A 117,861-nucleotide genomic window follows, 5' to 3' on the forward strand; every position below is an offset into this window, starting at 1 on the left:
CAAAACAGTATTAACAAGACTGTGTCTGCCTACCAGCAGAGGGCGCAAGAATGGCGGGGTGGGCCGGGGCGGGGGGGGGGGGGGGGGGGGGGGGGGGGGGGGGCTGTGTCTTGAAATAAGATCGACTTGCCAATTGGCTCAACTTTTAAGAGCTAGGTAAACTTGGGCAAATTAATTTTTCTGAGCTTTACCTGTTAAATATTGATGACAACACACCTCTTCTCTCACTGCAGGGCTGGTTATGAGGATTAGAGATATCTTTGCGCCTGGCACTGGAGGTAAATGATAAATCATCTCTTTTAGGTCTCAAGGATTACAGGAACAATTCGGTGATTAAGTAGCTAACTCTTGTTTGGTGTTTTAATAAATATTAGAAATTAATTTTCACCTAAAAGAGGCAGAGGTATAAAAGGCAAAGGAATCAATATTTATGAACAAAACTTAATACACAGTGCTACAAATAGGGTAAGGAAGTAGGATAGGACAATTTTTAAGGAGAGACTTAAAAACATAATATGCCATTTGCTGCAGCATGTACTCGATCTAAAAGAATAATATTGGATGATAGAAAAATTTAGAAGAACAATGATACAATCAGCATTCTTTAGAAAAGCAAAGGTAGAAAATGATTACAAAATATTAATTCAGGGTACAAATTTAAGAAGTATTGTTTCCATAAAGGTGAACTCTGCAGTCATTGAAGTGATGCTATAGAAGAATAATCTAAATGGAGATGATTCTAAGAGCCAGCAAAAATCACAATACACAAACAGCCTGGACGCACTTTAGTTTAAAAAACACACTCCAGGGGAAAATAAGAGAGACTAGAAATAAAGAAATTGAGTTGTTTCTTTTTAACTTCTGTAAGTGTTCTGCAGTTAGCTTCTTGTTCTGTTTGGAGGCAGAATGTCCTATGGTGCTCAGGAGTTACACCTGGCCTACAGTGCTCAGGGGTTATACCTGGCTCTGCACTCAGAAGTCACTTCTGGTAGTGCTCGGGGGACCCTAAGGGGTTCCAAGGGATCAATCTCAGGTTGGCTGTGTGCAAGGCAAAGGGCCTTAACGGCTATACTTCTCTCAGGTTCCTACAATTAACATTTCATAATGAAAAACTTTGTTCCTTTATACGTGCAGAGTTAGTTTTTCATTTAACACTGCCTGCCAGCACATCCAGGCCAGTGGTCAGGTAAATTAACTTAATTATAATAAAGCAATCCTGAAGATTCTAGGAGTTAAAGTCATTAAAATCCTAATGAAATTTCAGAGCTGGCCACCCAGCTTTGACTTAGCAGCTGTAAGATAAACAGATATCCGGGCAACTGTTTCCAAAGGCCTAAAAATGACATAAAAGAAAATTTGAACAATTGATCTTGTAAAGCGCCATACACCACGTTCATCCTGAGCAAACGTAACCTGAAACGCGCCCCTCTCTCATCCTCCAAGTTGGTGCACCGCAGAAGTGGTGTATGTGCTCTCCATTTCTCAGTTTACTTTCCTGAAGTTGAAATGGAGTGGAATTTCCACGTAGACTTACCCATTAGCTTCAGGGCTAAATTTAAACCTTTAATTAAATTAATCCGTTGATCTTAAATGCATTGCTTCTACCTCTGAAAAGTGCACAGAGGTTTCTTAGATGTCGCAGGGCTTAATTTGGTGTGACGACTGTTCCTTATTGCATTTGCTAAGTCACCCAAAGAGCACTGGGAAAGCCGCAGGGGCTCTCGGCGGGAACCCCCGCCCCCAAACAGGCATTTACTGCGGCGGGACAGGGGTGGGGGGGGGAGGGGGAAATAAAACATTCCTCGAAGCCTGGGCAGAGCCGGAGCCGCAGCTCGGGCGGAGTTCCTCTTTGTCCAAGGTACCCCCAACTAGGTAGGTTCCTACTCAACACGACACGAAGTACCTCACCGGATTGGTCCTACTTTATGTAGGAGATAAAGAGACCATATCTACAAAAGCGTGCAAGGGGACCTAGACCTAAGGGTGGCAGTCTACCTCCGTTATACGTTTCGGGGTCCAAGTGAACATTTGTCTTAGAATTTGCCAAGAAAGCCAAGCAAGGTGAGCTCTGTCAAGGAGTGTGGCCGCGCGGACGGTCTGCGGCCCCCCGCCCCTCGTGCGCATCTGCCGGGGGGGGGGGGGGGGGGTCACCGTCCTGCGCCTGCGAATGAATGAGTCTGAACTCACTCCAGTCTTGGCGACGGTTGGACAGTCCACGGGGAGGGAGGGGCAGGGGACCCAGCCAGGTAACTCTTCAGAAGGCTGTTTCTCGGGGTGCAGCCGGACTCCTGCGTCGCGGCGAACCAGCCCCGAGCGGACCCCCTGAGTCCTCCGGGACCCCCCGCCTGCCTCCCGCGGCGAGCCCCGGGGGTGCCCCGCGCGGGGCGCGCGCGCGCGGGGGGCCACGTGCCGGCTCCCGCGCGCCGCAGGAAGCCGGGGCGCCCCTCGCCGCCTCCCCGGCCCCTCTTCCTCCTCCCGCCCAGCTTTGTTTGGCTCCCGGGTGCCGTGCCCTCCACGTGACGCCGTGGGATCGCGAGGAGCGCTCGGAGCGCGGGCGCGGGGCGCGCGCACCCAGGGACGCGGCGGCCGGGCCGGGCCGAGCATGGGCCGCCCGCACGCCGCCCGCGCCCCGCGCGCTGCCCAGCCCGGCCCCTAGCCGCGGGCCCCGCCGAGCTCTCGCCGCGCACGGACACAATGGCCGCCACGGCGGGCAGCGCCGCCCGCAGCAGCCGCGGCCGCGCGGGCACCGACGCCGCGGGCACCGGCGCGGGGCCGCCGCCCGAGCAGCCCCCCCGGAAGCCGCGCATGGACCCGCGGCGCCGCCAGGCTGCCCTGTCCTTCCTCACCAACATCTCGCTGGACGGCCGGCCGCCGCAGGGCGCCGAGTGGGGCGGCGGCGAGGACGGCGGCGCCCGGAGCCGGCACAGCCTGCTGGCCGCGGCGGGCACGGCGGCGGCGGCGGCGGCGCTGGCGGCGGGCGCGGGCCCCTGCCCGGCGCCGCACCCGCCGCTGCCGGCCCTGCTGCCCGGCGGCCACGCGGCGGCCCGCGGCTTCTCCAGTCCCCTGGGCGCGGGCCGGGCGTCGGGGGAGCCGTGGCAGACCCCGCGGTCGGCGCCGCCGCAGCTGCCCGACGGGCTCGGGGGCTCGGGACCCGAGGAGTCGGAGGAGGACGATGCCTTTACCAGCGTGCAGGTGCCCGCCGCCGCCTTCCTGGGCTCTGCGACCCCCGGCAGTGGCGGCGGCAGTCGGGGCCGCCTCAACTCCTTCACTCAGGGAATCCTGCCCATCGGCTTCTCCAGGCCCAGCTCGCAGAATTACTGCCCCCTGGAGCAGCCCGGCCCGGGGGGCAGCGCCAGCGCCTTCGAGCAGCTGCAGAGGTCGCGGTGAGTATGCGGGACGCCGCGCGCGCGTTAAGCACCCCCCCACCCCCCGCTCCGCCCGGGGCTGCTCCGGGGGGCGATTGGCGTCCCACCCGACCGCGCCCGGTGCGGTCCCTGAGCTTCCGACCCCCCGACGCCAGCGCCACGGGCCGGGAGTGTGAGCCTGCACGTGTGCCCGGGAACCGGGCATCCCCAAGCTGAGAGCACCGCGCGCCCGCAGCGGGGCCGCACTTGGAACTTGAGGAAACCTCTGCAAAAAAGAGGCACCCAAATAAATCTCCCGTGCCGTGGAGGAGTTCACCGGTTTCCAGACCCGCGGGCGCGGTCCCTCGCGCCCCGCCGGCCTAGGCTGAGCTGGGTGCAGAGCTGAGCCCCGGGTCCCCGCAGCACGTGCGAGCTGTCAGTCATCAGCGCGCCCAGCAAGTTCCTGCGCCCGGGGACGAGGTGGGGGTGCGGTGGGGTGAGATGTCTCTTGGTCTTTTCCTTTTTGTTTGCCCAAGAAATGAAAAGTCCTCTCTCAGTTTCCTAGAATCGGGGCCATGGGAGTAGGGGGCTAGCGGGGGAAGGAGAGGAACTCGGACTTGAGGATTTTGGTTTCCGTTCCAAGATGGATATGCTAGAATTAGTTCAAAGCTTGCGGCTCTTGGCTAGCTTATCTGCAGGTATTGCACATCTTAGCAAAAATGGGAGATGTTGGACATTTGCTGGTTGTGCTGGAGATAAGCGAGAGCCTGTGGCCATATGTTCAAGGGATCTTTGGGAATCAGCTCAAAGTCCCGTGGCTGGCCTCAGCACTGAAAATGAATCTGTGGAGCAGGGGAATCGCTGCAGTTACCCCGGAATCTGAAGTTAGCTCCACCTACGCACTGTCCTTTTCGGCATCCCGGCCTCAGTTTTGCCTTCTGGAATAGCCTTGCCAATATTCTGCAGGCCTGGAGTTGAGATGAAAGAACGTTTTTCACTTACAGCTCCTACCGTGGCTGCTCATCTGGAAACACAAGCTCACTCTGACCTAAGCCAGAAAAGTAGTTTATTGGAAAACTTAACTTCCTCCCTCAGTGGGTAAATAGGGAAGAACGAGTTGGACTCAGACAAAGTTTGCAACTTTGTCCTAAGCTCTTCCTTGTATTTGAGGATGTTTGTATACTGGGGCTCCAGGCAGGCAATGGGGAGCTGAGGAAGCAGCCTCACCATTTCCCCAGGGGAGTTGGCATAGCTGGGCACAGGTGACAGACACAATCAGGCACAGGCCATATCTTGTTGGTGCACAAACCTCTCCGTTTGCAGGAAGTGCACTGGAGGGCAGCCCCTTCCTTCCAGGGGAGTGGTGCAGACTCAGCAGATTCTGGGCCACTCAGGGTCCCGCCACTCGATGCGTTAGCTCCTGGTGCCTGTAGTTTGAGCAGAAACCCAGCTAGAGCAGCGGGACACCACAAAGATTATCATAAATTATGTGTTACTCTAAACCAGTGTGCAGGGCTGGTCTCACGTCTGCCCTATGTGCTCATAGGAAAATGCATTTTGCTATTGATTTCAGTAGGTGTTTCAATGGATTTAATATTAGGAATAAGTGACCTTAGGCTTATAGCCATAGGGGGCCAGAGTAGTAAAGCCTCGCTCCAAGTTCAGTTCGAGGAATGAATCTACAAGTAGTTTGGCCAAGCTTTCCCTCACTTCTTTTCATAGAATTGTGCCTTCTTAGGAAAGTGGGTTTCCTATGCTAGGCAGCGGAAGAGCAGATTTCCTCACCCTTCTCTGAGAATCTCGAATCAGAGGGTCTGAAGTATCTTTGTGTGTCTCTAACCCCCAGAGTAGCCAGAATTTAAGCTCCGATCAGAAAGCACCAACCTTTTAGATGTTTTGCTGATCTGCCCCCAGAACACCTTAGGATAAATTAGACCACATAGAGACCACCCAGTCTGAAAATTACATTCATCCCATTCACTTGGGAATTGACCGTATCTAGCAACTTGGTAGGAAAAAATCTTAGCTTGAGAGAAAACTTCGTTAGAGTCAGCTACAGAAATTGAAATCAGCCAAGGGACTGGAGACCTAGTACAGGAATTTAAGGGACTTTTCCTTGCACACAGCCAGCCTGAGAGGTGATCACATGGCCAGGAGTAAGCCCACTCCCCAAAAGAAACAGCATCACATGTTAAGTATAGAGAGGAGGTAAATGAATAAAACAGCGATGAGCAGTCTCCCGGGACCCTGTATTTCCTACATGGCTGCTCCCAAGAGTTTTGTCGGGTCTGAGGAGATGGCTGAAAGGACCACAGCTCATGGTCTGCATGCTGGAGCCCCAGGCTTGTTCCTCAGCACCACATGCTCCCCAGGCCACTGCCAGGAACCATCTTTAACCTCGTCCCCGGAAGCAGTCTGCTTTAAAAATCACTAAAGATGGTCAGGAGATAGTGCTGCAGTTACAGTGCATGCTTGCATGTGTCCCCTGGGGTCCGGCCTCGATACCACATGGTCCCCTGAGCACTGCTGGATGTGGCCCTGGAGCACCATTGGTGGACCAGGAACCCCCCCCCCCCCCCAACCACCGCCTGAGTAGCAGTGACACTTACTCTGGACTATCTGCCCACTTAGGGAGAGTCGGTAGAGAGGCCACCTTCCACCCCCCTGCCTAATTACTGCTTCGGAGCTCCCCATTCCCAAATAAGTTACTACGGTGTATTTTCAGCTGCCCAGAATGATTCAGAACAGTGCTTTCCAACCTTCTGCTATCAAGCAGCAAAGCAGTGCTTGATGATCATTGTAGTAGGCTACAGACTCGTTTGAATAGGGCCAGTCTGGCAAATGCCGTTGCTCCGCTGGTGGGGTGACCCCTACAGAACAGCCTGTTCGCTGGGGTCTGTGCTCACTACCTCATGGGTGTTCTCCTGGAGTGTTGTTTTAAAATTGGTTTTGTTTTCTTTGGACTGGTTTCTTATGTGGGAGATTCTGTAACAATTTGTTTCTCAAAATATGGGGTCTCTTCAGCTACCCCTGGACTCTGAGAAAGGCACATGCACCCCATCCTGGGGGCTTTGATCTGCTGGCCCAGTGCACCAAGAAATACAAACTCTGTCCCTGTTTTAGATGATAGCACTAAAGATGGTCAGGAGATAGTCCAGCAGTTAAAGTGTCCAGGCTGGAGCAATAGCACAGTGGGTAGGGCGTTTGCCTTGCACATGGCTGACCCAGGTTCAATTCCCAGAATCCCATATGGTCCCCTGAGCACTGCCAGGAGTAATTTCTGAGTGCAAAGCCAGGAGTAACCCCTGTGCATTGCCAGATGTGACCCCAAAAGCAAGCAAGCAAGCAAGCAAGAAAAGAAAAGAAGAAAGAAAGAAAGAAAGAAAGAAAGAAAGAAAGAAAGAAAGTGCATTGTAGCCTGTGCCCATCTGGGTTCAGGCCCCAACACCATATGGTGGATCCCCTGAGCACCATTGGGGCTAGCCTTGGAGCCCCTGGGTTCGGAAGCTCCAAACCTGGATTTGTAACAGTCCTGGATGATTCACGTTTACGATACAAATGTGGGAACCTCTGCCCTCATCAAATCTAAACATCAGCCCTTTCTTTGAAGGTCAGATTTCATTCCCAGGGTGTGTTCAGGGCAGATAAACCTCTGGATCTGTTGATGGGAAACTTTGAAGTCTTTAATCTTACTTCTCTCTGGACACTTGCAATGCCCATTACAGCTGCTGCTTGCACTTTCAAACTATGAGATCTGGCAAGGAAGTGAATGTCTGTGCCCGGACACAGATGTGTTTCTGTGGTCTGGTGAGTTCGGCGTTCATCACATTTAATGCTCTCAGCCGTTATCGGGGTGGGTGCCGTGGACCCTGTCGGGGCTAGCGCAGGGAGGTGGAGGTGGCCTGCATCCCTCTGCCTTGCACGTGTCACTGGAGCGGACTGTCGCTGTGGGCTGTATCTATGCCAGGTGCTGCCGGCCCCTCAGACTGTTGTGCACCCTTTCCTCATCATGCTTATGCTTTTAGCCTGTTGGGGGTCCCCAGCTTTGCTGCCTCTTTCCAATTCCCATTCTTTTCTAGGGAAGCTCGGTCTGGGGTTGGGGATGGGCGCCCACTGATGGGAAAACCAGCCTCCTGGCACTTGTTGTCTGGCTGGGACTCAGAGGTGGGGAGGCCAAAGGAGGCCTGCTGGATCGACACCCTGCAGTGCTTCTGTGCTCGGGCTGTGAGCTCGCCTGCAGGAAGGTGTTAATAGGTGAAAGGGAGTGTAAATTTATAAGGTGTGTTTTAAGGCTTCCGCAACTGGCAGAAGTCCTGGCTTACTCACTTCTTAGAGCTCCTGAGTGGCAGCCGGCCACCCCAGTACCCAGTACCCAGAGGGAGCCTGTGGGTATCTGGCCTGAGGATGGAGGGTGGGGTTAGGCTGGAGGGAGGGGCCATCACGCTACTGTTCCCAAATATTGTGAGCTCTTTGCTTCTTAGAGCACTGTCATTAGCACTATGACTGGCGGGGAGAGAGACTATGTGGTACCCGGGTTTGAATCCTGGGGCCACTTGGAAGACTTCTGGGAGCTGTTTCTCCCGAGACCCTTATTATGGAGGGCTGTCTCTGTGGGCGCCCTGGCACCTGGCTTTTCCAATGGAAAAGCAGAATCTCCTGGGATCTTGATTCAGACTCCTGGATTCTGTGTGTTAACTGGGTTCCTGGGGTGCCGATGGGGAAACCTTGCAGGAAGGAGGCCTTCCAGCCACTTGTCATTGTTTCCCACCTCACGGGTAATGAGTCCCTGGTGCCAGGACACTCGGCATCAAGGTCAAAATTCAGACTCTTTCTCTTTCTAGGAACTTCCTGCCCCCTTTCCCTCTGCTTCGGCCTGGCCTAGCTGTGTCTGGAGTCTCTGTCTTTGCTGAAAAGGACCGCTCCCATGGCCTGGCATCTTCATCACATGTGGCTGAGGGGGGCATTGGTCTTTCCCATGTTGCCACCTTCCTGTGTCTCCTCGGCAGGACTCCACGCTTGTGCTCCAGCCGTCAGCCGCTGCACCGGTCTGGGTTTCTGAATTCCCACTGAGGACTTGAATCTGCTCAGCAGTGAGGCAAGCTCACCTTCTCACCGCCTTCTCTTGCCATCTGCAGTGGCAGTTACTCTGAGTACCTGCACAGGCCAGGCTTGAGAGCCGGGGCCCTGCAGGGACCAGAGTGGCCCTTGGTGGCTCCCCCATGACCCCCGGCCTGCAGCCCTAAAGCCTGTAATGTGGTGAACTCAGAAGGGGGAATCAGCCAGAAACCCGCTTGAGGCTGGCTGGCAGGAATCTCTGGAGGGCAGAGTTCAAGGGTGACCTCCAGGGAAAAGGGAAAGTGCAGGGAGCCTGGGCTCTCCCTGTAAGAAGATCTGTGGGGTGAGGAGAGGACAGGGCCAGTGGCCTTTAGCACACCATGGGAGGGGCAGCTCGGAGTGGCCAGTGACAGGGCCTGCTGTGGGCCAGACAATGCCAAGGCAGTACTTGGGCACCCTGCATTCAGGGCCCGCCCTGCCCACAGTGGATTACACAGACCGGTGACCTCCTGCTTCCAGCCTTGGTTTCCTTATGGAATAAGGACCTGGGCAGGTGAGCATGGCCACTCTTTCAGGGCCAGTACTACGAGCACCTTAGAATGAGTGAGCGAGTGAACAGGCTTCCCTGGGCAGGAGGGAATCTGTATTGAGCACCTTCCCTTGAAATCTGATCCCTGCGGCTGCTGAATCTGAAAGCCACTGCCACAGACGGCCCCTCGGGGAAGGCCATCTCTGATTCCCAGGGCGTGCGGGTTCGAGTCCTTTTGCAGATGCCAATTTCAGGCTCCACACGACACGCATGGCAAGAATCCAGAGTCCCAGGGCGGTCACTGACCGGGAAGGAGAGTCCTGTCACCTGGGGTTTACGGAGCCTTGTGCTGTGGCCTGGGTAGTTTGTGTGGGAGGGGGCGTGAGCTGGGAAGAGTGCAGGATCACAGGGGAGCATGTGGAAGTCCCCAGGACAGGGGCACTCACTCACCCCTACCCCCCACTTCTGTGGAGCCAACGACATGGCCGTGGCAGTGAGGAGCACATCAGCGGGCTAAGGACTGTGCAGGGCAGCGCTAACTAGCACGTGCCCCCACCCCCAGGAGTTCAGAGGCTCAGGGACTTGGGGGCCTGCTGGGGGGCCATCTCTGCCCCTGTCTACCTCACACGCGTGGTCTGAGAGTCAGGCTCGTGAGAGCTGGCGTGGCTGGGCGCAAGGGGCCTGGTGACCTGGACGGCACTGCCCAGTCTCACCAGGCTCTCTTAGCACGGCCCCGCCCTCCCGGCCTGCGGAGAGGCCCTCCAAGGGGCTGGTGGACACCAGCCCTGCGCCTCCTGGGAGCCGCATCTGTTGCTTTGGGTGAGAGTTTTCCCAGGTGGTATTCCGGGCACACCAGGGGCCCCTCCCAGAGACTCCCAGCTAACCTGGCCAGCTAGGAGGAGGCAGTGTTCTTGGCAGTGGGCTTCTGTGGCCACTCTGGGGGTGCTTCGGGAACTCCAGGCGTCCAAACAGGGTTGGCCACCTGCAAGGCGTGTGCTGTGGTGGCACACTGTCTCTCGGGACCCTGACGGCCGCAGCTCCGCTCTGTTCTTTCCCTGCCTCTCGTGGCCAGCCGTGTGCTCCTGGCTGCCCACAGGGGTTGGAGCGGCACCCAGATGCCCGAGTCCCTGCGTGTCCCTGCCGTGCTCTGGTTCTCATGCATGACAGGAAGGAAGCTATACATTCCTCCCTCCGGGGCGAGTTGGCTTTGTCTCCAGTCTCCCAAATTTATTTGGCCTTCTGCCCCCCTTTTCAGGAAAAAATATATGACTCAGGAGAGAGAAAAAAAAAGAAATAGTCCTTTATGGAAGTCAACTTTCTTGAACATGTTGATGACGACATTGTGGTTTCTGTTATGTCATGTCCCAGCGTGGGCCCCTGGGGGCACCCCCGTATCCAGGTGTTCAGCAGACAGAACCCCACCCCTCATGGTCCCTGAGACTGCTGAGAACCCTGGACCATATACTGCGCCCTAGGAGGACGTCTCACCCACTTTGGGCAGGAATAGCCTAGACCCTTAGTCTTCCTAGCCTCGTCCTTGCCCCTGGCTGTTGATCAAGAACATTCTCTGGGGAGCAGCCAGGCCCTTTCGTTTCTGAATTAGCTTCGCTGCCTCCTTTGCTGCAGAGACACAGCGAGTGGTTGCAGAGAAATCAGGTGACTGCCAAGTTTACTCTGTTTACTTGTCAGCTCCTGGGGGAAAAGGCAGCACCCCACCCCACCCTGCTGTCCCCCCTTCTCCCTCCCCGGCTCCCCGACTGGCCTGCCCCTCTCATGGTTTCTGTTGGACCCACAGGGCTGTCTCAGGGACCCTTCTCAGTTCCTCACTGGATCCTATCAGCTTAAAATTACTTGTCTTTCACCTGTGACTGCCCCCTGGTCACCTCTGTGTCACCCCCACTCTGTTCCCCTGCACCTCCTTATGCTTGGCACTCCCATACTGTGCTGGCCCTCAAAGGCTTCTCCCCAGAAAGGAACCCACCTCCTCCTACAGGCAGCCTTCAGAGCTGACACACATATGTGTCTACACACACCCCTTTGTTTATGGCCTTGGCACACTGCTTGGATGGACACACATACACACACACACTACACATACATATACACACACATACCTCTTTGTTTATGGTCTTGGCACTCTGCTAGGACACACACAGACACACCCCTTTGTTTATGGTCTTGGCACTCGGCTAGGACACACACACACACACACACACACACACACACACATCCTTTGTTTATGGTCTTGGCACTCGGCTAGGACTTTCTCCCTTCCCCAGGTGCTCAGGATCTTGCAGGTGAGGACCTGCTGCTGGCTCTGAGCAAGGCAGCGCCTCTCTGGAGAGCCAGCCCCCTTCCCCCCCCAAGGAAACCTGGATTCCCTGGTGGTGTTAGCAGAGAAGTGTGATCCCAGAACAGTGGCAACACTTTTGGAAATCCTATTAAAATACCTTTCTCATCAGATCCCACTGCTTCTGGTACCTCCCCTCCCCTACCTTTCCTTGCTTTCATTTTCACCGAGGTGTCCTTTAAGTCAGCTGGTTCCGCTTGGCCCAGTAGAGGGCTGTGGCTGGCTCCCAGGTCCTGGTAGAAATGATGGAGGATCTGTGCCCTGGACATCTGGGTGACCAACTCTGCAAATCAGGGTTTGACTCCTTGTGTAGAGCTGGCTAATCAGCCTGTCTACCAGAGGCTCCATACCCTCCCCCTTCCCGTCTTCCTTCTTTCCTCCTCCGAGGGACTGTGCATGGTGTCTCCAGTAGGGGAAGAGTTATCAGGTTTGTTTTGTTTTGTTTCTGGGCCACACCCAGTTGTGTGCAGGACTAGTCCTGGCTCTGTGCCAGGGACCTTATGCAATGCTGGGTATTGAACTGGGTTGGGGCACAGCTAGGCAAGGGAGTGATGTACTTACTGTACTATCTCTCAGATCCCCCAAACCAGAAGTTTTGCAAGAATCGTTTATTTACCATAATTTTGTGAATTTACCAAGGGTCATCACCTCAAGAAAAGTATCTGACCCCCTTAAGTTTGAACGTGCTGAAAACAGAATTTGAAGACACCATGGGACGCAACTAGATTAGTTTGGTGGTCAGGGACCATCCGGTCATTGCCTAGGACTCTTTCATGGGCTCTGGAATGTTGTCTTTTTATTTTTGTTTAGTTTTAAAAAGCCTCCAAGAACATATAATCAGCCAGAGTTTCCTTCCTCCCCCCACCCCACCCCTTTTTGTTTGTGTTAGCATTTTGGATAATTGCATACTAGTTTATATTTAACAGAGTTATCATTAATGCGACTTGGGGTTTATTGCCCATTTAGTTGTAAAGACAAATGCTTGTAAAGTAGAATGTAGAAATGCCAGTTGTTTCAGACTTGGAATATGGTAACAGTATATATGTATTTGAAAGAAAAAGCCCAGATTTCTTCCTCGTTTCTAGGCCAGGGGCTATATCAACCAATCTGAATTAGACTCCATGATATGTGATGCTGCTTCAGTTTTTTTTAAAAAAAAAATTCATAATAGATGATAAACTATTGTACACATGAAAATATTTTAGAATGCCAGAGATTTGTGGTTGAGTATATCTAGTTTTCTTTTAAAACACTTAACCCATTGGTCCAATGAATTGGAAGACAAAGTGTCTAGTTCCTTTTGTTAGGAAGAGAGGAAGAGGAGAAGATTCCCAAGATGAATAGACAGGCAAGCTATCTGCTTCCTCTTATGGACAAAAATTGGCTGTTGGGGGACCAGAGAGAGTGTCCACTGGGCAGGGAGCTCTTTTCCACAAGGCAGACCCTGGTTTGTCCCTGGGACCACAAGTGAACAAATGATCGCCTGAGCATTGCCGGCAGTGATCCCTAAATGCAGAGCCAGGAGTACGCCCTCTACTCAATCCCCAAAACCAGCCACCTCCTCCTCTCCCCAGCATCCCTCCCCCCTCCCCCACCCCCCCCCCCCCCCCCCACACACATAGCCCTGCAATCGGCTGGTAGAGCTGAGGTTGGGAGCATGTTGAAAGGTGGCACTTGAAGCAGTATTTTTGTTGACTTGAAGCAAGTTTGCTCTTGGAGGGGCCAAAGTGAGAGGGAAAGGAAGGTGCGGGTATCTCAGGCAGCTGTGGGCGGCAGAGACGGATTCCGGGTCCCCGTCATGAAACCAGCAGGCAGGAGAGTCTATGGTGCTGACTTGGTTGGCTATCACAGCTTGCAGATTGATTTCAGGAAAGTCTATGGTTTCATCAGGTCATTTCCAAAAGGCAGTAGATAGATGAAAATGTTATTCACCGACTCCTTCTCTGAATGCCCTAGGGCCAGCAGGGCCACGTTTTTGAAATTGGTGCCCTCTAAGAATCCGAGCTGAAGAGAGGGGCTGGGGTGCAGTGTAAGTGGCAGAGCAAATGTAGTGTTTATGTGAGGCCCCAGGTTTGACTCCCAGCACCTCCCGGGCACTCAGCACCACACGGAGTGTGGACCCCCCAGCAAATTAGTAAAGTAAAAATTAAAATGTCTACTTCAGTTACATTGGAAGATTATTAATAGCGTCACGATCACGATCACGATCATCCTGTTGTTCGTCGACTGCCTCGAGCAGGCCCTCCTTTGTCCTCGCCCTGAGATTTTAAAAAAGTGCCATATTCAAGGCTCTTTCAGGGTTAGGAGAATGAGACCCATCATTGTTACTGGAATTTGGCATATTGGGTACGCCACGGGGAGTTTGCCAGACTCTGCCGTGTGGGCAGGTAACATTCGGTAACCTGCCAGGTTGTCCAAAGTAAGAATGAGATAATAAGATGTCACAAGGCCGCATTCGCTTCGGGGAGCTGGGTTTTGGCCGTTGATGGGTCTCTGGGTCTTGGGCGTTGATGGGATTACACGGTGCTGGGGAGCAGATGGTAGGTGTGACCCCTGCCTACTGGAAGGTGGAGGATCTGGGTGGAGGATGCTCAGCCCTGATCCGAGCAGGCTTGGAGATCTCAGCCCCAGGACCCGCATGCCTTTGTTCCTCTGCCGGTACCTTCATGCATGTGGAGCGTGGTCTCAGCATGGTGGTGGCTGGTTCTGGAGGTCTTCGGCTGCCGGAGCTCTGTTCGGAGCGGGGAGGGAAACCAACCCGCCCTCCTCCAAGGGACCCCGGCAGGGACAGCCAGGTGTGGGGGCAGGAGACTCTGCGCTGTTCTCTTCCGGGAGCTGGGTTTTATAGATTAATAGTGTAATAATCTAAAAACCTTTTGAACTTAAGGTGAACTGTTTGAAGGTAAGTGAATTATATTTTAACACAAGTTACTTTTAAAAAAAACATGCACCCTGGGGCTGAAGCAATAACACAGCGGGTAGGGCATTTGCCTTGCACGCAGCCAACCAGGGTTTGATCCCCAGCATCCCATATGGTCCCCTGAGTATTGCCAGGAATAATTCCTGAGTGCAGAGCCAGAAGTAACCCCTGTGCATTGCCGGGTATGACCCAAACAGAAAAAAAAGTACCCCTAAAATGAGAAAGAGAAAGAGAGAGAGAGGAGAGGTGTTGCCATAGGAGCAGGCTGGGGTGGGGGATGAATTGGGGGCATAGGAGGAAAACTGGGGACATGGGTGCTGGTGGAGGCATGGGTGTTGGAACACTATATGACTGAAACCCAATCAGAACAGCTTTGTAATGCTCTATCTCACAGCAATTCAATAAAATAAAAAATTAATATTAAAAAAAAACACAAAAATATGCACCCATCCCACCCCAAAGGAGAACTTGACCATAGCCTTATCATTTGGGAAAATGGAAATACTCTTGTAAGCGCTGTAGGATTCCATTCTCCTTTTTGCCCCAAAGCTTCCATTTTTGTATCAGTTAACCTCAAGAGAGCACAGATGCCAGGCTGGGCTTCATTCATGTACGACCTCTGGGGTAGAGTCAATCAAAGGCAGTATGTTAAAGCACAAAGCAGTACTGTGCTGCTTTCTTGGCTGGCCAGTGCCTCTCCGTGCGATGCTGGTTGTTGTGTGCTGACCTCGGGAGCTGGCCAGCGGAGCCCTGGTGTGGGACCTGGATAGGCCAGAGCCACATATGGCAGATAAGGGGTTTGCCTTGCATGTGGCCTGCATAGGTTCAGTCCCAGGACCCTATATGGTACCCCAAGTCCACCAGGAGTCATTTCTAAGTGCAGAGTCACCAGAAACCCTAGGGCACTGCTGGATGTGGCCCCCCAAAACAAAAGCAAAACATGAAAGGTACCGTTGGGGGATGTTGTAAATTAAAATAATAACAGACACATGCACACATATACATACACAATTCATTCTACTGCTGGATATGACCTAGTGGCTCCTGATACTCCAGACCTAAGCAGGACACATTCCATATGAGCACTGTCAGGTCACACAGCCAGGGCAGGCATAACTGGGAATGACCCCAGCTCTGCTCCCAAGGGCCCCCTCAAAAAAAAAAAAAACAAGGAACAAAAGAAAGAATGTAATAGGAAGCTTCTAGCTGGATGTGTAGTAGTTGTTCAGTAAAACTGGCATCATTGCAGACCAGAGAGATAGCACAGGGGGCAAGGCACTTACCTTGCACATGGCCCACCCCTGTGCTATCCCAGGTACTACGTATGGTCTTTGAGCACAGCCAGGAGTGATCCCTGAGCACAGATCAGGAGTAAGCCCTGAGTTTTACCAGGTGTGGCTCAAAAGCCAGGAATTTTTTTTTTTTTTGTAGTTGCTGGGGTTGGAGGTGTGTTCTAGAGTACCTGCCTGGCATGTGCCCGGCTCTGGGTTTATCCTGGCACTACGAGAAGGGGAAGAAGCAGCTGTGGATTTTGCATACAGTCATCCTGTGCCTTTTGCCATTTGTTGAAGGAGATGAGACACTTGGTGGGCTGCTGAGCACGTGTGGTGAGTAGCACCCACCCCGAGCCGAGGAGGACCTGCTCTGAGTTCATTTCTTTTGTTTTTTTTTTCTTTCTTTTTACTTTCGGATCACACCCTGAGCACCCGGTGATGCTCGGGAGTTACTCCTGGCTCTGCACTCAGGAACCACTCCTGGCAGTACTTGGGGGACTGGGAATTGAACCCATGTCAGCTGCATGCAAGCAAATGCCCTCCCACTATGGTATCGCTCCAGCCCCCAGAGTTCTTTTATTTTTTTTCCCGCTTTTTGGGTCACACCCAGCGATGCTCAGGGGTTACTCCTGGCCCTGCACTCAGGAATTACTCCTGGTGATACTCAGGGGACCATATGGGATGCTGGGGATCAAACCCAGGTTGGCTGCGTGCAAGGCAAATGCCCTACCCACTGTGCTATCACTCCGGCCCCACATCATGCTTTCTTGGACCATCGTGTCATCCCAGTTTTTCCTGAGACTCTCTGATAGTTTCTCACCGTTTTCCTGGGAAGTTTTTTTTTTTTTTTTTTGGTTAGTTTGTTTTTGCTTTTTGGGTCACACCCAGTGATGCTCAGGGGTTACTCCTGGCTCTGCACTCAGGAATTCTCCTGGCGGTGCTCGGGGGACCATATGGGATGCTGGGAATCAAACCTGCATACAAGGCAAATGCCCTACCCACTGTACTATTGCTCTGGCCCCTCGAGTTCTTTTCTAAGTAGTAAAAGTAGAGCAGCAAGGGAAACAGCATTCCTCCACGGGGGCCACCGGCCACCCCTGCCTTCATGAGCCTTCATTTGTTCTGTTTTGTTTTGCTTTGCTTTGGGACCACACCCTGCAGTGCTCAGGCCTTCCTCCTGGCACAGTGCTCAGGGATCGCTCCTGACAGTGCTCCATGCAGCGCCTATGAATCCAGGGTGCTTGAAGTGAGTGCCCTCACCCCTGTACTCTCTCCGGCTCCAACCTCGATCATTGTTCATGCTGAAGTGACGTTCTCCAGGATGGTGTGTCAAAGGAGGGTCGACCACCCTCATCTGGGATAGGGATGGTGAGGTTTCAGGCAGACCTTGTTCTCCTGCAACACCTGAATTCTGTCTGAAGCATCCTTACTCCCCCTGGGGCCCCTCGAGAGGGGAGACCATTTTTTTCCCATGTATTTGGCCAAGTTTAAAAGGTAAACATTAGCTTCATAAAGAGAAATCAAAGACTTCTTTTGTAAAATGGCATTGAATTAAACACAAGAATGATCAAAATATTAAAAAAAATCTTTGGGCCACATCAGAGGTTGCTCAGGGGCTGCTCCTGGCGTGGTGTTTGGGTAATCAGGGATGGAACCCCCTCCCCCAATGCAGTCTAGTCCCTTTGAGCCACCTCCCCAACCCCCAAAGTGACCAAAAAAAATTTTTTTTTGGTTTTGTTTTTCTGTTACCAAATCTTATTTATTTTGGGTGTTTTTGGGGGTCACACCCTATGGTGCTCAGGGGTTACTCCTTACTCTGTGCTCAGGGACCACTCCTGATGGTGTAGGGGGGACCATTTGGGGTGCCAGGGATTAAAAAGAGGGTAAGCGCCTTCCCCCTGTAAGTCATTAGGGGGACCTTGCTGGTCCCCCTAATGACTGAATTTTAACCAAGGGGGGGGGGGAATTGCTTCCTTCCCCCCCTCCCTTCTACCCCCAAACCACGAAGAGTCTCTTTACAGGGACATCTTGCATTTACCGGTAACCCTCCTCAGCCGACTCGCACCACATCCCGTGCGTGCACACAGATGCAGGAATGTCGGTCCACTGCAGACAGCCGCACACCCAGACTTAGCTCACATGTGGAAAGACGCCGCCAGCGTCTGGTGTTCCACGCTGTCGACTTTTATGGGTCGGTTTTGAAGTTTGACTGGGAACATGTTGTCTTGATCAATTTTATATAAATCCTGTAATTTGCTAAATTGTCAAATTGTTGACTGGACTAAACGTGCAATGAAAGCGCGGGCGTATTTCCATTCTCCACACAGCTCGGTCCTCATTGTTGTCACCCTCTTTGGCTCGGAAGCGTGTTTTCCTGAATTCTGGTCTGCTCATTGAAGGACGAGGGGAGGCAGGACTGGGAAGGTTTCCCGAGCCTTTCCTCCCATTCATGTGCTCCACGACTGTAGCTGCGGGGCAAGAAGTTACATTTTCCATTTTCACCCAAAGGAGAAAATGCTGATTAAAACAGTAACTGGATATGGGAACAATCCAAATGTCCAATAACAGATGAAGATATGAAGTTTTAGTCAATACACACAATGAAATGCTATGCAGATGTAAGATAAGATGGTCTCTCATAGTTTGTTACAACGTGGATGGAATTGTAGTATATTAAGCAAAATAAGTCAGAGGGAAAAGGAATAATATGTGATGATCTTATTCATCTATGGTATTTTGAGAAACAAAACTAGGGATCAAAGGTAATTACTGAATTCTGTTAACCCCTTGACTTTGGATTAAAAAACTAAAAATTTCAATGAAATTTGGATAAGTGAGTTGATATTTATACACATTTAGGTATGAAGCCATAGTTCACAAATCTTTTTTTTTTCCCTTTATTTTATTTTATTTTTTTTTAAAGTTGTAGATTTACAATTTTTTGTGCTTTGGTTTCAATTATACAATGATCAGATACCCATCCCTCCACCAGTGCCCATTTTCCACCACCATGGATAATATCCCTCCCACCCCCATAGTTCACAAATCTTATAGCATTATAAAACAATATGAGATCAACAAAATCTGATATGAGGAAGAAAGGTGAAAAAATGCATTGTTGTATTAGAAATAATGTTTCCTAAAAATATATAACAAAATACAAAAAACCTGTGATGGGGATCTTGAACACTTTGATAGTTGTGATGTGTTGTAACTATGTACACAAACACCATAAATATATCAGTGCTGTAACCATATTTCCTAACATATAACAAAAAATAAAATGTAAAAAAAGAAAAAAAGGAGAAAGTGCTGAGAATGCTTAGGGAGAGACATTCACTAGTTTTGTTCCCATTTCCAATTCTGGCCTAAAAAAAGAAAAAATTCCAATACTAGCTTTTGGGGGGTCTGGGCACCCCCAGCAGTGTTGAGGACACTCGGCTGTGCTTGAGGCTGTTCCTAGCGCAGTGCTTGCAGCTTACCCCTTACAGCACTGGCGTTCGGTGGGGGTGGGGTGGGAGGGGGGCGGCTCATGTTGGGGGATTGAGTCCATTTTCCTTCCTGCAAAACAGGAGCTCCATTCTTTGTGCTCTTTCCATTGCCCCAGCTGTGAAACAGTAGGGGGCGTACTCCTGGCTCTGTGCTTGGGTGACACTCCTGGCAGTGCCCAGGGGACCCGGTGGTGCCAGGTGGTGCCAGATGCTAACTCTCCAGCTCTCTAATACTGGGTTTTTTTTTGGGGGGGAGGTCACACCCAGCGATGCTCAGGGGTTGCACTCAGGAATGACTCCTGGAAGTGCTCAGGGGACCATATGGGATGCTCGGACTCAAACCCAGGTTGGATACATGCAAGGCAAACGCCCTCTCCACTGTGCTATCGCTCCAGCCCCTAATATTGGTTTTTTTTTTTTAATTTTTTTTTTAAATTTTTAGTGAAACACTATGAGGTACAGTTGTAGATTTACAATTTTTTGTGCTTGGGTTTCGATTATACAATGATCAAATACCCATCCCTCCACCAGTGCCCATTTTCCACCACCATGGATAATATCCATCCCACCCCCATCCCTCCCATCTCACCCTGCCTCTGTGGCAGGGCAATCCCTTGTGTTCTCTCTCTCCTTTTGAGTGTTGTGGTCTGCAAAAGAGGCTTTGAGTGGCAAACATGTTCAGTCCATAGTCTACTTTCAACATGCATCTCCCCTCCTGGGAGGATCCTCCAAACACCCTTTATTTGGTGCTCCCTTCTCTATCTGAGCTGCCCTTTCCCCTAGAATGCCTGGCTGGCCTCTGAGCTATGGAGTAATCCTCCTGGTGTTGATCTCAGCTATTCTTGGGTATTAATCTCATATTTTGTTTCTTTATATCCCCCAGATGAATGCAATCTTTCTATGTCTATCCCTCTCTTTCTGACTCATTTCGCTTAGCATGATACTTTCCATGTTGTACCACTTGTATATAAATTCCATGACTTCATCTTTTCTAACAGCTACATAGTACTCCATTGTGTAGATGTACCAAAGTTTCTTTAACCAGTCATCTGTTAAAAATATGGAACGCTTCACGAATTTGCGTGTCATCCTTGCGCAGGGGCCATGCTAATCTTCTCTGTATCGTTCCAATTTTAGTATATGTGCTGCCGAAGCGAGCACCCTAATATTGGCTTTAAAGGCAATTGTGAGCGTACCATTTTTTGGGTTTTGTTTAAACATGCCAAACCAGGTTTTATTCATTGAATATCAGTTAAAGGCATTTTTATTTTGTTATTTGCGGGGGGAAGTGTTTACTTTTGTTATTTTTCTTGGGTGGAGGGGCACACTTGGCTGTGCTCAGGGTTTACTCCTAGCTTTGTGCTCTGGAGACCAGATGAGGTGCTGGGATTTGAACCAAGTTTGGCCACAGGCAAGGCAAGCGCGTTCATCCCACACTCTCTCCTGCCCTCGATTTCATTTCATTTAAGCAAAAGTATCCTTGCGTGCAATCGTGAGATTTTTTTTCAGAGCGTTCCAAGTTCAGCCTGTGCTTACTTGCAGCTAATTTCAGGTGCTGCAGTCAGAGTGCTCTCCAAAGTGGAGAAGAAAGATAGGTTCCCCAAGAGACAAAAATACGACATAATAAGGCTGCATAATGTCCCGCAGAACCAGTGCCCCGGGGTCTGGCAAGGCGACTTCTTCCTTGCTCAATTGAAAGTAAAGCCAGGATGACACCCTACTGCTGCTGTAATGCTTATGTCTTTATTGTTTTCTTGATTTTTGTTGTTTTTCAGGGAGCCACATTGTGCTTGGGATTTATTCTTGGCTCCATGCTCAGGAATCATTCCTAGCAGTGCTTAGGGGACCATACTGGTGCTAGAGATTAACTGGAGTCAGCTGCATGCAAGGCCAAGCACCTCAGCCCCTGTCAGATCAGATCTCTTGTGCTCTCTGTTTCTCTCTCTCTCTCTCTCTCTCTCTCTCTCTCTCTCTCTCTCTCTCTCTCTCTCTGTAACCAGTAGCGTGCTGATTGAACACTTACCTATGGGCATATTACAAAAAGCTTCTCATCCCTGCATCAGCCATTTCCTGGGTGTGACTTTGGGCAAATTCTATAAATCTGCGTGCGCTGCAGTTGTCATGAACAAAGTGGGGAGGGGGACAGTTCATGGTCAGATCCCTCCTTGGTCAGAGTGCTCGGTACCTCGATACTTCTCAGCCAGTGTCTGACACGGTGGTCCTTCCAGGCAACTCCGCTGATGCTCTGCATATTTTTCAGGGGCTGACATCACCACGCAGACCAGGGAATTGAACTCTAGGGAGTTTCCTCTCCTCGCCAAGTCACGTAGAGCTCGCGGAGCTGGGATCCTGTCTGACCCTGCAGGCTCTCAGCCTGCTCCTCTGCCCTTTTGCCTTTAGTCAAGCACGGTGTTTGATCCAAACAAGCTCTGTGACCTTCCTGAGCCAAGTAGGTTCTCCTGTGGGATCCAGGCAGTGTTTCCTGACACTTGGCATCTTCTGCCTCTTCGCTGAGCCCTTCCTTCTGTTTATGTCGCTTACCTGTCTGACCGCGGCGGGAGCTGTGTGTATGTAAGTAGCTAAAGCTGGCTGTGCATTTGAGCCCTGTTTGTGCCAAGGGCTAGTGAATACCAGAGGCCAGGCCAGCTGGGTGAGATGGGAATGTTGTGTTTCAATCCCTTCATCCAGTCCAGATACACCCTCCCTTGCAAGATGTGTGTGCAGCGAAGAGCAGGAAAGGATTTAGCCACAGAGCTTAAGAGGCGCAACATTTATCATAACTTTAGTTCTTTGGGAGCCAAGAAAATTCAAGTCAAAGCTAAGATATAAGGACATGGGTAAGGTATGTACTGGCTGACAAAATCCAGGATAAAAAAAATATATGTGCATGTTTACACGGGAGTTGAGCTTTGATTTTATATTGTCACAAATTGATAAGAGAGTGGGGCTTTGCGACTTTTTCTTGCAACTGTATTAATTACCCTTCTGACCTTGAGTCCTTCCTGTAGCCCCTGCCTACTGGTTTGACCCCAGTTCTTATGTTGTGCCTCCACCTCATCCCCATCAATGCCATTTTTAACTATGACCTCCTTGGGATATCCCGGGAGTGGACAGGGTACCCTCTGGTACCCTGGTTGAGAAATCACTTAGGCAGACTCTCTAGCTGTGGAGTGTAAGCTGGAAAACTTGTCACTTTCTGTTTGCAGTGCTGATTGGTTTTAGAAGTTTCCTTTTGTTCTAAAAAGGCGGATAATGCATATTCCAGGCCTAGCAATCAGAACTTTTATAAATGGCATTAACAGGAGATGCCCTTGGGAGGAAGTCTCTGCTTTCTGACCTTGCAAACGCCACCCAGGTGAGTTTTCATTAGCCTTGGCTTCTCCCGCTTGTGTCAGGCACTTTGTTCAGCCAAGCACAGGCCTTTTCAGAGGTCGGAGCTTCAAGGACCATTTTTTTTTCCATCTCGTCAGGGGAGGTGAGGTATTCACAGGTACTTGCTCTGTGGGACCCCGCAGCCTGCTTAGGGGTGGGATAGCTCAGCAACACTTTGACTCTTTGCCATGGGGCCCTTTTCATAAGCAGATGCATCCCTACAAGCACAGAAGGCAAAAGATGGCATGAAAGAGCTGCAGAAAGGCCCCGTGTCTGCTGCAGGGGAGCTTCAGAGAAGCTGAGAAGCAGGAAGGCAGTGCCTGGACACTGGAACCTCTCCCACTCCCACCCCCAAACCCGCCCCGGCCGCACCATGCCCTGCTCAGGGAGCACATATGTCCACAATTGACTGGACAAGTGCTGGAAGCTTGGACTGGGGTTGCAAAGAAAATGTAGAAGACAGTTGAATTCCCCAGATATTAACTCTGCACTTTGTTTTTCGTTTCTTTCTTTTTTTTCTTGCCACACTGGCGACGCACAGGTGTTACTCCTGATTCTGTACTCAGAATTACTCTTGGCAGTGCCCAGAGGACCGTATGGGATGTGCTTTTATATGTTTTTATTTCAAGTTTGCCACTTGCTGGAGGCTTTTAGGGATGGGAGGAATTGGAAGGCACCCTCTCCTTTCAAAGGCTTGTCCTCTTCATTCTCACGGCTCCCTGGCACCACCTGGAGTGGAGAAGGGCTGGGTTTATCATCTTCCCCTGGGTGATGGGGCGCCTATGAATCAGCGGGCTGGTGGCAGCAGGTGGAATCCCGCTCTGAGCCTCTTTCTTCCCTCCTGCTGTGCAGGCTGGGGAGGGGACAGATTGGATGAGCGCTCTGAATTGTAGGACCTTACTTACGGCAGGGTTTGGAGGTTGTTTTTATTTTTATTTTTCCCTTTCAATTTTTAATTAATTTTATTTATTTGAGTGGTTACCGTAGTGTTAAAGCTTATGGTACCAATGAGCAAAATTACTGTATTCCCCCCCCCCCCCTCCAGCACCAAAATTCCCATGACTCTCCACCACTGTCCTTCTGTCGCTTCAGTCTGGTCTTCGTCCCCTTCCCATCCTCCCGTTGCTCGGTAATCCGTTTGTATTCCAAGGCCAAGGGTTTGTCATACTTTGTTGTTTTAAGGATTGGAAAACATGGGGTGGAGAGTTAGTGCAGCAGGCAAGGCTTTTGCCTTGCAAGCACTGACCCAGGTTTGAGTCCCAGCACCCCACATTGTCCCCCTGAGCCCTGCTAGGTGTGGTCGCTGAGCACAGAGCAGGAGTAAGCTCTGAGCACTGCCAGATGTGGCCCCCAAACAAAAAATTGTTTGTTGTTGTTGTTATTATTTTGGAGAGGGGGGAGCAAACCAGGTTCTGCTCAGGTCTTACTCCTGGCTCTGTGCTCAGGGATCACTCCTGGCAAGGCTCAGGGTACCAAATGTGGTGCCAGAGATTGAATTGAGGTCAACAGTGTGGAAGGCAATTGCTCCAGCCCCTTACACCAGATTTTAGTACCGTTTTTAAAAGTTACTCTCTAGGGGCTGGAGTGATAGCACAGCGGGTTTGCCTTGCATGTGGCCGACCGGGGTTTGATTCCCAGCATCCCATATGGTCCTCTGAGCACCACCAGGAGTAATTCCTGAGTGCAGAACCAGGAGTTACCCCATGTGCATCACTAAGGGTGACCCAAAAAGCAAAAAAAAAAAAAAAAGTCACCCTCTAGATAATTTCACTTATGATTTAATTCCACAGGAAAACAGCAAAGCATTGTCTCTCATGGGTATACATTCCAGAGCCAAACTTAGGTCATGGGTGCTGGCTTGGCTGCTAGGTGTGTGACTATGTGCTGTTTATAAAGTAAAGCGCTTGTAAAACACAGCTTTCGCACCCAGTGTGCAAGGCTAATGTGCAAATTAAGTGGATTCATTCCTCTTCCGCGCTGGGAACGGATCTGGCATGGTGCAGGCCAGCCGTGCGTGCTGGCCATGATTCTCACTTAGCATGATAGGTGCTCAGAAAACACGTGTTGAGTCAGTCCGCAGTGATTCCAGAAATTAGTCATATGGGAAGGCTGGTTGTAATGGCCTGGCCCTGAGCCAGGAGAGGATTTTGCAATTTTCCAGTCCTTTTGATCCGTTTGGGTTAGTTGGTTCAGACCTGCACAATGTTTTAGAGCTTTAGCCAAAGCTCCCGTTGGACTGTCAGCAGATTAAACCGACTTTTGTCACGTTTGTGGCATTTTTGATGTGTGGCCAGCTAATCAGATGAGCAAATAGGTTTTAGAGGGCACCCACAGAGGACCAGGCAACTGGCCCGTCTCATAGCCCCTGCCACTGGAAATTCCAGTGTTAAAAGACCAAACTTCAAGATGTCTCAAGGCAGAGCCTAACTCACCCATGTGAGAAGCAAATGGCTGTGTTTACCGTTCCCCTCCCACCCTATCCTGACAGCTATTCCAGTCTATTTAAACTGCAAGAATTTTCCTTTTCTTGCAAATCAGCAGCTGGTGGAGATGTCTGTAGCGAGCAGCCTCATGCTGCCCAGAATGGAAGGACCCCCATCGTGTGCTTCATCCTGCCAACGAAGCCCTTCGTGACCCCTCAGACATGTGCCTTCCTAAGCAGATCCCAGCCGTTCGTGACCCCTGAAGGAGAGAACTACGCAGGACAGAGTTCCTCTGGGACCTGAGAAACAGCGCTAGGGTCACAATTTGAAAAATCAATTCTTTTTCTGCCTGGGAGCCTCCCTCTTAGGCACTGAGGTTACTGCCTGTCTTTCTTTCCCCCTCGACCTGGGTCTCACCGTTGAGTGACACCGAATTAATCTTTCGATGGGACTGCTTTAGTTAGGAACAAGGACACAGAGGAAGCCGATGGAACCACATAGGCAAATGCTGTTCAGAAATAGATTCAGCACTTCGCAGCCCTGGGGAGGGCTTTCTGCTGTTCGCTTGCAAGAAAAAAAAAAAAAAAGCCAGCTTCCATGCACAATGGGCTTGTGGTCCAGCACTGAACTTTCCCAGTGTGCTGTGTTCGTGGGATGATAGATACTCAGAAGAGTCTCTTGCTAAAAAAAAAAAAAAATCTTCGTTTCCTTCATAACTGTTCCCATGAGCAAGTACTTTGTGACACGTTTTAAGTAGACCTTTTACCCAAGATTATTTTTTCTACTGTGTACACTTTATCAGTGAACAAGGGATTCTTTCATCCGAGTCTGTGTTTATTCAGCCCGAGGCAGCAGTGTGAGATACACTGCTAAATAGATTCTGGTCAGATGATGCTGGCTGCATGTACTTATAAAAGACATCTGTTTAAGTTTAAAGATGAATAATTAAAACACACACACAGACAAAAGACCGTTGCTCCTAGTGAGATTAGCATGAGCCCACAGTTACAGAGCCTCCTTCTGTTTTTCCTCAGAGGAATTTGTGCCCCCCCACCCCCTTGCCCGGTCTTATCTAAAGGTAAAAGTCTCCAGAGAGAGACTGGAGCGATAGCACAGTGGGTAGGGCATTTGCCTTGCACGCGGCCGACTTCGATTCCCAGCATCCAATTTGGTCCCCCGAGCACCACCAGGAGTAATTCCTGAGCGCAGAGCCAGGAGGAACCCCTGAGCATTGCCAGGTGTGACCCAAAAAGCCAAAAAAAAAAAAGTCTCCCGAGAGAGGAGGGAGAAAGGTTTGTGGTTTTCCTTTTTCTTTGCATCCTTGTCAAGTGGTATCATTGCCAACTCTTCCTGTGGCCACCGTGCCTGGGGCATGGCGGGGGAATTCTTGTCCACAGGGGCTCTGAATTGCCTAAAGAGCCTTTTGAGATAGTGTGTTGCCTAGCAAAGAACTACTTGGCCAGACAATGGAGTGCCTGAGTGTGGAGTTGGGAAACAGCGAGATGAGGTCACCTTCCACCTTCTTTTCACAAGAGCTTCATTCCGGGTGCCATGTGGCCGGGCCAGACCCTCGGGGACTACTGGCGTTGGGACGAAACAGTGGGTCCAGTGGACTTCTGGGAAGGAGACCTGGAGGGTCCTTCGGAGCAACATGAGAAGGAGCGGTGACCCCAGGCAGTTCTGGTGGACTTGGTCAGTTGGTGGGGGCCATGGGTGCCTCTGGGTCCCCCACTCCCAAGCTACCCTTTTAGGTTCTGTGCCAAATGTCAGACTTGGGGAACATTTTGAAAAAGACAACCTCCAGGGCTGGAGCAATAGCATAGCGGGTAGGGCATTTGCCTTGCACATGGCCGACCCGGGTTTGATTCCCCGCATCCCATATGGTCCTGCAAGCACTGCCAGGAGTGGTTCCAGAATGCAGAGCCAGGAGTAAGCCCTGAGCATCACTGGGTGTGACCCAAAAAGCCAAAAAAGAAAAAAAAGACAACACCAACTCACCCGTGACCCTGTGGGTCTCTCCTGGCCTCCATGGGGTACTGCATTTCAGAAATGTGGAGTCTGAACTACGGGTGTGTTAAAGACGTGGTAAGTTAGAGAAGTAGCAAGCTCACCCGCAGTGCCATCACTGCTCGCGTTTGGAGTGCCTCCCTGGGGTGAGGCTCTGATGCTCCTCGTCCCTGCACCCCTGCTGTGTCCAGACACCAGTCCTGCTCCTGATGCTGGTGGCCGGCTTGTGACTATCTCTATGTTTTTACACTTTTTATTTAAATTTCACAATGCTGGGGGTTAAACACAGGACTTTTCCTATCCGGGAGAGGCGATCTGTCTCTGAGCTACATGCCCAGCCCTGTACACTTTTATTTCATATTTTGGTCTTGGGGCCACACCCCACTGTGCTCAGGCTTTAGTCCTGACTTTGTGCCCCAGGGTCACTCCTGTGGTGCGGGGCCTTGACCCAGAGGGGGCTGCATGCAAGACCAAGCTCTTTACGCCCTGTCCGCCCGTTCGGGCCCCACATATCTTGCTCTACATGTTCTTGAATTGCTCTTTTTTTTTTCACATATGGAAAACAAACCCCATTGCTAAAGTACCAAGAAAACTCTTCAGAGATAATAGTGATAATCCTTTGTGAGAAAGTTTCTATAATCTAGATAATCACCTCTAATGATCACTGTGGGCGTGTTGCATTCTTTTTTAAGCCTGTGTTATTAAGTCAGACAGCTGCTTCATGTCCTGATGTCCCTCTGTACATTTTGGCAGCTCACGGAGGCTTGCTTTTAGGAGATCTTGATTCCACTCACAGCCATTTGTTGGAATCTGGGCATGGGGCTGAGCAAAATCTTCTTAGTTCTTGCCATTGTGGAACTAACAGTCTTACCTAGAAGAGGCAGGTAAGTAAATGAGCAAATGCATAGATGGCTGTCAGTTGACATTGGAAGAAGGAAAAATGAACTGTGAGAGTTTCCACCAGGTTGAGTCAGGTTAGACTTCCTGGAGGTGCTGAGCTCAGCTGTCGGGAGAGAAGCCACCTGCAAGCAGGGCTTCAGTAGGAAAGAATCCCAGGCAGAGGTACTACCGCCCTGTCCTAAAGTCACATGACAAGAAAGCGGCCTTTTCTGGAAAGGAATGGAAGGTTAACGTGGCTAGGAAATGAGGTGGGAAGAGTGAGCAGGGCTGGTTGTGTCTCTGGGCTTTGCTAAGGAGGTGACATTTTCTTCTTCTGCAGTGGGAGACGGCCACCAGGTTCGTAGCTCCGAACAGCAAGATAGTTTGCAGGTGGGGGTGTGGGTCAGAGGTAGAGCCTTGTGTGTGTGAGGTCTTGGGTTCAGTCCTCAGCACCACAACACAATAAGGGAGGAAAAAACACAGCGATTCACTCATGGAAACAAACCAGGCTGAGGCTGTGGGAAGGAAAAGGTCTGTTTCAGAAATAGACTGGACCGGACTTAGCACTGAACTGAAAATCATCAGAACCACCAACTGAGATGGGGCCAGGGGTGGGGACTGGTTCCGTGAACAGGACAAGGAGGAGGTTGAGATGGCATCTGGTGTCCCAGCTCCCCTTGCGGATGCATTTGGCCGGGGAGGGGAGGTGGTCTAAGGCCGTCTCTTGGGGATGCAGGAAGCTGGACCTTGTAGGTGAGGCAGGTGGGAAAAGTGGATTGAAGTCTCATCAGTGACCGGGCCACCGGAGTCAAGCAGGGAGGAGGGGACAGAGTGACAGAAGTCCCACCCTTGGGTTCCTTCCAGCCAGGCTGAGGGAGCAGCACAGGCCCAGGTGCTAGCAGCAGGCGCATGTCAGAGAGCACAGCACAGAGGGGGCCGGGGGAAGGGATTGAGGCGGGAGGAGAGAGCAGAAGGTGGGGAGGGCAGTGGTGGGTGGGGGAGTAGACACAAGCGACAAGCCCGCGCAAGGCTGGTGGGCAGGGTGATGGAGCCCACACTCCTCAGCAGTGCTCTCTGAGCATCAGGGAGCGGGGTACAGCCTGTGGGGCTTACAGGGGGAGCCTTGGGGAAAGGGTTCTGCAGGGAGAATGTCTCCCGCTCCCTTCGGACGCGTTCTTAGACTTGTTAGTAGTAACCTCCTTACGTGAGATGAAGCAAAAGCTTTAGAAACACAAACAAGGGCTGGACCGTAGGCTTGGCATGCAGGAGCCCAGGCTCTGATCCCCAGCACACCCAGGGCCCGAGCACCCAGCCAGGAGTATCCCTCACCACTTGCTGGGTGTGGCTCCCAGCTGAAGACAAGTGAAAATATGAACAGTAATCAGTGAAACAATTCTATAAGCTAGGGTTATTATTATTATTTTTTTTAAAGGAGAGAGCTCCCAAGAGATAGTAATTCTTGGACCAACTGGGCCATCAGTTCAGTGCAAGGGTCTGAGGATATAGTGCTTGTACAGTACCAGCATACTTAGGTCATCCCAGAAGTGCTGGGGGCCTTCACAGTCACCCCTGGCAGTGCTCTGAGAGCCAAACCCAGTGCTAAAAATCAAAGCCGGATCAAGGGATCCAGAGCAACAGTACAGTGGGTAAAGTGCTTGCCTTGCGCACAGCTGAACCGGGTTCAATTCCTGGCACCCCATGTGGTCCCCTGAGCCCACTGGGAGTGTTCCTGGAGCACAACCAGGAGTAAGCCCTGAGCATCACTGGGTGTGGCCCCCAAACAAAACAAAACCAAAGCACTCCACCACCCAGGTCAGGCTCATGCCAGGCATGCTCCTAACTGTGCTTCTCTAAGCGAGGTGTATCCATTTTGCAGGTAGGAAAACCGAGTCATGAGCATGGTGTTTGAGCTCAGTCATTCAGGCTCCCAGGATAGGAATCTTATCCCTGGACCTGCGACTCTGGGGGCCTCACAGCCAGCCTGGGGTCTCTCTTACTCTCCTTTGGATGAACAATGTAGCATGGTTCAAGAAACTGTTACTGAAAACACCAATTTCCCCTCAGGTATCTAAAGACTCATTTTATCTTGAGACACCAGGCTAGGACTTGTAGGCTCATTTCCCTTACCAGTTCGGAGCTCACTGTCTGCCTTTGGCTTAGGGGTATTGTTCTTAGCTGCCCATTCCCTGCCTCAGGGCCAGCAGAGGCCGGTGTCCACCAGGTGTATCACCCCATGGCGAGTGCACTGCCTGGCCTTGCAGCAGAGACCAGGGCATCGGCCACTTCACTTGCAGATGCTGCATTTTCTTTCTTTCTTTTTTTTTTTTTTTAAATTTTTGAGTCATACCTGGCGATGCACAAGTGTTACTTACTCCTGGCTTTGCACTCAGGAATTACTCCTGGTGGTGCTCAGGGGACCATATGGGATGCTGGGACTCGAACCCGGGTGGGCCGTGTGCAAAGCAAACACCCTACCTGCTGTGCTATTGCTCTAGCTCCAGTGCTTCATTTTCTGATGAAGTTTCTTAAGCCTGCAGGTCTCAGCGGCCAGTTGCAGAACGGGGAATGAGATTTGGGGTGGAGGAATCACTGATGTTTTTTGTGTTTGGGGACCAGACCCGGTGGTACTCAGGGGTTGCTTTTGGTGATGTGCCGGGATCCACGCAGTGCCAGGGATGGAACCCAGACCTGCCACATGCCAATATCTACACCAACCTATGGAGTTATATTTTTCAAAAATTTTTTTGAAGTAATGTGCTTAAAATCATGTTAGGGGGCTGCCTTGTTGGGGTTAGCCTGCAGTTGGCTGACCCCAGATCAAATTTCTGGCACCCCGTAGGGTCCCCCAGGCATTATCAGTAGTCAGCCCTGATTACAGAGCCAGGAGAAAGCCCTGAGTACTGCTGTGTGCCACCCAAAAACTGAAAAATAAAAGTGTTAGTATTGATGATCTTGGTGTACACCTGCCCTTCTACTACCACCAAAGTGCCTGAGACGCCCACTAGCCACTGTTCTTATGTCATTTTTAATCTACCTCTTAGATTTAACTACTACCAGCCTCAGTAGAAGACAGATATGACAGCGAAGAGGGCAAACACTGCACATTAAGCTTAAGGCGTCACCAAACAGGAAATCAGCATCTTAGCCCTTGGAGTGTGCGAAGTTCAGTTGTGTTAAGCACATTCACGTGGTGTTTGCAGTTGTTCTGCAGAACGGTTCTTTACATCTTGCCAAATAGTCGGCTGTAGCCTCTGAGCAGTAATTACTTCTCTCAGACCTAGGCAGCCACCACTCAGCTTACTGTCTCTGTGAACTTGAGTGGCTGTTCTCGGTACCTCCTTTACAAGCGAGTGTCTATCAGAGTCTGACTTCCACCATTTAGCAGAGCGTCACCTAGGTTCTTGGATGTCATAGCCACTTGTGTCAGAATCTCCTTTCCATAGGATGCTGTATCATATTCCATATTCAACACATTTTGTTGATCTTGGTCATCGATGGACATTTGGCCGCTTCCACACTGGCCCCTGTGGATCCGGCTGCTGTGAGCAGGCCAGGCACCGTGGCGCTAACTCTGCCTCCACCCCACCGCCACCCCCACCCTCAAATCATCTTGAAGCAAACTTTCCTACAGGGATGATTTATAGAGGGAAAGTCGATTCAAATGCAGCAATTCCTCATCAAGCTTGATGCCTGAAAGTTCATATTTCAAGGGAAATGAGTGATTTCCTTGTCTTCTAGAAAGCAGCAGTTTTAGGGCTGTTTTGATGTATGCGCAGCAGCTGGTAAAGCCATTACTTGCTGGTAATAAGCCATCAACATTTCTTTCTACATCTTGACCTTCTGCCTATTTAAGTAATGGTGCCAGTTGATTCCTTAGTACTGTTGAGAATTCCAGAACACGTTTATACATATACACATCTGTGACTCATGTGAATGCAGCACTTACATACTTTTTCCTGAAAAAATTTTCTTCTTGAAGCCTCCATATCTTACAGTACTGTTAACTACAGGGTTTCTTGCATACAGCATTCTAACATCACAGCCTCCACCATCGCCTCAGTCCCCAGCCTCCAGCCCCACTAACCTCCTGGGTCCTGTCTGTGATAAACTCAGTTCTGTGGACCAGTTCTCATGATGCCTCATTTTTTAAATTCTTGGAGCCAGAGAGGTAGTATTGTGGGTAGGGGACTTACCTGCACATGGCAAAGTTGAATTTTTTGTTTTGCTTCTTGAGTCACACCCAGAGATGTTCAGGGCTTGCTCCTGGCTCTGCATCTAGGAATTACTGCTGGTGATGCTCGGGGAACCATATAGACCATATATGGGATGCTGAGGATCAAATCCTGATCGGCTGTGTGCACGGCAAAAGCCCTACCCCTTGGACTATCATTCTGGCCCCAGCCAACTTGAGTTTGATCCCCAGCACTGTGTATAGTCCCTTGAGCCCTGCCAGTAGTGGTCCAGACTTTAGTTCATATTGTTTTTCACAACACAAAGACAGATGAATTTATCGAAACTTAATAAAAGTCAATTTGTGATGATTGTTGTAACTCACAATCACGGTCCCCGGTCCCGGTCTTCCCGTTGTTCATCAGTTTGCTCGAGCGGGCCCAGCGAGCTACCGAGAGTATCTTGCCCGCACGGCAGAGCCTGGCAAGCTACCCGTGATGTATTCGATATGCCAAACACTTTAACAGTAACTCACAATGGTGTTATTGAAATCATTGAGGATTTACTGAGCCAGGCGTAAGGCCTCAGCACCACTGGGCATGTTCTGAAAAGGAAAAGAAAAGCCTGTATTTCCCCGCCACAAACAAAAAGGAATTACCTATATGAAACACTTTAAGGAAATATTAAAATTACCTACAAGCTGCCCTCCAGGGACTATCAGTACCCTTTGGGTGGAGGATGTATACAGGTAGCCAGGTTCTGTCACTTGTCATCCGATCAGTGTATGTATATATTCTTCTTTTCCCCCCTCCTCCTACCAGTAAGTATATAGTCATTTTATTTCCTCAGGGTAAAAGGGAGAGACTGAGGAAGCCTGTGTGTGATTGGCAATGGGAGAGGAAGTACCAACTCAGCTTATTCAACCACCCAGCCAACACCATCCCAGCCCCAGGTGGCTCATTTCCTACATGTAGGAAACTGTAGGTTTGCTCTTCAAGCTGGTATTCTCCCTTCAACACACATCTCTCTTGCTTGCTTTTGTTTCTTTGATTGCTGATTTCCACTCTGGAGAAGTTCATGTTCTCCCTTGAACACACATTCCTCTCACTCCCATGTAAGTTCCATTCAATAAAAACTTTTCTTGCTACACACACACACACACACACACACAACCTTTACACACACAGAGAACCTTTACACACACGCACACCCAGAACCTTTACACACACACACACACACACAACCTTTACACACACAGAGAACCTTTACACACACACACACACACACACACACACACACACACCCTTTAGGGATTCAGGGTGAGGTCAGACAGGTCCCTGCTTTCTGTTCTTCCTTCCCCCTTGTTTGAGACTTTCCCCCAAAGCTTTAATTTCTAGCAGTAAACATGGACCATGATTTCCCTATTGAATGTCTTCCTGAAAGGAGAGTGTGGCATTCCCTTGCTAGAGTAAAAAATAAATCAAGGAGTTGAAGTTAACTCTGAATGACTTAAGCAGGATGGGGGAGAAGCTAGAAATAGAAACCAGATCACTCTCCCTGCTTGGTGCTCGACTGGCTTGATAAAACTAATCTCAAGATCACTATCAGCGGAAATTATTTTCCCTAATCTCCTGGGAGTGGCTGTAGTATTTTTATGTTAGCTTCATGCTAATTTTAATCCTACAATTTTTCCCCCTCCACTTAAAAAAAAAATGAAAACACTACAGGCTTCTTTGGGAGACTTCTTACTGGAAACACATGTGGCCCCAGACAGGCAGTGCCTAGGTTCCTCTCTCAGACCTGTTCCACTACCCCCTAGAGAGGCATCACCTGATTGGCCCCGCCGCTGGCCAACTTTTAAAGAGCAGGTTGGAAATTCAGATTTACCAGGTGCTCCTTTTTAATTAGTATTATCAGCTCATTCAAAATACACTTGGTGAAATTGTCAGTGGACCTGAGAGCCCTTGCAGGAGCAAGATGCTTGTCTTGTGTATGACTCACCAAAGTTTGATCCCCTGCTCTGGTTCTGGAGTTGGTCCCAGAAACCTCATATATGTACATACATATATACATACATATATACACATATGGTTTATATATATGATATATGGTATACATACATATATGTGTGTATATATATATATGGCTTACATATTTGAAACCCTTAAGGAAATAAATTAAAAGTACCTAGAAGCTGCCCCCAGAGAGAGTAACTTTTGGGTGGAAGATGCTGAGCAGAGGGACTGGAACAATAGCCCAGCAGGTAGGGTGTTTGCCTTGTGTGCGGCCGACCTGGGTTTGATTCCCACCATCCCATGTGGTCCCTTGAGCACCGCCAGGAGTAATTCCTGAGTGCAGAGCCAGGAGTAACCCCTGTGTCGCCAGGTGTGAACCAAAAAGCCAAAAAAGAAAAACGATGCTGAGCAGAGGCAGGAATAGCCCCTGAGCACCACCAACAGCCCCTCCCCCAAATAAAGGTCAGCCAGGCACTGTTCTGATGGAAATGGCATAGCTTGATGGCTGGGCGGGTGGGCCACTTGTAGTGGTAACGGTGATCCTTGGGGGAGTTTGGGGGGCTGTTATTTGGTTTGTTTCCTTGTTCCAGAGGCTTAGTAGGATACCTGCTATGGTTCAGTCCTGGACCTGAGTCACTTAGGAAAAGCAAACACAAAACTACTCCAGGATAATGGCAGGACATTGTGGGGTCCAGGAGGGGCTCGGCATGGGGAAAGGAGTGAGGAGGAGGAGGAGACTCACTGAGTTCTTTAGCACAGGCACTACTTGGTGGGGCTCAGGGCAGTGTGACTCAGGACCGCAGACTGCCAGGTGCCACGCAAAGGCTCTTCAGGAGTGAAGGGAAGAACGAGGACATGGGAACACAGTTACTCAGCCTGGAAAGGGGAGGAACCTTCACACCACACAACTGAGGCGAGGCCAACTTAGGTAAGCGGAACTTACAAAAGGACAGGCTGGAGGGACAGACCGGCCAAAAAGGTGCTCGCCTTGAATGTGCGTGTGCCCCGGGCACCGCCAGGGGAGCTCTCTGGAGACAGCCCTGAGCACTGCCGGGTGTGGCCGCAGCACACACCCTCTCAAAAACCCAGACCCCGAAAGGATGGAGACTGCGTGAATCCTTGGACACAAGGGCACAGTCACCAGATTCACACACCCGAAGAGGAGTGGCGGCAGCTGCGGGTACGCAGCAGGTTCTGAATTTTATTCCAGGGGCTGGAGAAGCAATGCAGAGGCTCAGGTGCTGGCATCCCGCCCACCCTATTCTAGTCCCGGAGTGCTGCCACAGGTCACTCCTAGGAAGAGATTTTCCTCGGGCCTGACCACGCCCAGGAAGAGATTTTCAGTTCGGAAGGATGTCTAGAGATGGAGAGGTGGCTGGTGAGTCACCACTGTGTGAAAGTGTCTGATGTCACCATGTTGTATAATCACAGAGGGCAAATGGTACATTTCATGCTATGTCTGTTTTACCGCCCTGAAAAAATTCTAATGGAAAGGAAAAAACAGGACCCAAAGTGGAGCCTCATCCCTGAAGAGCTTGACCTGAGTGCAGACAGAAGCTGCCTCTGACTTCCTCCTTCAGCTGATGAGAGAGCTCCAGCCTGCTCCACGGCCCCACGGCCCCTCACAGTCTCCCTCACAGTCTCCCTCACAGCCCCCCTCACCCACAGCCCCTCACAGCCACCCACACCCACAGCCCCTCTCAGTACCCCGTACCCTCACATACTTCACAGCCCCACACCATATCCCTTACATCCCCACAAACCCCACATCCCATCGTACCGCCACTGCCCCCCCCCCCACAGCCCCTCAACCTCCCACAACCCGCCCCACAGTTCACACATCCCCTCTGGGGGATGCTGTGTAGAGCAGAGCCTCAGGTCTGTGCCCAGGAACACACAAGGTTTGTTCTCCACCAAGTTCGGCCCCCTCTAGGATGGCTAGGAAGTTCCCTGGGGAAGCACGTTGAAGGAGCACCCTGAGGGAAAGCTGAGGGAGAACTGTGAAGGAGCACCCCAGGGAAGCACAGGATTCCAGACCAGGCTGCGGTCCTGCCTCAGAATAGGCCTCTATGGTGCTGAGACTTCGTTCAGGCTCTGTGGTCTTTTGAAACCCGCTTTTCCAACCCAATTGGGTGAAAGTTTCTTTGGCAAAATAAGCTTTTACTGGAAAATAAACTTTTTAGCTATTTGAAGCCAAAAAAAGCCTTCTTTCAAATGGAAAGCGCGTCTCTTCTTCTGAAAGAGACTTGGAGGGAAACTCATCGGAATTTGAAAGGGGCAGGGAGTGAAGTCCTGCCGCTCCCCCACCAGGCCTGGAAGCGCTGTTTGACCTTCACAGGTCTCCTGAGGGGCCTTTGAAGACCCGTGATTTCCTCTAATTGGAGCATGGGTCCTTCTGGGGTGCCACAGCCTCGAGGCAGGTGGCTTCTGTCTCAGTCTGTGGCGGCCCGCGGGCAGCCCCCCAGCCCTCTCTGGTCCCCGCCAGAGTAGTCAGCTGTGGGTTCTGGAAAAGGAGGGATGTGAGGATGCGCCTCCGGGTTGTCGCACAGAAGTTCCCGTGACTCCTTCCCTCACACTTCCTTCCTCGGTGGCCATGTGTGATCCATGCCCAGGTTATGTCCAGCTCTCAGTTTCCCCCTCTGTAAATTGAACAATGTTTTGAGCAGTAAATTCAAACATAATTCTTTAGGGGGGGGCGCCACACCTGGCAACCCTCCCTTAAAGAATGTGTTCCAGCCCTTTGAGCCTCCCTGGCCCCAAACACATAGATAGCCAGCAAGCCCTCAGCGGATTGCTTAGCATGTAACGTCTGAGGGATAGAGGAGCAAATCATCCTGGGTCTTCCTTGATAGTTGCCTAGAAACTGTGAAGACCAAGTTCTAATGAAACCAGCATCACCCAAGGCTGGCTGAGACTCTCCATCTCAATAGCCAGTTCTTTCTCTTTGTTTTTCGGGCCACACACAACGATGGTCAGGACTTACTCCTGTGCTCAGAGATCATGTCTGTGGGCTCAGAGAACTCCATGGAATGCCACACGGTCTACTGTGTGCAAGGCAAGTGTCCTTCTCATTGTACTATCACTTCAGTCCTCTCAACAGCCAATTCTAATGGTCAGTAATTTATTTTTGGATTCATTCATTCATTTTGAGATCCACTTGTTGTTTCAGTTTAGGGTTTCAGGTGGTCAGAGCTTATCCCTTTATTTAAGGTACAAAGAAGGAAGTAATCCTGGACAGCACGAGTAACCCCCCCCCCCCGACCCTGCACACATGCATGTACAAACACACACGTGCACACACGTATACACATGCATGCATGCACACAAGTATGTGCACAAACATGTGCACACACACATGCACACACATGCGCTTACTCCTACTGGGACCACTGAATCATGCTAGTGACTCACAGACACATCTATGCGTGTGCAAGAAAGCACAGATGTGAGGAGAACACATGAACCACACAGATGGTGGCCCCAGGAGGAACGGGGTTTTCCCTGCCTCATCCTTGAACAAAATAATTTTGTTGTTGTTTTTTTTTTTTTGCTTTTTGGGTCACAACCTGGCAATGCACAGGGGTTACTCCTGGCTCTGCACTCAGGAATCACCCCTGGCGGTGCTCAGGGGACCATATGGGATGCTGGGAATCGAACCCGGGTTGGCTGCGTGCAAGGCAAACGCCCTACCCGCTGTGCTATTGCTCCAGCCCCGAACAAAATAATTTTATTCAAAGACTTGTTGGTATAGATGTGTGACTGGGGCCTGTCAACGTTTTAGCCTGGGCTGGCGTTGCCCTTCCGGGAGCTACGCACAGTTTGTCTCTGGAGAAGAACACTCCTTTCGTCCCCCCATCCCCCTTTGCTCTGACCTCGGAGCACAGGCAGGCAGGGCACTTCGGAGCTCTTCCACTTTCATTTCTGGCCCCTGAGGCTTCCCCATCCATGTGTGGTGGGTCTTCCATTGTGTTTATACCACTCATGCTTTTGATTAAAGGCAACAGCCAGACTGTTGGACTTTTATGCACCTTGGTAATGGTCTTTTGATGATTATGAGGCATTAAACTGTGGAACCAATTAATTTTGGTGCCTACCATCTAGCTTCAGGTGAGTCTTGACACATCCTGGCACCTGACAGGCTTCCGTTTTCAAGTACTTCCATCCCAGTCAGGAACAGAAATCTCCCAGGCCAAGCTGGGAGCGAGGACCAACTTGAGCTCTCTGGAGAGACAGAGCGAAGGTTTGAGTCCACTTTTGCCATCCATGGTGGTTGTAAGGTCCGACTTATCTCTGCTCTGTAGAGACAAGTGAATAGTGAGGTACATTGTGTGGGGGGGAGTGGGGTGCAGGGGTGACCAAAGGACTCTTTGCAGGGGGCCCTTCTGGCTGGACTAGAGTGATTTCACCTGGAGGGGCTGATCAGTGCCCCTTCTGGTATCCAGGAAACTTCCCTGATTTGCTCCTTGGCCCTCTCCCTGGCTTGAGTTGGACCCACCCTCCTTCTGTTTGGTTCCCAGAACCACATAGCACCTGTGAATCATGAGCACCGATGGGTGGTCCTGGTGGTCCCTGGCCCCAACAGCACCCACCGAGCAGTACCTCATCTCAGGCCCTAGCACTGAGGTGCCAGTCCTTGACCCCTGAGCACCACTTGGGAGCGCCTCAATAAATTAACAAACAAGATGGCAGCTGATTGCATTCACTTACTGAAAATAAATGACTTTTGGAAAACAATGGTTGGAATAGAGTATATCCTGCCAACCACCTCTGTTAATATCTTTTCCTCCCAGAATTGCTTCGTGGCACACTGACACCATTCAGATCTCTGATATGGGCCTTTGCCGAAGACTCCAATAGCCGTAGAATCACCTCGCTTCTGAGTGGATCTTTGTGCGGTTTTGGCACAGCTCTTATGCTGCATACTCACTTTGGAAGCCTTTCCTGAACAGCCCGGTGTAATTAGAACTGTAGTTGCTAATTATGTATATGCTGAAGCAGATGCACTAATAATATATTTTTAAAGGGCTGCAAAGGAGTTGTTAAAAAAATTAAAATACCTCCCCAGACGCTGACAGCGCACCACCCAGGGTGTATTGTCTTTCTTTCTCCTTGGGTGCCTGAAGGTATGGGGACTGTACCCCAGAACTTGGTGGCAGTGGCCTGCAATGAGCAGGGGGCAGCAGGGGGGCGCTAGGGCCTGGGCCATGGGAGGTCACAAGAGGCCAAGTCTCAGCCACAGCCCTTGGCCAGGACAGGTGAGGGAGATGTCACCTGTGGGAGGTGCTGGGGAACAGGAAGCCCCAGATGAAGTGATAAGTGAGACTGGCTCTGCAGACTTCTGAAGCTTCCCCACCCGCTCCTGAGGCCTGCTGACACATATTAGAAAGGAGGAGGACAAGCTTTGCAGGGAGATTACCTGGGCTGTCACCCTGGCCCTCCAGCTGCCTGACTCTGTCCAGGTATGCCCCAGAATGGGCAGTGCTGCCCTCAGCGGGGAGTGGACTGATGATGAGGTGGGCTTTGGGGTGTTAGTAACTTTGGTGCAATTAGAGGACAATTTCTATTTGTTGACTTAGAGAAGGCAGACTTTCAGGAGGAGGCCCAGAGTGAAAAAAAAAATCTTTTTTTGCAGAGGGGGTGCAGGTCAAATACATTTGGGGGCCTCTGCTCTAGTCAAAGGAAATGAAACCAGATGCATGTGGTTTTCTGGCTCAGGTCAGGCGCTCTGAGGATTGTGGTATGAGCTTTAGTTCTGTGAATGAAAATCATTTTTACTATATAATTTTTCCCCCAGTACCTGGTCTACATCGAGGTTCTAGATCGCACTTGAGTATCTTAGCAGCTGTATTGAGATACAGGTTGTGCGCCATCCACGGCCTGTGTACTGCTCAGTGCTTTATAGTAGATTCACCAAGTCGGGCAACTATCTCTGCTCTCTCACCTTGCTTTTTTTTATTTCCTCTTGGCTTTTGGTCATACAGGGCATCGAACCCAGTTCTCATGTATACACACGGGAAGCACTTTCCCTCTGAGTTGCATCCCTGGCCCTACCACTGTCTAATTTTAGGACTTTTCATCACTAAAGTCCATGGCCATTAGCAGTCACTCCCCAGTGTCCCCCACTGCTCAAATCACTAGGCAACCACTAATCTCTGTCTCTATGGATGTGTCTAGTCTGGACAGCTTATATAATTGGAATCACATCTTGTGTGATCTTTTGTGACCAGCTTCTTTTGCTTATATATTTTTCAAAGTTCATGTTGTAGCATGTATCAAACTTCTTTCCTTTTTTTGGCCGAATAATACCACATTTTCTGCCCCCCAGATATTTGAGCTTCTCTTTAGTCTGATTGTTATAAATTATGCTCCTGTGAACGTTTGAGTGCTTGGTTTTGTGTGAGCATACATTTTCATTTCCCTTGGATTATATCTAAGAGTGGAATTACTGCTTGTGGGAAATCATGTATTTATTTTGCTTTGAGACCATGTCCAGCGGTGCTGGGGCTTCCTCCTGATTCTGTGCTTGAAGTTATTCTCAGCAGTGCTGGAGAGACCATGTGCCTCTGGGGATTAAAGGGGGGTCTGCAGCATGCAAGATTAGCACCTTAACCCTGTACTTAACCCTGTACTTAACCCTGTACTATCTTTCCAGGTGAGGGCTGCATTTAATACTTTGAAGCATGTTGTGTCAATGTATTTTATGTGCTTATTACACACACACACCTGCATATAAAGTGTTTTAAAACCAGTGAAATGCAAATCTGCTATGTTCTTTAGCAACCTTATCACATTGGTGACCACCTATGCATCAGCTGTTTGTTAATTAACTCCTGATGTCAGAGTAGGTTGAATTTGTACAAACAGGCCTTCCCTGTCGCATCTCTTTAATTGAATTGGGTCTTGAGGTGCTTAGTAATGGTTACCATAGGCACCTTCTTATCTGTGTCATTTGGGATTATTTCCAACCCAACCAAAAGGGACAAATTGGATGTTGAGATTGGCTTCAGAACAGTATCATCCAGAACTAGTTTCAGATTTGTTTGGCTATCAAATTGTTTCTCTGCTCTAACAATGATTAAGTGTTACATAAATATTATGTAGGCAAACTTAGAAAATTGAAAATGATTCTAACCTGTTTCATGGGGAGGGGGGTTTGATATAAGATATGACTTGAAAAAAAAGCATTCTGTAGTTCAAAAGAAATTTGAATACCCATGGTCTTGAGTCTAGTTTCTTATATGTAACTAAGGGTAAGACCCTTCCCTTAGGGATGGGACCCAACAATCTGTAATGGTGACATTGTACCATCTAAAATATCAGTATATACAGTTTTGTAAAAACACACAGAGGGTGTTGTTGTAACATGCACATACAGCTACCATTTGGGGTGAGATTACAATGCAATTCTCTCTGTCTCTCTGTCTCTGTCTCTCTGTCTCTGTATCTGTCTGCCTCTCTCTCTCTCTCTCTCTCTCTCTCCTTTCTCCTATCTGTGGTGAAGGAATTACAATGCAACAATGAAACACTGTTTCTCAGAGGTGACCCCAGGTTTCTTTTGCCCCAGGCATACCTGAGGCTGGGGCAGGTACTGGATGTGACTGCTGCAGACTTACCGACCTCCCTCCTATCTCTCAGAGGCGTTTCAACTTGTTCTAGGAGGTGGAGGGGGGCATCGTGGGTTGTCATGTTGGGGGAATGACATGATGGAAAGGTGTTTTGTAATATTGCAGGGTAGCATGGGTGAGGGTGGGGGTGGTTATTAAGTCCTGCCAACAGCCTGTCTCTGAGCAGCCCTAAATACTAATGACCTCACACCTTTGGTCTCCCAGGATTTGATGGGTCTCATAAGAACCTTGAAACCAAAGTAAACTCAGGCAAGCCAAGTGTCTATATTTCCGAGAACTTTCAGAGTGACTTTTGTGAGTTGTACGAAAATATGTCGAAACATCTTTGAACAAGCGGCTGACAATTATTAGGATATTGGTTTTAACTTGCTTTTTGTTTGAATCATCGTTTGGAGATGTTATTATTTTGTGTTTGGGGGCGCACCTGGCATTGCTTGGGACCTCCTCCGAGCCCTGTGCCCAGAGGTTGCTCCCAGTGGTGCCCGAGTGCTCGGGAATCGTGTGGTGTTGGGGATGGAACCCAGGCCTCCTGCATGCAAAGTGTGTGCTCAGCTTGGTGAGCTCTCTCCATGCTCCGTGGAAGATTTTGGAAATAGCCAGGTTGAAAACAGTCATTTCCCTGCTGTCTTGTCTGTTCCTTCTTTGTCCTGTGGGGCTTCACTCAGCAGTGCTGAGGGTGGGGGCCAGGGGCAGAAGCACCCTGACTGACTTACTCAGATCAGACCCTACACAGCCTGTCTATAAAGTTTTGGCTCTCATTTTTGGTGCTCGGGGAGCCACGTAGAGCTGGGGGACCTCGCTCGTTCTAGGCATGAGTGCCACGGCTTGAGCCATCTCCTGGTCCCTTGGTCTTTCTTGTTTTGTTTTGGGGCCACAGCCAGAGGTGCTCAGGACTTACTCCTGGCTCTGTGCTCAAGGAACACTCCTGGTGGAACTCGGGGGGGACCATATGGGTGCCGAGGATTGAACCTAGATCAGCCACCTACAAGTGCCTTACCCAAGATACTGTTGCTCCCGCCCCTTCCCTTTGTTTTTCTTGCTCTAAGTGGTTCTCCTTTTCTGAAAGATCCTGTCCCTCCCCTCCCCTCCCCTCCCCTCTTCTCCCCTCCCCTCCCTTCCCCTCCCCTCCCCCTCTCCCTCTCCCTCTCCCTCTCCCTCTCCCTCTCCCTCTCCCTCTCACACTCTCTTCCTGCCCCTCTCTCCTCTTTCTCTCTCCTCTCTCTCACACTCTCCTCTTACCCTCTCTCCTCTTTCTCTCTCTCTCTCTCTCTCACACACACACACACACACACACTCTCCTCTTACCCTCTCTCCTCTTTCTCTTCTCTCTCTCTCCCCACCATCCCCCCGCCCCCAGCTGAGGACCAGCTGGGGACCAGACCAGCCAGCTGAGGACCCCTTTGCTCAGAGGCACTGCAGGGGCTGATGGTGCAGACAGGAGACTCAGCAGCTGCGCCCCCTGGGGTGATGTGCCCTTCCCTGAGCACGTGAGACCCATCTTTCATCAGCACCTTTTCTGCTGGACAGAGGCTTAGGTTGGGTTCCATTCTAGATGGAACCCAGAACTAAGCACGTTTCTTGCAAAAGCATCTCCAGGCCATTTTGCTGTAAGACTGTAGCTTCTTTCAAGAGTTGACAACTGACTTTTCGTTTCCAGCTGTGAAGTGACATGTATTGGCATAATATAATTTGCATCTTTAGTAAACACAATCAGATTTGATTTCTGATGAAGTGACATCTGGGATCTTAGCCAAATGGTACCAGAACAGTGTTATGTGACCGACTTACTGGATCCTTCTAGCAAGTCATTGATGCTGGGACATCCTTAGTGTCAAAGTTTCACTGAGTGCTGGTGGGTATGTGTATCAGAGGTGCCCTGAGCACCCTGTGAGTTGAAACACCAACATTTTTGCAAAAGATGCTTGAAAGAAAGCACAATTTTTTTGGTTATATAGAAAGAGGGTTTTCTTTTCAGGGCTCTTTTAAAGTAATAATAAATCAGTTTACTAGTGACAGATTGTGTTTGGCGGGCACACCCAGTGGTGCTCAGGGGCCATACCCGGTGGGGTTTGGAGGACCATATGTGGAGCTGGGATCCGAACTATCGGCACTGCTGCAGCTGCATGCAAGGCAGTGCCCCAAACACGGTGTTATCTTTCTGACCACTAAAGCAAATACATAGAGATATATTTGCTTTCACATTCTTTCCTTATTTATTTATTTTTAAATTTTTTAAATGAATCACCGTGAGATACAGCTACAGATTTATAAACTTTCGTGATTACGTTTCAGTCATACAATAGGGGCCACATCCAGCATGCTCAAAGGCCACCAGCATGATGGTTGGTGGTTCCCGGGGTCAACCTCGGGGCCTTCACGTGGGAGGCAGGAGTCCTACTTCTTGAGTCACCTCCCAGCATCAATGGATTGAACATTACTCCAGAATAGAAGGTGAGAGGCAGGATATAAAAATCACCACCCCAGCCTTTCATGCTGAATCCTGATTGTGCCCTGCAGGACTCTTCCGCTCCTAGCAGAGGAGACTGAGAGATGAGGTCCCTTAGTCTCTGAGTTGAAGTGGGCACTGTCCAGCCCCAAGTGCAGGCCTCTGTACCTGTTAGCCCTGAGGTGATCTGTGCCTGGTGACTCCCTGCCCTGGTAATTCTCAGTCCCAGAAAAGGACTCGGGCTGCTGGCTGCAGACCCAGGAGCACTTAATGCCGCTGGCGGTTCATGAGTCCCTCCCCCTGCCCCCACCAACACTCCCTGACTGGCCCAGCCCCTGACTCTTGTCTGTCCACAACTAGAAATTGGAAAGTATATGGCACCTAGGCCAGGAATCTGTGCAAGCTGAAGCGTGTCCTGGCATCTCTGTTCATGGTTGGTCTAGCTGAGACTTCGTTCTTTGTGACTCCTATTATTGCAAAGTCAAATACATTTTGTCAAAATTCCAGCCTTAATAGCATTACCAACCCCATCTGGGGTGCTCACTGCTTGCAGATCACTTGCTCAGAAGAAAGGTGTCCATGTAAAAAAAAAGAGTTTCATCCAGGCCTTCCAGCCTGAGAAGGGGGTGGCCTTCTCCTCCTGCCCATGGTCATCCTGCTCTTGGTTTGGAGCAAAGGGTCGATGAGGGCTGGCTGGGAAAATCAAGAGGATGACAGGATGGTCAGGGGTCAGGGGAGAAGGAATCCTGTGATGTCAAAATCCCAGATAGAAAATAATGAAAGCGTGAGTAGTTTTGGGCTCAGGGATGTGACTCAGTGTATGTGGCAGTCCGTGGGTCTGGTGTCTGGCTCTACTTTTTTGTGGGGTGGGGGGCCAGACCTGGCAGTGCTCAGGGGTTATTCCTGGCTCTGCACTCAGCAATTACTCCCAGAGGTACTTGGGGGATATGAGATGCCAAGGATCGAACCTAGGCCGGCCACGTGCAAGGAAAACACCCTCCCTGCTGTGCTATCGCTCTGGCCCAGGTGCCTGGCTCTATGGCGCCCACAACATCACTGGACAAGGCCCTCGCCACGACCACCACCATGAAGCTCTTTCCCTCCTAGTTTCCACCATAGACAAATATCTCTGTCCATCCATGTGGACGTGGAGCATCTGGAAGGGCCCACTCTGTCCACGTGACATGTGCCTGGTGGGACTCTCTGCTTACCTGTTGTGTTGCTAGGCACAGCTGTTGCTCCACTGGGGAAATGAGCATCTCCAAAGACCCGAGGAGACCCCGTGTGGCTCAGCCCATGCGACTCAGCCCGTGCCCTGTCCCTGGGCACTGCTTGACTCTGCGTCACTGGGGTTCGTGGTTTCGGTTGGGCAGATCGAGGGCCCCTCTGTGGTCCAGAGTACACCCACTGGGAACTGGTGTCTGAGAAAGCATCACCCGGGCAGGGCACGTGCTGTCCAGGCAGCCGTGAGCACCCCTCCTCAGGCACTGGGTAGCTGGCCAGGAACCTGTGGGTGAGAGCCCCACCCCACCTCCTTAGCACATTGTCTGGGGCGATTCTGCTGTGTCTGGGTGAGGTTGAAGGTCGGTGGGAGAAGAACCCACGAACCCAAACAGATAATACGTGTGTGGGTGTCTGGCGACTCCGGGAGCAGGTCTGTATGGCCGGCCTGGGTTTCTGCCAGCGGGCATCAGCACTTTCTGAACGAGTCTGCAGTCACTGTGACCCCAGCCCTAGGCCCTGTGCCCCGGGCCCCTAACTTCCCCACCCCAGGGCATGACTCACAGCCCAGGGAAGGGTTTCCAGGGTGTCGCGTCACAGGGGGAGAACAGCTATGACCAGGTGGCATGTGGATTCTCTCAAAGCCTCTATCTTGTTTCCAGGAAAAACTAGAATTAAAAAAAAAATACATTAAACAATATAGATAGGAAGATAGATAGTAGTTTAGGTAATAGGGTTGTAATGATGTTCAAGTGGACAGTATTGAGGTCCAGTCACTGCCCACCCCCTGCTGTGCTCACGACGCCCCTGTGTCCCCGTGTCAGCTGTCAGACACCCCTCCTCCCCTGCCTCAGTGTTTGCTGACTGACACTCATGGGTCTGGTCATCGTGATTACTGTAGCTGAGCACCCCAGACCCTCCACCTATGCATGTATTACTTCTCCTCAGCCCTGACCCCCAACCTGCATTCTCAGCTGCTACCCCAGGTTTCTTACCTATTGCTGTCGTCCGACCCCTTGGTTTGCGTCTCTGTAGACCGCAGATGAGGGAGGTCATCTTGCGTTTGTCCTTCTGTCTCTGACGGATTTGGCTTGACATGATCCCCTCCAGTTGCATCCGTGTTGCCTCAAGCTGCAGTAACCCCATCCAAAAATGGAGAGAGTGGGCCAGAGTGATAGTATAGTGGGTAGGGCACTCGTCTTGCATGCGGCTAAACAGAATTCAATCCCCAGAATCCCATATGGTCCCCTGAACCTGCCAAGAGTGATCCTTGAGTGCATAGCCAGGAGTAAGCCCTGAGTCCTGTAGGGTGTATCCCCTCCCCCCCCAAAAAAGAAGACATACGTAATTTTGCAGTTCTCACTTAGTGCTGGGGAACTGTCTCCTTCTTCACTCTCCGGAGCAAGATCTGCCTTCTCTCTCTGTGTGTCAGACTGTGGTCTGCCTCTTCCTCTCACCTGGGTTCTCCAGGTTCTCTTTGGTGGAAAGGAGACAGCTCTTGTTCGGGAAGAAGGGGCTGCCAGGTTTGCCCCGCAGTTTGCTGATGAAGCAGAGTCTGTGCTTGGAAGACTAGGAGTATGTCCTTCTGCCGGCCCAGTGCGGGGCCTTGGACATGACTCGATTCTTGGTGGGTCATCCCTCTGGCTCCTTAGAACCCCTGGAGCTCGTCAGAGCCTCTCACCCCTCGGCCACAGTCGAAGCTATAAGCCGGATCTCTTTGGGGGAGGGGGTCTGCAGATGGAGGAAGGCTTCTGTACTGTTTTATTTGGTTTTGGGAGTGTACAGGCTCCTGGCTCTGTGCTCAGGGATCCCTCCTGGTGGGACTTGGGGGACCATATGAGGTGTCAGGGATTGAACCAGTGTCGCTCACTGCAGGGCAAGTGTGTTATCTCTCTGTGTGATCTCTCCAGCCTGGCTTCTGCAATTTCTAGTACTCTTGGTTGGGGAAGTGGGATGGTGTGTGTGTGTGTGTGTGTGTGTGGTGTGTTAGGTGGTGCTGGTGAGGGGCTGCAGCAGAACCCTGTGCCAGCCTTACTTGCCATGGTGCTGAGGTCGGGGGCACAGGCAGACCTAACTCGTGGGCCACCTTTGACCCTGGTGGTGCCCACTGTTGGCTCTGCTCCAGGTCACCCCATGCAGTGGGCTCTAGATCAGCTGGCTGCCAAGGGATCCATGTCCTAGTTCTCCAGTCAGCTGGGACAGCATTGAGCTCAGAGTCCGGCTTTGATGCGACTCTGGCACAGCCCTGCCCTCCTCTCCCCTGCCATCGCGAGAGCGGCTGAGAGGTGACCTGGGACAGTCTACCCTTGCCACACTCGCTGGGGGCTTTAGAGCTGCCGACAACTCGGCTGGCAGTTGAGCTCTGAAGGCCTTTCCGCTGGCCCTGGGCCTTCCTGGTCATTCAGTGTGGACAATTGACTATCGATAGGGGGATTCTTTTGGAGGAAGTTTGGGGCCACACCCTTTGGTGCTCAGGGGCTGTTCCTGGCTCTTTGCTCAGGGGTGACCCCAGGCATGCTTGGGAACCATTTGTGGTGCCAGGGTTGGCTGCATGCCAGGCAAAAGCCTTACCCTTGTTCTGTATCCTTCAGGCCCCTGGGCCCACCCTCCTTTGGAGCCCCCCAGGGCCTCAGACTCACTGTCCTGTCCACAACCACATGCTTCCCTGCGTACTTTCTTCTCCTCCAGTGACCTTTCCTTGGCCCCTGGTGCATGTGGGTGCACGCCCTGGGCCGGTGCTGGCCAGCACACAGGGTCTGTGCTTACACGGGAGCTGTGACCAAATGATGTGCTGACTCACTCGGACCCACTGGGCAGATCCTTCCTGGGGCCACACACACGGGCCAACACGGCATTCTAGGCCAGAGTCCGGTGTGCTTAGAATAATGTTTCCTAATGCCTCTGGGGCTGAGGGTGGCAGACAGGTGCTGCCACGAGTGCCAGCCATGGCCGCTTCTGAAGTGTTGGTGGCCCTTGCGGTTATCAGGCCAGGCGGGACCCTGGCCTCCCGAGGGCTGAGGACTAGGCGCACTCCTGGCTCCTCTGCGGGGCCCCTGGCCTCCAGCTCTGCATCCCCTGCTCCCCTCAGTACTGCTGGATGTGACCCTGTACCCTGCCCCAGTGCAGCTAGGTGTAGTCACTATTAAGAAAAAAAAAACAACCCCAGAGCAAGAGAATACAGGACTATTCAACACCTGCCCTGCACACTGCTGACCACCACTAGCTCTCCAGCACCTCGGAGCTTACCAGGGTGACCCCTGAGCTCCATCTGGAGTGAGCCCTGGGCACAACCAGGCCCCCAAACCCTTTTCCTCCCCACTCCACCCCCCAAATCAAGACAATAGAAAAAACCAGCAAATCTCATTTTTTAAAAAATGTAATAAGAACAAGTGGATTTTTGGGTTTTAGATTTGTTTCACTTTAAGGAGTCCAGACCTTTATTTATTTCTTTTTTTCTTTTTTTCTTTTTGGATCACACCTGGCAATGCTCAGGGATTACTCCTGGCTCTGCATTCAGGAATTACTCCTGGTGGTGCTCAGGGGACCATATGGGATGCTGAGAATCGAACACGGGTCAGCCGCATGCAAGGCAAATGCCAAATATCACTCCAGCCCCAGGAGTCCAGGCATTTAAGCCTCTGTGTGTGTGAGCTCACACACATCTGTTCAAATCATACAGGATTTCAGATATGCTTTTCAAAAACAAATGCTTATAAATGTGTGGAAGGTAAATGGTTGTAATTTGGTTCTTTTCCAAAGAAGCACCTATGTTTTTCTGCATGGAAATAACTAGATGCGGCTTTTTCGTTAGAATGATTGGACTGTTTTTTGTGATTCAGTCTGTTTTTCTTGGGCGAGCACCTTGGTCTGAGTGTTGGTCCAGGGGTCTGGGACCAAAGGGGCCTTGGCGGAGGCTGATGTGTTCACTTGGGGGTCCACTTAGCTTTCCAACTGCATTGTGACCAGCTGCCCCTGGGGTGAGAAATGGGTAAGCCCTGGACACGCTGGAAGGATGGTTAGGGAAATTCTCTGGTTGTTCAGTGGGAATCTTTGGAGCCACCAGAATTCCCTCACACTCCTCCTGCATTTGGGGTCATCCCCTGGGTCCCCACTGTGGTCTGTCTTATGCCAGTTCCAGACAGGCCAGGGTTGGGGTGCATGTGCTGGAGTGGGCGGCTTGACCCTAGAACTCAGAGATGACGCACCTGCCTTTGGCCGTGGCTGGGGTTCTGGAGTGCATCTTTGAGCTCCTGGTGGGCCTGTCAGGATCACTGGAAGTGGGGATCCCGGCCGCTGCATAGCTGGCTTTAGACACTTTGGTTGCAGATTGTGTAAAACATTGTCAATTAGTTGTGCTTTGAAGATGTATGAAGGAAGGTTTGACAGCGTGGGCTAGATTTCCATGGATTTCCGCCTGTGGATAAAATTATTCCTTAAACAGTTGAGCTGTGCATACTTAATTGCTGTTTCTTTTTCTTTTTCTTTTTTTTTTTTTTTGAGCATGGGGTCACGCCTGGCTGTGCTTAGGTTTTATTCCTGGCCAGAGAAATCGTACAGGGATTCAGGTGCATGCCTCACAGCAGCTTACCCAGGCTTGATCCCCCACCAAATAATTCCCCAAACACTGCTGAGGTGCGGCCCTTGGGGTACCTGACCACTGCCAAGGTAGCCAGGGGGGCCTGCCACTGCAGTGACTGAACAATAACGTGTGCTTGACCCTCACCTCAGTGCTGGTCCTGATGGCCCAGAACTGTCACGCAGGGCCCTTGGGTACTGCTTCCCCACCCAGCCCCTTGCAGTTGGAATAAATAAATTAGAAAACAAGAAAAGGGGAAAATATCCAACCTAGTTTTAGAGTCGTTGGTCAGGAAAAGTGCACACAAATCAACAACGTCCATTTCGTTTGCTCTTCTCTTGATTATAATTGCATGTTTTCATCTACATTTTGCCAAATGGAATGCAAAATAGACTTCCACTTTTCATTTGTGTACCGTTTTTCTCAAGATTTCTTTTCTCCACCCTCCTCTGCCGAATCACTGTCTGTGAAATGAGGGTTCTGGTGTGAGGGGCTTGCTGGCCGTACTCCAGGTCCTCAGACAACTCTGGGGTCTGTTTTGGGTTCAGTCCAGGGGAAGCAATGGCCCTGCAAAATCTGAGCAGGTGGTTTGAGATTATCCCACACCAGAAGATTTCAGCATCATTTTCCCATCTGCATTCATTCTGGTCTCTGAGGTCTCCAGAGGAATCATTTCTCTCTTGTCTCTGGTTTTTGAAATCACTGCCATCCAGAGAACAGAAATTGTTTGCTGTTTTGTTGCATCTTAATGATTTTGAGATTTTATGTAATGTGATTTTTTAAATTTAATAGGTATCCATTAACTAGATTCAGACCTCTTTGATATTCAAATACTTGGCAATATTATTGAATGCTGTAGGGAAAAGTAATACAGAGTGCTGTTATATGTTACAGTTTCACAATTGGCTCTTTGTTTTTTCATCCTTGGAGGCAGTGCCCACAGCAAATCGGTCACTTCCGTAATCATCACACAGTACCCTATCACTGTGTGGAACTGTGGTTTCCAGCCACTGGTCTGCCAGTGTAAAGAGGTTGAAAACTACTGGTGTGGAAGATATAGTGGAGGACCAGCAACAGTATAGCAGGCAGGGTGCTCTTCTTACAGGTGGCTGACCCAGGCTTGAGTCCTGGCACCGCAGATGCTCCCCTAAGCCCCACCAGGAGTGATCCTTGAGCACCACCAGGTGTGACCCCCAAATAAGACTAACAAAAAAGAAACATAGGGAGAATCTCAGGATCCAGCAAGGCAGGATAGGCTGGCATATAGGGCCAGCGCAGCCTCTGCAAGATAGCCTTTGTCCAATTTTCCTGTAAACCAGACTTTCTGGGTTTTTATGAGTGTGTGTGTGTGTGTGTGTGTGTGTGTGTGTGTGTGTGTGTGTTTTGGGTCATGCCTGGTGGTGTCTAGGAGTCACTCCCAGCAGTGCTCAGAACCATAAGGCGTGAGGTACCAGGGATTGAACCCGGGCTTTCAACATGCACTCTTGCATGTTAGGCTGTTTCTTAAGCTCCTAATGGATTTTATGTTTTAGAATAGTTTTATATTTGCATTTAGGTCCATTTTATGTATGTGTGGGTTTGGGGGTCACACCCAATGGTGGTTAACGGATACTTCTGGCTTTGTGTTTGGGGGTTGCTCCTGGCAGCATTCGGGGGAACCATCAGTGCCCAGAAATCAAATCAGGGCCTCCTTTTTCTTTTCCTTTTTTTTTCTTTGTTCTTTTCCCTTTTCTTTTTCTAACTTTAAACTGTGGTTTACAAAGTTGTTCATAATGCAGTTCTTTTTTAAATTTTATTATTTTAGAGCATTACAATGCTGTTCATGGTTGGATTTCAGTCATACAGTATTCCAACACCCATCTCTCCACCAATGTACATTTCCCAGTACTAATGTCCCCAGGTTTCCTCCCATCACCCCCCAACTCCCCACCCTTGTCTGCCTTTACTGCAGGCTCTTTTCTTCTCTCTCTCCCTCTCTCTTTCCTTTTGGGCATTGTGGCTTGTGATATTGATACTGAAAGATTATCAAGAATATCCCTTACCTACTTTTAACCCGCAGATCTTGTTCGTGTGATTATTGCCAGCTATTATTGTCATACTGGTCTCTTCTCTATCTTACCTACCCCCAGCCCCACACATACTTGTGGTTAGTTCCAACCCTTGATCAGTCCTCTTGACCCCTGTTTACCCTGGTCATGGATATTATTCTTCTACTTTGTGTGTGTATGTATACATAAAGGTAAAGGTAAAGGTAAAGGCCCTCCCGTTGATCGTCGATTTGCTCAAGCGGGCCCAGTAACGTCTCCATTGGAGACTTTGTTGTTACTGTGTTTGGCATATCGGTAGCTTGCCGGGCTCTCCGAGAGGGGCGGAGGAATCGAACTTGGGTCGGCCATGTTGGCCGCGTGTAAGGCGAACGCCCTACCCGCTGTGCTATCGCTCCAGCCCCATACCACAAGTAAATGCAGTCATCCTATATTTGTTCCTCTTCTTCTGACTCATTTCACTCAGCATGATACTCTCTCCATGTCCATCCATTTATAGGCAAATTTCATGGCTTCATTTTTCTTGACAGCTGCATAGTATTCCATTGTGTAGATGTGCCATAGTTTATTTATCCATTTATCTGTTCTTGGACACTCAAGTTGCTTCCAGATTCTGGCTATGATGAATAGTTATAATGCAGTTCTTTTGGGTTGTTAGTGTTACAACACCAGTCCCACCACCAGTGTGGCCTTCCCTCTTTGTCTGTGGTTTCCCACCCACTCCAAGCCTGCCCCCTTAGCAAGGACAAGATAATTTATTTTATATTGCTCATTACAACAAAATGGCAAATAGAATTATAAAAATATAACTGAGTAAAAGAAAATTCATGAACACCTTTTTAAAAATATATTGTAATGGTGTTATGTCTCACAGTGTTGTTACTAAAGACATTGAGGATTTACTGACTGTTTCTTGTTGAGCCTCCTGTGTTATTGTTTTCACTTACTGGAACTTCTGGGCTTCTATGCCTCTCTCCTATCTGATTTGCTGTGCTCTGACTAGGCTGTCAGTACTGTGGAATTTGGAAGTGTTGCATGGCCACACATGTGGCCTCATGTTCCAGTTGCTCAGGAACTTTCAGCTCACATTTGCCCTCTCTCTGCAGACGTCGCCTCATCTCCCAGAGATCGTCCCTGGAGACCCTGGAGGATATTGAGGAGAATGCCCCTCTACGGAGGTGAGTTTCAGTGTTGGGTTTAAGACAGGTAAGAGGCCTAGAGTATAAAACAGCAGCCAAAGTTTCCTTTTCTCAATGGGGACAGGGAGCTTTTAAAGTAGTTTTTAGGAGACTCCTGGTCACTCATGACAATGCTCAGCTAGCAGGCAAGATGCTTCAGTGCCAAGGTCCACTAGGATCACACCTTGCAGTGCTGGGGGCCACCAGGGCTGCACCTGGTATTGTCATGGGACCATGCACCATTACGGTCCCCCCGGGCCCTGCACTTGTGAGCATGTGCCACTGTCCTCTGAGCTGTCTTCCTGACCCTCCCCCCCACACACACTTTTCTAAGTCTTTGATCTACAGAATTAAATATTTTTAATGACCATTGACACCCCAGACTCATAGTTTAGAAACCTAGCCCCTAAGAGGGGTTCATGATTTCTAGAAAGTTCTTAATACCCATTGCATAGCCAAAGTGCCAGGTGAAAATGTGGACGCTGTCCCCTGGGGGTTTCCATTTTTTCCCGAAAGCTGCTCCTGGGGGATGAAGAACCCCTCATGGCCCCCACTTTTCCCGGGGACAGTCACTCAGCCATCGAGGAGGTTTCCTTGGCTTCTCTGCACAGTGACAATTGAGGAAACTGGTGAACGCAGCAGTGAGTGCTCACTAGGGCAGGGCCTTCCGACTGCCCCCTGGAGATTAGAAAAGCATGGGACGCTTTTCTCTTGGGGGACAGCGGTGGCAAAGCTATAACGCTGGTAGCCTTCTCTTCTGCAGTCCTGCACTCCACCCAGCGCTGTCTGCAATGGATCCTCCAGCCTCCTCAGTTCTCATGGCAGCCTGGCTGGGGTGTGTGTGTGTGTGTGTGTGTGCGCGCGCGCGCGCTTGTGCATGGTTGTGCACGTGTGTGCATGTGTGTGCATGTGTATTTACATGTGTGTGCATGTTGGTGTGTGTGCATGTGCTTGTGTACACGTGCGCATGTGTGCACATGTGCATGCATGTGCGCGTGCATGTGTGTTGCATGTGTTTGTGTATGCATGTATTTGTGTGTATGCGTGTTCGTGTGTGTACGTGTGTGCACATACATGTGCTTGTGTACTTGTGCACATGTGTGTGTATGTGCGTGTGTCTGTGTAGGGGTGTTCCTCCTTGCAAGAGCTGAACCAGACACAGTGGCCTTCCAGGGAAGCATCGCAGGCATCAGGGTGGTCCTGGAGAAGGATTCTGTCGACTTAAACCCTGCAGAACCGCATTGGTGCCCCAATGTGCATGGCTGCTGCCCAGCTCACACGGGCCCGGTTCCTCCCTCCGAGCCCGAGGGCTGTGGTGTGGGAGCTCCTGCCTGCAGCTGCCTCCCGGGGGAAGTTCTCATCCTCAGACCACCGGGATGGAGAAGACAGCCAGATTGGCGTGGGGTCTGCTCGGAAGTGCCAGGCAGCTGCAAGTCTCATCGCTGGCATTGTTCCAAAGCACCAGGCTGCCCTGTTTCTACTTTCCACAGCCTCTGAAAACTTACAGCACTCCTGGGGCTGTCACAGATGAAGGCGTGTGAGCAGCATACACACGGCTGAGATGCAGGTGTTCCTTTCCAGACAAAGTCAGAGAAAACTGTTCCCTGGAAAAAGTCTCATGCAAAGCTGCATCCACAGTCAAGTTAGAGGGAGGGCTTGAGGGCACTGTGTGACCTGGCATGCACGAGGCCTCAGGTCCACCTCAAGTCCTTCCAGACCACCTGAGGCAGACCTGGTCCTGTCCCACCCACACCTCCCCCCACCCCCCCTACATACATACCCAGCACTGTCTGGCAAAACATTGAGCCATCAGCCCTGCACCGCTGGGCAGAGTCTCCCCCAGAAATGGCCCCTGGGCCCCTGTGTGCACTTGCTGAGGAAGCACAGAGTAGCTTTGAGGCCCGGGAATATAGGTGGTAGAAGTGTACGGGCTCTGCATGTTGGAGCCCCTGGGCCAGATGGACAGGGTCAGAGCAGTCAGGTTGGGAAGTGGGCACAGGTCCTAAGTAATCAAGGAGAGAGGAGGAGAAGCAGGCATAGAGGGCAACATGGCTCCCAGCGCCAGGGATGCCTGAATAACACCCAGAGCCCTGTGGCTTCGGCGGGAGCAAGTGAGGAAGCTGCAGGTGGAAACCAGGACCCTCCATCTGTGGGCAGGGTCGGGGGGCCAGAGGGTGCAGAGGGTGCACTCGGCCCGCTGGATTCCCAACAAGCTCCTGTAAATATCTCATGAAACCAGGGGAGCATGGGTGGTTTAGGCATCTCTGTCTTCTCAAATGGGCTTTGTTGTTATTGAGTTTGGGGACCACAACTGACTGTGCTCCAGCTTCCTCCCGACTGTGCTCAGGGGAAAGTACACAGTGCCCGGATCAAACATGCAGCCCAGTTCCTTACCCTCTGTCCTACCTCCGTGGCCCTTGATGCACGGGTTCCTTATGGCTCTCCACACAATGTCAGAGAAGACTGTTCCCTGGAAAAAGTCTTAAAGCAAAGCAGCATCCAAAGTCAAGTTAGAGGGGAGGCTTTCATGAGTGATTTTTTTAGGGGTGGCCAGGAAACCAGAAACAGCAGTGCTCAGGACTTACTCCTGGCTCTGGGATCACTCCTGGCAGGACTCAAGTGACTCTCTGGGATGCCGAGGACCGAACACAGGTACGCTGTGTTCAGAGCAAGCACCCTGCTCACTGTACTATCACTCCATCCCTGGCATGTTAGGTCTCTGGAAACTTGTTCTTGGGAAATGCCATGAGCACATTACTGCAGGCAGAATATTGGCTTGTGAAGCTTGAGGACCTGTGGGTGTTGATCAGATTCTTCTAACTGGGTGCCTAGCCCTGAAAATTCACATAGCTTCGCCGGGGCCTCAGCTTCCGCCTCCATACAGCAGAGGGGCAGATAGGCTGGTTGCTGAGTTCTGGATTCTGTGAGATATGCGTGCCAGGGGTAGCGGCATGCTGTTCTGTGGGCGGGTGGGGGTGGCAGGGTAGTCGCCCAGCGCTCGACAATGAACAAATGGCTCCAAGGCATCTATTAAAAAAACCTTTTGCATAATTAAGTATATCCTGTAATCAGCGCTGACAAGAAAGACTTAATCTTTCATTCAATTAGTTTTTAATTTAATTTCACCCTAATTTAATTTCGCATCACTTAGAATGTATGTTTTTTAAGTGCGTGTTTACACGTTATTGTAGGCTGACTTCAGAATGAGTCCGCTCTTTGCCTAACCTGCCACCGCCAGAGCGTTGTCTTCCAGTTTCCTTGGCGATTGTTGCTAACGCCACAATTCTCTTAAAGCGTTTTGCAGGTTCCCTGGAGGTTTGGTCGAAGGCTTTAAAAATGCCTTCGATAAACAGCTTGCTAAAAGGAGGACTCCATTAGTAGAACTGGGTGCTGATTGCGAGATAAAGGACTTGTGTTTGTTAAGTTTCCCTTTTAAAGTCTTGCTTTTCTCTCGCTCCTCCCAATTCACTTCTAGCCTTTGCCCAGGACTCCCAGGGATGGAGCATTTACAGTGAGGGAGTCCAGATGAGGAAATTGCCGTTTGTCGAGGTGACCTCAGGATCCTAAAAATGGGGTATCTCTATGAGGTGTCGAGTCGACCTTCAGTTTCTCTGCTGGCCTCTGGGTGCTGTGCCATGATTGCTTGGGTGCCCGGTGGCCCTGGGGGGATTTTGTGTTCACACCTGGAGGCCACAGGCAGTTTAGCAGCTTCAGGCCATCCCTTCTCTGCAGCAAGTGCGTCCCTTCACAGGCTGAGAGGGGTGGTCCCAGTGTCTGCTTACCAAGGCGGACAGGGAGGCACCAAGCCCCGTGCATGCAGGCTGGCGCTGCCCCTGCAGCCTCAGACCGGCTGGCTCAGGAAGCTCTGCTTCCGGGAGGAAATGGGATGAGGAAGTGACAACACTCACCAATACTTGTCCAGAGAAACCGATGAGGGTGCACCATTATGCTCTTTAGCAGGCTCGTCTTTCTAGTGACAGCATGCTTCTAGAACCTTCTCTGGGGGCTGGAGAGTTAGTATGGTGGGTCTTACATGCAGCTTACCTGGGTTCAACCCCTGGCATCACGTATGGTCTGCTGAACACCTCTAGGAATAATTCCTGAGCAAGTGCAGGGCCAGGAGTAAGCCCTGAGCATCGCCAAGTGTGGTCTAAAAAGCGGGGAAAAAAAGAATATAAAACCTTCTCTGTGAAGATAATGATGGTGGTAGGGTCTTGGGCAACCTTCAAGTCAGAGGCCAGTTGGAGTTCTGGGGTCTGCATCCAAAGAACTCCTCCCAGAAGCAGAGTTAGGCTTTGTTCCATTAAGCCCTAAGCAGACTGGGTTTAGGGACTAGGAGTGGGCTTAGGAACCTCACACCACCACTGAGTCGAACTCTGCCTGCAGCTTTCAGGGATTGCCTACTGATGTTCTTAGACATTCTTCAGTGCAGTTTTCAAAGTTGGATCAGGGATCTAGCCCCAAAAGCATAGAGACAGTAATATACACACATCTGTGTTCATCGCTGTACTTAGTGCAATAGCCAAGATATAGAAGCAAGCTGATACTTAACTACAGATGAATAGGAAGTTGTGGAATATATACATAATGGAATACTATGCAGTTCTAGAAAAGAACAGAATCATGCAGTTTGCCTTGACATGCGTGGAACTAGAGGATACCATGCTGAGTGAAGTCAGTCAAAGGAAAGGGACACATGCAGAATGATCTCTCGTACGTGGAACCTAAAGCTACACAGCAAGGGAACAGCAAAGGGCCAAGGGCAATACAAAGAACTGATCCACAAAACTGAGTTGGGGAGGGGTCGATTAAAAGGGCGGGGCCTTGGAGGAGGGGGTAGGTACACTGGCAAGGGATGTGGTGTCAGAATATGTACATAGGAAGCCATCAGTAACAATAGTGTAAACCACAATACCTTGGCTTTAAAAGATTATAAACTTGGATGGGCAATATCTCAAAGAACTTAGCACGTGTTGTTCATGTAGGTAGTCTGGGTTTGTACCCCCGTGTGTATGTACGTGTGCGTGTGCATGTGTGTGTGGAGTGAGGTGCACCATCACTGGGAGGAACCCCCCAGGAGTAGGTTCTGGTTGCCACTGGGTTGTTGCAAAACAGCAACAAGGCAACAAAAACTATGGAAAGCCTCGAAATCAGGACCCTGATTTCAGAATCCACCTTCATTAGAGGCAGGTGGTCAGAACGAGGCCCCTTTCGTGGCAAATGGCCTCTTGGCACCTGCAGTCCTGGCGACTGTTGGTGTGTGCACACAGGGATCACAGTATCATGTGTGTGAGCAAAGACACGTACCATGCCACATTGAATGCTCACAGCTCCGCCAGTGGCATCTGAAATACCTTTGGGGACCAGTCAGCTTCCACTGTGAATTGGGGAGGACTCCATGGTTTTTTTGCTTCGTTTTAATTAATATCTCCCCCCCCCCCATGTTGTTGATATTGTTTGCATGATGACCAGGGTACGGGGTGCTTATTGTGGGGGTTGGGCACACCTGAACTGCACACTCTGTGCTGGTGCTCCCCAAGGGGTTTGCGTCTTTCCTGTGGTGCCTGCACATGTCTGCTGGGCTAGCACCTGTTACTGAGGCAGCTAAGTCAGGGTGTGCTGCTCCCCGGGGGTGTCTGTAACCCTTCCACATGTGCTCACCAGATGTGGCACTCCCCAGGCCTGGTGCCTGCACGTCTTTCAAGTGGCGACACTCTGGCCGGAAATTGCTTGTGGTACTGGGGATCATAGACAACAAAAGTTGCCAGAACTGCGCTTGGTGCATATGGGACACCAGGGGCTTGAACTCATAACCAGAAGACTCCATGGGCCCTTTTGCTATTTCACTGGGCCTGGTGTTCGTGGAAGCGTCTCTCAGGATCACATGGGTTGCAGATCCTGGCTGTGATTCTGCTCCGCTGCAGTGGATGTGACTATAAGGGGCTTGGCTTTGCCTCGTGGAGACCCAGAAGGGTCTCTTCTCTAATGCAAACAAACCATTCCTGTGTCTTTTCTCTGGCCTGCACTTACTGATTTTAGAGTGACTTTTTAATTCGAATGAAGTTCCATGACATGATTTTGTTTCTTGTGGGAGGAGACTCCTTCCCAGCACTCTCTGAAGACTGGCCCCACTGCGGGTGGGCTGGGTTGTGTCTCCGGGGCCATACTCTGGGCTTTGTTCTCTGCAGTCTGCATGGGGGACCTCACCCAGTTTCCCTGGAGTGAAGATCAGAATAGATAATGCAGGTCTGGGAAGCTGCCCCTTCTGTGCCCTAACATGTGTCCCTGTACCCCACCCCCACCGCACCCGCCAGCCCTGTACACACACTTGCCTTGTCGTTCTCTTCCCCGGAATCTCAATGTGAAGCTTGGTAGTACTCGCTGGAGGCCCAGCGGGGCTCTCATGTGGCTCTGGGAAGCCGTGCTGTCCCCCTGTCCCCTGAGAGGTTCTGTGGGAGGGAAAAGTTGTCCACAGGTACAGTCAGGGGCCAAGGGACCAGGAAGAAAAGGTGAGTCAACAAAGCTTTCTAGTCCAGACGACTGTTGGACAAACTCCCAGCTCCCCTCTCTCAAGGAAACCAAACTTCAGACTCTCGTTTGTTGGTTGTTTTTGTTTTTGTTTACTCTTTCCCTTCTTGCTGCCCTTTGGGAACAGAACTTGTCAGTTTCCTTTTGACCATGGGCACGCACGCACGCGCACGTGCACGCGCACGCGCGCGCACACACACACACACACACACACACACACAGTCTTTTCTCTCTCTCTCTTTTTTTTTTTTTCGCTTTTTGGGTCACACCCGGCGATGCTCAGGGGTTACTCCTGGCTCTGCACTCAGGAATTACTCCTGGCGGTGCTTGGGGGACCATATGGGACGCTGGAAATCGAACCCAGGTTGGCGGCATGCAAGGCAAACACCCTACCCACTATGCTATCGCTTCAGCCCCTTTGTTAGTCTTTTCATCCAAGCAAATATCTGTATAATCCAGGGCTTTAAGGGTTAGGAGGGACCTTTTAACTCCAAGTCATTTTGTTCAATTAATATTTATTTTAAAAAAATATTTTTTTTTACAATGAAAAGCAAACAGCCTCAGGCCAGGTCTCTGATTCCCATTCAAAGTAAAAATGGGACTTCCAGGCAGACAAGTTGAAAGTTGAGGCAGAAGTCCAAGGCGACCAGGCCAAAGTTCTGCTATGGAAGAAAAATGATTTGCGATTGTTTTTAAACTGAATTTTCCAGGGTTGTTCTCCTGTTCCCCTGCACCACTACCCTCTCCCCCCCCCAAAAAAAAATTCTTTACTTTTGCAATTTTCTGTTCCCGTTACTTGTGTTGATTCTTTTTTTAAGATCCCAGTGAAAATGTGTTTGGACTCTGTCTAGGTTGTATTATTTTAACGGGGACAGCCGTTTTCAGAGCTGGCTTTGTATGAATTATCATCAGTATTATCAAGGAAGCTGTCTGTCAGTGGGCTTTGGCCCCCCACCCGTCCCCGCCCCAGGCTTCCTTGCTTCCAGTCGCTGGGCGTTCTTATCCTTGGGGTGACTCAAACCGTTTGTCTGGTCTTTCCTTCCTGTCTTTGTGTGGAAATGTCTCAGCTGTGGTGTGTGTGTGTGTGTGTGTGTGTGTGTGTGTGTGTGTGTGTGTGTGTAACTGACTCAGTTTTGGCAACGCTTATTTTTTCACAGATGCAGAACTCTCTCAGGTTCGCCCAGACCAAAGAACTTCAAGAAGATTCATTTTATCAAGAGCATGCGGCAGCACGATACCAGGAACGGCAGGTACCACCGTCCCCAAGGCGGGTACAGCTTCCTTGTGGTAGGAGAGGGGACCTGGCAAGGGCCAGACCGCAGCCCTCAGCCACGTCCAGGCCTGGCTGCCCAGATGGGCAGGATCCATGTCTCATGTCGAGTCACCTCCCCCTCCCTGAGACGATTCGGGATGAAGTTAGCCACCAAAGTTTAGTGAGGTCTTTTTGTTGTTGTTGTTGTGTTGTTTTGTTTTGTTAGATAAACTGAATTTCTTTTTAATATTTTTGTTTGTTTGGGGATAGGGGGTACCACTGTGAGTATCCTGCAGTGCCAGGGCTCAAACCTAGGGACCCGCTCATGCCAGCCATATGCTCCTGCCCTCACCTTTGAGCCAGCCTCTCCCCTCCCCCAACAGCATACTTGGGCTTAATTCTTTTTTTTTGGGGGGGGGCTTTTTTGGGTCACACCCAGCGATGCTCAGGGCTGACTCTTGACTCTGCACTCAGGAATCACTCCTGGCACTGCTGGGGGGACCATATGGGATGCTGGGAATCAAACGCCCTACCCACTGTGCTATCGCTCCAGCCCCTCAGGCTGAATTCTTAATAGCTCTCAATTTTTTTTGCTTTGTCTTGGGGCCACACCCTGTGGTGCTCGGAGCTTGCTTCTGACTCTGGACTCAAAGATCATTCCTGGCAGTGCTAAGGCAGCCCTACAGGATGCCGGGATATAGAACTGGGGGTTGGCCATGTGTAAGGCAAGTGCCTTAACCCCGATACTGTCACTCTGGCCCTCAGATCTATTTTTATAGAAAACTTTGAAGCAAATAAAATCGAGCTCTGTGGTTTTCCCTTCCCTGTGTTTTTTGGTGTTTGTTTGGCTTTGCTGGCTCTTGTTTTCTGTTCCCACCAGGGCTGCAGGCATGGGTCACGCCAGGTCTGTGCCTGCACTTGGTTTGGGCACCAGCCTGAGTGAGTCCCTCCAGGAGATGGGAGGGGGACTTTGCCAGCACATTCTTCCCTGGCCCTGAGTGCCAGCCCAGGCTCTGCTCACAGCTGGAGCGTGGCCTACTCCAGGCCTGGGGCTCCTCTGATGGGAGGCTGTGGCTAATGGAAGCGGCCAGGGCTTCAGTGTTAGTGCTTCTGGGGACAGGCCGAGCCCTTGCGGCTAGCATACTTGTGATGACCCAGCTCAGGCGCTTCTTAGGAGATGCCGGAATGGGTCCCTGATGCTTAGCACATGTCCCCTGCCCCCACTGCCTTGCAAAGAGGGTCTGTAAGTGTCAGAGTTAGAGTGCCCTGCCCCACGGTTTGGTCCTGCCACAAACAGTTCGGGAAACAGCTCCTTTGGGCTTCCAGAACACCCTGGTGGGCTCCAAGGTATGTTGTTCAAGGATCCACATCGGACAGAAACCACCCAAATCCTCATTTAGATTCACGGAGTGACTCGGGCCCAACATGACTGTCTCAGAGTCACTGTACAGACTAATCAGGGTGGCCAGTGCCATTTCTAAAGACTTGGTTTTTGAGAGTTTAGACTTGGTTTTCACGTACTATTTAAATAAGGAGCATGGGGGCCGGAGCAGTAGTATAGCAGGTAGGGTGTTCACCTTGCATGACCAACCTGGGCTTGGTCCCCAGTATCACATACGGCCCCCCCCAGAGCATTGCAGGAAGTGATTCCTATGTGCAGAGGCAGGAGTAACCCCTGAGCATCAGCGGGTGTGACCCTAAAACAACAACAACAAAAAGGAGCACAATCTGAGAGCAACTTACTGGTCTCACGATGGCAAAGTTAAGCTCCCTCATGAGGTCACCTGTCGGTGTGGACTCCATACCCACAGTCCAGCGGGCTCAGCGCCTGGCCCAGGTGGGGCTGCCGGGTGGATCACACCGGCCCCATTGCTCACCTGCCCTGTCATCTGTTTCATCATTAGACCTCCTCTGCATCTCTTTGTTTCCTTCCTATCTGAGTCCACACCTCAGTGCTGCTTCTGAGCGGTAGGGTTAGCGCACCTTCATTTGCATCTGTCATCTGTGCTGTTTGCTAATAAACACACAGAGGCTTTAATTCCCAAGGAAAAGCAATGACAAGGCCAAGCAGCGGGCCCCGTTCTGGGATTTGCCCCTTCTGGAAGCCGTCGAGGTTACAGCCTCGGAGAGTCACGCGGTTGGCAGGAAGAATTCCTAGCTCCTTAATAAGGGCCATGGGCATTGCCAACTGCGCCTGCCCCCCAGGAGCCGTGGAAGCAGTCTGGACAGCTTGCAGTTGCTGGCAGTACTCGTGGGGAATTTTCCAAGGCCCAAGGCCGACAGGAAAGGCTCTTAGCTTATCTGGAGATCAGAACTGTGGAATTTAGGGTAGGAAAGCAAGCTGGAGGTTTGTGGGGGAACCCAGATTGCAGGCCGTTGTGTCTGCTCAGGTGAGGCTGAATGCCCAGCACGGGAGCCCCAGGGAAGGGCAGAGGTGCGTGCCCCGCGGGCTGCTCTTGGATGTAAGAAAGAACCCAGGGGGGGACTCCAGGGAAAAGAAATGCAGTTTCTGAGGTGACGGAGCTAACTGTGGGCAAGAGCCGTGAAGGAGCAGGAGACGGAGCTTGGTCCCACCCCACCACCATTGGGGGCAGCGGCAGTGACAACGTCCCAGTCCCCATGGTGATGGGAGCCAGCAGGAATGGGGGATGGAGCTGCTGCAGAGAACCAGGGCGTGCTAGGGACCCTTTCCATGCTTTGAGGAGGGAGGATGTGTGCAGGGGTGGGGGTGGGAGGGTCCTCTGATTCCCCCCCCCCCCCCGGAGGCATTAAGGCATGTACACACCACCCCTCAAGGGGGCATCCGAAGAGAGGGCGGTGCAAGAGGCTTTACTGAGAGGGTCCATCTGAGAGCTGGGTGGACGCCTCCCACCTCGAGGGGCACCTGCAGGGATGCCAGCAAGGAGGCCCAGGACCTGTCAGGACAGAGAGGCCCACCCCAGCCCCTGCCCTAGATGCTCCCAGCTGCGCCCGCTGCCCAGTGTCCAGTGAGTTCTTAATCACTGGACGGCAGGCCCAGACAGGCCACATGCTTCTCTGGAACAGAAGAACCTCCTCTGGCCCTCTGAGCCTGTGCCCGGGCCTCAGTGCTGAGAGTTGGGGCTCTGCCCTCAGCTCCCATGAGCCTCGGTGCTGAGCTGAAGGCCAGGAGAGAAAGCCGAACTTGTGCTAGGGAGGGAAAAGAACATCAAATGCAAGCAAGATGATGCTTAGGGCCAGAACAGTAATAGAGCAGGTAGGCCATTGGCCTTGCGCATGGCTCACCTAGATTTGGTCCACATGGGATCCCTCAAGCCTGATAAGCAGTGCTCCCTGAGTGTAGAGCTTGGAGTAAGTCCTGAGCATCTCCAGGGGTGCTCCCCCCCCCACATTGTTCATCGATTTGCTAGAGCGGGCCTAGTAACGTCTCCATTGTGAGACTTGTTACTGTCTTTGGCATATTGAATATGTCACAAGGAGCTTGCCAGGCTTTGCCATGCAGGCGAGATACTCTTGTAGCTTGCCAGGCTCTCCGAGAGGGGTGGAGGAATCGAACCTGGCTTGACCGGGCTGACTGCACACAAGGCAAACGCCCTACTGCTTTGCTATCAAGTCTATCACTGGAGCGATAGAACAGCGGGTAAGGTGGTTGCCTTGCATGTGGCTGACCGAGGTTTGATTCCTCCACCCCTCTCGAAGAGCCTAGCTCCCCCCTCCCCCCACAAAAAAAAAGACAGCACTGTCATCAACTAAACAAAACCCCAAGTTGATGTCATTACCAGTGATAAGGGCACTGCTCAGAAACAGACTCTGGGGTTGAGAGGTGCAGCTTGGTGGTGGAACACAGGTTCCACCCGTGTGAGGGCCTGGCTTCAGTCCCTGAAACCACTGCGAAGAAACACTGGCCTCGGCAGGTTCTGTGTTTCCCGCTTCAGCCTGTGACATCAGCTGGGCACGTGAGAAATGCGGTGGGAGTTAGAGACCATTGTCAGAAAGCCCTTTCCTTGTCTGTCTGCAGTCAGTGGGCCTTTTCCAGAAGGCTCGCAGAGAAAGTGCAGATGGTGGTAATGAGAGCATTCAGAGGTCTTTGTTGCAGACCTCTAGGGTGGATGGGACCAGGAGGATGGGGATAGAGGATGAAGGATGGAGCCAAGGGGAAGGAGGAAGGATGGAGCTAGGAGGATCATAAAGGAAGGAGGAAGGAGAAGGAAAGATGGAGCCTGGAAGGAGGAGGTTGGACTGAGAACTAGAGGTGGAAGCTTAAATCTGCTCTGAGATCCAGGTGCAGGCTGAGTTCTTACCGCCCCTGCTGGGGGAACTGGTGGTGGCTGATTGGGGGGCAGCCGGCCCTGGCTTTCCTGCTGCCTTGATTCAAAGACAGGGAATCCGGGGGAGCCCTGTTGGTCCTGATGGGGACACAGAGCAGTGCTTGCAGGGTTTGCAAGGACAGATTGCAGAATGTTCAGACTAAGAATTGGAATCTTGTGACTCTCACCTGTCACCACAAGGAATGAAAACCTAGAAGTATCCTAAGATGACAATCATCTATGGAGGACTTACAAGGCTCTGTGTAAGTTAATGATTTTGTTTTTTATTTTTATTGTTTTTTTTAGGTAGACAAATCTGCAGTGTCATTTAATGAATATTACCCCAAGTACAATCTTAGCTGACGTGGCTAGGATAAAAATATGGGCATATATACAATGCACATATGTGTACATAACATCATTTCTCTAATAGCAGACATGCAAAGAATTTTTCCCCTTCCATCTTATTTTATTAAAGTAAGATTGTTTTTTGTTTTATTTATTTATTTTTTTTGCCCCATACCTCAGAAGTAAGTCAGGCCTTACTTCTGACTTGTGCTTTGCTCCTAGGACTCTGCACTCCTGCTGGTGCTCAGAGGACCATTATCAGATGCCAGGGATTGAACCCAGGTCAGTCACATGCAAGGCAAGCGCCCCATCCACCGTACTATTTCTCTAGCCCAAGTAAAATAGTTTTATTTAAAGAAATTTACTTTGATGGGCTGGAGAAATAATACAGTACGTGGGGTGATTGCCTTGCATGTGGCCAACTCTGGTTCTATCCCCAGCATCCTATATGGTCCCCCAAGAACAATTAGGAGTTCACTGACTATGGACCCAAAACAAAACAAATCTCCTCAAAACAAAAAATTTTTTTTTACTTTGAGAAATGTACAGGGAGAGAAAAAGAGAACTGTATGTGTTCAAGAAAAGACAAGGGCTTTTTCAAAGGGGGAGAAGCAGAGAAGACACAGTGAGGTGGAGGGTGCGGCTCAGTCTCCAGGGCCAGTGAGCCCTGCATGGCTCTACATAGTCTGTTTTATTAACTCCACTCAGTGAACATTTGTTGAGACCATGAGAGGGCTGTAAAGTGAATTTGAATCTTCAGGACGGTACTTTGAGGAATGGGAAGGATGAGTAGGTGTGGGACAGCCAGATCAGGTCAGTCCTGTTGGGTTAGGAAGCACATGGCCCTCCTCTCCCTGTCCCCTAGAGGTGGCCATGCTGGTCCCTAGTCTGGGCAGCTATGAGGCGAGTCAGGAAGCAAAGAGAAGCCATTCTGCAGATGGAGCTAAGGTTGCAGATCAGCCGCCCGAGGCTGACAAGGGCCCTGGAAGCAGGACAGGAAGATGATGCTCAGTGTTAATGTGAGTGGATGTAAGAAAGACTCTGCTGGCCTTGAGAGGGAGGAAGGGGCCATGCGCCAAGGACTCGGGCAGACCCTGGAAACTAGAAGGGCAGGGAACAAATCTAGCTCCTTGATTTCCAACCTCACCTGAAGGCTGAGACTTCCAGCTTTCTGGCTTCGGGACTGGAAGACTGTAAGTACGTGTTGTTTTAAGCCACTTGGTGGTCATTTATCCTGCCACCATAGAAAACCAAGACACACTTTCTAGTGGAGATATCCATCACAGAGCAGCAACCTGGAGCTTGCAACGGGATAGAATCCAGATGCAGACATGATCCTAGAGCTCATTCCGTAATCAGAGGAGTCAGGGCTAAGAATCCCTACACAGAGAGGTAGGGTTGAAGAAAATTTGATTGAATGGTCTTTAGAAAGCTACGCAGTCCAGGGCTTAAATCACTGTCCTTACATGTGGCCAACTTCAGACCACATGGTCCCCCAAACATCGCTGGGTGTATCTCTGGAGGCTCCAAAGCAAAGAACCAGGTACAGCCCTGAAATGAAAACAGAGGAGGCTGAACTGTGAAATGCTGGCTGTAAACCAACCCATGTGTAGTGTGGGATAAATGAATCTTATTTGTAATATCTTATTTTTTAATTTGTATCTTATTTTTTTATTATTATTATTTTTTGGCTCTTTGGGTCACATCAGCAATACACAGGGGTTACTCCTGGCTTTGCATTCAGGAATTACTCCTGGTGGTGCTCAGGGGACCATATGGGATGCTGGGAATCGAACCTGGGTCAGCCGCGTGCAAGGCAAATGCCCTACCCGCTACTATAGCTCCATCCCCTGTATATTATCTTTTTTTATCTTATTTGTATTCTTTTTGTTGAGTAGGGGTTTGGGGTCACCCAGGGAGGTGCTCAGGAGGCCTGTGGCCATGCAGACCAAGCATTTCCATGTTGAGCCTGAGATTGTGGTTCTCTCCAGGCTCTGCAGGGCCAGGGACCACCAGGGCTGCATGTCATGATGGTCAGGCAGCTTGGTGATGCCAGGAATCAAACCCAAGTCGGTCACCCACTAGGCAGGGGCCCTAGTGCCTATACCATCTCCTGGCTTAAGGGCAAGAATGCAGGGAATGGCAAGAATTTAGAAATACAGATGATCTTTAACATGCCTGGAAACAAAAGGAGTTTTAAAGCAAATGACAGGTAGTGTTTTCTTTTAAAAAGTCAAAAACAGGGGCCCAGAATCTGGCTCAGGGACGTGAAGCCCTTTCCTGGTGCGAATTCAAGTCCCCACAGATGGGAATATGGCTCCGTGCTTAGGAAGGGCCCGGGGCAGGTGTGAGGCCTGATTTTAGCCTCAATCCCACATTCTGGGATCCTCAGTGAGAGCAGAAAAAAATTATCGAAAAGAGACTGAGGTGGTAGCACAGGGTAAATTCTGATTTTCATCCACTAGCATGCTCTGGGTAGACTGTTAAACAACCATTTGTGCGTCTGAAAGAGCGTGGTAGTGGCTTGCAGTCAGCCTGTGTGAAGGTGCCGCATTTTGACTGGAATAAGGAAGTTTAGTACATCAGGGGACAGACGTAGATGTGGACTTTCTGGACTTGAGAAGATGGTGGTAGGATGTTTCTCATTCCACCGTATCCCAGTGAGTAGGATGTTTCTCATTCCACCGTATCCCAGTGAGTAGGATGGGGAAAGTCGGCTGGAGAACCTGCTGGCAGCTGAAGTAAGTTTGGGAATCTGTGATAAACCCTTGAAAGTGACGAATATTATGAAGCCAGGCTGGTGCCAACTGAGAGCTCATGGGTTGCTTGGGAGAACGGAAACTTCTGAATGGCAGCAATGCCAGGCTGGAGGCAGACCAGTAACCCTCAGGGTCCTGCCAGAAAGGAGCTTCCTTATTGCTGCTTCTAACTTCTGAGACTTAAAAGTCTTTGCACTGGGGGTGATAAAGGGCTAGGTCCTCCTCTGAAACGGGCCTCCTTCCTTCCCCTCAGTTGCAGCCCGCGGGCAGGATTTTGCATCCTTTTGAAATTATCTGTTTTTTTCAGAAATCTCTGTGCAGCCACTGAAAGCCACCAAAAGTTCTCAAGTAGTGACCACTGAGGTCTTTGTTTGGGACCCATCTCATTTTGGATAGATCAGGACATGCCCGTTGCAGCCCAGGCCTCTTTCCCATGGCTGGCCCGTTTTCTGCAATTTCAGAGGATTCATGAGGGGAGTGAATAAAAGTGAGCTGGCATGCCATCTCAGGTGTGATGAATTCAGAGGAAAACAAAATCCAAAGGTATAGACGATTTCAGCATCTTTTAAAGCCTTCCCTGCTTTTTAAAATTAGGGTGGTGAAGACACAGAAACTGTGTAGATCAAAACCAGAAACGTTAACACTTGTAACCACATTTCCAAAACTACAATAAAAGAATTTTAAAAAAATAAGAAAAAAATTCTCAGCTTGTGGCAGAATGAAACTTCGATGTCAAGACTTTATACTGAAAGTATTCATAAACATCTGGGCGATGAGAAAGGGAAAAGTACGCAAGACGGCAAAGAGCTGTAACTGCGATGGAGTTATGACCAGTCTTTGAACATTTCAGAGGGAAAGGGGCGGGGGCTGGGTCTTGACTAAATGAAGACCTTATTTATGAGCACATCACTTCCAATCTGCCTCTGACCCCACTAGCAACAGTTTTGCCCACCACTGCAGTGTTCCCACTGGACTTAAATTTTTTTTATTTTGTTTTTTGTTTTGGGACCACAGCCAGCAATGCACTCAGGACTCACTCTTGGCCGTGCTCAGGGGATCATATGGGATCCCAGGGATCCAACCTAGGTCAGCTACTTGGAAGGCAAGTGCCTTACCCATGGTACTACCTCTCTGACCCCACACTGGGCTTTGTAAAAGTGACCCAAGCATCCAAGGGCAAATTCTCTTTAATTTTTTGGTCCTCCCCTACTTCTCACATTGTTAGGGTTGTCTTTCTCAGACTTGTTTCAACTGCATTTTTTTTTTAAAAGTAACTTGCTGTGTCTGAATATTTAGAAAAAAAAAGACGCTCAACATTGTTGTTGTTGTTTTCACATGTCATTCGTTCCTGCCATCTCTACTGAACAAGGACATATAACAAGTACTGCTGTCTTGGGGAAATCCATACTTAGTGGGTAGGTCTGCTGGGGAATAGCTGGTCAGCTTGAGCTTTGACTTTGCCACAGGTGTTGATCAAAATGATTTCCAGAGGAGAATGGAGATCCAGTTGATCGGGCAAGTAGAAGTCAGTAGAGTTTCATTGCATGTTCAGTTCCTCGGATAGGCTTCCAGTGTTGACTCAGACCAATTCCTCTGCCAGCATACCTTCTCCTTGAAGCCTTTTTGCCCCTCGCCTGCAAGTTTCTGTTTAAGTAGCATCTCATCACTTTTTTTTTAAATAATGTAGGAGTACTGCTATTTGTTCAGCCATTGATTAGGCTGATTGAATTGGACATGAACTCCACATTACTTTTTTTTTTAATTGTATCACCATGAGATAGAGTTACAAAGCTTTCATGTTTGAGATTCAGCCATACAGTGATGGAACACCCATCCCTCCACCAGTGCACATTTTCCACCACCCACCTCCCAGTCCTCACCCTGCCTCTGTGGCAGACAATTTTCCTAATATTCTCTCTCTAATTATGTTTTGCTCATTATGTTTTCCCCACCACCATTCAAGCCTACCTGCCAGGGGCAGACACTAGATAATTTATTTTCCATTGCTCATTTTGAAAATCATGAGAGCTCGCACGGCCGTGATTGTAAATGTAAATTTCTAGATTGTAAATGGTTGGGTTCCAGAGACATCTCTGTATGGCACTAATCCATTTTGGGATTCAGCTGGGAGACCCTGGGCCAGGGCTAAATCTCCAGGCCATAATTGTGGCAGAGCACCCAGGCTTCCCCTCTCTGGGTTCATTGGACATGAACTCCACATTACTTTTTTTTTTTTTAATTGTATCACCATGAGATAGAGTTACAAAGCTTTAACTCTTTTTTTTTTTTTTTTGCCCAGTAGACTGGCTGTCTGGCCCACAGTTTGCCTTAGGGTGTCATCTTAGCACATCTCATCACTTGCCCCAGATTTGTGCTCCTGCTGAGGTGCTCACTAGCACCCTTGCCGCCCAGCCCGGGAATTCACTTCCACATGGAAGGTGTTTCCCACCCACCTTTTTGAGTCTGGGGTGCTTGTCTCTGCCATTCATTGTGGGCTGCCCAGACCTTCGCAGTCCAGTACCGGGGAGATGCTTGTGGAAGAGTGGGAGGAGGGGAGGAAGATACATACCTTATTCTTCAGAACGTTGAGACGGTGCCCTGTAGGGAAAGGCCCACCTCCTTTTCTGCAAAGACCCGAACACCTTGAGGGAGCATCAATAGCTGTGAAGGGAGGCAGGGTTCATGGAGACACTTGTACGCGTGGGACGGTGAACACCTCCGTGGAGGGGCTCGCCGTCTTGCGTGTCGATCTTCAGGAGCTTTCCTCCTCGCTAGCCCTTCACCCAGCATCCGTCCCTCACATCCGTCCCTCCCTTCCCACGTCCCTGCTTTGGTCTCTCCCTTTGTCCTGAGCTCCTCAGTCTCTGTTCCCACCTACTGGGTGGGGTCCACTCCTTAGTACCTGGCCTGGCCTCCCTCCTAGCCCGGGCATTTAGGCTCCTTTTGCTCTGCAGGCCCTTCCTCCTCCCAGCTCCTGCACAGAACATCACCTGTGTGTGCCTGAGCAGTGGCAGCCGCAGCTGAGCACCCAGAGGGCCAGGGCACAGCCCTGGGAGCAAAGCGGCCAAACGCCAGCCACGCCTATTTCCAGGCTTTCCCCCACAATGCCCTGCATTCTGGGAAGCTTGAAACAACCAGGTGTCTCTCCTCCCAGTTCTGAAGCAGAAGTCAGATGTCAGGGCTCAGCAGACCCCCATGAAAACTGTAGGGAAGGAGCTTCTGGTGATGCCAGTCATGTCATGTTGGTGTCCTTGGCCACATCTGCCCAGTCCTGACCTCTGTCACCTATGACTTCTTCCTTCTGTCGTATGTGCAATTATGTTCAAGTCTCGGCAAATGCAGTTATGGGGCCAGGAATGTGGTTCAGGCCAAGCCGTGCCTGCTAAGACCTGGGTTCTATCCCCTGCACCACAGGAAAAGTAAACTCAAACCAGGCCTGGGATTGACCTGGGATTCAGGGATCACCCTGGTCCAGTACAACCCCGTCCTAACTTGATTGTGTCTGCAAAGACCATCATTCCAAGTCAGGTCACATTCACAGGTCTCAGGTGCTAAGACTTCAAACACCAGCACTTCCAGGTCTGCTTTTTCTTTGCTGCTACCTGGGCATGTAGGGAATGCTACAGCAGTTAGAAATGCAATTTTACATGGGGGTTCACTCCCTTGCATTGTGGACGCTCCCCCAGGCTGTCTCTGGGCCACCGTACTCATGTTGTGGCTGGTGGTTTGGTTTTGTTCCTCGAATTTTGAAAGTTGGTTTCTTGCTTTTCATAAAGAGACTTATTTTTGCTATAATAGAATATTCTACCTGGAATAAATTGAATGTTATCACAGCTTCCCTTCCTCTCCTCCCCCCGCCCCCCCAACACACACACACACACAAACACAGAGTCTCCGTCTCTGCCACTTCCCCTAGGGTTCTGGAAATAGAAACAGAGGTTGGGCTGGAGAGAAAGGACTGGGCATAAGGCGCTTGCTCTGAATTCGATGACTCAGATCCTTGGCTCCACTTGGACCCCTAGCCCAAAGTCAGCAGTATCTCTGACACTGCCAGTTGTGGTCCCAAAACCTAAAATCAAATAAATTAAATAGATCTAGAAGCCAGCCATTGGCATAGGAGAGAAACGTCTGGAGGCATTGGATGTTGCCTGATCAGATTCTGTCGTCCAGCGGTCTAGGTGTTTTGCTGCAGGTTGCATGAGAGTGGCCCATAGTGGTTTGTGAACAGCCCGGCTAGCTCATGGGCAGGTGAGCAGGGAAACCCAGCCACTAGAAGAAGGTTGGGCAGTGCAGAGTGCAGAGCATCTCTGTGTTTCTTGGAAGGGTTTGGGGCACTCCAGAGGGAGAGGAGCTTGCCCATTGCCAGGCCCACCCTTGGGAAACTTGTCTCTGTGCCCCTCGGGCAGCTGTGTGCATAGGAATGTGATTATTCATTCCTTAAAGATCCCTCGCCCCAGACTTAATTCCTCTTTTGAAGTCACAGTCTTGTGGAATGCCTTCTGGTCTTCTGGACTCATGTGTCACACATCAAAGATGGGGAAAATCATGTGGATTTTTGGTAGGCCACTGGGGCGTGAAAGAAGCTTGCTATAGTGGTCGGAGACGCAGGCGTGAATGGAGGAGATCTATTTCCTGGAGCCCATTGGAAATGCTGTCTGGCTGTCTTCTCTTGGTCCCTGGCCGCTGAATTCTTTCACAAATAGAAGCTTTTCTGCAACATTTCCATGGTGGACACAGCCCCATGCTCACACAGAGCAAAACTGATCCACATGCATCCTCCTGGTTCTGGACATGGGGTTGGGTGTTGTGACCTCACCTCTCAATGCTGTGCATGCAGGGAACAGAGACCCTTGCTCGCCACTCCGGCCAAGGCAGGCATCCTTTCTGGATTTCAGCACAAGGTCGAATGACATGTGGGTTAGGTTGCAGGGCGCTTCCTTGGGTTTTTTCAGCTTTCTTAGGCCCAAATAGCTGCAAACCTATTGTAGAGGGAGCACTGGTCTTGCTTGGAATTCTACCTGCAATTCCTGTAGAAAGTCGGAGTCCCGGGCAAGATCAGACTCAAGGGTGGAAGGAAAGGGCCAGAAGATGCAGCGCTCCTTCCCTCCTCCCCTCTGTCTGCACCAGAACGACCCAGCAGAGACAGGCCTTCCCCTGGGACTTGGATGACAGTCCATCTTCGCAGCCACTAAGTTGAACTGAGTGTTGGGTTAGCAAGTTTTTCTCAGTGCACAGAACAGAGCCACCCATTGCCGACAGGCTTCTTGTGGTTGAAACTTGGGGAAGAATACTTGTTTTTTTTTTTTGCATGCATTTCTATTCTTTTGTTTTCTTCTTCTCATCCAAATGTCCAAGCAGATAGGGTTCTGGGGAAGGAAGGCCATGTTAGTGCTGAGGAATGAAGAAAATGTTCCATGCTAAGCCAGTGGCATTTGTTCAACACGCTCCTCCCTCTGTGTTTCAGAAAACGTGAATGCCAAGTGACAGGAATTGTTTCAGATTTGCTCCTGGGTGGAAGGCAAGGGTGATGGTTCGGTATGTGGGTTCCCTCTATCCTCCCCTATGAAAGGAACCAGGCTGCAGAGGGATGGGTTGGGGGCATATGGGAGACCTATGCACTGATGTGTGGGCTGTGGAGATTGGTCTTTCTGGCCCCTCCATGACCAGCCCAGAGACCTGGAGGCCAGTGCAGAAAATTTTGAGAAAGACAGACATAGTGTCTAAGTAGTGCATGGCTGCCTGTTCAAATGCACCAGCAGACTTTACTCTTTTGGGGGCACTGGGGGTTGGGGATTGGACCTCATCCTGTGGTGCTCCGGCTTACTGTTGACTCTATATTCAGGGATCACTCCTGGAAGTGCTTGGGGAACCATATGGCTTACGGGGGTTGAACCCAGGTCAGCCACATGCGAAGCAAGCACCTTACCTGCTGTACTATCTCTCCAGCCCCAACCTTCCCTTAATTTTTAAAAATTAAAATGTGGGGCTGGAGTGATAGCACTGTGTAGGGCATTTGCCTTGCACGCGGCCAACCTGGGTTGATTCCCAGCATCCCATATGGTCCCCTGAGCCACTGCCAGGAGTAATTCCTGAGTGCATGAGCCAGGAGTAACCCCTGTGCAATGCCGGGTGTGACCCAAAAGGCAAAAAAAAATGAATATTAAAAAAAATTAAAATGTTATTGAGGAATGAAGATTCAGAATAGTATTAAATAATGTTTCTACCTTATCATAGATACACACAGTAGGTACAACACTCACCTCTCTTTCTCTCTCTCTCTCTCTCACACACACACACGCACGCACGCACGCACGCACACGCACATGCCCTCCCTCCCTCTGGTCATGCCTGTTTTCTTGGCAGTCTCAGACACCTTTGCTCTAGAACATGTCGGTGAGAGAGAAAGTGATCACATTCCGTGCTCCGGGAGTGGGCCGTGCCTCAGCCATGGGCTGGCCTGGCCGGACGTTGTGGTGGGGCAGGCAGCCTGTCAGGAATGGCCGAGGGCCAAGCCGCCAGCACCGTCCTGGTGGCCTGTAGGCAGTACGGGCACCTCGAAGCCAGTCCCTGTGAGTGGAAATAAGGTGTGGAGGTGGCTCCAGAAACGGGACAAGTAACTCAGCCAAGACGGAGGAAATGGTTCCCAGGGAAGTGACTGCTGAGCTAGTTTCTGAGGAATGTGGATGAGTTCACCTGGTGCCAAGCGAGGTGCTGCAGGCAGAGGAAAGAGCCCCGAAGGACAGAGGCGTGAGCCAGGAGGGCTGTTTGTTTGCTTGAAGGTGGGGGTGCCGCAAGTTCTTTTTCTGTTTTTCTTTTTAATGTAATCTTGGGTTAGGCGGCGCCTGGTGGTGCTGAGGGCCGTTCTGGCTCTGCTCTCAGGGTCACTCCTGGTGGAGCTCGGCGGTCATACGGTGCCAGGACTGACCCGGGTCTAGCTGCATGCAAGGCGAGCGGCCTACCCGCCGTACTGTTTCTCCAGCCCCCTCAGTTCACTGGATTACAAAATTGCCCTAGAAGGTCCTTAAGTATGACTGAGCGATCAAGGACAGAGGGAAATGTCATCGGTGTGGAGGCCTGAGAGGCAGAAAGATCCAGAAAACAGCTTGCTGGCCACGCCAGAGAGCCCAGGAGCAAGAGCCGTTAGAGGAGGCCGGACAGCCCACACCTTGCTGTAGTCAGGAAAACTGATTGTTTGTCTGTTTATTTCCCCAAATTTTTACATAATTACTGAAGTAAAACTTAGAAATGCCAGTGGGCTCCAGATCCGATTTGAATTGTCATTCTGCTAAAAAATAATTTTGTTTTTTTTTTAATCTCCACGCATTTCTCCATTTTGTTTTTTCTTTAGCAATTCTCACTGGCAGACGTTATTCTCAGATGCCTGGATAAGTATTTTTTTGAGAGTTGGGTTTTTTTCTTTTTAATGTTTTCTAAGTGGCCTTTGATTGCATAAGAGCAACATGTAGTGCTGTTTCCAGGGGTATCTTTACAGCAGGGATGGAGCCTAAGGCTGATTACGTAATTGTTCCCTGAATTTATTCTCAGAACCTAGCACCCTGCCAGCATATCAGAACGAACCCAACCCCTGACCATCATAGTGGCATGCGAGTGCCTCTGCTACCCAGGGCTGCTGGCACCCCGCAGCGCAGTGTTGACCAAAGAGTAGAGACTGGTGGTTTCCCTGTGGCATGGCTGCGCGCTCAGCACCGGGCACCCGACTCCTGGCCCTGCCTGCTCGCCCTGCATGTGCTCCCACAGCCGGCAGCTCCTGTGGGAAAAGGGTCTGTGGGCTCCTGGCAGCCCCTCGCTGGGGTCTCGCGTGCTGGCGTTGGGTCTGGAGCCGCAGCCGCCTTTTCCCGTACCGAGGCTGCATTCTGCACGGAGAGCAAACCACCATCTGGCTAGAGAGGAGGTGGCAGGAGCGAGCAGAAACCGCTGTGAATTCTGTGAATGCTAAATTGCTGTCAAGTTTGTTTCTTTTTTTTTTTTTTTCATTTAAGAGTCTTTGCATTTAGTTTGTTTGTTCTTTTTTTTCCTTTTCTTTTATTTTGTAGAATAGTCCTTATCAGTGGCAGAAGATCCTTCTGTAGTATATTTTCCGTGCTGCCGTATGGCGACAGTGCCCAGGTTGGGTATGTATATGCATGCTTGCTTTGGAGCTCTCCGGGGGGACCTTCTGCGGCATGCGCTGCTTCGCATGGCTCCCCTCGCCTCCTCCAAGAACTTGCCTTGCTTTGGCACTGCCCATTCAAGTCTCTGCGAGACTTAAAGGAAAAAGCCAAGCGCCGCTTTCTTCTCAGACCGGAAGCTTCTGTGTGGTGTGTGCGCCTCCCCACCTTGCAGTCTCTGCTGTTGCTCCCTCTGCCATTCTGTCACCTCTGCCCGTGTTCGTAAAGCCAGAGCAATGTGGCGCCTGCCCCTCTGCGGGGCCTTGGCGACGTGTGGAGAAAGGTAGGTCAGGAAAAGAGGCGACAAACCGCGGGACCCTCCCGCTGCTTCCGGATCTCGGGGACGGGGCCTGGGAAATGATGCACAAGCTCCGGGCCCAGGGCCACTCGCCTCTTGCCACCGCACGTCCCTCCCTAGCTCTGAAGGATGCGGGTAAGTGAGGCCCCCGCGTCCCCAGGAGCTGGTGTTGAGGGCACTTCACTCTGCAGACTCAAGGCTGGGATGTCTCTGGTCCTTGGGGCATCTGCTCACTCCCCACACAGAAGCAAGGCCCCGGGCGGGCAGGGAAGCCCCTGGAGCCAGTTCCACATCCATTCACCCTTCTCTGTCCACTCCGCTCGCCATGAACTTCCCTTTCCCTCTGGTCCCATTGGCTTCGGCCTTTTATTCCTCCGTGGTTCTTGCTAGCTCCCTGGGCACAAAGGGACTATCTTGGTACACGGAATCCAGAGAGAGTCTGTTATTGAACATGAACCTTAAAGGACATTGATCATCTTATTGTCTGCTGAACCTCTGTGAGAATGAATCTTCTTCCTTATCCGCTCCTTGCAGGTACCTTGCAGGGCTGACGAATGAGCTTCAAGGGCTCAAAGGGGCGGAGTGCAAACTTTGCACACAGGAAGCCCGGGTTCAGTCCCCACTACCACATGCTCCTCTGAGCTGGGATTAGCCCCTAAGCATCATAAGGTGTGCCTCAAAAATCAACACACACACACACACACACACACACACACACACACACACACACATATTATATAGCCTTTCCAAGTTGGCATCTTAGAAAATCATGAGGCCAGGGATAGTGAGGATAGAGCAGAAAGAGAATGGGTTTGATCCCAGCCCACAAGGCCTCCCAAGCTCTGCAGGACACAGCTCTGGTGGCCCCTAAGTACCACCAGTTTGGCTCACCCCACCAAATTCGAGTGGTCTAGGAGATAGCTGTCAGATTGCTGGCACCACATGACCCACTGAACACCACAGGGAGAGACCCCCAAATGACAAATCAGGAATAGCCCCTGAACACTGCTAGGTATGACCCCAGTTAAGAAAATAAGTCCTAGCTGTCAGTGTGGTTGGTCCTGAGCTTATTTTGGTGTCTTACTTTGTCCTGTCCCATTGCTCAAGACTAAACAGGGTCCTTAGCCCTGTTGGGACCCAGAATGCTCTTCCCTTTATCTTAGACCAACTGGGAGCCAAAATCCTGGATGAGCGTGTGGCTAGCCCATCCATTAGGGCCCTGGGTGAGTGTGTGGCTCGCTCGTAAGTGCACCCTGGGGTCTGAATCATTGCCCTGCACTGATTTTCCTCCCTTACTGGTTTCCCTGGCTTCCCTTACTGGCCTTTGTGGTGGATTTATTCTGCACTTAGCTCTGTCCCATTCATTTGTTCTTATTTATTTGGGGGGAGGGGCACACAAGGCTGTGCTCAGGGACCACTCCTGCCTCTGTGCCCACGGACCACTCCTTGCTCTGTGCCCAGGGACCTCTTCTGGTGGTGTTCACAAGTGCCTCTGAGGCTGACTGGGGTTCACCCAGAAAGGGAGTGGATGCTCGGTCCTGCACAGCCCTGATGCATAGGTAGCCCCAGCTGGTCAGGGATCCCAAACCTCCAAAAGCAGATGAAGTGTGGGAATTAGTCTGGAGAACCTGGGAGCCTCAACTAGTTTGCTGGATGCGTCTGCGCATCTGCGGTGGTCTAGGGGGTTGGGGAGGGGGGACGCACGGGTCATCAGCACATGGCCCAGAAGCTTCAGCCAGTGTCGGACACAGTGGTTTCTGCAAGTATGACCTGTACCCTCCAGCTTTGCCTCATCGCCCCTGATGATGTAGGCCATGAAGAACCCCCCTAACTAGCTGCCATTAAGCAGCCCATGGCCAAGCCACTTGTATCCGTGGTCTGAGGGCCACTTTGCACAGCTCAGAGCATATTTTTGTTTGTTTGGGGGCCACACCCAGCATCGCTCGGGACTTACTCTTGGTTCTACACTCAGGAATTACTCCTGGTGGTGTTCAGAGGACCTTGTAGAATGTAGGGGGTTAACCCAGGTCTTTTGCATCCAAGGCAAACACCCTACCACTGCATTATTGTGCTGGTTCCAATAGGAGAATGATTTATCTTCTGGGAACCAAGAAACATCATCCAAGCCATGTCTGACTTCCTTGTGAAATAAGTGTGTTGTTCTCTCTGTGTTTAAGTGGAGGGAAGAGGAAGGCTTGGGGATGAGGGTTGTGTCTGTCGTGAGTGGGGGCCCCAAGCTGTCCAGAGGTCAATTGGTCCCACATGAGGAGAAAAAGTGAACGGTCACTGCACAGGCCTTCTCCCTGAGACAGGAGCAGACTCCGGCTCATGCCAGACCGGCGAGCCCTGCTCAGAGGCGGATTTGCTGTTGGGAAGCACAGAACTGGAATATTCCTGACGCCCCACCGAGAAAGGTGCATGCCCCATCCTGCAGCAATCTCTACAGAGGGCTGCTCACAAGTAATTAGGAGGAGAATTCAAAATATTGTCATTTATTTAGCAGCAGGATTAAGAAATGTTCTTTCTAATTTTAAATGAACGGACATCCTGTTTATGCAAAGTTGCCATTCATCATCATTTATTTTTTTACTAAACAGGGAAACAAAACTTTCCTCCAAAAAAAAAAATTCTATATACTAGTACGTTTCATACATGTGTATGTTTTCAGCAACCTTATATGTTTACTGATTCATAACTCCCCATCGTAGAGCATTTCTTTACTGTCCTGCTGAAGCTCTCTGCGACCAACACACGAGTCATTGAGCTCCGGGGGCAAAGAGGATGGAGGGATGGCAACCCCCCTGTGGCTCAGGGGATGAAGTCACCAGCAGGTCTGAGTGTTTCCATGGCACTTCCACCTGTGGACCAGACCACGTGTCCGGGATTCCTCCAGATAGGGCACACCTCCTGCCGAAGCAGATAGTGTACATGGCCAGTGTTGTCCCAAGAAAGTTTTCAAAACAGGAAATTCATAAGCCTGGACTACTTGGACCTCCTTTACTGGGGAAAGCATCCCCCTCTCTTGGCCCTAGTGTTTTCTGGCCTCTCAGCTGTGCCGAAGCTTCCAAGTCTCTTTCTTGCCTCTTCCCCCACCCTCCACCCTGACCCCCTGACCCCCACGCTTTCTTCTTTCCCTGAAATGCAGCTGAGTGCTAATTTTGACTTCTAACAGCATTTGACCAAAGCAGAATGGCCCATCCTAGAAGAAATTTTACCATCGGGTCACTCATTCACTCATTTTGGGGGCCACTCCCGATGATGCTCAGGGTTTATTCTTGGCTCTGTGCTCAGGGTTTAGTCCTGGCGGAATTCTGGGACCCATGGGGTGCCAGGGATTGAATCAGAGTTGGCCACATGCAAGGCAAGTGCTCTTCCTGCCGTCTTCCCGCTGTACTGTCTCTCTGGCCCCGCATTCATTCTTGTTTGCATGCATTTGTGCGTTCAGTCGTCACTTCTGCTTGGGGAACATAAGGTCCTGAGGGTTGTGGGGGGGCAGGGCTGAGGAAGACTGCTTGCCAGGAGGAGGCGCGGGGGTGGGGGGAGGGTAGGGTGTGTCAGAGCTCCGAGAGTCCACTTCCTCCCCAGGAGCTCTCCTGAAAGAAGCCAGTTTCTGGCCAGACTGCAAAGCCCTGGACTCTGGACTTAGCCAGAACCCCCAGCCAAGCTCCTCAACCAGCAGTACCACTGCCCCACAGAAGCCCAGCTCTGTGCTCCCCCTCTTTCTCCTCCTGGCCCTCCTGGCCTTAGCAAGATGCCTGTAGTCCCTCTGATCATGAAGGTTCCCTTTGCCTTTGGGGCTTCTGTCTTTGGTGCAGCGTTTCAGAGACTGACTCTTTCCCTCATCCATCTGAACTGCTTCTGGACTGAATTCAGACTTTCTCTCGAGTCACTCCACCCCCACCTCCCACCACCAAAAGTCCACCTTTGCCTAAGCCAGTCCAGTGATGGCTCCTATATTTAAATTCTATGTAGCCTGCCTGCCATCTCCTATTTTTGATCCCCCCACCTTGACCACTGAGGGGCCGGTGGTCATTGTGTTGGTTCTTGCAGTCACCGGGGGGTGCGTGCATGCCTGGCCATGGCACACACTTTCTCTGGCTGTGGTGCTCACCGAGGTTTGCACCCCTTTCGTGGCAGTGCTTGCCCACTGGGTTCATGTCCTGGGGAGAGGCGGGCCCTGGGCACAGGCTCAGACAAAGGCTGCTGCCGGCTGAGCTCAGGCCATTCGGAATCCAGCCCTCGTGATCATGGCCCTTGACCACCAAACAGTGGGCTGAGCACCGTGAGCAGAAACCTTCCCGAGGAAGAGGAAGGACATCAGCTGTTGCCATTTTGCCTTGGGGCGTCCCAACCTCACACGTTCAACAGTACCCATACGAAGGGTCCCCAGGAAAGGCCAGGTCACAGCAGTGTGATGGTCCATGCACTCATCTCTCTAGGGAGGGGCTCTGAAAGCTAAAAGGGAATCGCAGACATGTGGGCCTGTGGTTACCTTTTTTTTAAGCCAAAGAAATCTTTCTTTCATCACTGGTTTGACGCAGAGCACAATAAATAGACTTACTAACTAGGGAATATTGCAGAAAAGTGGAAGCAGGAGGAACCTTCCCATCTTCTCTCCAACCCTCTGGACCCCTCAGGAAAGCCACAGTCCCCATTCCTGTCTGCCAGCTGACCTGTGATGGGTGGATGTGCCAACGGGCACTGAAGCCAGGGAGTCACAGGCTGCCAGGAGGGCAGAGCCGGCTGTCAGACAGATTCATTAACCTCACCCGCCCCGGCCTCACTGTGCCATGAACTGAGCCCTCACACCCACTGTAGAGAGCTCAGCGAGTATTAAATGAAACAGGGTATATGGAAGCTCAGACACACAGCCAGGCAGCATAAATACCCATTAAATATTATCCTGTGTTCTGTTTTAGTGCTGTCAGACGATTCCCCACTAGCAAACCTCAGTCTGATTAATGATGAGTCAGCCAGTGAGCGTTTCTAGCAATGCCAAGGCATGCATCTTCCAATCTGCACTTCCTGAGTCTATTTCCACAGTGGTCCATGCGTATTTGAAAAAAACATGGCCAGTACACAAAACTGAAAGGGAGAGAAATGTTCTCGTCCCCTCCTAAACACAACCTTTGTGAGCATTTGGGTTTGCTCCCTTCCCGTGTTTTCCCCTATCCGTCCCCGGCTCTGCGCTGGTGTGGAATATGAACAGATGATTGCTTTGATCTTCCTTACTGGTAGAAAGAAGTCCTGCCAGATCCCACCTTTCAGATTCAGGCTACTGGACGCCGGTTATGGGGGAGAGGACTAGGTATTGTCCATCGTTTCCACCATAACTGACATCACACCTTCTCCGAGCTGTAAACACTCTTCTCGGATGTAGCTTGTAAATTACACCATGTTCTGGGAAGAGTCGCAGTGTGAAACTGGCTCCTCTTCTCCTAACTGACAGTTGCCAAGCCTTTCATCCATGTGACTCACTACCTTCCCTTTCACAGTGGGGAACTGTGGTTTGGCTCGGAGACCCTCCGCCTGCAGAAGGGGTGCAAGTGAGATTCTTGCATTTCCGGTAGATAGACCCACTTGTGCAGCAGCTCGTTTACACCTCTGCCTGCGACTACCACCTCTGCTTTGGCTTCCCAGACTCTAGCCAGTACCCAGCTTGCTGGGTCCACTCCATGTGACCAGGAGAGGGAAATCGGGGAGCTGCAAAGGAACTTAGGGGTGCAGAAGTAGAGAGGGAGAAGAAATTGTGCAGAACAGGAGAGTAGAGCAGCTTAGGGGGGAAGATCTTGGAGTTCTGGAAGGAAGAGGAGATTGAAAGAGGGAGGTGGAAGTGGTACAAACTCAACCTCCTTGAGTTTGTTGTAGAGGGTCAACTCCCAACCAGGAAGCCGTGAGATTTTGTCTTTGCCCTCTTCTGCCCCTGACCTGTTGGCTGTTGTGATCCAGACCCTTCCCCGTGCATTGGGGCTTGTTTGGTTTCCGTACAGACTAAAAGGGCATGGTGTGGACTCAGTCTCCATTTCTAACTTCGTGTCAGTGGGAAAAATGCCTTCAACGTTCCAGCCAACTCAAAGCTTTTGGAGTCCAGTTCACTGGGCAGGGAGAGACGGGCCTTGCCCCCAGGGCTGGTCCTGGGCTTGCCTCCATGTATCCAGGGCCTGAGCAAGTCTCAGAGCTGTTTTCCTAAACACGGACTTCAGTAGGTATGCTCTGTAAATACGGGTGGACACAAGGAAGAAGGAGAGAGTCCAGAGAGTTTGTGTTTGGAAATTATGTAAAATAACCAATCGAGGGGCTGGAGAGATAGAACGGAGTTTAAGGCACTTAGACCACATGGGTCCCCTGAGCACAGAGTGATCCCTAAGCATAGAGCCAGGAGTAAGCCTTGAGCACTGTCGGGTGTGACTGAAAAACAAAACTAACCAAGCTAGTAAGTCCACGAAAAGAAAAAAGTTTCTGTCTCACAATGATTCGATAAAAAGAAAGAGGGAAGGAAGGAAAGAAAGAAAGAGGAAGGAAGGAAGGAAGGAAGGAAGGAAGGAAGGAAGGAAGGAAATTCTTTAAAAAGTTTCTGGCCTGGGGGCTGGAGCAATAGCACAGCGGGTAGGGTGTTTGCCTTGCATGCGACCAACCCAGGTTAGATTCCCAGCATCCTATATGGTCCCCCGAGCACCGCCAGGAGTGATTCCTGAGTACATGAACCAGGAGTAACTCCTGTGCATTGCCTGGTGTGACCCAAAAAAGCAAAAAAAAAAAAAAATTCTGGCCTGGAGTGATCATATAGTGGATCGGGCACTTACTTTGCATGCTGCCAACCCACATTCGATCCCTGGCACTTACTTCGCATGCTGTCAACCCACATTCGATCCCTGGCACCCCAAGTCCACCAGGAGGGATATCTTAGCACAGACCTAGGAGTAAGCCCTGAGCACTTGTCAGATGTGGCCCCAAAACAAGTACAAGCAAAAAAAAAAAGTTTCTTGTTTCTGTGTTGGGAGAACAAACCCATTTCAGTACCCATGACTGTTGATGGAATAGTTTTCACTTGGTAATCTTGCTATAGACACAACAGAGACAATGTGGCCAAGAAAATGGCTTCCCAGCGGAGCCCTCGGTATCTCTGAGGAGTAAGCTTCTTAAAAATTCTTGGGGCCAGAAAGATAGTACAGGAGGTGAGGCACTTGCCTTGCATGTGGCTGCTGTGGCAGGACCCTGGTTCAGATGCTGTCTACCACATAGGATGTCCCGTCCACAGAGCCAGGACCAGTGCCTGACCACTGATGGGTGTAGCCCATTGGGCCCCTTGCAAACAAAAAAAAATGGCTGTCAGCTTCTATGTGGCATTTCTGGCCTTTGGCTTTGGCATGGGCGCAGTTTGGATGAGGTCATGCTCCCAGGTCCATTTTCTAAGGCCTAGTTGCTGTGTGACAGAGAGCAGCTTTTTCTATTCTCGGGGCCTGCAAGCCTAAGTGCCTGGCTCCTGGCCACCGCCCCCTGCCTCCCTACCCACTCTCCCCCAAAACATCTCTCTGCTTGTGGAAAATCACACATTCACAAATTGTGTTTCTTCCCTCACACCAAGCATATTCCCACACAGAGGCCGATTCTGGAATGATCTAATGTATGAATCATGCTGTTCTCCGGCTGTTTATAGGAGCTGCTTTGAGACAGATGCTGGTGAAAGCTGCATTCAGCCCGCCCCCCCCCCCCCCCCATGGTCTGCATCTCCCTTGGGGTGTGATGGCTCCGGGTGAAAGTGCTGAGTGTGAGCAGGGCGGGGCTCCTGCAGGAGAAAGTGACTTTAGTGTCTCTCTTTCCCCTGTCACTTTTCCCTGTCACCAGTTTTCCTTTTTCCCTAGCAGACCGTTGGGAGGTGAGGTGGTTCTCCAACCCCAATAAACAGGCCCAGTCCAAGATGGCAGGTGGAGAAGGGCCTCTCAGGGCGGGCTCGTGCCCCTGAGTTGCAGCAGCTGTGTAATCTCTTAATTAAAGTGAGCTCACAAGTGGGATTTCCTGTTCAAATCCAGCTTCCTAGCTTTGCTTTGTGTGCAAATCTCTCCATCTTTTTTTTTTAATTCGAAGGATCTGGAAATCCTCTTAATATTTAATTGGCTTTCAAATTATTTACACATCAAAGTGTCCCACCTGTTGTTGTCTTTTAAAGACCAAGTGGCTTATGGCGCTCCCAGCTGGCCTCCTGGGCCCATCACTCAGGGCATCATTATTGGAATGATCTGGGATAGGGGTCAGGATGTCTCTGGCTTGGAGACGAGTTAATTAGGTCCTGTGCTCGTCTTCCATCTACTTCCCAGTGTATTCAATATATCATCTTAAATCCTTTTTAAAAATCTCTTTTTTGGGGAAGCATCAGGGGGGCACACCTGGAAGTGCTTAGGGGTTACTCCTGCCTCTGTGCTCAGGGATAACTCCTTGTGGGCTTGGGGGGATCACATGGGGTGCAGGAGGTTGACAAGCATGCATCACAAGTGCCCTACCTGCTGTTTTATTGCTTCTCCTCAAAAAAAAAAAACTTTTTTTTTTTTTTGCTTTTTGGGTCACACCTGGAGATGCACAGGGGTTACTCCTGGCTTTGCACTCAGGAATTATTCCTGGCAGTTCTCAGGGGACCATATGGGATGATGGGATGCTGGGAATTGAACCCAGGTCAGCTGTGTACAAAGCAAACGCCCTACCTGCTATATTACAGCTCGAGCCCCAGCATCCCCCCCCCCCCCCAAGTCTTATATCCTGTTTGATTAAGGGAAGTATTGAATCATCTTTGTCCAATTCTCAGAAAAGGGTCTGAGCTTGAACTTCTTAGTATTATATAGGGAATTTTGTTTGATTGGGTCCACACATCACAGCCCTGGAGATCTTACAGTAGGAAACAAAAGATTCTTTTGCCCCCGATGCAGGTGAGACCAGGAGTTGTTTGCTGTGTGGTGTGAGGCAGCCTTGGCCATCCCCTGTGGGCAGCAGGGTGTTCCTTGGGCCGCCTGCTCTGACCAGATGCCCCATAACTGTGAAACCACGGGCATCTGCTTTATGCCATGGAGCCAGGGCTGGGGGGTGGCGGTGGTGTTCAGCCACAATAGCGCTGCCTGTGTAGTGGGTTCCGCAGCCTCCTCAGAGGGCTCTGTCACACCTTCCCAACCCTAGACCGTCCGGCCAGTATTTTTGCTCTTTGCCTATATGGGTCTCAGCGCCGCCTGACTAGTTCTGCAAATGCATTTATGTCTCCCCAGTAGCTTCAGGCTGCCCCTGTCCACTCAGAAGCCCCGTCATGAACCTCCAGAAAATACCCTTGTACTCGTTTCTCCCAGTGTGTGTGTTGCCTCCAGCCTCTGCAGGAGTGACAGCCTTGACTGAGGAGTGAGAAGCTGTGTCGCTCACCAGCTCTGGGCCCAGGCAGCTCGCAGGCCCTTTGCCGTGGCCGCTTCCGAGTGGTTCTGCTAAAGTGAGAGATTTTCCTCAAGCTTACCAAATGTGCATGCAGGCTACAACTGCTTCTTTCTTTCTTTTTTTTTTTTCTTTTTGGGTCACACCCGGCAATGCACAGGGGTTACTCCTGGCTCTGCACTCAGGAATCACTCCTGGTGGTGCTCAGAGGACATATGGGATGCTGGGAATCGAACCCTGGTCGGCTACATGCAAGGCAAATGCCCTACCTGCTGTGCTGTCACTCTAGCTTCCTCTACAACTGCTGCTTCCCTCTATTTTTTTTTCCTTAAAAAATGTTTGTGGGGTAGGAGGGCAGGTCACTCCCGCCATGCCTAAGCCAGTCTCAGCCCTGGGACTCCCACATGGTGCTCTTGCCCCCTTGAGTCACCACCCCAGTCCCATTTTTTAACCCTGAATGTGCCATATTTTGGACAGGCTCTTCCTACGGCATTTGAACTTGCCTTCGTTCCATTTTTAGAGGGAGGTAAGGCATAGATAAATTAATATTTGAACTGTAGATGTCTCTGGGGAAATGTAATCTTCTAGGCTTTACAAAGAAATTGAAAAGTCCACCTGGAGTTTGCTTTAAATCACGTTCAGTCCCATGTTCTCTGCCAGATCCTGCCGGCATGGGAGCCAGACACACACTTTCTGAGCCCGTTTCGTGAGGATTCAGAACCATGATCTTAGAATCATTAAGGTTTTGTCACCACTTTGTTGGGGCTTCTGCGGCACTCTTACCCTCTGGAGTGTTCTGTGTGTCTCTGTGTGTGTCAGCAGTGCTGAGTGCGGGGTGAATGGGGAGGGTCAGATCTGATAGAACCATAGACCTCGGCGGGGGCGGGCACCCATAGCCTCATACATGCCAGGTTCGTTCCTCACCCGCTGAGCTCTCCTGGGCCTTCACTGGAGTTCTGTAAAGACTCAATTTTAGGTTAACCACTACACCGGAGTTCGTCCCTTTCTTCCTCCCTTCCTTCCACCCACCCTCCCTCCATCCCTCCCTTCCCTCCCTCCTTCCTTTTTTTTTAAATAATTTTTAAAACTTTATTAAAGAACTATGAACCACAAAGTTATTGATAGTTGAGTTTTAGGCATATAATATTTCAACACCAATATCCCACCACCAGTTCATCTTCCCTCCTCCAGTGTTCCCAGACTCCCTCCTTACACCCGGCCCCCACCTGCCAACTTGACAAGCACATTACAAAGTTCTAGTGGATGCGGCTTAGATCTCACCTTTTTGGATACATAAGGCCACACCACGCACCTCTGCGGGATGCAGGCGTCCCGGGCACTTTAGGTTCCCAGCTGAGGTACAGCTGGCCTGGTCTCTAGTTTGCTTCCCGCTCAGCCTGATACCGCATGTGTAAGTTAGGGGACACAATGCAAAGTGCCATTTGTATGGGTAAAAATAGACAATGAGCTGCTATTTCAGGTTTCATTATAGGAGACCACTTAGCTAAGGAACCTAGAGAAAAATGTCGGCCTCTCGACCAAAGATCCCAAGAGTCTCTAAGCCACCATGCAGAGGCTGTTCAGAGAACCAGCTAGGGTGAGGGCTGCTCCTTTGTCAGACCCACACCTTTGCCAAGATGCGTGTGTGTGTGCGCGTGCGCGAGCGCCTGCCCCACCCAAGTTCAGTCCCACCAACCTGTTCAACAGCAGCTTCTCCCTGGGAGGAAAAAGACCCAGCCAGTGACAGGAAGCGGTCCATTTCCTTTTTTGGCGGGGATGGGGGATGTCAGTGTATGAGTCTCACCTGCTCATGCTCAGGGCTTACTCCTGGCTCTGTGCTCAGGACACCACATGGGGTGTCAGGGATCGAATTAGGGTCAGCTGCGTGCAAGGCGAGTGCCCCACCTGGCACCCTTCCCGCTCCAGCCCTGCCCCTAGAAAGTTTTAAATTAGTGATAGCGAAGTCCTGGTGAGTCAGCACTGATCTGTATGGTGACCCCTCACCGCCAAGTGAAAAACCCAGTTCTTTGGTCATCTTGTCACACTTCAGGGACTCTGCAACTCAGAGAACACAGCCGCTTCAGGGCTGCAGGGCAGCACCACTCAGAGGGAGCGCCCAGTGCTTTTCCGGTAGCAGTTGAGGGTGGACCCGCTGCTCCTACCTTAGGCCCTTCCTCGGGCAGCCGTGGTCACTGGGAAAGTAGAAGGCAAAGGTAAGGAGCCAGCGGGCAGTGGAGCCGCGGCAGTGGGGCTGCAGGCAGTAGGCATCCTTCTCGGGGCTCGCCCCTGAGGCCAGGTGGGCTAGAGCCTTCCGTGTCCCTCTCTGAGAACTCCCACTTGTCCCTTTGTCATTGGGGGAGGAAGGGAGGTATGCAGTGCTCAGGAGTCTTTCCTGGTGGTGCTTGGGGCACCATAAGCTGTGTTGGAGATTTGAACTGAGTTGGCCCAAAATGGCCACGTGTAAGGCAAGTCCCTTACCTCCTGACCATCTCTCTGGTCCAGAAAAATTTTGTTCTCTCCTTAAAAGGAAGTGGCAGGAGAAACTTAGCTTTCCCCAGCCTTCTTCCCCTGGAGCTCTTCTGAGGAGTTCTTCTGCATTTTCTCTCTCTCTCTCTCTCTCTCTCTCTCTCTCTCTCTCTCTCTCTCTCTCTCTCTCGTGCTCGCTCTTCCCACCGCCCCCTTAATTATTACTTATTTGTTCTTGCTTAGGCCTAGAAGCAGACCAGGTTTGGTGCCTCTGTCTACTAGGCCCCATAGCAAGTATAGAGTCGTTCTGAGCTGGCTTTGACGAGCAAGGTCCCATCAGGCTGGCCTGGGATACAGCCCAGTGGTTAAGCACATGCCTTGCATGCACGAAGCCCTGGGTTTGATCCCTGGCACTGCCTGCAAATAAGATAAGAAGAAACCAGGAGAAGCTTTTGTCAGCCCTAGCTCTGTGCAGCGAGGCAGGTGTGTGATCCACGAGCGCTGGCGCCTGCCTGGCACCCTGAGGCTTTTCGTTTGGAGCTTGTCAACAGAGGAGTGAGCAAGACAGAGTGGAAATATCTAGAGTGTCCCAGACACTCCCACCATGGGACAGGCAGCTCCCGGCAGCCAGGCTTCTTGGTTCTTTTTTCATCAGTGTTACTGTGGGGTCCCCGGCCGTACAAACTTTATCTTGGCTCTTCCGGGTGCCAACCACAAGCACATTTTCCCTCCCTTGGTGTCTGTAGGGATTTGAAGTTGGACGGAGGGCGACAATCAGCCGGTGCTGTGAGCTTGAAAGAGATCATTGGCCTGGAGGGCGTGGAGCTGGGTGCGGACGGGAAGGTAAGGTCTCTGACCTCCTGTAGACAAGCCAGTGCTGACTGCTCTAGTTTACAGCATACAGGATGGGGAGATGTAGGAAAAGGGGGGTGCCCAGGTCACCCTTGACCCCAGTGTTTAGAGAGAAAGAAAGAAATCAAGGCGGGGAGAAGAGAACGGGAAGTAAGGGGTAAACAGGCATCAGGGCTTGGGTTGTAGCTGTGACCTGGGGGAGGGGTGTAACCATCTATCCCAAACACAGACTCCACAACACTGAAAACTCTTAAGCTGCAACCTCTGGAACTTTGTAATGGGCCTGTCAAGGTGAGGGGCGGGGATGAGGTGGGAAGGGAATACAGGAACACTGGTGGAGGGAAGTTGACACTGGTGTGGGATCGGATCGTTGTTGAAATATTGTATATCTGAAACTTAGCTACCAATAACTTTGTAAATCACAGTTCTTTAATTTAAAAAATGATGGAGGTGGGGAGAGGAAAAAGAAAACCGGTACTTTTTTTGGGGGGGGTCACACCCAGTGATGCTCAGGGGTTACCCCTGGCTCTGCACTCAGGAATTACTCCTAGTGGTACTGGGGGGACCATGTCGGATGCCGGGGATCGAACCCGGGTCGGCCGCATGCAAGGCAAATGCCCTACCCACCGTACTGTCACTCTGACCCCCAAACAGCCTTGACTTTCAAAGGAAAAGAAAAAAAGAAGTGTTGATATTGCCAGGGCAGAGCGGGAAGTAGAGGCATCGAGACAGACCCCACCCATGGCAGGTGGAGGGAGCCAGGTTTGGGGCTGTAACGCCCCTGTGCCATCCCCTGGTGCCATGACACACCAGCCCAGCTGTGCTCCCCTAGGGCAGCCAGAACTGCACAGAGCCCCCGATGAAAGAGCTGCACTGGGTCCCCAGCTGTGCAGGGTGCTGGCCGGGAGGTGAAGCTGTCCCTGCTGCCGCCGGCAGGCATGACATGTTGGAGGGTGGGCCCCGCACTGGCTGACTGCAGGGGCTATCAGCATCCCCACCTCGCTGTGCTGTGGGCCTGAGCTCGGTCTTTCTCGTTTCGCTTGGAGCCAACCATCCTGTGAGCAGTGAGAAAGCAAAGCACTTCTCAGAGAAGCTGGTCGGACCTGCTGATATTCCTGCTGCCTCACTTAACTCTTCCACATGGGCTCTGTTGGAAGGAAACACGAGGCAGCTCAGGGAATGGAGGTCTTGCGCCAAAACACTGAATTTGGTGTTTCGCATCTCCCTGGATTTGAGAATTAAGGTTTCAAGGGTCTGCAAATGGGCATGATGTAGGGCTGTGGCCACCACAGTGCATGGCTTCCGTGGTCAGGGGATGGTCACTGCATGCTTCCCTCTCTGCCTTCCAGACGGTGTCCTACACACAGTTTCTTCTCCCCACAAATGCCTTTGGAGCCCGGAGAAACACCATCGACTCCACCTCGTCCTTCTCCCAGTTCCGTAACCTCAGCCACCGCAGCCTGTCCATTGGACGCGCCAGCAGCACCCAGGGGAGCCTTGACACAGGTGACATGGGCCAGGAGTGGTGGTGGGGAGCCCCCAGTGGGAGGTGCTGGGCTGTAAGTGCAGCTGTAGGTGGTGCTGAGTCCCAGTCCCTCTCTTCCCTCCCCCAGGAGAAATGCCACCTCCACCTGGCTGGCCTCCCGGCTCCCCCCCACCCCACCCCCTTCCCCTCCACACACACTTAGCTGTCCATCTCAGCCACTCTCCACTCCTGCCCTTCATTACTTGGACTTTTCTTCAAATAGATTGGCCAGACTTAGGTGGGAGTCTGTGATGGCCCCTTTGTCATGGCCATAGAAGGGGTCGGGGAAAGCGAAGTCAGCTGCCGAGGGGTGGACCCACGGCTCCCAGCCTGGCTTCTGCAGCCCTCGTCAGGCCGGATATGAGGTGATGTTTGCGACACTGCATGATTGCCGCCCGCTGACACAATCCAGAAGAGCTTGAAGTTCTCTGGGCCTGTCCCAAGGCTGTGGGTCTGGAGGCCCTGCCCGTTCCGGCCACCTCTGCCATGTACAGCCTGAACGGCGGCTGCGGTCATTCACGTCCAGACAGAGGCTAAGGTCTGCCCAGATGTACTGGCACCAACACGTGTGTCTCGAGGGGCAGACTTGGAGCCTGCTGGTGAGATGGCAGGCTTGAGTCGTGAGCCTTGGTGGGGTCCTGTTTTGTCACCGCGTCTCCTCTGGCCTGCTCTGAGGGGCTCTGTGTTCTCCCAGGGGTGGAGGGAGTAGAATGTGGAATTTTGTAGAAAGGCACAAGTGTCGGACTGTTCCTTCACGGGGCACAGACCTACAGGGTGCCCCCTAAATGTCCAGGACATGAGTGTTCATGCCTTCTGACCTGATGCCAGCCGCTGGGCCATTGTTCCTGCCGCCGTCACTGCAGAAGGCCTGGGGTCCATTACAGTCACTGTTGCATGTGCCCCGCAGGTAGCGAGCTCGGAGACCTCGTGGACTATGACCCCAACCTCCTGGATGATCCCCAGTGGCCTTGTGGCAAGCACAAGCGGGTTCTCATCTTCCCCTCATACATGGTGAGTCATCATGGGGCGCCCTCCCAGTCTCTGCTGGCCACTGCTTCAGGGCTGCCTCTGAGCTGGGGACCCTCCCTCCGAGGGGCCGCCTCCCACCTCCCTCCTCAGCGCTTGCTCAGTGAGCCGTGGGCGCAGGGCTCTGGGGGACAGAATTGCCTTCCCAAGGGGAAGGAGGCCAATGAGGGCGGCAACACAGAGCCTCCCTCCTGCTCCCGCCTCTCAGACGCCCAATTCCCCTTGGTGTTGTTTCGGGGCTCGGCTCAGCAGAGTCCCCATTCCCCACTGCCATAGCCCCCAGCGGAGTGACGGGTGGGGGGGCAGAGGCAGGGTGCAGCAGGAGGGGGTAGGACAGGGCGGGCCTCACCGGGCCCCTGGTACCAGACATGGCCCAGCACCCCCATCCCCACCCACCCAGCAAGGCTGGCACTGTCGAAAGCATCCTCCCTCTGGTGCCCTGTCTCTTTGCCAGCCTGTCTGTGCTCAGCCTCTTTTAGGTTCTTAGCCAGGGGGGGACCCAGTCCCCAAGAACCCAGAAAAACCTGAATGCTCCTAAGATGCTTAAAGCTCCACCTCCCTCATCACTAAGCTTGGCAAGTGGCTGACATCAGAGAGACACTGGGCAGAGCTCAGGCCGGTGCCAGCTCCGTTCAGCCTCTGCCGCCCTGTGATTTGGCAGAGAGCTTAGCGCTCTTTCTCGTCTGCCAGGTTGAGTCAGAATGAATTTGCAAAGACGTTTTTTGGCAGACATTCAGTTGAGAAGTGCCCCTGCTCCTTAATTCTCCCATCCTTCCTGTCCAACTCCTAACCCGGGTGGGGGAGGGGGTGGAGAGAGGTGGGGGGCAGGAAGTCATGCATAGTTGTGTTTTCTCCCCCTATCCTTTAGATAAATTGCTTCTTTTTAGAAACTGTCGTTGAGGGGCCAGAGAGATAATACAGTGGGTAGGGCACGTGCCTTGCATGCGGCCAACTTGGGTTGGATCCCCAGCATCCCATATGGTCCCCAGAGCTCTCTAGGAGTGATTCTTGGGGGCAGAGCCAGGAGTAAGGTCTGAGCATCCCCAGGTGTGGCCCAAAAATCGAAAAAAAAAATAATACCAGATTTTGAGACAGGGAAACCATACAGTGGGTTATGGCTCTTGGCATGCACTTGGCCCTGGTTTGCTTCCCAGCACCACACGTGGCCCGCCCTGTGCCCCAGGAATGATCCCTGAGCATAGAAACAGAGGTCAGCCCTGAGCACTGCCAGGTGTGACCCAAACACCCTCCCCCACCTAATAACAATAACGATAATGCCAGAGTTTGTTCCCATCAGCCAGCTGATCGTAAGTGGTGAATGAATGTCCGGAGCCCTTGCCGTGATACCTCAGGAAGGAGTTGCGGAAGGCATAGAGATACTTTGAATTGTTCCTCACCTGAGTTCACTTTACTGACTAAGAGACTTGGGCAGGAAACCTTGACAGGAGAGAGTCCAGCCAAGCTGGTCACATTAACAGACAGGAAGTGGGGGTGGGGCGTGGAGATCGGAGCCCCAGAGCTGCTCTTCCTGCTGGCCTCTGAGCCTCCTGTCTGCAGCCAGGGGGCCACTGGCCATCTCGGAGGGGCTGTCAGCACTCCAGCTTGGCTCGGGGAGTGTCGCTGTGTCTCAGCTGTCACAGGCCCCAGCAGCGCGGGCCGCTCTGCTTCTTGGCTGGCAGCGGGGGCCGGGTCAGCCTCGTTCTGTCTGAAATGATTCCTCTGAGCGCTGCAGACATCACGGCTACACACACAGGGCCTTCTTCCCCATGTGCAGGACCATGTGCGAGATGTCAAGCAAGCTCCAAGGACAGCTCCCGCCCTCCTGCCTTCTGTCCCCAAGTGGGTCATTTTTCATTTTGCCACGTTGGCTCTGCAGCTCATTCATTTTTTTTTTCTAAAAGGATGTGAAAGTGCTATTGAACTATATTTTCTTGGGTGGCTCCATGAGATCAACATCCCCTTCTATTCTGGCCTCGGCTGTTGGTACCTTTGATTCACTATAGGACTTCTGCTTCTCAGTGTTCTTGTCTAAGTGACAGGTGGGTTTATCAGGTGTTAAATGAGCATAAACTGGCTCCCAGGAGTCTCTCTTTTGAAGCAGGCACAGGTTAGAGGACTCTTTGCATCGAACTTGCATTGAACTTTGCATCGAACTTGCAGGTTTGAACTTTCAGGATCAAGGGTGAAGGATTTGACGGCTGGCTGGCTTTCTTTGATGTTTGGGTGAGAGGTTCAATCTTTCTGTCCCATCAGTATTGACCGAGGTCCTGTGTGTGCAGTTCTTCCAACAGACCCCTGCCTTCCTTGACCTCATGGGGGAGTTGAGAAGTTAGGCTCTGAGCAAATGGCAGACCTGTTAAGGAGGTGAGGAAAGATCCTCTTAGAAAGATGCGGGGAGATGACATGGAGGTGGAAGATGGTCATCAAGAAAAGTTCCCGAGGAGACAGCACTGGAGTGAACTTGTAAGGGCAAGAAGAGACAGTCAGGCCAGGCTCACTAGGGGGCACCTTCCTCTGATCTTCAAGGATGGAAGAGGCTCCCTTTGTGTAAAATCGGCGTTTTTTCAGTCATTGATGTCATTTTTCTTCCTTTCCGTATGTATGCATGCATGCACACACGAGATATGGAACATCAAACCCTAGAATGATGATTCTGAAGCATGTACAGTCTCTCTGTCTCTGTCTGTCTGTCTGTCTGTTTCTCTCTCTCTCTCTCTCTCTCTCTCTCTCTCTCTCTCTCTCTCTCACACACACACACACAAACACACACACACACACACACACACACACACACACACACACACACACACACACACACACCTCCCAAGTTAAGATGCTGACAGCTGACAGAATGTCCTCTGGAACTCACCCCAGGTTCCAGAGCTGCCCTGGTCATAGGCCCTGACTCCTGAGCTGGACAGATTGAGCTATAGGGTAACTTGATCCAAACTATTGAAGGCTTCTTTGAGGGTGTGGCCACACCTGGGACCCTATACTGGTCTGGTTGCTCTGCCCAGAAAGACCTGGCTTGTGGCATGCTTGTTTCCAGGTGAGCCCACATAATTGATAGAGCGCCCCCTGCAGGTGGAGGTCAGACCTGTGCAGAGCCCCTCCAGCCCAGCTCTGCACAAGGCTCCCTGCTACGGGCTGTGCTTGGAGTTTAGGGAAGGAAGCTGCAGGAACTTTACACGCTGGTCTGGTCGCATGCACGTGGCTGCCCACTTCCCTAAATATTGACCCCCCACGACCTCGGGGCATTTGCTATCTCACAACTCTTTCTAGCTCCCACATGTACATAGTTGGGCTGATCTTAAATTAGGCCAGCCAGACCCAATTCGTGGACCAGGGGCTGTTGTTCTATTTTAGGGTATCCTATGGCTGTGGCATTTCAGGGTCTGAGATGTTCATGTGACTTCCACAGAGAAAGTGATAAACTAATCCTGCCCCAGACCTGGGTTCCATCCTGGACACCAAATGGTCACCTGCACACCTCTGGGAGTGACCCCCAGTGCAGAGCCAGGAGTAGTGTCTAAGCACCTTGGCGTGTGGCCCTCAAGTCCCCCAAAATATTTAGGACAGTTTTATCCCTTACAAAGTTCCCACCTGCCTCTCCGAATCTGCCTTCACTTCTTCCCTTAGAGTGATTGCTATTCTCACTTCTGCCAACAGAGATGAGTTCCAGCTCATTGGGAATTTTATAAAGAGAGAATTATATATTATTTTTAATTGAAATAATTTTGGGCTGGAGAGCACAGCAGGTAGAGTGTTTGCCTTGCACGCAGCCAACCAAGTTTTGATTCCTCCACCCCTCTCGGAGAGCCCAGCAAGCTACCGAGAGTATCTTGCCTTCACGGCAAAGCCTGGCAAGCTACCTGTGACATATTTGATATGCCAAAAATAGTAACAACAAGTCTCACAATGGAGATGTTACTGGGCCCGCTCGAGTAAATTGATGAACAATGGGAAGACAGTGACAGTAACAGAAATAATTTTATTGATTTATGATTGATTTGAAGTCAGTAAACTGTTAGAGGTAGCTTCGTCTCACTGTATGTCAAACATCCCCACACATCACAGACTTCTACTGCCAACTCTTTATCGAGATACCTCCCTCTACCCATTCCTTCCATTATCTCACTTTTCCATTCTGATAGCAACATTTTTTTCTAGAGTCTAAAATACTGTTTTAACAGTTTGCTTAGATTTTTTTTCTTTTTTTCTTTTTGGGTCACATTTGATGATGCTCAGGGGTTACTCCTGGCTCTGCACTCAAGAATTACTCCTGGTGGTGCTCCGGGAACCATATGGGATGCCGGGGATCAAACCCGGGTCGGCTGCGTGCAAGGCAAATGCCCTACTCACTGTGCTATCACTCCAGCCCCTGTTCAGAATTTTTATATACACATATGAGTAACTCAATCCAGTAATTGTTTCTTACTTCCTGGCTTTTCTATGAGCCAGGAAGTAAAAAAATATGTCAGTATCTATTACCTCAAGTTCTATCCATGTTGTTTCAAAAGGAACAACTTCTTTATCTTTATAACAGCTGATTGGTATTCCATTGAGTTCCTGTACCACAACAGTCAACAGTGGATGGAATACTTGAATTGATTCCATGTTTTGGCCATTGTGAACAATACTCTATGAGCACAAGTGTGCCTTTAATCTTTAGAATTGGTCACTTACCTCTTTCAGAGAAGTCCCTTAGAGAGGTGTATTGAATCATATGAAATTTCCATTTTTTGTTTTTTGATGAATCTTTATGCCATTTTTCATAGAGATGGCACCAGTTTACCTTCTCAGTAATAGTGTATAAGAGCTGCTTTTTCTCCATTTTCTTGCCAACATTTTTGTTTCTAATTCTTTCCACATAGGCCGTTCTCATGAATGTGAAGGGCTATCTCATTGTGGTATAGATTTTTATTTCCCTAACAATAAGTGGAGTAAGGTTTTTTTTCTGTTTGTCTTGTTGTTGTTCCACACCTGCCTCCTGGCTTGGTGCTTAGAGGTTGCTCCCAGCATCCCTTGGGGTATTGGTCCTCAGGGGCTGCTCCCAGCTCATTGCTCAGGGGCCAGTCCAGATGGTGTGGACTCGGGATCATGCAGTGCCTGGGAGAGAAGCCAGGCCTTCAGCATGCTAAGGTTGTGCTCCAGGCTGATGCTCGTCTCTCTTCCCAAGTTTTGTATGGATATTGAATCTTCTCAAGTGCGTTTTAGACCTCTATTGATATGATCATAAACTGTTTTGGTAGTTGTTGTTTGGGGGCCACATCTAGTGATGCTCAGGGGTTACTCCTGGCTTTGCACTCAGGAATTACTTCTACTAGTTTTCATAGGATCATATAGGATGTCAGGGATTGAATTCCAGGTCAAGCACATGCAAGGCGAATGCCTTATCAACTGTACTGTCTCTCCAGCCTAGATCATGTGATTTTTGCCTCTTCTTTTGTTGATGTGTATCGTATTTATTGATTTGTGTATATTGAACAATTCTTACATTTCTGGAATAAATCTCACATGGTCATGGTATGATTCTTTTGTTGTTATGTTGGATTCAGTTTGCTCAGATTTGGATTGAATATTTTGGCACCTATGTTCATCAGAGATATTGGACTATTAATAGTGTTCTTTTGTGTGTTATCTTGGTCTTTTTTTGACATCAGTATAATGTTGGCTTAATAAAATGTGATAGTATTCTCTCCTTTAATTCTTTTCAGAAGATTTTGAGACAGTTAAGGATCATATCTTTTTTTTCTTTGGCTTTTTGGGTAACACCTGGTGATACACAGGGGTTACTCCTGGCTCTGCACTCAGGAATTACCCCTGGTGGTGATCAGGGGACAATATGGGATGCTGGGAATCAAACCCGGGTTGGCTGAGTGCAAGGCAAACGCCCTACCCACTGTGCTATTGCTCCAGCCCCAAGGATCATATCTTTGAATGTTTGGTAGAATTCATTAGTGAAATCATCTGACCCAAGACTTTTGTTCTTAGGTAACTTTTACTGTTTTGATATCTGTTCAAGCTCTTTCTTCCTGGTTCATTCCTTAAAAGTTGTAAGACTCTTAAAACTCTTAAGAAAATGCCCATTTATTCTAGGTTGTCCATTTTGTTTGCATATATTTAATTATTTTTGTTTGTTTGTCTTTGGGTTACTCCTGGCCCTGCGCTCAGGAATTACTCCCGGTCATGCTCGGGGGACTATATAGGATGCCAAACTCTGTTAAGCTGTGTGCAAGGCCAGCGCCCTACCCGCTGTGCCATCCCTCCAGCCCTGCACAGTGATTCTTTACAGTGTTTTGTAGTTCTGTGGTATCTTGTGATTTTGCCTTTCATTTCTCAGTCTTTTCATTAGGGTTAGCTTAGCTTAGTGAATCTATCTAAAGGCTTTTCAATTCAGCTTTAGTTTCTTTCTTTCAAAGAACCAGCTTCTGCTTGCCTTTGATCCTTAGTATGAGTTTTAAAGTTTCTATTTATTTCCATTCTAGCTTATATAATTTCCTTCCTGCAACTCATTTTCTAGCTTATATAATTTCCTTCCTGCAACTCATTTTTCTTGTTGTTCTTTTTTTAATTCCCTAGACGTCAGGATAGAGTGCTTGAGACTTCTCTCTTTTCATTGCTATGAATTTCCATCTAAATACTGTTTTTTTTTCTTCTGTGTCCTATGGGGTCTAATAGCTTGTCTCTTGATTTTCATTGGTCTCCAGGTAATTCTTCCACTTCTTTCAGTGTACCTTACTTACCCAAAAATTTTTCAGAGACATGTCATTTAACTTCCATGTTGGAGGTTTTTCCAGTTTTGATTTCTGCTTTCACAACACTGTGCTCGAAAAGATAGGGAGGGGTGTGTTTGTATTATCATCTTTCTCTTCATAATTTACTAGCATTCTCTCACGTTTCATCTATCAGTCTTTACTTGCTTTGTTTTTAATTGACCAGCTCAGGCTTCATTGTATGAATATACCATCTTTTACTCTTGTTGAAGAACAGCAGGATCTTTTCCAGTTTAGGGATATTGTTGCCACAGACATTCTTGTGCAAGCCTCTCTGTGGATGTCTGTTTTCATTTTTATTTGGTAAATGCTGAGGAACAGGCTTACTTAGCTATAGTGTAGGTGATGTGAACCAACCACAGCTAGGATATAGTTGGATGCGTATTTTTGTTCCAGTTTATTCAAAGTGTCCACCCACTGCCACAATGAGGACGGTTTGGAAAGGGAGGGTTTCAGAGGTGAGCATTTCCCCGAGGCTCAGAAAGCAGCCTGTGATTTACAGACTCTAAGTGACATCTTTTTAATTGCCTTGCATCCTTAGTTCTATTGCTTTTTGTCTGTACACATGCAAGACAAACACTTTCTCCTTGAGCGATAGCCCTGTCCCCTCCATTTATATTTTTAGTTTAGTCTTTGGTTTTTTTTCCCCCTGCTTTTGGGTGGCACCCAGCAATGCTCAGGGGGCTCATTCCTGGCTCTGCACTCAGGAGTCACTCCTTGCAGTGCTCGGGGAACCAGATGGGATGCCAGGGAGCAAACCAGGTTGGTCACATGCAGGGGTGAGCAAGCGCCTTAAGCACTGTGGTATCCTAGGCCCCCTCTCCCCCCACCACACACACACACACACACACACCACTTCTATTTCTTGCTGCCTGTGAAATTGCAAAGGCACAATTTTGAAGAAAAAAAATCTGGGGCAGATGTGGAAAACAAATTGCAGCTATTTGTGCAGTTTGGGACTTGACGTTTCTACAAGGTGACCACAGGCCATAGTGCGGGTGCCCAAAGGCTCCTGCCGGGCCTTCACATAATGATGGTGCTTCTGGGGCGGGGAGGCGGGGCGGAAAGCCTCATGTCACAACCGGATGCTGCCTGCTCTCGGCACCGCCTGGCTTGTAATTAAAGTTCCACGGAGAGTGGTTATTTATCACTCCAACCTGGCAGCTGAAGTCAGTGGTGGTTTTGCTCCCTGCCGGTCCCTTTCATGGGTGTGGAGAGCAATTAGGAGGAGAAAGTCAGTGAAAGAGCTGGCTGAGACGATGCCAGCAAAATGAACGATGTTTGAGTGAAGTTTGGGACCCTTTTCCTTTCTCATGAAGACATCCCCCCTCTCTCTATTCTGACATCAGATTGCGGTGCTGCTGTGGGCACTAGTCAGTTGCCAGAGAACACAGAGGCCCTGCATCCATGATAAAGTTATTATTTGCTCCTCACTGTTCTTGGGAAACCCCACCTGTCCTGCATCTTAGGATGAGGCACTGAGCAGTGGGGAAGAGAGGACTCACTGCATTGTAGTGCTGTCCTCCCATTGTTCATCGATTTGCTTGAGCGGGTACCAGTAATGTCTCACAAAAAATTGGGAGACTTATTGTTACTGTTTTTGGCATATTAAATACGTCACAGGTAGCTTGCCAGGCTCTGCTGTGTGGGCGGGATATTCTCGGTAGCTTACCGGGCTCTCTGAGAGGGATGGAGAAATCAAACACAGGTCAGCCACATGAAAGGTAAATGCCCTACCCGCTATGCCATCACTTCAGCCCAGAGAGGACCCAAAAAGGGAAAACTAACTCTGACTTCCCTGTGATGGTCCATTAGATCTCTCTCCTCCTCCCCCCAGCAGTCAGCCTTTCTTTCTCTATTGGCTGCCATCACCATGATGTGGGCCAGAGGATCTCAACCTTAATTGGCCTGCCCCCTCCTTTTCAGATAAAAATTACTTAGTACCTCCCCCCACCAGAAATCCTCTTTATTTATTTATTTATTTATTTTACTTTTATTGGCAGGCTGGAGCAATAGCACAGCTGATAGCGCGTTTGCCTTGCATGCAGTCGACCCGGGTTCGATTCCTCTGCTCCTCTTGGAGAGCCTGGCAAGCTACCAAGAGTATCCCACCCGCACGGCAAGCTCCCCATGGGATATTCGTATGCCAAAAACAGTAACAACAAGTCTCACAATGAAGACATTACTGGTGCCCACTCGAGCAAATCAATGAACAATGGGAAGGACAGTGCTACAGTGCTACTTTTATTGGCCACATGTTATTTTCCTTATTTTTATTTATTTATAATTTTTTTAATCACAGTGAGATACACAGTTACAAGATTGTTCATGACTAGGTTTTAGTCCTTTGCCAGTGTACGTTTCTCACCACCAATGTCCCTAGTTTTCCTCCTGTCCCCACCCTCCCCTCAACCTGCCTCTGTGGCAGACACTTTTCTTCTCTGTCTCTGTCTCTGTCTCTCTGTCTCTGTCTCTTTCTCTCTCTCCCCTCCCTTGAAACCCACCTTTTTAAACAAATAAGCAGAAAGCATCTTTCAACTGCACCCAAGGCCATTACCACAGCATTTGCCCCCCAAGAAGCAGTATCTCCCCTTTGGAAAACACTGAGATTCCTTTACCTCTGCCCGGGGGAAGAGGGGGCTTTGAGGAAGCTAAAGCATGAGCCCTGGCACCCCTTATGTGTCCCTCAGCCTAGACATGCCTGAAGTTAAATCACATCCAGAGACACTAATTCACATTACACAGGCCGCCTCTTTGGAGTATACAAGTCCATGGCTCTTGTTATATTCCTAAGGTGCCATTATCACCATCAATTTCAGGACATTTTCAAGGTCCTCAAAAGAGAGCACCATAACCATTATCACCACCCCTTCCCATCACCTAACCCACCCTTTATCGGTCTCTTTCCAACTGCAGCCCTCTCTTCTGCCAGCTTCCCTTAGTCTTCTCATGGCTCACCCATTTATGTGATTGCCACGTGTGCACCTTCCCTTGGATATCCTGGGGCCCATGGGGAAGGCCATCTGGCCTCTGGTCGAGGGATGCTGATTGCCACGGTAGCCAATCAGTAATCTGTTTTCTTTCTTTCTGCTTTTTATCTATTTTTATTATTCAGTAGGTGTTTTTAAAAGTTGTTTTAATTTCTTTACTATGCTTTCGGTCACATGTTTCCAGTAACATCGATGTTTATGAGAGTTAACTAATCTCACTATCACCAATTTGCCCAAGACCCTCCACCAGTGTCCTTCTGTCACTTCCTGTCCGCCTCTTCATTCCTCCCACCCACTCCCTCACCCCTTTGCTTGCTCATCTCAGTTTCGTAATCCAAGACCACAGGTGTCTCACCCTTTAATACTAAATATTCCCTTGTTTTGTTTTACTGTATACACTAGATAAGGCAGATCATCTGATTTGTTCTCTTCCCCTTGACTTTTTTCACGTCACTTGGTGTCCTCCAGTTCCATCCAGGTTGCAGTGAACTGTGAATTTTTTTGTCTTTATGGCTACAGGGTATATTCTATTGTATAGATGCACCACAATTTCTTGGTCCATTTATCTGTCGCTGGACATTTGGGTGTTTCCATATCCTGGCTCTTGTACTTGGTGCCGCAGTGAACACAGATGTGCATATATCTTTTTAAATTACTGTTTTTGTGTTTGGTGGGGGTAGATGCCAAGAACTGGAATCTCGGGGTGCTATGGAAGGGCTCTTGTGTTTTTCTGCGCTGTCTCAGTACTGTGTTCCTGAAGGCTGACTCCGGCATCCCCAGCAACATGAATGAGGGTTCTCTCTCACCACATACCGACCAGCACTGCTGGTTTCCAGTCTTTCTGATACATGCCATATGCGTTGGCCTTTACGCCTTCCAACAGTAAATTGTGATTTACTCTTAGGGAAAAGGAGGAAACGCACAGAACAGCAAAAAAAAAAAAAAAAAAAAAAAAAAAAAAGGCCAGCTGTTGGCACTTAGATAGGTAGATAGGTTTAGTCCTGGGCTGGACACGCTGCTTAATTACCTTTGCTCGCACGAAGCCATCTGTTTTCCCAGGGTGGGCAGAACCCTGAGCGCAGAAGGCTGTAACACAGGGTGCCGGCCATGCGGGGGCTCCTGTGCAGAGACCCTTCCCCTCCCCTCCCGCTCTCCCTGAGAGGATGCTGGACTGATGCCAGCCCTGGGGCTTGAGCACCTCCGCCCCCCCCCCCCCCCCCACCTGTCCAGAGCAGCTGTAAGAACTGCAGGAGAGTGGCTGGGCCCCGGGCAGAAGCACCTTTTATTGTTTCTGTTGGAGTCAGACAGGGTCCTTCCAGCATTATTACTGGGAAGCCTGCTCCTTGCCTGGCCCACTGCCTATTGCACCAACCCTCTGTCTCAGTCCCCCTGGCCTGCTCCTGCCCCCAGGAGGTCACCTTATAACCCCAACATAGGGAACTGGGATGGGTCCAGAGCTGCCTCTCCCCTTCCTGGATGAGCCTTCCTCTCTCTTTCTCTCTCTCTGTATCTGTCTCTGTCTGTTCTCTCTCTCTCTCTCTCTCTCTCTCTCTCTTTCTCTCTTCCTCTCCCCCTCCCCCTCCCCGTCTTCCAGCTGGCATTAGGGTGGGGACTGAACCCAGGACTTGCACATGCAAAGCTTCTGCCCCTTGAGCCATTTCTCCAGCCCCTCAGACGATCCTGGAGTCTGAGTGTCTTGCAGCAGCCATGGCAGCCTCCTCCCGAGATGGCCAGCCTGTGCTCTCACCATCTCTTCTGGTGTCAGAAGGGCATGTGGGTGTCCACCACTTGCTGGCCTCTATCTTCCTCCCATCTCTGCGCTGCAGGTTGGGCTGGGCTTTGTTCGGAATTGCATTCTCTATGGTCAATCTGCATTTTCGTTTGTTTTGTTGGGGGGGAGCGCTCCCAAGCAGTGCTCAGAGGTGGAGGTGGGGTGGGGGCAGGGCACTTCCGGTGATGCCTGCAATGCCCTGGCCCCGTACCATCTCCCCAGCCCATTCTGCATTTTGGATGATCTCCCTGGCCCTTCCCCTCTATGCAGCTGGGCACACACAGCTTCCCCACATCCAGGCAGCTGCAGGAAAGAGCTGTCGAGGAACCTCTCTGCTCTGCAGAAACAATGCAGGCGGCCTGTGCAGCTGTTAGCCACTGCAGGTCTTTCAGGAAGCAATCCCAGAGTCTGGAATTCGGTGCCTCGAGGACAGTGGTCCCTCACAGGCTTCCTCGAGGACAGTGGTCCCTCACAGGCTTCCTCGAGGACAGTGGTCCCTCACAGGCTTCCCAGCACAGGAAGGAACCAGAGCCTGTTTCCTGGAATCAGAGTAAATGCACACATGCATAGAGAAACTCCGGAGTTGCACGTGTCTGTCAACCCACAATTAGATTGATGAGGCGATGAGAACAAAGCTCTGTCCTCAGTTATTTTGTGTATGTGTGTGTGTGTGTGTGTGTGTGTGTGTGTGAATAAAACATTTTATTTAGAGGACTTTTGAAGGGAAGGAGGAAGAGAAAGTGGGAGAGAGTAGAGAGTGAGAGAGACAGAGTAACGCGCTCAAGAGAGAATGCGGGCTTCTCCAAGGGTAGAGAGAGCCCCTACGCACACCCCAGCATTAGATAGGAAAACATGAAAATACACATCTCAAGAGGGGAGATGCGGGCGACACATGTGCTAGGCCACTGCATGTGCTCAACCACGCGGGTGCAAATAGCACATGGGATCAGGCAGCATATGCACCTGTCCTTGGTTTTAATTCATTTTCTTTCTTTCAAGTCTGAAGGAATGCATGCTGGAGGGTGGAGTGTCCCTCCTGCAGCTCAGCTCACCCCGCCACTGGGCAGAGGAGCCATCTCTCTAGGGGAGTGCGGGGGGTGAAGGGAGGTGGGTGTGAGGTGGTATCCCCCCCGCCCGCCCCACCCTTGACTGCTGTGTTCCATGTTTCCCAGAGGACACTGAACCCATGGAATCTGCCTGATGGGATGGCCCTGGGACCGGGGCAATGCATCCCACCCAAAGTGGGGCCCTTGGAGGGGGCTGGTGAGGAGCAGGGGCTCAGGGAAGCCAAGGGTCCCAGCTCTGAGTCCTTGATTGAGGATCCTGAGTGCTGTTGAGTGCAGATGGGACTGGAGCAGCCCCCTGGTCTCCCGGAGCCCTGGGCCCTCGCAGTGCAGGACAGACAGGGCAGGGGAAGAGGTGGAGACACTGAGGCTTAGGCCATTTGCTCTGTGCAGAAACAGAGGCAGCGCTGGGACTTAAACCCGGGGTCTTGCTCCAGAATCCGTCCTCCTCCTCCTCCTCCAGCTGCCGCTCAGAGAAGCAGTACTGGAGAAAATTGTCCTGGCCAGCAAGAGAGACAGGGAGAGGAAGGAAGCAGCATCCTTGTATTCTGATAGGCCAAGTCTGGCGGGCGGGTAGCTGGGGAGGGTAAGGGCACAGCCCCAGAGGTCGAATCATTTCTCCAGCACAAGAGGCTAAAGGGCAGGAGGAGAGGGCTTGGGGGGTGGGGGGTTCCGCAGTGGTAGAGCAATCATTTTGATGTGTCTGGCCCTGCTTTGATTCCCGGCGAACCCGCCCCCCACAATAGAAAAACAAACAAACTGTCCTCCCATTATTCATTGATTTGCAAGCAGGCCCAGTAACATCTCCATTTTGAGACTTGTTGTTACTGTGTTTGGCATCTTGAATATGTCACAGGTAGCTTGCCAGGCTTTGTGCTGTGCAGGCAAGATACTCTCGGTAGCTTGCCGGGCTCTCCGAGGTGGGTGGAGGAATCGAACCCGGCTCGGCCGGGCTGGCTGAACGCAAGGCAAATGCCCTACCACTGTGCTATTGCTCCAGCCCCAATAGAAAAAAAAAATACATATGTATGTATATGTCAAACAAATGAGACAGGTTGCAGACCTATAGCCTCAAAATGCCATGTGTTTCGGAAACGGTATTTGCAGATCTCAGCCAGGGCAAGGTCACGCTTCCATCTGCTCTGACCCAGAGATGGCACACACACGGGGCAATCCTGCCACCTCCCCACGCCCACCCCTTGGCTTAAGGGAGGTCGAGCTGCCGTGAACTCGCCAGAGGTGGGGCCCCCAGGCCCTGCCAGCCTCTGTCATAAGGGACTGGACTGGCCACTCCTTATTTCCATCTGATCAGGAGCGGAAAGGTTGGGCATGGTGCTGGGTGGGCACAGCCCAGTCCCAGCCTGGCCCTGCCTCGGGAGAAGTGGGCTGGTAAGAGGGAGGCACAGGCCTGGAGCCATAGCACAGCGGGGAGGGCATTTGCCTTGCACACGGCTGACCCGAGTTCAATTCCCAGCATCCCATATGGTCCCCTGACCACCGCCAGGAGTAACTCCTGAGTGCAGAGCCAGGGATAATCCCTGAGGATCATCTAGTATGACCCAAAAAGACAGGAAGAAAAAAAAAGTTAAAAAAACCAGAACAAGTGTGGTCCAGAAACTCAACTTTGAAAGTCACAAATCTGGAGGCTGGAGCAATAGCAATGCGGGTAGGGCATTTGCCTTACATGCAGCAAACCCGGGTTCAATTTCGAGCATCCCATATTGTTCCCTGAGCACTGCCAGAGGTAATTCCTGAGTGCAGAGCCAGGAGTGACCCCTGTACATCACAGGGTTTGACTCAAAAAGCAAAAAAAAAGGTGGAGCGGGGGAGGCACTGCTCAGCCGACTGCAGCTGGCAACCACTGGTCTGCAGGCTTCCGAGTGTTGCCTGAAGGGCCTGGCCCCTGTGGCTTCCTGCAGTAGTGGGAGCCGGGGGCCCTCATGGTTGCAGCTGTCATTTCCTCAAGCCTCTTATGTGAAGGCATAACCAAGTCGTCCCTTTTGTTCCAGACCACGGTCATCGATTACGTGAAGCCCTCGGATCTTAAAAAGGACATGAACGAGACCTTTAAGGAGAAGTTTCCTCACATCAAATTAACTCTCAGTAAAATAAGGAGGTAGGTGAGGGGTGGGGGGTCAGAGGCCGTGGGGACTCTCCCCCTGCTCACTTGTGATGGACGTGTCGAAGGATGTTCATTCTGGTTGCCCTGGGGGGGGGGTGTCCGGGTGTTTCTGCTGATGGTGCAGGTGTGGACACTAAAAGGCGGGCGGGTGCAAGAGGAAGGAGCCATCTGCAGTGGGGGTCACGGCCAGTCAGCGCTGGGTTCTGGAAACATGAAGCCACTGTTCCCGCACAATAGAAAAGAGCCGGTATCAGAGGGAACAGTGGCGTCTGTTTCGGGGTGTTGAGTGTGTGTGTGTGTGTGTGTGTGTGTGTGTTTAAGGGGGAGGTATTCAGGAGTGTGGGGGTGCATTCAGCGGTCGGTGTGTGTGTGTGTGTGTGTGTGTGTGTGTGTGTGTGTTTATGTGTATGTCTCTGTGTGTGTGTCTATGCAGAGACTCTTCATCAGCACACATAGGACCGAGTACCAGTATTTAGGTGTGTGCATTCTTGTACTGGTTTAATTATGAGAAAAATCATCTTACTGTCCCTGTGCCCAGTAGCTTTCCTGGTTTTGCTCTTTTCTTGGGGGAGAGGGGGGAGGAGGGGGTGTGGATCACCCCGAGCAGTGCTCCAGGGGTTATTTCTGGCTCTGCACTCAGGAATCACTCCTGGCGGGGCGTGGGAACCATTCGAGATGCCAGGGATTGAGCCTGAGCTGGTCACATGCAGAGCAGATGTCCTACCTGCTGTCCTACCACCGGGCCCCCTGGTGGTGCTAGCCTGGCCCCTCTTGTTCATGATTAGTGAATGTCATGAGACTCAGCAGGGCTGACCCCAAGTACTTCACTTTTCTCTCTATTCTTCTGTCCTGAGTTAACTCTGTTCTCACAACTTCTCCCTGCTCCAGGCTCCCCTGGGCACCCTTGGATAGCCACAAGGCTTCTCTGTGGTCCTGGGGTTTCATGTGGGTCTGGTCTTGACACTTCACCCAGATGGGAATTCTGCGACACCTCCCACCCTCTATTCAGATCTGCCGCCCACATAGAGCATGACTCGAGGGAATTCTCTCATTCTCTCCACCACTGTTCTGGGAAAGAGGGAGGGAAACAGCCCCCTGGCTGGAATCAGCTTTTCCACTGTGGGGGGGGGGTCCCCTGAAACTCCTCATTCTCATAGGACTTTCCCGTCCTGCTCTAGCTTGAAGCGAGACATGCGGAAGCTGGCCCAGGAGGACTGTGGCTTCGAGGAGCCCACGGTGGCCATGGCCTTCGTCTACTTTGAGAAGCTCGCCCTCAAGGGAAAGCTGAACAAGCAGAACCGGAAGCTATGTGCCGGAGCGTGTGTGCTGCTGGCAGCCAAGATCGGGAGCGACCTCAGAAAGCACGAGGTCAAGCATTTGATCGATGTGAGTGGCCCGTCCTGGTGGCGGCTGGAGCCAGGCTGCCTCCAGTGCCTGGTGCTCCCCAAGGAGCTTGGTAGGGGACCGTGCCTGGGAGAGCTGAGAGGGGGACGTGACAGTGGCTGTGAGGTAGTCCTTCCTGCACCAGCATCACCTCACCTTTTGGGGTGACCTACAATGCAGGATGATCTCTGATGTGACTGAGGATTCCCCCGTTTTGGGTCAGGCCATGAACGTCTATCTTTAGACGACTGTGTGGGCTGAAATGCTCTTAGCCAGGAACTGCTCTAACCACTGGGGATCTTGTGGGCGGAATGTCCCACTGATGGCCCTTGAGACACTGCGACATAGCAAATCTTGACTTCCTGCTGCCCTGGCCCTTTCTAGGGATAACTGTGGGTTCAGTTCAGTGACGTCTCCTTTAAAGGGGATCCTTGGCACTGGGGATGGAGCTCACTAGATAAGCACAGGCTGAACGTGTCTGGGGCCCCAGAGCTGCACTTGTACATACATACACCAGTAAGTAGATAAGAGGAGTTATTAAAAATAACATGTAAAATTTAAAGATAAAGTTATTTAAAAATAAATTAGGGACCAGAGAGAGTTCATGGGTGAACACACTTATCTTGTATCCCATTAACCCTGGTTCAGATCCCCAGCACCATGTGTGTGGTCCCCCAAGCACAGCCAGGAGTGACCCCTGCCCACCTCTGGGCATGGCCCCCAAAAAACAACACCCAATCTATGTCTGCCTCCACCTTCTAAATGGGCCAACTTGGAAGTAAAGCCCAACTGCAACCACAAAATAATAATTAAAATATAAATTAAGGTGAATCCTATCAGAGCCAGGAAGCCCTGACCTCCATGCAGGTAGGGGTAAAACATCTCTTTCAAAATGCAGAGTATTGGGGCTGGAGTGATAGCACAGTGGGTAGGGCATTTGCCTTGCACGTGGCCAACCCGGGTTCAATTCCCAACATCCCATGTGGTCCCCCAAGCACCGCCAGGAATAATTCCTGAGTGCATGAGCCAGGAGTAACCTCTGTGCATTGCTGGGTGTGACCTAAAAAGCAAAAAAAAAAAAAAATGCAGAGTATTGGGGCTGGAGCGATAGCACAGTGGGTAGGGTGCTTGCCTTGCATGTGGCAGACCTGGGTTCGGTTCCCAACATCTCATATGATCCCCTGAGCACTGCCAGGAGTAGTTCCTGAGTACAGAGCCAGGAGTAACACCTGTGCATTGCCGGATGTGATCCAAAAAGCAACAACGTGTAAAGTTTAATCCCCAGCAAGTTGTCCATGAGGGGGGTGGGGGAATGACATAGGTGGGCCTGTGATCAGGACTCCCTTGAGAAACAACCCTGCAGGCTCAGCCAGGCCCGGGCACCTGTGCCGTAGTTGATGCCATGTGCCAGTCCAGCTGTGTAGTTGTCTGCAGAGGCAAAAAGGAGAGCAGAATTCAGGAAGCTAATGGCAATGCCTTCCTTCTAACAGAGAGAATCTTCTGTTTTCAGTTGCCATTTAAATTATTTTTAAATGTATGCTTCAGTGGTACTAAACGCATTTTCCCCCACAGCTATCACCATCATCCATCTCTCGGACTCCTTTCATCTTGTGAAACTGAAACTTCATACCCTTGAACAGTAATTCCTCCTTCCCTGCCCCTGGCACTCCATCTCCTTTGTCCTCTGAATTTGACCGCTTACCTCATGTAAATAGACTTGGCTCACTGTGCTTGCCCTCACCTCCTCCAGACCTATCCATGTTGTGGCGGGGGTTTGGACTTCATTCCCTTTTAAGCCTGAGTTATATTCCTCTATACGTACTTAACACATTTTGTTTATCTATTTGTTTGTCAGTGGAGAATCAGTCCTCTCTGGCTTTTCAGAAATGGTACAAACTCACCCAAATATTTTGAGGAGCATGGAAATGGTCTTTGGTTACCAAATTTGACCTGAGGATCAGTAGGTTTACATAGATGTTTGCTGAGCTGATGGTGCCTTAGAAGTAAATAGTAAGAAAAAAGATGAGTGATATGCATACTTAATCATAATTGAGTTGTATAACACCAGGAAACACTAATAGCATCAATGCCGAGGATAGCAGTACTGAGTAACCATTTGCAGTAACAATAAACACAATGCAAGATACTGTTCCAATTATAACCTGAATGTGGTCCCCACCTGCCCCATTGATGAGATTTCTTTTTTCTCCAAAGCTCAGTTTAAGACTCAGAAAGTGGGGCTGGATTGATAACACAGCGGGTAGGGCATTTGCCTTGCATGCAGCTGACCCGGGTTTGATTCCCAGCATCCCATATGGTCCCCTCAGCACCGCCAGGGGTAATTCCTGAGCGCAGAGCCAGGAACAACCCCTGTGCATCGCCGGGTGTGACCCAAAAAGAAAAAAAAAAGACTCAGCAAGAATATGCCCTAACACATAGTACTTATAAAAAAAAAAAAGCGGCCTTTTGTGTCTTCCCTGTGATTATTCTCTGCTTCTGCAGTTCACAGCTCCTACAGCTGGGAACTACAAGACAGTGCAGGGAGGGATCCCTGGTTCAGTGCCCGCTCAGAGCTGCGATGCTCTGAGTTTGAGAGGACCAGGTGAGATAAGGGATTGCATCCAGGGCTGGAGCATTAGTTCTGCAAGTAGGGCGTTTGTCTTGTTTGACACTGACCTGGGTTCAATCCCCAGAATCTCATATGGTCACCGGTGCCTGCCAGGAGTGATCCCTGAGCATCCCTGAGTGCAGAGCCAGGAGTAAGTCCTGAGTACTGCTGGATGTGACCCCACAAGCAAACAAACAAACGAAGAGGTTGCATCTAACCAGCTCGCCCCTTCTGAGTATGTCGGTGGTGGTTGTTGCCGTAGGTGGCTTGCCATCCTGTTAGCTTTCTCTCTGAGTGTGAGGAACAAGTGTGGCAGGGCGCACTGGGGTCCACCTGAGCCTGAACCTCAGCTTTATAGTGTACATCCATGTCATCTTAAGTACACTTAAGATGTACACTTAAGTCTGATCTCCGTCGCCTGTTTTCTTACTGTGAAGCAGAGATCATAAATTCCCCGTAGATGAAAGGAGTCTGGGATATCTGTGAGGCTCTAGGCAGGCAACCATGGTCCTCCCGGGGAGTTGGAAGATTTGGGACCAGGAGCAGGAAGCCCAGTTCATGCCTGCTTTGTCCTCCTCCAATCTCTTCTCTGTCCTGGTGAATAGAGAGGTTACAGTGAAGAATATGGAGCTGAGCGACTTGTTTTGGGGCCGTACCCACTGCTGGGATTGAACCAGGGTTGGCCGCATGGAAGGCAAGCATCTCAACCCCTGTACCGTCTCTCCAGCCCCTAGGATATTGATTTCAAACTAAAAATTTTTGGCTTTCTTTAATGTTGTTGCAGAAACTGGAAGAGAAGTTCCGGCTAAACAGGCGAGAACTGATTGCCTTCGAATTTCCAGTGTTAGTGGCCTTGGAATTTGCCCTTCATCTGCCCGAGCACGAAGTCATGCCCCATTACAGACGCCTGGTCCAGAGCTCCTAGCACAGGGCCCTCCTGCACAGACAGACCCGCACTTACTACTGGAATGCTACGGAACCGGGCCTTGGCCTAGCACGCTCTCTCCCTCGCTGGCTGTTTGGGAAACTTCAGGGAGTCTGCAGCCTGGCTAACTGAGATGAGCCCCAAGCTGCTTACAACAATGTAGAGGAAAGGCAAGACCCCTCCGAGAGCAGGGGACCCTTCAGGGGGCTCCACGAGTGAGAAATTCCAGCCACCCAGACCAGCCCAGCCCGGCCTTCCTCCCAGGCGCACGCCCACCTGCCTGGCGAGCAGAGGATCATGCAGGCGTGAGGCAACTGCTTTGCAGAGAGGACTGTCCCTGTGTCGAAAGAACGTGCCAATTTTCATAGCCGCTCTTGGACATGTACTTCCCGTGAGGTATCTGTGAACGTGTGTGTCTGAGGGATGCTGCCCCGCCCGAAAGCCCCAGCCCCACAGCCAGGCCGCCCCCGCTGGCCTGCAGAGCTCGGCCGGGGCCCACGAGCCAGGTGGACTCGCCCACGCTCTTCCAGAATTGCTGGAGGCAGCCCTGGTCTTCGTCCCCTCCTCTGTCCTTGGGGGAGGATGTCGTTCCTCAGCAGGACAAGGAGGAGCAGCGGGCTGGCTGTGGAGGCAGGGGTGCGGCCGCCTCTCTGCAGGCTGTTGGGGGCGCGCGTCCCTGTGCTCTATGTTAGAGTGCCTCAGCTGCACGTTTACGGTGCAATCTCTCTACAAGTGTTTTCTACAAATCCAGGTGGGGGCCAAGACGCAGGAGCGGGGGGAGCGAGTCTCTGAACAAAAACTGCATCTTGACATCGAGTGGCTCAAGGCCACAGTGACTCTTCATCGCTGTACCCAGGATACAAAATCCCAGATGTGTGACGGCTTGGAATGTTCCAAGACCTCCTGATGGAGTGGCCGGAGCTGAGGCCTGTCACCACACTGTCACCTCCTTGCCACAGCGGGGAAGGGCCGCCCCAGGGTTCATCTGACTGGAAAAACAAAACAAAAACCTGTGGTCATGTAAAAAGAGAATTAAAATATTTTATTGTTTCTATTTCCATGTCTGTGTACGTGTAGACGCTTCTCCCCAGCTGGTGCTGGCCCTGCATCCCGGATCCATCTGCTCCACACACACATTTAGAATCCAGCAGTCACGTGGCATGTGTGAGAAGTTCGGGGTCCAGACTCAGGAGCAGGCAGACAGAGCTCAGCCTTCTCGGGAGTCACAGATTTAACTGCGTTTCGACCTAAATATTTTGCAGGCACATTTTTCTTGGCTGGATTCCATTGTAAGATGGGGACCGGAGAGCCTGAGAGAGAGAGAGTAGAGTGAGTTGGACACTTGGTTTGCATGAGTTTGACCCGGCTTCCCTTCCAGGAGTGCTCCCTGAGCACAGAGCCAAGAGTAAATTCTGAGGGGCTGGAGAGATAGCATAGCAGGTAGGGCGTTTGCCTTGCACAAGGCCAACCCCAGGTTCGATTCCCAGCATCCCATATGGTCCCCTGAGCACCACCAGGAGTAATTCCTGAGTGCATAAGCCAGGAGGAACCCCTGTGCAATGCCAGGTGTGACCCAAAACGAAAAAAGAAAAAAAGGAGTTAATCCTGACCACTGCCTCTTGTGGTCTCAGCCATGATTAGTGGGGGCACGTGCTGAGCATGGCCTCTTGGGCTCAGCCCCTGATATGTGAGACCTGCTGTCTGTGAGGCAGATGGTGGCAGACTGGCCAGTGTCCCGGACCTCTGGACAGACATTGCCCGCACTGCCCCTCCCGGGAGCCGTGCTGCCCATCGGCCTCTCAGCTGCTGCAGGGCCTGGTGGGTGGGAGCCATCTCTGCCCTGTAGAAAGCGCCCTTGGAGGTCTCGCGGCCCATCTGCTTGTGTCCCCTGCCAAGCTCAGGGCAGCGCTGATGGGCAGACTTGGACCCTCTGCTCAGGCTGGGTGTGGGGGGCGGGGGGACGGGGAATATGCAGCTTTGACTCAGCCTCAACTTTTTGGATTTGGGGGAGTTTTAACAGTTCCTCCGACACACTTACTAGGAAGCTGGTACTTTCATTTTCGAGAAGCACTGTAAATGACTGTGACCTTGGGGTGTCTGGGTTGTCATCGAGAACCATTGGAAGCAGCTGGGGATGGAGGAGTCTCGGGAGGTTTCCCCCTGTCCGGAACAGGAGTGCTCGAGGCGAAGGAGGCGGGGTAGGTGGGGAGGGGCCAGCGTGTGCCCCCGCTCTGGGCCCCAGACTCATCCCAGCCTCTGGTTTTGGCAGAGGATCAGGAAATCTGCCTGAGGGGCAGAATGTTCTAGAAGACCAGAAGGCTCTGTCCGCCAAGCCAGTGGCCTGGGGCAGATGGGACCCTTGCGAATCCTCTCTGCCCTCCCTGCCTCTTGCTTCCGGGTGACACTGGCAGCCCTGCTGGGGGCTCCCAGACCCCCCAGGTCAGTGTGGCCCATTGTCAGGTCAGAGGCAGCAACCATGTGAGCAGATGGGCAGATGTACTGGTGGCACTGCTGTGTTTGGGGACAGGACACCACGCTGTGGCCTGCTTGCAAGGGGTCCCCTATCCAGAAACACTGGGAGCAATTTTCAGCCGAGTAGCGGCCAGGAGAGAGAGCCAAGGACTGAGATGTGGGTCTTGCAGGTGGAGCCCCTAAGTCTGAGCCTCTGGCACTGTATGACACCCCTTCCCTGCACCAGGCAAGCCCTGGTGGTCCCCAGCACGGCTGGGGCTCTCTGTACTGTCCCAGGACGCACTGTGCTGTCTAGCCGTGGTGACCAAGTATCCCTAGAGGTGGCCTCCACCACCCTTTCCATGCAGAGAAGAGATTTCGGGGGTAGGTATGTGGGGGGGGGGCATAGACTGTAGACGGAGAGATACTCCCAGGTGAGGCCACCCCAGCCAAAGGTATAGATTGGGGAGTAGGAAGTGGGTCCCGGCAGAGCTTGTCTCCTAGAAGGAAGGAAGCAAAGGTCCAGAGAGAGGGTGACAGTGGCCCCAGGTCACACAGCACCAGCGGCCCCTCTGTCTCACTTGCCGGAGCTGGCTGGGGGCCTCCTAGTTCATTGTGTAATCCAGGCATTCCAGCACAGCCAATCAGAGAAGGGTGATTGATTGGCTTCCTTAGACCTGCTGGGGAGAGACCCCCGGCCAGCCACGGGGTTCCCAACTTCTCCCTGTCTCTGAGTTCTTAGAGGTGAAGTTGCCAGGCCCCACTCAACAGTGCTCACATTGATGGGGACACGCTGGTGGCCCTGGTAGAATGTGGGGCCTGGGCTTGGGCGAAGGGGTCTACCCCCGGGAAGCTGAGGGACTTCTGAGACCAAGTAGCCTGACGCAGAGTGGCATGGCCAGCGTCCTGCCGCCCCTGACCAGCACTGATTTCTCTGCACCCCAGATTTGGCAGTTCCTCCCAACAGCTGTGCCTAGGAAATGCACGTTGCTCTTTTCTGACACCAAACTGAGAGTGTGGCCCCCACGCCACCCCCAGCCCCACCGCAGCAAGAGTGACTTGGGGCATAATTACAGGCTGTAGCACTGTAGCACTGTCCTCCTGTTGTTCATCGTTTTGCTCGAGCGGGTACCAGTAACGTCTCCATTGTGAGACTTATTGTTACTGTGTTTGGCATGTGAATATGCCACAGGGAGCTTGTCAGGCTCTGCCGTGCTGGCAGGATACTCTTGGTAGTATGCCGGACTCTCTGAGAGGGACGGAGGCATTGAACCCGGGTCAGCCACGTGCAAGGCAAACGCCCTACCCCCTGTGCTATCGCTCCAGCCCTATTTGGGACAATTCAGGCCTCTGTCCCCACGTGCCACAAAATGCAATGTAGGCCGGAGATTCTTGGACTTTCCTTCTCTGAATCAGCTGGAGAGTCTTTGCAGTTCCGGAATCCCTTGCTAGTGGGGTTGTCAGAGACCTCAGTGACAACTGGCATCACAGAATCTTAGGGTGGACCCAGCTTCATGGGCTGGTTTGGTTGTTTAGGGGCCACACCTGATAGGACTGTGTTCAGGATCTACTCCTGACTATTCGGGAGTTGCTCTTGGCAGTGCTTGGTGGGACCAGGGTGTGGTGCTGGGAATTGAACCCGGGCCTCAGCCTACAGAGCTTCCTCAATAGCTTGGTCTTGTTGTTTTTGGTGGGCGGGGGGTGTGGCGAGGGGCTCTCAAGCAGTGCTCAGGAGGCCCAGGGGCCTCACCAGTGACTCTCGGCTAACTCAGGTTCATGCCAGAGCCTGAGCAAGTGGTGCTGCTCAGGCCCTGTAAGCTGGGGATCCCTGGGCCATCCCGGGGGTGCTGGGAGGCCCAGGGCTGCACCCAGCGCTGCTCAGGGACTAACAAGGTGTGGGAGATGGAGCCGGGTCAGGCATGTGCTCCGGCCTCTGCACTCGCTCCTGGGCTCAAGTGGAGTTCAGGTGAGTCCAAGGTGCAGTCAACCCTGAGATCCACTACTCCAGGCCGCTGGGTCCAGGAATGGGGTTCACCACTGTCTCCCCAGCTCAGGGTCCAGGGAACTCACCAAAGAAACACTGGTGGGGGTGGGGGTAGAGTGATAGCACAGCAGGGAAGGGCATTTGCCTGGCCCACGGCCAACCGGGGTTCAATCCCCGGTATCCCATATGGTCCCCGAGCACCGCCAGGAGTGATTCCTGAGTGCAGAGCCAGGAGTAACCCCTGAGCATCGCCAGGTGTGACCCCAAAAGAAAAAAAAAGCCCCCAAACAAGAGGAAACACTGGTGGAGTTGAAGGAACTCTCAGCACAAAAACAGTCGCCCCCTGCAGACGGTGTTTTTCTGCAGCTCTGCACCAATTCACTACTCAGCTCTCAGGGTTCACCCAGACCACAGCACAGGCTCCCCATGCTCCGCTGCCCAGACCAAGTGGGTCCTGAGGTCCTCCTGCCCTTCCTTGGTCTCAGCTCCTACAGATCCATGCTTCCCTGGCCCCCATGAGGTCCCCTTGTATGTGTCCAGCCTTCCTGGCACTCCTAGTTGGCAGTGAGGCAGTGGCCGATAGCAGCTGACTGCTTCCAAAAGCTCTCTGCAAACATGGGCTGGGAGGAGACCTCACGGTACTGGGCAGCAGCTTCGCAGGCAGGAGGCAGGAGGTTTGAGTTCAACCCTCAGCATTGCATGCTTCCCTGAGCACCAGGGAGGAAGTAGCCCCCAAGTGTTATCAGAAGTGACCCCCAAAACAGAGCCAAGTCTTTCTGGAAGGCAGGAGGAATTGCCCCACAGAAGCATCTAGAACAGATGGGAGAGCTCAAGAAGATTATATGCAATGGCCCTGGTCCTGGTATCCAGGTTTCCTCCCCAGCCACTGGACATGGTCTGGACCCTCGGAGCTTTATAAAACATGACAAAAAGAAAGCCCATGGGAGGCTGGGCAGGTCTCCTGCCAGAACCACTACGAATTATAGTTTAAGAAAAAGGAAGCAGACCCCCTTGAAGGCGTATCTGGAATTCCTGGGGAGACCTATAGAGTTGAGGAGATCCTGAGTCAGATAGAATCCTTTTTCTGAGGCAACTGCCTTCTCCCATGAAATTAATTTTCCTTTTATTTTCTAAATGAAAACAGGATGCAAATGGAACAGATTACTTTCCCCTCTTCTCTGTACACACTGGAGAGAGTGGCAGAAGGGAATTTCAGGGGACTGGGGCAGGGGAGTGGGGAGAGCTGCTTCTGGGGAGAGTTGGTCACCAGAAACGGGAACAATGTTGATGGCAGAGACAGGGAAAGGAGGAAAGAGCTCTGACATGGGCGGCCTTAGAAGTGCATCTATCCCCCCGCCCCCCTCTCCCCCCCCCCCCCCCCCCCCCCCCCCCGCCATGGGGACTCAGTCCACTCAAGAGAAGTTGTTTGGGGATGTTTATTTGGGATGGTGCAAGGGGAGGTCACACCTGCGATGCTCAGGGGTCACTCCCCAGCGGCTCTGCTCAGGGGCCATGTGATCCTCCCGCCTGCAGACCACAGGCTCCTGCTCTCTCTGGCAACTGCTCAGGGGAACTTTAGCTGCTCCCCAGGGGTGTTCTGAGAGCCCAGGGAGAAGGGACAGTAAACACAGTGCTTGAGAAATGGAAACAAGTATTGTTTCCTCAACTAAGGGAGTCAGCAAGAAAACCTGATCCTGTCTTTTGATCCTGCTATAAAGGAAGCCACTTGGATTTCCAGGGTGCCCCCGTGGCTATGGGGGGTGCAGCTGGGCAGCCGCTATTGACCCGGCTGCATCACCCACCTCAGCCTGTCAGCAACAGACCAGCCGCAGGACAGCCAGCATCCAAGGAAGGGGCAGGAAAGAGCCTTGATACCACATAGAGTGGGGTGGGCCAGCAGGCCCCTCTCTCTCCAGGGGCGGGCCTGGTAACAGCACCTGAAGCCACGGCTACTTGG

At 51.0% G+C, this 117,861-nt stretch overlaps 1 protein-coding gene and 1 non-coding gene across 2 annotated transcripts; one reads left to right on the forward strand and one right to left on the reverse strand.

The window, feature by feature from the left end:
* Positions 1 to 2,600: 2,600 nt before the first annotated feature.
* CABLES1 (Cdk5 and Abl enzyme substrate 1) lies at positions 2,601 to 111,573 on the forward strand. Its single transcript, XM_056137991.1, has 10 exons — positions 2,601 to 3,383; positions 52,849 to 52,920; positions 60,606 to 60,698; positions 76,148 to 76,225; positions 89,174 to 89,270; positions 90,629 to 90,785; positions 91,712 to 91,815; positions 106,441 to 106,547; positions 107,732 to 107,939; positions 111,329 to 111,573. The coding sequence occupies exons 1-10, from the start codon at positions 2,695 to 2,697 to the stop codon at positions 111,467 to 111,469; spliced, it is 1,746 nt and encodes a 581-aa protein (XP_055993966.1). The 5' UTR covers positions 2,601 to 2,694; the 3' UTR covers positions 111,470 to 111,573.
* Positions 20,018 to 20,124, reverse strand: LOC130045631 (U6 spliceosomal RNA). Its single transcript, XR_008795598.1, has one exon. It is a non-coding gene; the product is annotated as a U6 spliceosomal RNA (small nuclear RNA).
* Positions 111,574 to 117,861: the final 6,288 nt, after the last annotated feature.

This window comes from Sorex fumeus, unplaced genomic scaffold (assembly GCF_029834395.1).
Source record: "Sorex fumeus unplaced genomic scaffold, SorFum_2.1 ptg000128l, whole genome shotgun sequence".
In the NCBI taxonomy this organism is placed as follows: Eukaryota; Metazoa; Chordata; class Mammalia; order Eulipotyphla; family Soricidae; genus Sorex; species Sorex fumeus.

What these genes read in the sequence shown, in the direction of transcription:
- CABLES1 (XM_056137991.1), top strand. Translation starts at nt 2,695, where the DNA reads ATGGCCGCCACGGCGGGCAGCGCCGCCCGCAGCAGCCGCGGCCGCGCG. An exon ending in TCATCTTCCCCTCATACATG is followed by an intron (nt 91,816 to 106,440) that starts GTGAGTCATCAT and finishes CTTTTGTTCCAG; the next exon opens with ACCACGGTCATCGATTACGT. An exon ending in ACTCTCAGTAAAATAAGGAG is followed by an intron (nt 106,548 to 107,731) that starts GTAGGTGAGGGG and finishes GTCCTGCTCTAG; the next exon opens with CTTGAAGCGAGACATGCGGA.